The sequence below is a fragment of the Heterodontus francisci genome, chromosome 3 (assembly GCF_036365525.1).
Source record: "Heterodontus francisci isolate sHetFra1 chromosome 3, sHetFra1.hap1, whole genome shotgun sequence".
Classification (NCBI taxonomy): Eukaryota; Metazoa; Chordata; class Chondrichthyes; order Heterodontiformes; family Heterodontidae; genus Heterodontus; species Heterodontus francisci.
The window spans coordinates 159873004-160017182 of NC_090373.1; the positions used below are offsets into that span (position 1 = coordinate 159873004).

The 144179-nt window shown below is 42.5% G+C and overlaps 1 protein-coding gene across 1 annotated transcript; it reads right to left on the reverse strand.

The window, feature by feature from the left end:
- Positions 1–10196: 10196 nt before the first annotated feature.
- Positions 10197–110779, reverse strand: sec63 (SEC63 homolog, protein translocation regulator). The gene is made up of 21 exons (XM_068027160.1): positions 110596–110779; positions 80107–80206; positions 65657–65771; positions 63778–63890; positions 61959–62020; positions 60654–60712; positions 60179–60229; positions 59853–59961; positions 56443–56537; positions 55652–55784; positions 53059–53151; positions 52721–52866; positions 52156–52303; positions 49444–49526; positions 47844–47909; positions 36454–36648; positions 25929–26075; positions 20939–21040; positions 15875–15973; positions 15028–15132; positions 10197–11219 (listed from the first exon to the last, which is right to left on the reverse strand). The coding sequence occupies exons 1-21, from the start codon at positions 110717–110719 to the stop codon at positions 11082–11084; spliced, it is 2283 nt and encodes a 760-aa protein (XP_067883261.1). The 5' UTR covers positions 110720–110779; the 3' UTR covers positions 10197–11081.
- Between the last annotated feature and the right edge of the window lie 33400 nt (positions 110780–144179).

Below are 144179 nucleotides of genomic sequence, written 5' to 3' on the forward strand. Positions count from 1 at the left end.
CAGTCAGGCTCCAACTCTGGGTGCCACTATACCAATCCAGCACAGGCTAGTGTAGTATACAATCCAAATATTTTGATGTAAAAAAAAAACTTATTTCCTTCTGGGGAGAGGTAGGGAGTCATATATGCTGGAATAGATGGAAAATGATTGCTGTTGCCCAGACCAAAACGTCAACAAATGATGGACTTTATTGCTTAGTTATGTGATTCACTGTTACCTTTTTGAAATGCTCGTCTCTTCATCTTATGCTGTAGGTTCTCTTCTTCAACTGAGTATTGTTAAATAAAGTATCATTCCAACAAGTCCAACATGGTGTAAGTGGCACAGTGGCGCAGTGGTTAGCACCATAGCATCACAGCTCCAGCGACCCAGGTTCAAATCTGGGTACTGCCTGTGTGGAGTTTGCAAGTTCTCCCTGTGTCTGCGTGGGTTTCCTCCGGGTGCTCCGGTTTCCTCCCACAGCCAAAAGACTTGCAGGTTGATAGGTGAATTGGCCATTATAAATTGCCCCTAGTATAGGTAGGTGGTAGAGGAATATAGGGACAGGTGAGGATGTGGTAGGAATATGGGATTAGTGCAGGATTAGTATAAATGGGTGGTTAATGGTCGGCACAGACTCGGTGGGCTGAAGGGCCTGTTTCAGTGCTGTATCTCTAAATCTAAATCTAAATAATCTAAATCTGTAATACCCAAAGAATAAAGGCTTAAATTTGTGCTATGTGGCTTTTAACCATATGGAATAAAACAAGCATAATCACTTGGCAATTTTCAAATTTTCGACCCATGAGTGAGGAAAACTTCCTCTCTCATGGATGAATTACAACATTTCTCAATTCTTTGAATATCCTATTCCCACAATTTTGATTTCCTCCTGCAAAATTCGCATTTCCCAATTTACATAAGAACATAAGAACTAGGAGCAGGAGTAGGCAATTCAGCCCCTCGAGCCTGCTCCGCCATTCAATACGATCATGGCTGATCTCATCTCGGCCTCAACTCCACTTTCCTGCCTGTTCTCCATAACCCTTCAACCCATTACTAATTAAAAATCTGTCTATCTCCTCCTTAAATGTACTCAATGTCCCAGCATCCACCGCACTCTGGAGTAGTGAATTCCACAGACTCACGACCCTTTGAGAGAAGTAATTTCTCCTCATCTGTTTTAAATCTGCTACCCCTTATCCTAAAACTATGACCTCTCGTTCTAGATTGCCCCACCAGAGGAAACATCCTCTCTAAATCTACTTTGTCAATCTTATATACCTCAATTAGGTCTCCTCTCATTCTTCTAAACTCTGGAAAGTAAAGGCCTAAACTGCTCAATCCCTCTTCATTAGACAAACCTCTCATCTCTGGAATCAATCTAGTGAACCTCCTCTGAACTGCCTCCAATGCAATTGCATCCTTCCTCAAGTAAGGGGACCAAAACTGTACGCAATACTCCAGGTGCAGTCTCACTAATGTCTTGTACAGTTGCAACACTTCCCTACTTTTATACTGTATTCCTTTAGCAATAAATGCCAAAATTCCATTTGCCTTCCTTATTACCTGCTGTACCTGCAAACTAGTTTTCAGCGAATCATGCACAAAGAGACCCAGATCCCTCTGCACCGAAGTTTCTCTCCATTTAGATAATAACTTGCCTTTCTATTCTTCCGACCAAAATGGATAACCTCACACTTATCCATGTTAAACTCCATCTGCCAAATTTTGGCCCATTCACCTAACCTATCCATATCCATTTGTAAATTTCTTATTTATTTATTACAACTTACTATCCCACCTATTTTAGTGTCATCTGCAAATTTGGCTATATTACCTTCTATCCCTGCATCTAAGTCATTAATATAGATTGTAAATAGTTGGGGCCTGAGGACCGAACCCTGTGTTACCCCACTAGTTACATCTTGCCAACCAGAAAAGGACCCATTTATCCCGACTCTCTGTTTTCTGTTGGTTAGCCAATCCTCTATCCAAGCTAATAAATTGCCCCTAACCCCATGTGATCTTATTTTGTGTATTAACCTTTTGTGCGGCACCTTATCAAATGCCTTCTGAAAGTCCGGATAAACAACATCTACAGGATCCCCATTATCCACTTTGTTTGTTACATCTTTGACGAACTCTAGCAAATTAGTCAAACATGATTTACCCTTCATAAAACCATGCTGACTCTGATGGATTGCGTTTTAACTTTCTAAATGTCCTGTTATTACTTCCTTAATAATGGATTCTAACAATTTCCCAATGACAGATGCTAAACTAACTGGTCTATAGTTTCCTGCTTTCTGCCTCCCTCCCTTTTTGAATAAGGGCGTTATTTTAGCTTTTTTCCAATCCGCTGGAACCTTTCCCGCATCCAGGGAATTTTGGAATATTATAACCAATGGATCCACTATCACCACTGCCACTTCCTTTAAGACCCTAGGATGTAGGCCATCAGGTCCTGGGGACTTGTCTGTCTTCAATCCCAATAAATTGCTCCCTAGTGATGATGAGTTAGCAGGAGGGCAACACACCAGCTCTCTACCACCTTCAATATTCTTCCATTTCTAGCCATTAGTAGCTATAAAACAATGGCCAATAATGGTGTGCAGAGCAATTTTCTTGCCTCTGTTCAACACTTCTCAGGGGAGATGGTGGCATGGTGGTAGCATCATTGAACTAGTAATCCAGAGGCCCAGGCAAATGCCCTGGGGACACGGGTTCAAATCCCACCATGGCAGCTGATGGAATTTAAATTCAATTAATTAATTAAAATCTGGAATTGAAAGCTACTCTAAGTAATGGTGCCATGAAGCTTTCATCAATTGTTGTAAAAGCCCATCTGGTTCACTAATGTCCTTGAGGGAAGGGAATCTGCTGTCCTTACCTAGTCTGGCCTACATATGATTCCAGACCCACAGCAATGCGGTTGACTCATTCATCATGGAATGAATGTGGGAGATGAATGCATTCATAATCAAGATTTCCAAAGTAGGTATTGATTTCAGCTGTGTACTTGCAGGGAGCTACTCAGTGGACACCAGGCACTTCTTCAAAGGGAAGGAAAGAAAATCAGGAGACTCAACCTGAAATGCTCTTGCACATTTTCTAATGTCTAGTCATGAGGCATTTTTATCCTACAAGAGACTTCCTCCATCAGCTGCATTCCATAATTTAAGCAGGCCCAGATTCCAGGAACCAACAGCACCATAGACCTATGAAAATGTGGTTCTACAATTCTGTTGTAGGATCGAAAGAGCTAGTTTCAGTTATGTAAACATAGAAAGATGGTCCCTTAAATTTGCTTTCAATGGGTCCCTACATTAAAATCAGAGTCTTTGTGTAAAACCAGGAGACTGGTACATCGAGGTCACTCCCCAAGCAGAATCAGTGTCAACCCATCTGCTGCTGAAACTCTCATCCATGCTTTTGTTACATCCAGACTCAACTATTCCAATGCTCCCCTGGCTGGCCTCTCATTCAGCACCCTCCGTAAACGTGAGCTCATCCAAATTCTGCTGCCTGCGTCCTAACTCACACCAAGTCCCTTTCACCAATCAATCCTGTGCTTGCTTACCTACATTGGCTCTTGGCTCCTGGCCCAGCAATGGCTTAATTTAAAATTTCTCATTGTTGTGTTCAAATTCCTCCATGGCCTCGCTCCCTTCCTATCTCTATAACCTCCTCCAGCACTACAACCCTCCAAGATCTCTGCCACCTTCCTCCAATTCTGGCTTCTTGAGCATCATAGATTGTGTTTACTCCACCACTGGAGCTGTATCTTCAAATGTCTGGGCCTTAGGTTCAGGAAATTCCCACCTAAACTTCACTACCCCTCTCTCCTCTAAGTCACTCCTTAAAACCTACCTCTTTGACCAAGCCCTAATATCTCTTAATGTGTCTGTCAGATTTGTCTGATAATCTCTCCTGTGAAGGGCCGTGGGACTTTCTATTATGTTTATGGTGCTAGAAAGTTGTGGTTTTTATCAAATCTATGTAAGTAATATAGGCCTGTTAACAGCTCCTCTGCCTACTCTCTCAGCCAGAGGTGTTATGTGGCATGTGGTATAAAAATAAATGCCTTAAAAATCAAAGGAAACAAGAGCACAGAAATCCCTTAAAGCAGTGATATGGGTTGTCTCCATGGATTAAATTTGCTGAAAGTAAAACTGAAACATCTTCCAACAGTATAAAATTAATATATATGGTTGGGTGCAAGGATGAACCATGATAAACAGAAACTTTTAAATGCTTAAATAAAAGCAAAATACTGCAGATGCTGGAAATCTGAAATAAAAACAAGAAATGCTGGAAATACTCAGCAGGTCTGGCAGCATCTGTGGCGAGAGAAGTAGAGTTAACGTTTCAGGTCAGTGATCCTTCTTCAGAACTGGCGAAGGTTAGAAATGTAAAAGATTTTAAGCAAATAAAGTGGGGGTGGGGCAAGAAATAACAAAAAGAAAGGTGTTGCTAGGACAAGGTCATAGAGAATAACTGACCAGAAGGTCATGGAGCAAAGGCAAACAGTATGTTAATAGTGTGTTGAAAGACAAAACATTCGTGCAGAGACGGTGTTAATGGACAGAAAAATGAGCCCTGGCCCAAAACACAAACATGAAAGAAAAACAGTGGACAGGCACATGGTAACAAAAAATGAATGATGGAACAAACTAAAATAAAATAAAAAGAAATAACTACAAATAAAAAGGGGGCCCATCATTCTCTGAAATTATTGAACTTAATATTCAGTCCGGCAGGCTGTAGCGTGCCTAATCAGTAAATGAGATGCTGTTTCTCAAGCTTGCGTTGATGTTCACTGGAACACTGCAGCAATCCCAGGACAGATATGTGGCATGAGAGCAGGAGCATGTGTTGAAATGTCAAGCAACCGGAAGCTCGGGGTCATGTTTCCAGACTGAGCGGAGGTGTTCCACTAAGCGGTCACCTAATCTGCATTTGGTCTCCCCAATGTAGAGACCACATTGTGAGCAGCAAATACAGTATAATAAATTGAAAGAAGTACAAGTAAATCGCTGCTTCACCTGAAAGGAGTGTTTGGGGCCTTCTGATCTGACCCCTTGTCATGTATTCACATGACCTCCCTCTGACCTCCCCCTCTCTGACGCTGAACGTTCTGTACTCAGCAAAGGACTCAGTTTTATCCCCTTACGTCCCCACCGCAATTAATTTCACACTGGCATGACGTTAAGCTCTTCTTCCATCTGTCCTGGGCTTGCTGCAGTGTTCCAGTGAACACGAACAAAAGCTCGAGGAACTGTGTCTCATTTACCGATTAGGCACTCTACAGCCTTCCGGACTGAATGTTAAGTTTAATAATTTCAGAGCATGACGGGCCCCCCTTTTTATTTGTAGTTATTTTTTATTTTTGTTTTATTTTAGTTTGTTCCATCATTCTTTTTTTTTCACCAAGTGCCTGTCCACTGTTTTTCTTTCATGTTTGTGTTTTGGGCCAGGGCTATTCATTTTCTGTCCATTAACACCTTCTCTGCACTAACGCGTTGTCTTTCAGCACACCATTAACGTACCTTTGCTCCACGACCTCTTGTCAGTTATTCTCTGTGACCCTATGTCCTATCAACACCTTCCCTTTTGTTATCTCTTGCCCCACCCCTGTTTTATTTGCTTAAAACCTTTTACATTTCTAATCTTTGCCAGTTCTGATGTTGGTCACTGACCTGAAACGTTAACCCTGCTTCTCTCTCCACAGATGCTGCCAGACCTGCTGAGTATTTCCAGCATTTCTTGTTTTTATTACTTTTAAATGCTTAACTACCAGCTAGGTAAACCACAATCTTTATTTACTTCACAGTAGAAAAATCCAAGTTTAGATGAATGTGGCTGATTTATGATGGCTTCCAGGCATGAGGTTAGCTACTAAGACAGTTACATAACCATTTATTATTAAATCATGCACCAACAGACATTTCCATTGCACAATTAAATGAAGTCTCTGTGTCAAGCTCTGAAGTATAATTGGAGACTATTTAATAAAATGTTAAACTGCACAGGAAAAGCTGGAGTATAATGGATCAAAATAATTTAAATGTAATTTATGCATAGGTCACCTAAGTGTTGGTTGGAAATCATATATGTAACCTAGCAGTTTGTGGAATATGAGAAACCAAGTCTGTAAGTATTTTTGGGGGGAGGGGAGTGTGGGTTCTTACAGTTCGCCAAGCCTCTCTGTACCAGATGTATTTAACTCTTATTAACATAGTTTTATCTCAAAGAAGATGGAACCATCTCCCTCAAATTCTCTCTAGCTGCTCCATTTAGCAACCTCTTGGATCAATTCAGAGCTTGAAGGAAAAGCGCTGCTGTCACTCCCCTTTCTTTACACGTCACAAAATACCGAGTAGAGCAGGTGAGGATGAAAATGATGATGACACAACCATCTGCCGCGATTATTATTTTTCTGTTTTGCTGTACATGTTCGCAATATGATAACACGGCGAAAGGCGGGGGAATGCAGAATTAATGAACATGAATGGGGTGTGAAATGACAAAACAAAAGATGGCATCTTTTGGATATGCTTTAGTTTATTGGGACAGCGTCTCCTCGCAGTGGAAATATTGGAGGGCACTTACTTCAGCGTTGCACAATCACATTTCTTTCCGCCATGTTTTGATGCCTAAGGGATTGTGGTTTAAAGTGGGTGCCCGGCCGTGGACAGCAGCTCCCTCTCCTCCACTGCACACAGCGTGCGGTCTGCGGGACAGTGCTGTTTAGTGTAGACTACGTATGTGCTTTTGCATGATTATACATCGTATACTACACAGGTAGCATGCGCGGTGTGCAACCTATAGGATTATAGAAGCAGCATGTAATGGATAGTCTGTAGGAATATACTGTGTCTGGCGTTTACCGTGTTTAAAATGTGTGCACAGTACACCATATCCAAAGAAATGGATTGTCCTAGACATTTTACCCATTCATGGCCAATCGGTGGAAAATATGATCCCTTTATTTACAATCTATAGTAGTCAGTAAATGTAATATTAAAAAAATAACCAAATGAGCACATTGTAGCTATGCAGCATAGATTTACTAACCAAGGCTGAGGAGTTACAGGTATTAAGAAAGTTGAGAAGTTCGGAAATAAAGATGCTGGCAATGTGATAAACCTGAAAATGCTAGAAACGCTCAGCTGGTCATTCAGCATCTGTGGAGAGAATGGACAAGTTAATGTTTCAGATGTTAATCTTTAGTTTGAATTGGAAAATAACTAGATAAGCATTTAAAAAGAAAAAAAATGATTAAATGACGAGTGCTTTTAACGAGAAGAGAAGTATCCTAAGCTTTCATTCAAATCTTCGTCACTACTATTCTATAAACTTTCCACATACCTGTGCATTCTATTTGTACAAGTTTTAATTGGCTGTGTATAAACGAATTGAGATCTCCCTTCATTAGAAATATTCAGCAGCTATTTAATACTGCACTTGACATTATGATTCAGCAGGGAAATTGACAGGGCCTCCTTCGGAGCTGTCAACTTCTATACCGGTGATCCTTTTTTAAAAATGTCAACTCCTTTCAAACTCAAAGCATATGCCACTGCAGTCACTGCATTTGACTTGTTTCAAGACTGCCACTGTGGGAGCAAACTTCAGGGTGAAATTCCTCAATTAAAAATATAAGAATGCCTGCTTTAATCGAGGTTACGTACAAAATCAGTCAATTTGCAAAGCTGCAAGCTTCTGGGTCAGCCATCAAGAGGATAAAAAAAGGTTTGTCCTTTGTCATTAAAGGTGGAAATATGCGAAAAGTATTGAGATGAGTTATCTCCCAATTCCTTTGTATCATCTCATTTCCATTCTCTCCCTTTGATGGCCGATCTAGAAATGAGAACTCAGCATGGACCCATATCCTATTAGCCCATAGTGCAAGACATTTATCACCTACAAACTGCCACCAGGATGCACGCACCAAGAGGACCTGGTCACTGGATAGTGTCCCACGGCAGTCTTGGCCTTACCTTCAGTTACTTGTATAAAACCCATCTTTCAGCAACACAAAAGTGGTTAATTTTCATTCGAGTGACATTTCAAAATTATGCCAGACTGATCTATTTAAGATAGGCAGATATTTGTTTTTCTCGTGCTCTGGAAAATACTAACCCTACTGTTTTCCTGTGTAGCTTTGTTCAAAATGACTCCAGGCCTCAACCTTCATTCCTGTCCTAATCCATTGCATAAACAAATATTTCCTGAAATCTGTCCTAAATTTACCCTACACAGCCCCACATAGATTATTTTGGTGATAACTATAGTAATTGAACTTCATTGAACACAGATATATAATGCAGTTTTGATTTAACTCAAGTTCAAACTCTTTAGGCCAGTTAGGCAGTAAAATGAATCATCCGTCAGTTTATCCTGATCCTATGGTTGAACACTGAATACAAGTTTAGCCAAAAGTCATTGTACACTAAATGAAGCCAATTATGCTTTTCCCCCCCATCCCAAATAGATTCATCATTTGCTCAGCACTTAAAACCAAAACATTTAAAAGTTTGTTTCAGTAGCTGGGATACAGTGGCATAGTGATAACATCACTGGATTAGTAATTAAGAAGCCCAGGCTAACGCCCTGGGGATAAGGGTTCAAATTCCACCATGGCAGCTGGTGTAATTTGAATTCAATTAATCAATAAACAAAAAATCTGGATTTGAAAGCTAGTCTCAGAAATTGTGTCCTGAAACTATCAATTGTTGTAAAAACCCATCTGGTTCATTAATGCCCTTTAGGCGGGGAAATGTGTCATCCTTACCTGGTCTGGCCTGCTGTAACTCCAGACCCACAGCAATGTGTTGACTCTTAACCGCCCTCTGAAATGGCCGAGCAAGCCACTCAGGTCAAGGGCAATTGGGGATGGGCAATAAATGCTGGTCTGCCAAAAATAAAAACTTATGGCTATTTTTGATAAAGCATGACTTGAAAAAGTAGGTGCAATGAGGCAAATGCGCACTGGGTCAAGGTGGTAGCTCAATGGGCTTGCTCCTACACTTCACATAATGAACTTTCAAATATTAGCTAAGCTGCAGGGGAGAATAGAAATGAACTTTCCCACAGCAAGGGTGGGCGTAAATCCTAGGTTACAGTACAAGATGTCAGGTTTTCATTTAAAAGTAGGAACACTGGAAACTGAACTCTTTGCGTTATAACAGAGATCTGATAAAGTTGTTCAAAATTGAGATTTAATAATGGAGAGAAAAACTACTTCTGCTGGTCATTGAGGCTGGGAATGATTTTAAGGTCAGAAGAACAAAGGGAGAGATTAAAATTGTTTTTTTTTAAAAAAACATATAGGTTATTAGAAAATGGAATGCCAAGACAGAAAAAGTGCTGGAAGGAAAATGCACAACAGCTTTTAAAATGGAAATACATAAATAAGAACCATCTTAAAAGGCATGGGAAAGAGCAGGGAAATGGGACAAAGTGGCTACCTCTTTCAGAAAGCCGAGACAGGCACACATCTCAAATGACCTCCTTCTGTGCTGTAAAGTTCTATGGTTCCACATTATCACAGTTGTACATCACCTTGCAACTGTCTCAGTACTGCAGGTCTGGAAACTGGCCACACCTACTCCCTTCATATAATGAAAGCCATTTTTCTGACCAATTATAGGTAAGAATACCAGGACCAGAAGAGCAATGCAACCCATTTGGTTGGTGTCAACATTTTTAAAACATATTATATCCCCTCAATCTCCCAATTTTTTGTCACCAAAAACTGCTCATCTCCTTTTTAAATTTCATAGCTATCCAGCTGCACCATCTCCCTGTTCCCCATATTCCACTATCTGAGCAAAGTAGGGACTGGTGTTGGTGTGTTTTATTTTGGGTGTGGGGGCTAGGAAATGCAGGACCAGGGAAGAGGAACACAGTATCAGAAAGCGGGTAAGAAATGGACTAAAATTGAGGACTTCATAAAAGGATCAATGTAATATAGTGATATACAATATCTCATCACTACTCTACTTCTCCCCCTTCCAACTGTCACCAAAAGACTGGCTGATTCAATGACAAGCCAAATAAGCTTACAGCTTGGATCTCACGACCAATCAGCACAACTCTTATTCTGATACTTCAATGAAGGTAATCAGGATCAATAAATATGGAATAGTGCAAATGGAACATTGCAAAAATTGTACACAAAATGGACAGAAAGCAACAAAACTGTAATGGACACTATTTCAAACAGGTTTATTAGCATAGCAATTCTTTTGATTTTATTAGTCCTCTGCACATTTGGATGGCATACAGTTCACCTGTGCGTGATAGTTCATCATTGTAGATCACTTTCTGCTGGACAAAACTACAAAATAACAATTTACATTTTAAAAACGTTTGCCATTTTATTTGCAACTATTTTAAATACAAAGAATATAGACGGATATATTTCCCATTTATAATTTCATGTAAACAAAAGTAGCAGAAATGTATACAACAGATTTTTTTCCCTCCAATCTGACCAATGAATTAAATGATAGTTTATTGATTAAAAGTTCTTGCTAATTCATACTAACTAAAGTTGAAACGCTTTAGGTCTGTTAACAATTGCAATAAAGTCAATCATCCATCAGTTTATCCTGACCCTGTGGTTGAACACTGAATAAAAACTTCAAAACATGGTCCCAATGCATTTCCAGAGGCATTAGTTTAGTACAGGATCCAACTTGGCTCTGAGGTGCTTTTTGTTTTGTAGTGAAAAATCCATTCATAATTTACTTGAGGGGGGAAGAAATGGAAAAAAAAACAAATGATTTTGAAACCAATAATTTCCCCCATTTTCCACACATGGTTTAAGTGGCATTAGGGCACTCTCATAAAAGGTGGCATGTCGCTGTGTCAGACAACTGAACCCCTGTGCTTGTACATGTCAGTCACATTTTCAAAAACTGCACAGCCAATTGCTGAAATTACTGACACTGACCAGATACCATGTTCCTTTTCTTCCCCCATTTTATTTCTTGTACATGGTTACGTTAATCAGAATAGCAGTTGTTGGAACTGTGTGCAACATTTGTTTCCATTGTGGTAGTTGTTGAAAAAGTAGTCTGTTAATAGCTTTAATCGTTATCTTCTTCCTCTTCTTCGCTATCCTCAATTCCCTCACTGTCTTCCTGATCCTCCTCCTCCTCTTCCGTCTCTGGAATATCCCACTGTGGATGAGTTTCTGGTACTTGCTTCGCCTCTTGGACTTCAAACTGAATAGAAAGATGAACAAAATCATGCAATTAAAACTCATTAAACAATACAAAGCGCTACAAATACAGAAATAATTCCCTAACTGTAAGAACAATTTTTAGAGAATAAGTAACCTTAAACTGAAAGTAGGATTTCAGCAGATTCGAGGTTAAGTCTGCCTTCAATTCCCTTGGAGATTTTCACCTCCTTTGACGAATACAATGACATTGCCATTTTGACTCCCTCCTCTCAGGCAAATAATAAAATTTTCAGGTATTTCCTAATTTAAAGAAAAATATTTCCCAGCATGTCACATTACAATTTCCAACTGAAATTCTCAGATGCCTCACTTCGCAATTTTGAGGTTACTAATTAACCTTCTGAATATACTCAAATTGCTGGACCTTTATTGCTTCACTCTGGAAGAAACATAAAACTGACTGCATTCTGCAAGTGTTAATAACTGAAAACATGTAGGAGGGGGGGAAATATGGAAACCTTTTACTTTGTTGTTGAGACTGTCAAACAGTGCTTCAGTGTTACAGATGAAGGTCTGAAGCGATGACTGGCATATTATATGATGTGAATCAAATTCTTTTAGATTCCATATCTTAACTTTTTTTTTTGCAGTGCACTGACTGACTCAGTACCCCATTCTCCTCCTATTCGTTCAAGGGACAGCTAAAATCCTACTTCTTTCAATTCTTTAAAGGCAGTTTCTTCATATCTCAAAAAATTATAAATGATAGCCTCTTGTCATTCAAATAACTAATCCTATCTAGCTTCTGACGAAAGGTCAAAAACCTGAAACGTTAACTCTGTTCCTCTCTCTCAGGTCTTGGGCTGCTCCATCACTTGTCTGCAGACTCATAGCTACACCTTGGGTTTCCTTTCGATTCAATTTTGACTGTTTTTACTCAAGTCTGTACAACTTCAGTCTTGAACATAAGAATAGAAGGAGTAGACCATGTGGCCTCTCGAGCATAATTGGCCATTCAGTATGATCAGGGATGAACTGCCTCAATTCCACTTTCCCCCCTGCTCCCCATATCCCTTGATTTCCTGAGACCAAAAATCTATCTATCCAGCCTTGAATATACTCAATGATGGAGCATCCACAACCCTCTGGGGTAGAGAATGTCAAAGATTGACAAACCTCTCAGTGAAATTTCTCCTCATCTCAGTCCTAAATTATCGATCCCTTATCTGGAGACTGCCCCCGTTTTCTAGATTCCTCAGCCAGGGGAAGCTGCCAGACCTGTTGAGTATTTCCAACATTTTCTGTATTTACTGCTTAGTAAAGTCCTTTACTAAGCCACCCTTAAGTCCTTCATCTATCAACAGTGTTGGTCTTACCTCCTCTAACCTCATCTGGACCTCCTTCACTGCTAAAGCTGGCTCTCGGAAGTTTAAACTCCACTTCCATGCTGAAAACTTCTTTTCCCCTCAACAACTGATAACTCTATAAACCCCAGGTATGTTCTAAACTATATCTCCTGTATCTAAAGAAATGTATCCACTTCAAGATAGGATTCAAAAAGAAAACCCTGCCATCAAATAAATGATTCCTCTCATTTTTAGATTCCAATCTCTCTCTCCCACCCCCACCCCTGAAATCTTCCCATATTCATGCAATACCATTAAGATCTTCTGAACTTCCTTGTTCCTGGTTGATTTAAAACCTTTCCTATCTTTAATGTAGAATTTTTTTCCTCAATATTCATAATCACTGGGAAAATGCAAGAATGGCTATTGGTTTACACCCAATTTTGCGTGAACAGCTCATTAGCATAGTTAAGTGCAGATTTGGATGGGGCGTAGGAGCAGTCTAATGGTGTGAGCAGAAAATTGTGCACAAGCAAAATTTAAAAGAATTGGGCCAATTAAAGGTGAGTGTCACAACAGGGAGACAAAAGTTCTGTCAGACTCCACTCTCAGAAGGCATCTCAATCCAACCTTTGGATAGGAAGACAGAATGTTAGCATCCAGATACAGCAAAGCAAGTAGGAAGACAGATGGCATGTTGGCCTTTATTGCAAGGGAATTGGAGTACAAAAATAAGGAAGTCTTGCTACAGTTGTAGCTTTGATGATACCACACCTGTAGCACTGTGCACAGTTTTGATCTCCATATCTAAGGATATACTTGCCTTGGAAACAGTTCAGCCAACGTTCACTAGATTGGTTCCTGGGATGAGGGGTCTATCCTATAATAAGGAGTTGAGTAAATTGGGCCTACGCTCTCTGGAGTTTAGAAAAATGAGAGGTGATCTCACTGAAAAGTACAAGATTCTGAATGGGCTTGACAGGGTAGACAGAGGTTGCTTCCCCTGGTTGGGGAATCTAGAAAACAGGGGCACAGTCTCAAGATAAAGGATCGATAATTTAGGACTGAGATGAGGAGAAATTTCACTGAGAGGTTTGTCAATCTTTGACATTCTCTAACCCAGAGGGTTGTGGATGCTCCATCATTGAGTATATTCAAGGCTGGATAGATAGATTTTTGGACTCAGGAAATCAAGGGATATGGGGAGCAGGGGGGAAAGTGGAATTGAGGCAGATCATCCCTGATCATACTGAATGGCCAATTATGCTTGAGGGGCCACATGGTCTACTCCTGCTCCTATTTCTTATGTTCAAGACTGAATTTGTACAGACTCAAGTAAACACAGCCAAAATTGAATCGAAAGGAAACCCAAGGTGTAGCTATGAGTCTGCAGACAAGTGATGGAGCAGCCCAAGACCCGGCCCTCTCTGACGGCTGCCAGAACTAGTTGTGAGTAACTGTAGTCTCTGTGGCACCAGTCCTGCATGATTGCGAGGACATGTAACCAATTTCAGGCCACAGTTGAACATTTTGGTCACTGCTGTAAGCTGCATGGTAGCTACAGATGGCTCAGGCTCTCTGCTGACCCAGACACCCGGAAGACTGTTAATCATGGTCATCAGTTACAAGTGTAGCAAGACTTCCTTATTCTTGTACTCCAATCCCCTTGCAATAAAGACCAACATGCCATGGCCTGCAGAAACAGATATTAGCATCTGATCAGCTGATCACATGGCAATTTGGGTCATTCACCCTGGCTTGTCTCTGATGCAGTGCTACTGGCTGTAAATAGGGGTTTTCTGTCAGCCACAGTTGAGGCCTGAGTACCTGTTTGCATATGTGGCTGTGTGGATACCAGTGGGTGAACACAGAGCTGCTTTATGCAGTCTGGCATGCCTCTTCCAAATATATCAGATAGGGGACTGCCATTAAGAAACCCATTTCTGCAAGCAGTGGTGTTGGAAGAAAATAATCGATTGGTATGACTACACAAGTGCCTACAGCAAAACAGCAAACAAAAAAAGTGTCTGCAGGCATATTGAAAATACCTCAGCTTTATATTACTATATATCCTCTCCAGTAAACTTGCCATCCACCAACCCTGGCCTCTCATTTCAAACTTGCATTTTGTCTAGTATTCATGCCAAAGAGGTGGAATTGGCATTCAGGACCAACACACTCTCAAATTAATATTACAATGAGGCAGATGCTTCCACTGCTGCTGATTCCCACTCACAAGAAAATGCATCAAGGTGCAAACTTGTCACATCTCTGGCAAGACAGAACTTCCGCTTATTTTTGTGTTATGGCTATTGCAACACAATCCAGAAATTAAGAGTTAGCAAAGCCTGGACTATTCAGTCCATTTCATCCATTGACTGCTCAATTCCATTAGAGTTAATGTAAGTAGAACATGCACTGGAAGCCATACAGAAATGGTCTACTGTCACATAGCCAAGCAGCTACAGAAAGGCAAGAACACAGAAAAGATTTTCTTTTTACCTTTAATGGCCTGATTAGATCTAAACCCATGTAAGAATCGGACCGCAGGATCACAGAGTATTGATAATTGCCAGGTTTATATGGTGCAGAGAATTTCAATTCAATCTGGGAGAAAAATGAAACAAGCTTAAAAAACTCTCAAGAATCATTAGCTGTAAACGAAAATGAACTTTTTTTTTTAAGGACTTAATTATCCACATTTAACGTTCTATATTTATATATACCGATTTTCATCTTTAATAGCCAAATCAGGTGTAGTATAAAGCTATAAATGTTCAAAATCAAAGTAATTGATTGTACTACAGTTTTTAATTCAATGGAACCAATTAACACTTTCCACAACATTAAAGAGAGATCAGCTCATTAAATAAAATAAATCCACTTTGTGCAGCTATAAAGGATCCCACAAAATGTTGTTAAAAATTTTAATATTTTCCAGAGACAGACTTCTGTGCTTCAGAGCTTCAAAGTAAAGCCATAGTTTCACAGACATACTTGAATGTTTAAAAGGAACTTTCTAAACCCCATGTTCTGAACCTTCCCCACTCATTCCTTCCAAGCTCCATTTTCACCTTAAGTCATGAAATTAGAGCAAACATAATACAATGAAATTAAAAGTTGTCTATGAATTGAGGCATCTCCTACTATTCTAGATGACAGCTACTTCCATACAATTTATGCTGAGCTGCACATATCTAGAAAAGAAAAACACTAGAACAGCACAATGAAAACAAGCCTCTATAAATCTGGCGTCAATATCACTATGAAATCCATTGAGACCCACATAATTTGTGACTATTTTAAAAAGTGTTCAACAGCTTCAAAGTTTTAAAGTTAAACTGTTTACCTCCTCCTCTTCTTGTAGAGTACATACATGGTATGGCATTGATATTAACGTGTGTTCTTTCCTGTCTGCGATGTAAAGCCACCACCACTCTTGTTTTTCCTGTCAGAAAGAGAAAGTTCACTGTAAAACAGAAGTTCCTTGGGATTGGGATCCACAGTACAACTTCTCAAGTTTGCAATGTCAGTGAAACAGAAATGCTGACGCTCTTAAATTTAATCAAATCACAAAATCAGGTCCGGGCAGAGTTTGCATTTTACTTTGCATTTATTCTCAGTATATTTGACATAGAAATACTCAGTGCCCAACATTAACACACATACTGTGGGAGTTTTGAGTTGTTTCAGAAAGATCCCTTCATTAGCACTCTAGCCTTGATTCAGAAGGTTATGGGTTCAAGTCCCACTCCAGGACTTGAACACAAAAATCAAAGCTGACACTCCAGTGCAGTACTGAGGGAATGCTGCACTGTCAGAGGTGCCATCTTCTGGATGAGATGTTAACTTGAAACCTCATCTGTCCTCTCAGGTGGATGCAAAAGATCCCATGGCACTATTTCGAACAAGGGCAGGGGAGTTATCCCCAGTGCTCTGGCCAATATTTATCCCTCAATCAACATCACAAAAAACAAATTATCTGGTGACGGGCAAAAGAAGCAACGGCAACACGAGAAATAACTTTTTGTAATGCAGTGCATGGTTAGGATCTGGAATGCTGTGGTGGAGGCAGAGTCAATTGAGGCCTTCAAAAGAGAATTGGATAATTCTCTGAAGCAAAACATTTTGCTGGGTTATGGGGAAAAGGTGGAGGAGTGGGATTGGTTGAGCTGCTCTTCTAGAGAGCTGGCACAGACACAATGGGCCAAATGGTCTCCTTCTGTGCTGTAATCGATGATTCTATGATTATGACATTACTATTTGTAAAAGCCTGCTGCAAGCAAAATTGGCTGCTGCATTTCCTACATTACAACAGTGATTACACTTCAAAAGTACTTCATTGGCTGTAAAACGCTTTGAGATGTACAATGGTCATGAAAGGCGCTATACAAATGCAAGTGGTGGAATCATAGCTCCTCCTACCCCTGGGAAAGATGGGTATGCGAGGCAAAACCTAGAAGCTGCTTGAGGGAAGCAGGGAGAGAGAATTAAATATGTACAACCATGTTTGAAATTTTGCCTGGAAGAAGTTTAATACTTGTATGTAGTGGTTCGATGCAATTTCACAGTGGGGAATGCCTCAAGTCTTTTTTTAGATCAACAGTGATCACTGAAAGCTAACATGCAGGTGCAGCAAGCAATTAGGAAGGCTAATGGTATGTTAGCCTTTATCGCAAGAGGATGAGAGTACAGGAGCAGTGAAGTCTTGCTTCAATTGTACAGAACTTTGGTTAGATCACACCTGGAGTACTGTGTGCAGTTTTGGTCCCCTTACCTTAGGGAGGATATTATTGCCATAGAGGGAGTGCAACGAAGGTTCATCAGACTTGTTCCCGGGATGGTGGGACTGTCCTATGAAGAGAGAACGGGGAAACTGGGCCTGTATTCTCTAGAATTTCAAAGAATGAGAGGTGATCTCATTGAAATCGACGAAATACTTAAAGGGATAGACAGGGTAGATGCAGCTAAGATGTTTCCCCGGGTTGGTGAGTCTAGAACCAGGGGACACAATTTCAAAATAAGGGGGAAGCCACTTAGGACGGAGATGAGAAATTTCTTTACTCAGAGGGCTGTGAATCTTTGGAATGCTCTACCCCAGATGGCTGTGGAAGCTCAGTTATTGAGTTTGCTTAAAGCAGAGATTGACAGATTTCTAAATACAAATGGCATAAGGGGATATGAGGATAGTGTAGGAAAAAGGCATTAAACAGAATGATCAGCTATGATCGTATTGAATGGCGGGGCAGGCTCAATGGCCTACTCCTGCTCCTATGTTCCTATGGTAGAGAAGTTAGAGATATCTTTGCAGCAATGTTTTCAGTTATCATTTGAGGCATTTTAAAGGCAGAGAGAAGTAGTAAGAAGTAGGATTTTAAGGAGGGAGTTCCAGAAAGTAAGACCAAGATGAATGAAGGCTCTGGCATCAATGGTGGATGGGGAGCAGGGCGGGAAACAAATGAAGTTAAGGTTAGAGAGTCAAAGGTTACAAGCTGGTAAGTAGGCCTTGATGAATTTGCAGAATTAGGATGAGATAAGGCCATGGAGTGATTTGTAAATTAAGACAAGGATTTTGAAAACACTGACTGAGAATCACTGAAGGAGATGAGGACAGGAGGCCGGTGATGAGGAAAGACAGCAGGATGCATGCGGTTAAGTTCAGGATGACTTGGGACTTTGGTAGGTGGTCAGAGGTTAGCAAAGACACCAGGGAAAAATCAAATCTGCATGCACAAAAGCATAAAAAAAACTTTCAGCAGCAATGAGAGTGAAGCAATTACAGATGTTGCAGAGGTAAAAATGAGGTGCATTAGTCATCAATTGTCTTTGAAAACCAGCTCAGAGTTGAACAGGACACCAAGGTTGCCTACCAGATTATAAATCCAAGAAATCAACTCAGGACAGGGAACGGAGACAATGGCAAGCAAGCGAGTTTTCGGCATGAGCCAAGTAAGAGGGCTTCAATTTTCCAAGTGTCCAACTGGAGAAGTTTCTGGCCTATCCATAATTTAATGTTAGGTAAGTAGTTTGACAAACTACAGATGACTGCAGAGTTAAGGGTGGTGCTAAAGGAATAAAGCTAGTGTCAGCAAACATGTGGAAACTGACTGCAAGTCATCAAGGAGCAAGGTGTAACCGAGAAAAAGGGAATGTCAATGATGGAATTTTGGAATCCTCCTGAGGAGTGAATTGCGAAGTGATACATTTTGGTAGAAAGAATAAGAAACGGCAGGGCAAGGGACCAGGGGGTATATGTGCACATACAGTTGAAGGTAGCAGGGCAGGTAGAGAGAGATTAATAAGGTATAGGGAATCTTGGGTTTTATAAATAGAGGTATCGAGTACAAAAGCAAGAAAGTTATGAAGAACTTTTATAAAAATAATGGCTCGGCCTCAATTGGGGCACTGAGTCCAATTCTGAACACCACACTTTAATAAGGATGTGGAAGGCATTGGAGAGGAAAAGATTTAAGAGAATGGTTCTGGGGATGCGACTTCATTTATATGGATAGATTGTCAAAGCTGGGGCTGTTCTCCTTACAAAAGAAAAGGTTGAAAGATTTGATACAGGTGTTCAAAATCATGAGGGGTCTGAACAAATTGGGAGAGACAGTTCCCATTGGCCGAAGGGTCAAGAACCAGAGGATACCAATATAAGGTGATTGGCAAAAACTTATTTTTATGCAGCGAGTAGTCAGGATCTGGAATGCACTGCCTGCGAGGGTGGTGGAGGCAGATTCAACTGTGGCTTTCAAAAGGGAATTGGATAATTATCCGAAGAGAAAAGATTTGCTACAGGGAAATGGTGAGAGTGGGACTAGCCAAATGGCCGCCTTCTGTGCTGTAATCATTCTATGATTCTAGGTGGTCATGCGGGGGTGGGACAAGTCATCACTGGATATGTATTTATGGCACTTGGAACAGATAGGAGTGGAACCTAATTCTAATGTATATTCGACATCTAAAATTGCACTCCATCTAAAAGTGGCCAAAATCCAATCAACTACTGATTGCAACTAAAGATCATCCTTATTAAGCACTTTAATCCAGCACCACCATAAATGAGACTCAATTCAAAAGAGGTATTCACCAGGTCATTAGAATTTAGGTTGGTCTAAATTATAACGTACTCCAGCTCTACAACCCTCGGAAAACTTCATTCCTTCGACCCTGGCCTCTTATGCATCCCACAGCACTGGCAGCTGTGCCTTCAGCTTTCTAAGCCCCAAGATCTAAAATTTCATCCTTAAGCCTCTCTGCATCTCTGCATCTCTCTCCTCCTTTAAACCTAACTTGACTAAGCATTTAGTCACCCCATTTAATATCTTCTTCCTTAGCTTGGTATCAACTTTTGTCTGTGAACCGCCTAGGGGTATTTTTGTACATTAAAGACACCGCAAATTATTGATGCTATTCGTCTTGCTATTTTGCCTCCCAGCGCTGGTCAGATGCAGTACCTTTCTCTCTACTCTTCCCAACCTCCTCTAGCATTCACCACCTCTCCTCACTGTCCGATCTAATAGCCACGTAAAGTTCAAATAAAAAGTTGTCCGCATGATATACTTAAGATTGCATCTGTGAAGGTAGTTAGCATTAAGACATAGTAGCCCCACTCAATGTATTCAGTGTATGTATTCAAATGGTACAGCCAGATCACAGCATTCCAATTCTTTCTTCTTTTTTTCTTTTTGGCCTCCTTATCTCGAGAGACAATGGATAAGTGCCTGGAGGTGGTCAGTGGTTTGTGAAGCAGCGCCTGGAGTGGCTATAAAGGCCAATTCTAGAGTGACAGGCTCTTCCACAGGTGCTGCAGAGAAATTTGTTTGTCGGGGCTGTTACACAGTTGGCTCTCCCCTTGCGCCTCTGGCTTTTTTCCTGCCAACTACTAAGTCTCTTCGACTCGCCACACTTTAGCCCCGCCTTTATGGCTGCCCGCCAGCTCTGGCGGACGCTGGCAACTGACTCCCACGACTTGTGATCAATGTCACAGGATTTCATGTCGCGTTTGCAGACGTCTTTAAAGCGGAGACATGGACGGCCGGTGAGTCTGATACCAGTGGCGAGCTCGCTGTACAATGTGTCTTTGGGGATCCTGCCATCTTCCATGCGGCTCACATGGCCAAGCCATCTCAAGCGCCGCCGACTCAGTAGTGTGTATAAGCTGGGGATGTTGGCTGCCTCGAGGACTTGTGTGTTAGAGATACAGGCCTGCCACCTGATGCCAAGTATTCTTTGGAGGCAGCGAAGATGGAATGAATTGAGACGTCGCTCTTGGCTGACATACGTTGTCCAGGCCTCGCTGCCATAGAGCAAGGTACTGAGGACACACGCCTGATACACTCGGACCTTTGTGTTCCATGTCAATAGTATACACAATAAGGATGATCAATGCTTCAATATACTTTCCACTAACCTCAGGAAAGTATAGAGTATGAACTGGGTGGGTAATCTTCGATTTGGTTTCAAGTAGGGCCCGCTCTCTTCTTTGGATACTTTGCTGCAGTGCTTCCCACTCCTATTTGAAAAGAAAGAATGCATTAAAATCATAGTTTTCACCAACATAGATAATATGTAGAATTTTATGCATAATTTGGATCATTCCAAATTGGTCTTTCATTTAAATGAGCGTACAAACTTCACACTTCTCCTCCCCTGGGTTATTTTTTCCCCTTCTAAGCCTATGCAACAGCTGCAAACAAGACGATGACCTAGCCTCTCAACGTCACAAATATAGGTCAGTGAAGACACCTGAAATGGAGATGTGCCTGGCATCCACTCAGTCAAAAACAAAATAGCTAAAATGAAAAATTCAGAGAATCGGAAGAACTAAAAATTTCATTCCAGTGTTCAGATGCAGCTAGTTGGTGCTCCTTTGCACTATGCTACCATGTTGGCTTGATAGAAGAAAATTTAGAGGGAGAAGAGGGAAGACATTGAAGGTACTTTAATACACAAAGGCAAGTCCTTTGATGATCTATTCATAAAAACTTAAAAAATTAACAATTCACTCAAATGAAATAAAGAAAACATACTACTATAAATATTTGCTATTCATTTCAATTTTGATCACTGCCATTAGCCTTTTTTTCCAGAGGCAAAGATGTAGTTATACACAGGAAATCTTCACCACTAAGTTGGGTGTGAGGTTCTGTTTATAACCATTTCCTGCAGATCTTTTCCAGGGTCAAAGTTTATGTTACTCATATGAGCAAAACAAACAACTTGCATTTATATAGTGTCGCTGACGTAGAATAATGACAAAAGTGCCTCAGAGAGGCACATGGAAAAATAAATGCTGAGACAAACATTGGAAGGGACCAAAAGCCTGGTCTGGAGAGGAAGCTGGAGAGGCAAGAAAGTTTAGGGAGTGTGACATCAATGTGGCTGAAGGCATTGCTGCTCATGGTAGGCAGGAGGGGATAGAATTCACAACAGACAGGAGTCAGAGGAATGAAGAGATTGAGAGATGGGGCTGTAGGACAGGAGGAGATTAGGTATAGGGAGGAGAACCCAAGGAAAACAGAAATTTGAGGTGTTGAGGGACAGGGAGCCAATGCTAGTTAGCAAGAATGGCTGTGACCGACTAGTGGGACTTGATGCAGGATATATGGGAAGCAGAATTTGGACATCAAATATTAAAAGATCAATATATTCAAGTGAATTTTGGGTTTTTGTGCCAAATTTCTCCTCTCATGGAGGGATCAACTCCTCACTGGGATACAGCTCTGGTTCTAGTCACATTCTACCACCTCGCTCAAGTGACTCTCTTCAGTTATGAATCTGGACAGCAGGATTTTCAAACACAGGTAATACTACAGTTGACCCTCATCCACAACATAGGCACTGACCAGCAGGTGCTAATTCCCCTTTTTCAACCAGGGGCACCAAGACCAACTATACCCTACTACTTTCCTACTAGATCCAACAATCAAACCAGAGATGATTTGCATCTCCACAGCTTTACCAACTGAGCCTTTAGGAAACAAGAGCACTCTTCTGACCAAGGCTTAATAAAAGTTTTGAACCAGAACACAACCATTAGGCCCAGCAAGCAGATCCTGTTCGAGGCCTATCCCACATACTTGCCTCCTCACTATAACCTCCCAATCTTGCTCCAAAAACATGTCCTGTTGCCTCCAGGAAGCATCCATACCATTCATTTCAATGGCCATCCCAAATAACTTATCCCACAAATCAATTATCTTTTTAATGCAAAAAAAATGCACCGACTTCCTTTCTCCCTTCCAATTTAAAGAATTTAAAATACTTTTCCTGTTGCTGCAGTTATAGGGTAAATACAGATCTAATTTCACTGTCAGGACTAAGATTGGAAAAAAAGTAAAGGAAGATTCCCTGGCAGTGATAATTTCAGCTTGCCTAGGGATCCTATTTACAGACTAGGTTTAGCATAATGAGAAGCTGATTTAGGGAATGTGAATGCATCTTATAAGCTACTTCAGTGGTAGAAGACCTTTTAATTATACAATTAGAATTTCAGATATATTTTGAAGGGGGGAGGGGTTGAATTGCCTTTAGAAAATTAAAGTTATGCTGCATTATTAATTTTCCCTGGAGTTCAAATAAATGTTTTTTTCTCCAAACAATGACTCTAGCTGAACCATCAGTCCAAATGAATAAATTAATACCTTACTTCAGCATTTCCGAATGACCACTGAAGTAGTACTGACAGTGAGACCAGAGCTGCCGATTATCTCCTGCAAAACTTCTGAAGTTACAATTTTTCTCTTTTGAAGTGAATGTGGCAAAAAAATTAAAAAAGGATTTTAATACAGATGGCAATGACAAATGTCTTGAAAATGGCTTAGAACTCAGAACCAACACAAATTCAGAACAGATTGTAGACACAATCTCTGTAAACCCATATCAAACAATGGTCAAATTACAGGCCTGTTTATACTTGCAAATCGTATGGCTTTTAGTAATCTACATTTTTACAGTTGCTAACTTGAATTACTAAAGATAGGGTAGGTGAATTTGTTTTTACACAAGCTTTCTTTAATGATTACTTATAGTAAAAATAACACAAATCTAAAAAAAAAAGCACAATATACACAAATCTCCCAAAGCCAATTAACACAACAAAATCAGCATCATTTTATGAGTGTCCCAAAGGGGTACAGAAACAAACAAAAAGTACAAGAAGAATTTGCACTTGCATCAAATCAACTACATCTAATTTGTTGCTTTTAGTGATTCCAGAACATTAAATTAAAAGCTACGCTGCAAAGTATCTAGAAAGCTCCCCATCTACTTCTTCCCACAACACAAATTATTCCCTAACCAATTAAACAGGAAACTTAATAACTGAGACTTTACCAGTTCTTAATATCCACCAGGAGCTGAACAAGAGCTACAACTGACTCGCCCATTTTACAGAGGAAATTATTTATTTGTATCCACCTCATTGAATCCTTTTATCATTTTAAAGAGCTCAATTGGATCATCCACAAAAAGCAGGACATATAGAATTCAGCCAATTACCACCCCAATCAACACTCAATCAGCAAAGTGATGGAAGATGTCATCAACAGTGTTATCAAGCAGAACTTACTCAACAATAACCTGCTTACTGACAGTTTGGGTTCTGCTAGGACCACTCAGCTCCAGACCTCATTATAGCCTAGATCAAATATGGACAAACGAGCTGAATTCCAGAAGTGAGGTGAGAGTGATTGCCCTTGACATCAAGGATTTGATAGTGTGGCATCAAGGATCCCTAGCCAAATTGAAGTACTTAGCACAAAGGAAAATAGTTGTGGCTGTTGGCAGCCAATCACCTCAGCCCAGGACATTGCTGCAGGAGTCCCTCAGAGCAGTGTTCTAGGCCCAACCATCTTCAGCTTCCCCATCCACCCCCCATAAGTGGGGATGTTTGCTGATGAATACAAAGTGTTTTGTTCCATTTACAACTTCAAATAACGAAGCTTTCCACATCTGCATGCTGCAAGACCTGGACAATATTCTGGCCTGGGCTGATAAGTCACCAATAACATTCACGCCACACAAGAGGTAGGCAATGACCACCTCCAACAAGAGAGAGTCTAATCACCTCCCCATGACATTCAAAAGCATTGCCATCATTAAATCCCCCACCAACATCCTGGGGGTCACTACTGACCAGAAACTTAACCAGATCAACTACATTAGTACTGTGGCTTCAAGAGCAGGTGACAGCCTGGGTGTTCTGCAGCGAATAACCCATCTCCTAACGCCCCAAAGTCTGCCCACCATCTATAAAGCACAAGTTAGGAGTGTGATTGAATACGCTCTAATTGCCTGGATGAATGCAGCTCCAACATCACTCAAGAAGCAAGACACCATCCAGGAGAAAAAAGCCCGCTTGATTAGCACCCCATCCACCACCGGCGCACTGTGGCTGCAGTGCGTACCATCTACAGGATGCACTGCAGCAAATCACCAAGGCTTCTTTGACAGCACTTCCCAAACCCACAATTTCTAACACCTAGCAGAACAAGGGCAGCAGGTGCATGTGAACACCACTAACTGAAAGTTCCCTCCAAGTCACACACCATCCTGACCTTGAAATATATTGCCCTTCCTTCATCTTTGCTGGGTTAAAATCATGGAACTCCCTACTAACAGCACTGTGGATGTACCTACACCACGTGGACTGGAGTAGTTCAAGGCAACAGTGCACCACTACCTTCTGAAGGGTAATTAGGGACAGGCAATAAACACTGGCCTTGCCAGTGATGCCCACATCTCCTGAACAAATAAAACCCCTAAACTTTCTAAACTCAAAGCAACACAAAAAAGTTATTTTTAAAAAAGCCTGCCTTCCTAATTTAACCCTTTTAGCATCTTCTTTCGCTCAGTGTCTGTTTATTTCTGATTACACTTCAGTGAAGCACCTTGGGACATTTTTCTATTTTAAAAAGGTATATAAATGGAAGTTAGTAAAAGCAAAATACTGCAGATGCTGGAAATCTAAAATAAAAACAAGAAATGCTGGAAATACTCAGCAGGTCTGGCAGCATCTGTGGAGAGAGAAGCAGAGTTAACGTTTCAGGTCAGGTTCTGATGAAAGGTCACTGACCTGAAACGTTAACTCTGCTTCTCTCTCCACAGATGCTGCCAGACCTGCTGAGTATTTCCAGCATATATTATAAATGGAAGTTGTTGCTTTAAGTAAATCGAAGCATAAACTTGCATGCTGCCATTTACATGCCATCAATCACTGGTGTATGAAAGCACTGGATCAAAAAACTTAAGTACAGCTGCATGTGTGCCAGTGCAAAACATTGTATAATAAAATAAAGAAACTGTAATTGATTTGTTTAGATCTCGGATGAAATGGGCATTTATTGGTCCAACAGCAGGATTATGGTACTTTGGTTTTACTGTTGTCCGAAGTGACTCACTGCTTCATCGTCCTTCTCTTCATGCTCTGTTTCTTTGCCACTATCATCGTCCTTCTCACTTTGGGAATCTTTGTTAGTTGTCTCTTCCTCAGAATCACTCCCTTTATCCGATAATTCATCTTCATCGTCATCTCGGTTTACTGGATCCTAGAATGAAGAAATTTAAAAATATTGATCTGAATCAAAATAACTGCATATTTGTGAATTTTCTTTCTATTCTTGACTATGACTATAGATCTGGAAACTGTAAAATAAAGACACTAAAAATGTAAGCGACATAAAAGCTGAAGGAGAAAGTTTTAAAATCTACAATGCTTCAGTAGGGATGGCAATGAATTTACCAGATGTCTGCACTGTCCCAGACCAGGAAAAACAAACATCCAGGTGTTTCACCCTACTCCTTTCACCTGCATGCATAACAATGTACCTGCGACATTAATGTGATTCGATCTTCAATATTAAATAATGCTGTCCATCTTTCTTTTTGGCTATATAATTTTTTTTATATGATAAAAATTCCAAATAAAGTGTTAAAATCCACAATTACGTAGATCTAGTTAATATCCTTTCAAGTCCGGTGAAGCATCTGGCATATTATCAACACCACAGATGAGAAATTAGCTCTCATTTAATCCTTAGAAAACAGTGCCTGCTATTTGTCAGAATAAACATAAAGAGTGTTCACATTTACTTCAAGAATCCTTCGAAGAATGCAGGATTTTGAAGAGATCCTTCAGCCCACTCAGCTTGCCCAACTATGTTCTTTTACAGAGCCCAACATAATTTTATTGTATTTTTTTTTAACCTTCCAACTCTTACCCTTTCAGTCCTTGCTAATCTTTGTTTAGTACTTTCTAAAGATCCAGGTGATAAATCTCATATCTGGTCAGCCCACACCCACATGTAGGACAAGTAGAAAAATCAGGTCCATTCTGTTTAATTCCAGAAAGCTTGTTGTAGAAGGATAATGCTGGAGCCTATCTTTACTCAGTTTCATATTTATTGTATGGAGTAGAGGATTACAAATATGTAGCTCCTCACTCAAACCCTCCAGTAGTCTCCTTATAAATGCTCTAGAACCTAGTTAATACCCTCCAACTGCATATAATTAAATTGATAAATTAGAAGAGTCCCTTCTTTCTTTTATAATAAATATTACATTAATATGCTCAATGAACATTTCAAAATAAATTCTATATTAGGTACAAAGTATTAAATTGTGAGATGCCCCTCCTCTTGGGCCCCTAGCAATTTCTTTGTACTAACATTTTTTTTGTGAAACAATCGGATAGCTGATGACTTGCATCTACCCATTTAAGTTTTGAGACTTCCTTTCTCTCCAGCATTTGTTTCAAATACAGCAAGGTCAATACGTAATCTTTTCTCACTCGTACATTTTGTAGTGTACATTGTCCCACAAAGAATGATTATCCACATAACATTCAATGGGTATCTTATCTTCAGTATCCCTTGCTCAGAATTTCACCTAAAATATTTGACAAATAGAACTTCATATCCACTGCCTCCACAAGACTCACTGTTTCTGCAGCTAAAGTGCTTTTAACGACCCTTTTTATTTTCTTAGCCTCCCAAGCTAAAGGACAACATTTCCCATTTTCACCCATCAGAAATATTATGAAACCTGCTGCACTCGAAAACCCATCAGGAAGATTAGCATGTGATGCATCACTGAAAATGACTAGTTTCATGTTCTTTGGGTCACCTAAGGATGGGAACTTCAGTACAGCTTTCTCCAGATTTAATTTTTTTTTAATGTTTTACTTGCCTTTAAACGGTCTCAACTTTCAGGTGTTTCATCATCGCACTTAGCTCCAGCACATCAAAACTAGCATCAGGTTAAGTCTGAGTGCAGTTTAATTGACCAATCAAGCTTGGCAACTGCTCAGTCTCTGCTTCAGATATATCTTTCTGCCTAGCACAATTAACCGGAATGGGAGCAACACTCCCTAAATAAGATTGCTGATTTAAAGTTATTCCAGACTCAGTCTGCTTAATATCTAAACCAATATATTTAAAGGCCCCACAAGCCTGACTCCCAATCTTAAATTCTGCCCTAAACTTAACATATTTTCAAAATCCACAGTACCACCTCATAAGAAATTACCAACGTGCATCATGAAGATGCCTGTAAGTTTCCCTTTATATCAATAAAACATGGCAGGATCTGCTTTTAGTTGAACACAACCAAACAGGTCACACTGAGAAATACCACACCCTGGAAGCATTATTAAGGCCACAGACACATTTGTTCAGTTTCCATAGTTTTCTTTCTGCATCTGCTGCTTCTTTAGGTGGTTTCAGAAATACTTCTTCCTGAAAAGTATCACCTTGCAGAAATGCCACTTTTATGTCAATGGATCTACACTTGCACAAATATGTGGCCAAAACAGCTAAAAAGATTTTCAAGATTACTTTTCCAGCTGTGGGAGAGTCCACTCTAATGTCAGTATCACCCAGTCGCTCTTCAAAACCCCTCGCAACTAGCCTCGCTTTACTTATAAGTCCCATCAGGAAGAAATCTTTCAGCAAAAATCCATCTGTGACAAGGCTGGCTGTCCCTTATCTTGTTTCTTTTGGGCCTCCTTATCTCGAGAGACAATGGATACGCGCCTGGAGGTGGTCAGTGGTTTGTGAAGCAGCGCCTGGAGTGGCTATAAAGGCCAATTCTGGAGTGACAGGCTCTTCCACAGGTGCTGCAGAGAAATTTGTTTGTTGGGGCTGTTGCACAGTTGGCTCTCCCCTTGCGCCTCTGTCTTTTTTCCTGCCAACTACTAAGTCTCTTCGACTCGCCACAATTTAGCCCTGTCTTTATGGCTGCCCGCCAGCTCTGGCGAATGCTGGCAACTGACTCCCACGACTTGTGATCAATGTCACACGATTTCATGTCGCGTTTGCAGACGTCTTTATAACGGAGACATGGACGGCCGGTGGGTCTGATACCAGTGGCGAGCTCGCTGTACAATGTGTCTTTGGGGATCCTGCCATCTTCCATGCGGCTCACATGGCCAAGCCATCTCAAGCGCCGCTGACTCAGTAGTGTGTATAAGCTGGGGGTGTTGGCCGCTTCAAGGACTTCTGTGTTGGAGATATAGTCCTGCCACCTGATGCCAAGTATTCTCCGAAGGCAGCGAAGATGGAATGAATTGAGACGTCGCTCTTGGCTGGCATACGTTGTCCAGGCCTCGCTGCCATAGAGCAAGGTACTGAGGACACAGGCCTGATACACTCGGACTTTTGTGTTCCGTGTCAGTGCGCCATTTTCCCACACTCTCTTGGCCAGTCTGGACATAGCAGTGGAAGCCTTACCCATGCGCTTGTTGATTTCTGCATCTAGAGACAGGTTACTGGTGATAGTTGAGCCTAGGTAGGTGAACTCTTGAACCACTTCCAGAGCGTGGTCGCCAATATTGATGGATGGAGCATTTCTGACATCCTGCCCCATGATGTTCGTTTTCTTGAGGCTGATGGTTAGGCCAAATTCATTGCAGGCAGACGCAAACCTGTCGATGAGACTCTGCAGGCATTCTTCAGTGTGAGATGTTAAAGCAGCATCGTCAGCAAAGAGGAGTTCTCTGATGAGGACTTTCCGTACTTTGGACTTCGCTCTTAGACGGGCAAGGTTGAACAACCTGCCCCCTGATCTTGTGTGGAGGAAAATTCCTTCTTCAGAGGATTTGAACGCATGTGAAAGCAGCTGGGAGAAGAAAATCCCAAAAAGTGTGGGTGCGAGAACACAGCCCTGTTTCACACCACTCAGGATAGGAAAGGGCTCTGATGAGGAGCCACCATGTTGAATTGTGCCTTTCATATTGTCATGGAATGAGGTGATGATACTTAGTAGCTTTGGTGGACATCCGATCTTTTCTAGTAGTCTGAAGAGACCACGTCTGCTGACGAGGTCAAAGGCTTTGGTGAGATCAATGAAAGCAATGTAGAGGGGCATCTGTTGTTCACGGCATTTCTCCTGTATCTGACGAAGGGAGAACAGCATGTCAATAGTCGATCTCTCTGCACGAAAGCCACACTGTGCCTCAGGGTAGACGCGCTCGGCCAGCTTCTGGAGCCTGTTCAGAGCGACTCGAGCAAAGACTTTCCCCACTATGCTGAGCAGGGAGATTCCACGGTAGTTGTTGCAGTCACCGCGGTCACCTTTGTTTTTATAGAGGGTGATGATGTTGGCATCGCGCATGTCCTGGGGTACTGCTCCCTCGTCCCAGCACAGGCATAGCAGTTCATGTAGTGCTGAGAGTATAGCAGGCTTGGCACTCTTGATTATTTCAGGGGTAATGCTGTCCTTCCCAGGGGCTTTTCCGCTGGCTAGGGAATCAATGGCATCACTGAGTTCCGATTTGGTTGGCTGTATGTCCAGCTCATCCATGACTGGTAGAGGCTGGGCTGCATTGAGGGCAGTCTCAGTGACAGCATTCTCCCTGGAGTACAGTTCGAGGTAGTGCTCAACCCAGCGGTCCATCTGTTTGCGTTGGTCAGTGATTATGTCCCCTGATTTAGACTTGAGGGGGGGGCGATCTTCTTGATGGTTGGCCCAAGAGCTCTCTTCATGCCATCATACATTCCTCTGATGTTTCCGGTGTCTGAGGCCAGCTGAATATGACTGCATAGGTGTTGCCAGTAGTCGTTTGCGCAACGCCTAGCTGTTCTTTGTGCAGTACTTCTGGCTGCTTTAAGTGCTGCGGATGTTAAATCGCTGGGGGCTTTCTTGTAGTTCAAAAGTGCAATGCGCTTAGCGGCTATGACAGGTTCCAGCTCTTCATTATGAGATTGAAACCAGTCTGCATTTCTCTTCGCACTTTTGCCGTAGGTGGTCAAAGCTGACTCACAGATGGCGTCTCTGATGTGGGCCCACTTGGTCTCAGCATCCCCTGTGGGAGTGTTTTGAAGGGCTGTTACAAGTGAATTTAGAAATTTTTGTAACAGCTGTGGGTGAGAAATTCTGCTCGTGTTGATGCGCGGGTGGCCCTTCTGCTTGGAATGATGCAACTTCTTTGGTCTGAGTCTAACCTTGCTGCACACCAGGGAGTGGTCGGTGTCGCAGTCCGCACTGTGGAAGCTGCGTGTGATTTGAACACTGTTTAAGGCGGCTCGCCTTGTGACAATGAGGTCTAGCTGGTGCCAACGACGTGATCTTGGGTGCCTCCATGAAACCTGGTGACAGGGTTTAGTGTGAAAGAACGAGTTGGTGATGCAGAGGTTATGATAGGTACACAACTCAAGCAGTCTCTGCCCGTTCTCATTCATCCTTCCAACGCCATAGCGCCCAAGGCAGGAGGGCCATGAGTCATGGTCGGCCCCAACCCTGGCATTAAAGTCCCCCAGCAGGAATAGGTGTTCGGTGTTGGGGATGCTGCTAATGATGTTATGGAGTTGTTCATAGAACTGGTCTTTAGCTTCATGTGCGGAGCAGAGTGTTGGAGCATAGATGCTGAGTAGGTGTACTGGACCAGAGGTGGTGAGCAGTCGGATGGACAGTATGCGTTCCGAGCCATTTGAGGGAGGCTCTATCATGCTGAGCAAGGAGTTTCTGATGGCGAAGCCCACTCCATGCTGTCTTGGTTCTTCAGGATCCCTGCCCTGCCAGAAGAAGGTGTAGTCTTGCTCTGCTAGAGAGCCACTCGCGGGGAGGCGAGTCTCCTGAAGTGCTGCAATGTCCACATTGAATCTACTGAGCTCGTTGTTAATGATGGCGGTCTTCCGAGAATCGTTGATTTGTGTAAGGTCTTCCGACAGGCCAGGACACATAGTTCTGACGTTCCAGCTTGCAAAGCGAAGGGCTGGTACCTTCTTTCCTTTTTTCATGTTGTTTGGTGCGGTGTATCAGTCCACCTTTCGGGCAATGACCCTGAGCTCCAAGCACCCATTGAAGCAGGCAGACTGTGGCGGGACAGAACCTTATTGACCGGGGGCTGCCCGGTTTGAGGCGGGCGGTAGCTGTCCAGTGAGGTGCAATGACCTCTCCCACCGACAAAGGCAACCCGTGGCACCCAGTTTCTACGCCAATTTATCTGGACTTATAACCCGTAACTGCTGCCTTCCGTGTTGTTTTAGTCGCTGTGAGGCAACTATGGAGTGACCTCTCCATGGCGCATGCCTGGGCAAATTTATGGAGGTTGAGAGTTGCCCAGTCGTCAAAACCCCCCTCTCGGCCTTTCTGGTGGGGTCCAAAGGAGTGCAGGACACGACGTTTGGCACCAGTATGGCTGCAGGAACTGCCGGAAACATGCCAAAGGTGACACATGACCGCCTACGGGGTTCCGCTCCGGATTTTCTGTTAGGGTTTACTCCCTTAGCCTTGGTCTCTCCCGAGACGCCCACAAGGCAGTGGGGTTGTTGGGGCCCCTACACAGGTGTAGGATGGTGCCGCTGGGAGGAGGGGATGCAAGGGGGAGGGGTAGAGGGAGGGGGTGGGGGGTGCAGGGGAAGGGGGTGCGGGGTGAAGATGGTGTGAGGGGGGGGCGGGCTGGGACGGGGAAGGGGACGGGGGTGGGGGGGGTGGAAGGGGGGTAAAGGGGGGGGAGGGGGGGTGGAATCTGGTGCAGGTAATAAGCCATTTCCTCAGTGCCCACCATCGACGTCCGGAAAGCTCATCCACGTCCTTCGGGAGGTGAAGCATCATTTGGCAGACTTAGAGGTGATTACATTTGCTAAGGGTTTTTTTTTTGCAGTGGTTTAAATAAAGGCATGCAGCATTGCCGACAGTGCGCTGCAGATGCTCTCCGAACCATCTCCCGCGGGCGCTTTGAAGTTGCGGCCGGGGGGGCCGTTCGTGGATGTTTTGGGTGTTCGGGGCACCTTTTCACAGGACTTCTCTCGGGTCCCGCAGCTCCTTCTTCACCTCAATGGACTTACCGCATGCCGTGGCTGCAGACACTCTGGACTGTGAAGACAGCAGGATCGGAGATTAAAGTATCGACAGCTGTGCTCGTCAGTTTCATCCGGATCAATTTCATTGAGAAAACAAAGAGCAGGTGTGGCTGGGGAGGACAGTGGGCCCAGGTAACATACACTGAACTAACTGTTAACTTTTAGATCGGGCTAAAATGAACTGATTTAAAGAGCCAGGGGAATTTAAACAGTTTAAGAGGGCAGATTGGGGGAGAAAACGTTAGGGATGGGAGCAGATGGCCATGGATAGAGTTGAACAGCAAGGGAGCTTCCTAGGGAGCTTCCAGCCCAGGAGCCATCTTGAAAGGTAAAAAAAAAATCTTGTACCTCAGAATAAACACCAAACTCTCTAATTCCTTATGTTTTGCTTCTCTTATTAGTTTACCCTCAAGTTTACTGGCAGCCACTAAAACGTTACAGTCATGAGGACGTCTGCTTCTATTCTGAGACTGCTCGTTAGCCTTCATTTCATTGTGGAATCTGTTCAAACTATGGCCTCTATTAGCAATGTGATGGCTTTCGGGATTACCACTATAAGATCTCCCTCACACACTATCGGAGGCTCTTTCTCCAGTACAGGATCGATTCCTGATGCAAGAGTCACCTCCAAACCCACTATCAGAACTTGCAATGTGCTTTCTTACTCTCCACTCAAGTTTAAATATTGGTTGAATGTTCAAGATGAAGCAGCAAGATCCATGGACCGGCAGAATGGGGTGCAAAAACTTGCCAGTAATTTTACTGCACTTCCCACAATTGTTGCATTTATTAGACCCTTCTGGAATATATGTTACCGGAGTACCTACTCGGGGTATTGTCCTTTGGATGCAATAGCTTTTTCTTGAGTGTCATGATCACCTAGAAGGTCAAGGGAAGCAGATACATAGGAACACAACTACCTGCAAGTTGCCTCCAAGCCACACACCATCCTGACATGGAACTATATCGCTGTTCCTTCACTGTCGCTGGGTCAAACTCCTGGAACTCCCCAACAGCACTGTGGGTATACCCACATCCCAAGGACTGCAGCGGTTCAAGAAGGCAGCTCACCACCACCTTCTCAAGGCCAATAGGGATCAGGCAATAAATGCTGGCCTAGCCAGCAATGCCCACATCCCACGAAGAAATAATTTTAAAAAGTATGGTTGAATTTAGTCCGGCCAATTCATTTTCCAAAAAAACTAATTAGCAATGTGATGCAACGTCACCGCCATATTTCAAAATTATTTTGCATGACTTTTGAAGATCACTATTGGAAATAATGGAAATCATTGCATAAGAGGCAGGGAAAATGTACATTTCAAAAGGATGGCAACAGGATGAGGACTGAAATCCAATTATAACTAAAGGAATATTTCACCTCAGAGGTAACAATGGATGAACCATTGTTTGCCTCTATTATATGCTTCAGTTGGAAACACCAGATAAAGTGCAATGCTGCCATCTAGAGGATTTTCAGCTAACTAATGTCTATCTTGTTTAGCTATTCCCTTTGGGGCTGGTGACAGCTATTTCCTGCACCCCTCCAACCCCCCATCCCCCATCACATCCCAGGTTAGATCATTTAAAAAAATGAACTGCGACATCACAAAGGTCATAGACAAGTTTTCAATGTATACAATCAAATTGTTTAGAATAGTCAACAAGTTTGTGGCATTTGATAGCTTGGGAGGATGTTTTGGTAATTTTTAGACTGACATGGACCACTGTTTATATGAAGGGGTAGCAAAACACAGCAACAGACCCAAGAGTAATTGTTGCTGTGGTATGTTCAGAATCAAGTGGCCCTCAACATGGTATCAAATCCAAACTTGCCTACTTACTTTCACAGCACTTTTGAAAACATCTAAAACTGTCATTTGTCATGCTTGAATGAGGTCACCTCACACATGGAATCTACACAGTACTCTACAGTACCCCAGGACTTTTGCCACTGCATATCGTCAGTTAAAAATATTCAGCAGTGTCCTTAGCAATGTTTCCTTCTAATTGCCCTTTGCTGTGCAGCCTGTTTCTCGCACTGTGCAACACATCTTAAAGGAACTTCTGCCTGCGCACAACTTTTTTCTCCCCTGCGTGGCATATTCCCGATGGCTGCGTGGCTGCGCACCCGCATAGCTTAGAGGGAACGCTGGTCCTGAGTGTTGTCACAAACTTACTATTCACTCTGAAGAATAATATTGCAATCTACCACAATACAGAAATATATGAAAAGTTAACATGCTTTAAAGCAATAAAATGAAAAAGATTATTTTTACAGTGGTTACAATGTGATAGAATAAGCGCACTGCAATAGCTGTAAAAGTGCCTAGTAAATACTATACATCAACCAGCTGAAATCCACAACCCAAGGTCAGGCAAAAAGAATTCACTGAAACCTACGCCAAAGCTGGAACAGTTTTGTGGGTTTCTGGTCACAAAAACCTGATGTGCCTTGGAACACATCACTGTCTGGCATGACTGTCATTTGTTTATACATTTTTTAATAAGCCAGCCCATAAGTCCATGGGTTCACAGCCAGTATATCTGATCTAAAGGAACAGAACTCAACTCAAGAATCAAAAGCTGCATAAACTAAAGCGGCTGCCCAAGAATTTTGTCTTCACAGCTCACATACAAAATTCAAATCCATGCTTCCAATAACTTGTGTACATTTCAAGTAGCTGATACGAACAGATCTCAGTATTGCGACTTCGGAATTATCTACCAATGACGTGACAGCAGTACCAGCAGCTCTTTCCAAACCTCCAGGCTCAAAATTCAAACAGGGTAAACCAGCAAATAAGATCAAATGAGATGGAGCTGCCTGGATTTTGAGGACAGCATTGGCAGGACTTAGGGACAGCAATTCCGACACTTTTGATCTGAAGGTATTAACCAATCTTTAGCAGGTTTTCTCAGAAGAGAACAGGTAATTAGCCCCAAGAAACTTTCTAGAGCTGGGTCTATTGTATTTCGTTTGCACTAAATTATATATATTCTATTCAATCATGCTGTCATGTTGTACCTACACCTTGATTCAGTGCTACAGACAAGTACATTTCTACATGTAATATTCAGTCTATTTATTAATGCACCTTTTCAGCTCTCCCATAACTATAAAAATCTATAAATTCTACAACTACTGCACCATTTATGTAGAATGCTAACAATTATTTTCTTATACAGAATACATCTGCATGCTTTGATTTCCTGCTTTTATTTCCAACTATTGATAATGTACGAGCAACTGAACACTGTTTTGTACAATGTGAGCAGGAAAGATTCCCCTATAACTGCAAGCTGCGCTCACGATCCTGCTGCTCAGAGACAAGTGAGCATGGCTCAAGTTCCAGGCTTGCTGGAAGTAGATTATTACAGTGATGAAAATAGACTCTGCTTTATGTTGGAACTCACTGTTATGTTGTACTTAGACCCTGATGCGAGGATACAGACAAGTACATTTCTACACATAAAAGTCTGCCTAAAAGCACAGCCAAAACTCAGGAGTTCTCCTGGGAGGAGTTTTCTGCTCTACTTGGGCTCACTCAAGCTTCAACCCCTTTACAAATTCTCAAACAGTTTAGATATCTTAAAGATGTGAAGTAACAGCTCAGTTTCATACATTGCCTGCCATAACTGAGCCATTGGCTTGACTGTGCTTCAGTTTCTGCTTTTGTTGCTCTACTGGCGATTGTTGTGGTGCTTGCGTTGCTCCCTTCTTTTTGGCTTGTTTCTTTTTCTTGGATTTAGCAGGTTTCTTGGCTCCTTTATTCTTCTGCCAGGCTTTCTTTTTACTTTTTGCAACACCAGCTCCTTGCTATAGAAAAGAAAGTGAAATGGTAATAAATCATCACAAGCATCAGTGTATTAGACACATTATAAATATTAACTAGCAAAGTTTGAGTGCAAGGCACTGCGTATTTTACAATTAAATAAAAAAGCATTTGAATATGAGAGTTAATCATATTACCATGGGCACAAATGTTAAACTTGATAGACTAAGGGAAATTCTTTACAAGAAAATAATTTTAATATGCCCCAAATTGCCGTGTTGTGTTATCAAAGGCCAATAGGATACAAATTTGTCCAGACATCACAAAGCAGAAGATATTAATCAATTGTTAAAACATCTCATGTTTGAAACAAATTTAACAGTAGAATCAAATCATGGGGATGACGAATGCAAGAGAAAGGGGAGAAAGACAAAGACCATTTTTCTTTATGTAATATTACTTTAATTTTCAAAAAGAAAAAGCCAGCAAATGACCCTGCCTATGTTTTATTAACATTTAGAAAAGGTCATTGTTAATGACTTACAGCTGTGACAGGGGAGGTAGATTAGAGGGCAAACAGGCAGTTTCTTTTCCCTTTCTAATTTTGTTTAAAAGCAAATGGAATTTTGACAGTTCTTCTTAATATACAGATAGGACTGGTAGGGTGGATGGATAATTGGTTAATGGAGAGGAGGCTTCCTCTCTCACCACCTGCTCTTGCGGGCAGCAAGTTGGGTGTTGGGGGGAGGAGGAGGAAAGAGTGTGAATAGGGTGATTAATGATGACTGGATGGAAGGCTTTGGAGAGGTGAAAAAGTGGAGCAAAAGATAGGGTAAAGGGATTAAGTGCATGATTCAGAGGGGAAACAGTAGTGATAATGGTGGCAGTGCATGATAGGAAGGGCACAGAGTATTCGAAATATAAAGCGGCAAGAGTCACAATGGGAATGAGTGGATGAAGCATGAATGATCGGAGGAGAAGTTGCAAAGGGAGCCACTGAAGATCCAATTTTCCTGTAACCCCACCCAAAATAGTCATAAGTTGCTCCTTTCCTGGCATGGCCACATACCACCCAAAAGGTAAGTAAAAGACAACGAGAAGAACAAAAAAAGTTAACAGAAAAGATACAGAACCCAACGGCAAAGAGACAAAAGTGAGAAAGACAGCAGAGACAAGAAAGACAGAGTCCATATTCTGACTTGCCATATGTAATCCCACAGGAGAAATTAATAAAAATCTTAGACACACATGCTCTCAGTATTTTAGAATTGCTATGCCCAGATTTATAATGGGACTTGCCTATGTAAACCTGTGGCGCTATAATTATACCTTTTTGTTAGTGGAGCATTATGGCGCGACTACTGATGGGTGGGTGTAATTACAGCGTTACAAGTTTAGACAGGCAGTTCCCATTGTAAACATGAACATAGGAATTGAATAAAAATATATGAAAATGGGGAGTTTATAAAATATGACTACAAGATAGCGACTGAATTATGTATGCACATCATGTCCCAATTAACACCCCACCCTCTAATCCTACTTCACCTGAGGACTTCAAGGTCTTGACCCCTCCACCCTTGGAAGCAAAGCCAAAGGACACAAGACTAGTAATATTTTTAGTTTACTACATATGTCGCAAACAACGTATTTGGGTAGCACTATTCTGTAACAAAAAACTACAGACTTATGAACATACGAATTAGGAGTAGGCCACTCGGCCCTTCGAGCCTGCTCCGCCGTTCAATAACTTCATGGCTGAACTGATTACACCACATTTCCACCTACCCCCGATAACCTATCAGCCCCATGCTTAGCAAGAATCTATCTACCTCTGCCTTAAACACATTCAGACTCATGACCCTCTGAGAAAAAAAATTCTCATCTGTCTTCAATGGGCAACCCCTTATTTTTAAACAGTGACCCCTGGTTCTGGATTCTCCCACAAGGGGAAACATCCTTTCCACAGCCACCCTGTCAAGACCCCTCAGAATCAAGTCAGCGGATACAAGCCTAGCCTGTCCAATCTTTCCTCGTAAGACAGCCCGCCCATTCCAGGTATTAGTCTAGCAAACCTTCTCTGCACTGCCTCCAACACATTTACATCCTTCCTTAATGAGACCAGTACTGTACACAGTACTCCAGATGTGGTCTCACCAATGCCCTGTATAGCTGAAGCATAACCTCCCTAGTTTTGTATTCAATTCCCCTTGCGATAAATGATAACATTCCACTAGCTTTCCTAATTACTTGCTGTACCTTTTGTGATTCATGCACTAGGACATCCAGATCCCTGTGCATCCTCTCACCATTTAAATAATATGCTTCTTTTTTATTCTTCCTGCCAAAGTGCACAATTTCACACTTTCCCACATTATACTCCATTTGCCAGGTCTTTGCCCACTCACTTAACCTATCTATATGCCTTTGTAGCCCTCTTATGTCCTCTTCACAAGTTACTTTCCTACCTATCTTTGTGTCATCAACAAATTTAGCAACCACACCTTTGGTCCCTTCATCTAAGTTAGTTATACAAATTGCAAAAAGTTCTGCCACTAAAGAGAGCTTCAGAAGTTCCAGATCCCTATACATATGCGAAATACATAAATTGAAACTTTATAGCAGAAAATAGGAGACTGGTGTTAGGCTTTCCAATAATGGCAAATATAATTGGAGCACAGGTAATGGAGTTTATACATATTTGCTCTCTATCTCTATCAGCAAGAATATACTTTACTTGAAAATGATAAACTTTAAAAAAGATTAAAGTTATCAAAAATATAAAGTAGCATAACAGATAATTGGTCCATGAATGTCTTGACATAGTTAATTACAGCATGACATTATATCTGAAACAATTGTTACATATTTGCGAGAAATGTCCGTGAAATAAAATGTCACGTAAGCCAAATGTTTCATAGTTGTTGTCCATTAATTTGAACTGTCAGCTGGACCACAAAAGAAATCCAATTGAGAAGTGTCCAAAGCTACAATATCAAACTAAATGCAATACCATTCGAAGGTTTTCTATTAATTTCAATAAAAATGCATCTTTAAAAAGTATGTGCAAAAATAAGATTTTTTTAAAATCTCAAGAGTGGTGAAACTCACTTTTTATTTGCTCAATAGTCAATATAATCCAGAGTGGATGGTCCATATACATAATTATTAAGTAAAGACATCCCACTGAGCAGAAGACACAATAGAGTTAGTAGAGGTCCAGAAAAGGCAGCAACATAAAATGGTCAATGTTGGTTAATACATTGGTTACAGTACTGTATGGAGACAACTCTGATCTGGCACTACCAGCGGGGAGTGGCATTTGGGCAATGATTTATGGAAAATGTGCTATTTAAAATAGTATACCAAGGACAAAAACTACGAGGCTACTGAGAAAGCATGGACAAATAGTGCACTTGGTGGCATACCATTATTCTAACCCATCAATCTGTGCCAGACTTGACTTGGGTCCCAGAGATGACAGTTTCCCCTCTGCAGGCTGTAACAGTTTTAAGTAGAATCGTGTCTGGCAGTCTCAACTCATTTCCTAGTTATTCCTGGCCCTGCTCGTATTCCTAAACAAATTGGCAATCTCACTCACAAACTGAAGTGAAAAACAGTAAATGTTCATATTTGTGCCAGTAAGGAGTGCACAGAACTGATCACTGTGCAGCTATCTTATGCATACACTAGAAATTTACAAATTTTGACTTGAAATGTCAGATGGGTGCATAATTTAGGAAAGACAGTCTGACAATTTTCCTGGGACTTTATGAACTGTATTGAAGTAAGGCTCATATTGGTTCTACCATGCCAATATCAGTGTGTTCCAAAAAAGAACACAACTTTCCTGGATTGCTCTGTGTTTCTGTACAAGTGACTTCGGGTTAAATGGACGAGGGTGTGGGCGGGGGAGAACTCCCAACACACAGATCAAATACAAATGCATGCAGCGTGCCTCAGCATGCATCTCATCGCAAAAAAATCTTCCTCTTCATTCTGGCTTAAATTATGTCAGTTGGCACAGAATCAGGAGAGCAGGTAAGCTGCATGAAACCTGCTGCAATAGAAGCCAGCAGTCAAGCTAAGAGTGGCCATGATATTTTAAGAAACTATTTATTTGAAATTGAAACACTGCTATTCACTTACTTCAAATGTTTCTCAATTAATTATCAAAGAATGAGTCAAATTGAAGGTTGGCCAGTTTATAATCCATTTAATAGGAAAGCAAACATCCAATGTGGGCAAGTCTGTGCAAGAAACATAACAGGGTGGTGGCCATGCAAGGATGTACATCATGGATAGCTTCAAAAGAATCAAAATTTACCACATAAAACTTAGGTAAGTTTGACCACAATAATTAAGGCAGAAAATTCAGAAGCAAATTGCTCCATTTAAAGATCTGTTTTAAATATATATTTAAGAGTATTTATCCTAAGTTTTACTTTTCTCTGTGGCCTAAACACAATCTGAGATTGAAAGGGAAGGTGGACAGGCTGCTCACAGCTCTCCAACAGTGCCACTCTATACTGCCAGCGCAGGGACAGCTCTTCACCCTGTAAGGGAGAGCAGAGACAAGCTGGGTATGTGACAACAAAAGAAATAAACTGTAGAAGTTGTTAACCATCCAAAACTAGACTGGACTGTTTGTGATGAGAAAGAGAGGAAGAGATTTTTTTTCTGTGTGTTTCAGGACTGTTCTGTCAATATATTACTACTCCAATTAGTACAGCAGTACTATGTGACTTGGTTCCAGGTAAAAAAGGAAAGCATGTAGAGAAAGGTAAAATGCAGTGAGCACAGTATAATTTAGCTCTGTGTAAGAATATAAAAAGAAAATTGTTGAAGACAAGGGTGCCTGACTGGGGAAAAAAAAGTAAAGGGATCTTTCCCTGATTAATTCTTTTTAAAAACAAGGATAATCAGAACCACTGATTAGCAACTGAGAAATAAAGGAGATGGAATTAGTGCAAACCAAGTATACGCCAGGAGTGTATCAAAAGCATCCCATGAACCAATAGGCAGAATAGACCAAATTTGAAATTTAAAAAAAATTATAGTATTAATGTAAAGAATAGGAAAGCTATAAAAAAGGGAGATTAGCAAGGTTATATGAGAAAAGAATGAGAAAAATGTATGAGAAAAAGAATAAAACGTGGAATGCAGTCAAGAGTTTTATAAATACCTTAGCACAAAGAGCATAGACAAGGTAGGATTAGGATCACAGAGATGAAAGTGGCAAACATATAGTGAAGAATGATACTAATTAAGCACTTTGCCTCATTTTCACAGAGGAGATGGATTTGGGATTGTAGAAGAGCAGAAGCGGGACACAACAATTTGTGGAGGATGCTACTCAAACTTTAGATAACTCACTGTGATAATGATTTACCTGCAAAGATCCTGGGAGAAGTTAGGAAAGAAACAGCCGAGACTCCAAGTACAACTTCCCAGAATTCTGTGCAAAAGAAATTGTGCTAGAGGAATGCAGTGACAAATGTGACTGCCCTTTTCAAAAAAAGGAGACGATATTAGCCAGGAAATTACAGGCCAGGTAGCTTACTTTGGATATTCAAAAAAACTAGAGTTGTTCATATGGAATGAAGTTGTCAAGTGCTTGGAGAAACATGCTAAATGGGGCCAGTCAGCACAGAATTTTAAAAAACAAGCCTTGATTTGGTGTCAGCCGTGGCTCAGTTGGTAGCACTCTTGCCTTAGTCAGAGGTTGTGGGTTCAAGACTCATTCCAAGACTTGAGCACAAAAATCTAGACTGATGTTAGGGTCTGAAGTTGTTAGTGGATGATAAATACCTGGTAGTCCAAGATAACAGAGTGAACAAGTGTTGGATGTTAATTAGTTAATTGTATTCAAGTGTATGTATGTATAAGCAATAAATGATCTCCACCACAGCCTCAGTGTCTTCTTCACAAACCGGCTTGGATGTTTCTCTCACAACTGACACTCCAGTGTAGTACTACGGGAGTGCTGCACTGTCGAAGGTGCCGTCTTTCGGATGAGACTTTGAAACTGAGACTCCGTCTACCCTCTCAGGTAAATGTAAAAGAACCCATGGCACTATTTCAAAGAGGAGCCAATATTTATCCCTCAATCAACATCACAAGAACAGATTACCTGGTCATTATTGCATTGCTGTTTGTAGGAGTTTGTTGTCGACAAACTGGATGCTCTGTTTCCTACAACAGTGAAGAACTATACCAATGAAGAACTTTTGAAGTGATCGTAAAAGGCACTATATAAATGCAAATCTCTTTTTTTGTCAAACCATACAAAAAATTTTTGGAATAAAAAAATCATAGATGTTTACCGCACAGAAGGCCATTGAGTCCATTTGTGACTGTGCCAGCTCTTTGCTAAAGCAATTCAGAACCATTTCCACTACTCTGTGCTTGTCCAATTGCACTACATCTTCCTTGGCTTCAAGTTATTTATAAAATTTCATCTTAAAAGTTGCAATGGTGTTTTTCTCACCCATTCCATGATAAAGCAATCCAATCTTCTCTGTAAAAGAATTTCTCCTAATTTCTCTCCTCACTCTCAGTGATCATTTTAAAATGACGACCACTGTCACTGGCTCCCCTCAGCATTCTCTAGTGAAAATGGTACTAGTCTCTCAAGTTTCTCGAACTATAGATTCCCATTCCTAATATCAGGTTATCAACTATGCTGTGTGGTCTATATGGTTTTCATGTTCTTAAAAAAATGGGGATTCCAAAACTGTATACAATATTCTAACTGTGGCCTAATCAATGATTAGTACAAGCTTATTAGGCCTTTACACTTGCACTCTATATCCTTATTTATAAAACCTAAAACGATGTCAGTCTTTTTCTGCTTTATCCACCTGCATTCACTCGTTATTTGAGCGCATGCCACCATCGTCCATTAGCTTATCTGCCTTGAGGGCCAGTTTAAAAAATCAGAACCAAATCTTTTCCAATGATTACTTCAAACAATTCTTTCATGTTTCTCTAGCACATTAATGGTCTCACTTCCATTATTTGTAAAAGGATACAAACTATTAACACCTTTACCATACCATCTTCCTCTAGAATTGTACTACCTCCTTTATCTCCAAGTTCCACCATGTTTTTAAACTTTTTCCCCCATTTAGAAATTGTTCCATTTCCTCCCTTTTTATTATTTCTCTCCTCCCTATGTTATACATCCCTCAATTATCCTTAGTATTGTTAGTCCCAACTTTATCATAAGCCTCCCATTTAAGTTTAATTTTAATCATTAATTCTCCGTAGAACTTTTTTTTTATTGTTTGAGGGGCTGTGGGCATCACTGGCCAGGCCAGCATTTGTTGCCTATCCTTAACTGTCCTTGACAACTGAGAGGCTTGCTCGGCCATTACAGAGGGCAATTGAGAGTCAACCACATTGCTGTGGGTCTGAAGTCATGTAGGCCAGACCAGGTAAGGACAGCAGATTTCCTTCCCTAAAGGACATTAATAAACCCAATGGGTTTTTACGCCAATTGATAATAGTTTCATGGCACAATTCCTGAGACTAGCTTTCAAGTCCCGATTTTCTTTTATTAAATAATTGAATTTAAATTCCGCCAGCTGCTGTTTTTGCTGCCAGGCCAGCATTTATTGCCCATCCCTAATTGCCCTTGAGAAGGTGGTGGTGAGCTGCCTTCTTGAACCGCTGCAGTCCATTTGGGGTAGGTATACCCACAGCACTGTTAGGAAGGAAGTTCCAGGATCTTGGCCCAGCGACAGTGAAGGAACGACGATATAGTTCCAAATCAGGATGGTGTGTGACTTGGAGGGGAACGTGCAGGTGGTGGTGTTCCCATGTATTTGCTGCCCTTGTCCTTCTAGTTGGTAGAGGTCACGGGTTTGGAAGGTGCTATCTAAGGAGCCTTGGTGCATTGCTGCAGTGCATCTTGTAGATGGTACACACTGCTGCTACTGTGCGTCGGTGGTGGAGGGAGTGAATGTTTGTAGATAGGGTGCCAATCAAGCGGGCTGCTTTGTCCTGGATGGTGTCTAGCTTCTTGAGTGTTGTTGGAGCTGCACCCATCCAGGCAAGTGGAGAGTATTCCATCACACTCCTGACTTGTGCCTTGTAGATGGTGGACAGGCTGTGGTGGGATTTTAACCCTTGTCCCCAGGGCATTAACCTGGGCCTCTGGATTAGTTCAGTGGCATTAGCACTACGCCACTGTCGCCCCAATATCCCATATCTTTTGATTCAGTTGTATTCTTGATGTATTTCTCAAAGACATATTGGTTAGATAAAGGAAATGCAGTGGATGCAGTTTATATGAATTTTCAAAATAAAGTACATGACTTACAGCAAAAACAATGGCAAATGGAATTAAAGGCAGTGACCACATGAATAGAAAGCTCAGGTAGGACTGAAAGATGTGGTGTTCCATAGGGGTCTTTGCTTTTGCTTCGGCTGTCCTTACATTTATATATGTAAATTCTCTCAATTTTAGGGAGCAATATCAAAATTTGCCAAAAACAAAATGAAAATAGAACATTGTGGCAGACCGTTAAAGACTGCAGGAGGCCGATGTTTACACAATGGGCAGATAGCTGATAGTTTCTAAATGTCTACACCGAACTGCACCTAACAATTTGTATTTTATAGCATCATTTAACACAGAAAAACAAAGTGCTCCACAGACAAGTGATAAAAAATGGACACCAGGCCAAAGGAGGTGGTATCGGGAAAGATAGCCAAAAGTTTCTATAGACGTGGGTTTTAGAGGAGGGTGTTAAAGGAAAGATAAGAGGGGTATAGGGAGGGAATTCCAGAAATTGGTGCCTAGTCAGCTGAAAGCACAGCCACCAGAAGTGGGACAAAGGACAAGGCAGGAGATGCACAAGAAGCAGGTCAGACGAATGCTAGATTAGTCAGTGGACAGGTTAGAGCTGTTTGTAGGGCTGGGGTGGGGGGGGGGGGGGGGGTCGGTTTTACAGGGTTAGTGAGGCCATGAAGCGATTTTAAAAATGAGGATAAGTACTTCAAATTTGAGGCATTGGGGGGGCTGACAGATGAGGACAAGGGCAGAGGACGAGCAGGAATTGGTGCGCAGAATTTTGGATGAGCTAAGGTTTACATATAGTGTGGAGTATGGGGGCATCTGCCAGGAGACCACTGGAATTGTTGACTCTAGAGGTAACAAAAGCACAGATAATGAATTGGATGCTGAACTGTCTGCTTTGACATGAGAAAGTGGTTGGCAAAAGTGATACAGTTTGTGGCACAGGACAAAGGTAATAGCTTTGATCGTCTCAATGTTTTAACTGGAGGAAACTATAGCTCATGCAAAACTGGATGTCAAACAAGCTGTCCAGCAATACAAAATGTAGCATTGTGTCCAAAAGATGGCACCTACAACATGGCAGCACGACCTCAGCATTGCACTAAAATATCAGCCTAGATCATGTACTCAAGTCTCAGAAGTAGAGTTTGAACCCAGGACCTTCTTTCTGACTCAGAAGAGCACTGCCACTAAGCCAAGGCTAACACTTTTTAGTTTTTGCTAAGGGAAAAACGCAATGAACTTTGATAGATGTATATACAGTCAAACAGAATTAGATTTCATATACTGAGAAGCAGACAAGCAAAAAGCATTTTCTTTCCTCTCAAAAGCGTTATTCACAAAATGCCATAACAAAAATTAACTTTTGGAATCATGGCTTGAAACAAGAAATTGACTCAAACCCCATCTTATTCAGCAGCTGTTTTATCTGTTTAATAAAATGTTTGACTGAACAAAAGATTAAATGAGAGAAAATAAAATAACCTAGCAAAATTTTAAGAATGATTCCATTAAAAAAATGAGTGGAATATAGATGAACAGTGGAGGGCAGCATAAAAAAAAGTCAATAAAGCTTCTTCAGTGTGTTGAGCAGCAATGGGAGTACATAGCCTTAAGCCACTGCCTTCTCAGAGGGTGAATGCAGGAAGTCGAGCATTTCAATTCTTAACATAAATTTCACAATTATATTAACATAAAAATAAAGAAAGCATCCCAAACAGTGTAGGTGCGAGAACATAGCCCTGTTTCACACCACTCAGGATAGGAAAGGGGTCTGACCAAATCACAGAAGGTCCTCATCAGGGAACTCCTCTTTGCTGACGATGCTGCATTAACATCCCACACAGAAGAGTGTCTGCAGAGACTCATCGAAAGTATTGCGGCTGTCTGCAACAAATTTTGCCTAACCATCAGCCTCAAGAAAATGAACACCATGGGACAGGACGTCAGAAATGCTCCATCCATCAATATCGGCGACCACGCTCTGAAAGTGGTTCAACAGTTCACCTACCTAGGCTCAACTATCACCAGTAACCTGTCTCGATGCAGAAATCAACAAGCGCATGAGAAAGGCGTTCGCTGCTATGTCCAGACTGGACAAGAGAGTGTGGGAAAATGGCACACTGACACAGAACACAAAGGTCCGAGTGTATCAAGCCTGTGTCCTCAGTGCCTTGCTCTACAGCAGTGAGGCCTGGACAACGTATGTCAGCCAAGAGCGACGCCTCAATTTGTTCCATCTTCGCTGCCTCCGGAGAATACTTGGCATCAGGTGGCAGGACCGTATCTCCAACACAGAAGTCCTCGAAGCAGCCAACATCCCCAGCATATACACCCTACTGTGCCAGCTGCGCTTGAGATGGCTTGGCCATGTGAGCCGCATGGAAGATGGCAGGATCCCCAAAGACACATTGTACAGCGAGCTGATCACTGGTATCAGACCCACCAGCCGTCCACGTCTCCATTTTAAAGGCGTCTGCAAACGTGACATGAAGTCCTGTGACATTGATCACAAGTCGTGGGAGTCAGTTGCCAGTGATCGCCAGAGCTAGCGGACAGCCATAAAGGCGGGGCTAAAGAGTGACGAGTCGAAGATACTTAGCAGTTGGCAGGAAAAAAGACAGAAGCGCAAGGGGAGAGCCAACTGTGTAAAAGCCCCGAAAACCAATTTTATCGACAGCACCTGTGGAAGAGTGTCACTCTAGAATTGGCCTTTATAGCCACTCCAGGCACTTACCCATTGTCGCTCGAGACAAGGAGGCCAAAGAAGAAGAAGAAGAAAGCATCATGAGGCCAAGAAGAATAGGTACACTTAAAATCAAGGAGAATGTGGGTTAGCGAAATTTTTTTTAAAATCATTTCTAACGATTATAGATACCACAATTTTCACACAGATACGATTGGCTAGACATTTATTTTACCAATTAAACTTACTATGTCGTCAGTCTCCTGGTCTTCGGTTATACAGGCACTTTGTTCTTGTTCCTTTTCAAAGACAGCCTTTGGAAAAGACGAGTTCAAACATTTTAATACACAAAATATTGGTTTGTTCCATTTGATTTTTAACTAAATTACTGAATCCATAGTTCACAATATATAACTTGGACATCATGAGCACTTTAGAAGTTAAAAATCTAAGGGTGTTTGACTTTTTTAAAAAGTGAGAGTGTTTTCAAGTGCAGGTACATGACTATAGGGAAAAGAACAAGCTCGTATTGATACAGCCCCTCTCATTCTCAGGATATCCCAAAGCACTTCACAGCCAATTAATTATTTTTGAGTGCAACAGCTAAGGTGCAACCAGCAAGGTCACATAAACAAGCAATAACCAATTATTCTGTTCTATTTCCATTAGTTGAGAGATAAAATGTTGGAGAGGACACAAGTAGAACTCCCTCGCTTGAATAATGCCTTGGTATCTTTATGTCCACACGAACATAGAGCATCTTTGGCACTGCAGCACTCTCTCAGGCCTTCACTGAAATGTCAACCTAGATTAAGTGCTTAAATCCTGGATTGGGGTTTGAATCCAAACTCTTTTGTTTCATAACAAGGACTACCACCTGAATCAAGCTGAACTAGAGCTACTTAATCAACTCTACTGCCATAAATATCAAAAATCAAAAGCCTCACTCCAGGCCCCAATTAACTATGCATGTAAGGAATGCCATGGAAGAACTCTCTGTAAAAGACAATACATAAAAACCTGCCACAGTCATACATTTATCACATTCCAGAAATTGTTTTTAAAATTCTGAACACCCATTAATTAATCTGTATTTGAACTGAAAAAGTGTTTTGGGATGAGAATATTCTCAACTAATATATGTCAGCCATGGCTCAGTTGGTACCACTCACCTCTGAGTCACAAAGTTATGAGTTCAAGTCCCACTTCAGGACTTGTGCGCAAAAATTAAGACTGACACTCCAGTGCAGTACTGAGGGAGTGACGCACTGTCGGGTGTGCCATCTTTCGGTTGAGACGTTAAACCGCGGCATCATCTGACCTCTAAGGTGTGCATAAAAGATCCCATGGCACTATTTCCCTGGTGTTCTCAACCAACATCACAAAAACAGATTATCTGATTATCACATTGTTGTTTGTGGGAGCCTGGTGTGTGCAAACTGGTTGTCACATTTCCTACATTACAGCAGTGACTACACTTCTAAAAGATTACTTCAATGGTTGTAAAATGCTTTGGTGGTCGTTAAAGTGATTTATAAATGCAAGTCCTTCTTTCAATAATTGACAAAAAAGTAATGCATGTTGCTAATGATGAATTGAGAAATAACTTTAGGTACAGAGGGAATTACACACCTTTCTAGCTGAACAGCTTATAAAGAATGTACCTTTCCTGCTAACTGTGGAGAGCCTTGCTACCTTTGCTTACAGCAACAACTTGCATTTATATAGCACTATTAACTTAATAAAACATCCCGAGACGCTTCACAAGCGTACAAAATGACCGAGCCACAGAGATATTAGACCAGATAAAGATAAATAAGTGTTCCCAGATAAATTACTGCTACTTACAGCCATATCCTCCCTGTGAAGTATCACAGTGACAGTGACGATTGATCCTACAGTTATGTTACTGCTGTCCTCATCATCCAGAACTACGAGGAACAAAAAAAGATGTTTCTAGAGAATTCCAACTTGTTTCCATTACCACCTCATGCCCAAATCTCTTCTCCATTAAAAGGAAAAAGAAACTCAGCTTTGCTTAATAGGATGGACTTTTCCAGCCCTTGCCTGTGGCGATGCATCTCATACACTACCAGCAGATTTTAGAAAGTTGCAAATAAAACAATGCATTGTAGGTTGGGATTTGGGAAATGTTTTCTCAGGCTAACTGGTAGTTTTAGGTATTTCGACTTAGGGGAATAGAATACAGGAGAAATTACCAGTCCCGGGTTATGATAGGCATATATTTAAAGAACTGTTTTCCTTACCAGACCCTACTACATGTGTCTATTCTCAGTGATGATCACATAACTCTCGTAACAGAAGTGAAGAGTACGTAAAATGTCAAAAATAAAGTAGGCTAAGGATTAAGTTATGGAACACAGGATCTTGGGAAAGAAAAAATATACTGTATTTTTCACACACTGATTACAAATAGATTGTAAATGTGGCTCCATAATCTACAAATGAAGCTGAGCACAATTTTTCAAAATGTAGTGTTACGACCAAGGTGGGAGGAGTGCACTGTCTTTCTCAAGTTCCACTTTGCCACAGGTCACAGGATATATTTAAATGTTTACCCAGGTACCGATACAGTCAGTCAATCATATATTCTACTCTTTTAACCCGAATACAATACACAGACCAGGCTTCTTAATTAAACAAAATTATCAGTTTATTAGAAAATAAGACTTATCCAGTAACGAAGCAAAGCATTAACAGATTGAAATATGAAAGTTCCATTTTTACCTTAGCCCCTCACACAAACTGGTTAACTGAAAAAATAAAGAGATATTCTCTGTACAGCTCTAACAAAAAAAAACATTTAAAAAAACACTTTGGCCAAATACTTATCAATTCTTGGGAAAAAAAGATATGGAAGGACGTTAGTTGTCCTTTTGGTTTGGCGTCCGGGTATACAGAGATGGATCACTGGCATCTTTTCTGGAGCACTTCATTCTGGAGATGTTGAGTAGTAGTCTGGTAGGCTTCCCAGAAAAAATGTGGCATCAGGGTTTCAGTTATCCCACTCTGGGGTCGCAGGTTTTTCAAAGAGGTAGAGAAAGAGGAGCTGACACACTAGATTTTTCCGGGTCTCTTAGAGAGGTGCAGGAAAAATGAGCTGGGTGTTCCTCCCTTGGCAGTAAAAGTCTGCAAAGGAAACCCAACCGAGCCCGAATGCCGGGCCCAGAGGTGCGACCCGACCTGAACCCGACACATCGTCGGGGTTGGGTTGGGTACCAGGCCTTTACATCAGTACATGGGTAAAGGCCTGCTACCTCGACGGGACCTGACACGTGTCAGGTTCGGGTCGGGTCGCACTTCCGGGTGCGGCATTCTGGCTCGGTTGGGCATCCTTTGCAGACCTTTTACTTGGCAGATTGATCTCCAACTGCCTTCAAGCACAGTCCACACCCCAGGTGAGCCAAACAATATCTCAGAAGCAAAACCCCAAACAGCAAATTAGATCCTCCTGACCACTATAAATCTTGACATGTCGCTTCTCTGTAAACATCTCCCCCAAGTCACCAACATTTCTGTTGTTTATTGAGCTTAAGTCATGTGATTTCCAGTAAAGGTTGTTTTCAAACAAGACCTCTCGGTGACCCTTGTAAAAAAACATCCATGGAGTCCTTTCAGTTTTCCCAAATAAATCAATGTCTATGATTATAAAATACAAATCCTCAAAAAATATTTTTAAAAATAGAAGTACTTTCATAACAGTAACTATTAAACCAGTGATTGCTCTTAAAATAGACAATGCAGCATTTGAAGGTACTCTGATGTATAGAATGGAGCAAGGCTGCATTCTCAGCCATTCTTGCAATGGGCTGCAATTCGGTTTGCTCTCTCTGGGCACAAGAGTGCTGTGTAAAAAGGAATTGGGCAATCTCAATCCAGTTCTAATACCTCAGCTCAAAATCACTTAATTTAAAAAGAAAAATATTCCTAGTTCAGCTGGTGAAACCTAAAGCTTTACATGAAATGAGTTTGCCAGTCTCAACCCGGCACAAAGTTGCAAATTTAGCATTATTCAGCCCTCTCTCAAACAAATAACATGGCTGATGTGGGAAAGACCACACTAATGCAGTAGGAAGTGCTCTTCTGAAAGTTGGCACGTAGAAATATTGTTGCCCAGAGCAGGAGCTTTACTCTGCATCTAATAACCATCTGCCGAACCTGGGAAATGCCTCATCTTGATACATGGTACCATAAACAGAAAGTTTAATTCCTCAGCACCATCAGCATAAAAATTCACAGAAGAAACTCCCACGAATCCTGGAAACACTTAACAGGTGGTGGTAGGGTGGCTACAATATTTGAAAGCATCAACCAATTTGTTGTCAGATGCCAATGGATCTGACCAATATCCCAATAATACTGACATGCAGGCTAATTATTTCCTTTAAATGTTCAGATGTTGATCTTTCAGTGCATGTATGCATATAACAAATATTCAATACTACCTATCTGTAGATTTTTAAAGACTTAACACATAAGCAATTCCAACAGTTTTACATATTCACACTGACAGACAATTGCATAAATATTGTTTCATACCTTGCAGTTTTACCTCCATGTTAACATGAGGGAAGTTCCCAAGTACTGCCATGACCTCGTCATATTTCTCCTCACTCAGGAAACGCAACATATTACGACGATCAGCGTCTTTCATGCTGACCAGGTCCTGAATTGTTCGGACTTTGTACTGTTTGTGGAGGCGAGAGACAGAGCTCACACATTTTTACAAACTGCAGTTTTGTAACAGCATTAATGTATGGCAAGTAAAAGCAGTGTATATAGTGCACCAACATATTGCAAGAACTATTGCATTTAGACTAATATGCTTTAATACTGTGCTGATACGCTGTTGTGATACAATCCTGAATTTTGAACAAAATCTACAATCGCACTAGCTTCAGTTTTCAAGTGATATGAACGTTTTGCACACCTACTTCTACTCTGTACTGAGATCTTAACAGCTGCAAAGAAGTTTCATTTTACAGCAGCACACAGACACACTTGTGTTAATTTCCTTCTGAAAGCACCTTTTTGCAACCTGACACAAAGGCAAACAATGAGAGAGCGTAGCAAATATTTATCCATCATAAGCACAACTTATTACCTTTTTAGACAAACAATATTTCAGGTGTTCTTCTTCAAAGAGTGGAAGTTGAAGCAGAGGAGATTTAGATTCCCACAGGCTCTGCACTAACATCTGAGAGAGCTTCATACAGTTCTCTATGGACTCCAAACGGGGAGCATGGATTCCTAATCAAAGTCAACACAGATTTTAATTTAAGTATCTTAAGACATATGTATTACATGGAAAAAAAATCAATAATTAATCCACATTAAAACCAAATTCAGCTTTCCTTCCCCATCTTACATGTTTTTCCTCCCAAGTTGAATAAAAGCTGAATTACTTTTATTTACCATTCATTAGCATTAAAAATCACTTACCACCTCGGGTGTTGGCCATCATAGTTAGCTGGCAGCCAACATTAATCATTTCCTGAAGGAGGGTAGGACATTTCCGTATAACAAACCAATAATCTTGTAGTAAAGAAAACAATGGCCAGATTAGTACAAATTATCAATGCTCGAATAATTATCATGTACAAAGAAAATCGAGCTATGTCCCATTTCCTTTCTCCTAATACAACACAAGGAAAAGTCTAAATTTACTGAGCGTCCATATTTTGTCCAAAATTAAGAAAATCAGTTGTGTAAATGGTTTCGAAATAATAGATTTAATGTTTGCTACAGAGTCTCTGGTGTAATCTCTAATTAAAAGGTGGTGCACCTTTCGCATTCTCAGGACATCCCAAATAGCTTCACAGCCCATTAAGTACTGTTTTGATATAGTGCAGTCACTTGCTGTAATATAGGGAAATGCAATAGCATCAAGGTCCCAAACAGCAATGAGATAAATGAAGGGGTTTTTTTTGAAGATGTTGGTTGAGGGATAAACATTGGCCAGTCCAACTCCCCTGCTTTTGCTCAAGTAATGCCGTGAATTTATTTATTTTTTAAAGGGCAGATGGTGCTTTGGTTAACCTCATCTGAAATAAGCCACCTCTGACTGTGCGGTACTCCCTTATGACTGGACTGAACTATCAGCCAGGATTACCTGAAGTTTTTGGAGCTTGAATCAATGCCTTTTAAACTCAGTGTTATTACCAATTTTACTAATATTTACAGTAGAAAAAAGTGCAAGCGTATCCAACAAATTAAGCTTTAAGAATTCTAGGTAATATGATTGAGATTGCTGGCATTGGAGATGAAATTAAGATGATTTCAGACCAGATTTTATTAGTTGGGAAAGACAGCTTATAGCACTGGAAGTAAATTAATGCAGCATGTTATAATTGGGATGGGAATATATCAATTGGAAGTGGACACGTACGAAATCAGGAAAGGCATGAAGAAAACATGGAATCCAATCACAGAGCATAAACTGATGATTAAATAGCTAATTTATATCTCTATATAGACATTTCATCAATGTCTATCCATTTAGTCTTGCATCTAGAATTCCAACACAAATGCAAAACATGCCACACGTTCCTGCTTAGCTCAAATATAAGAAACAGGAACAATGTTTATTCTTTTCAAACAGACAATCATTTCCTCCTGGTTTCTGCATAATCTGATGTCTCAAGAGGAGTGGGATTTGACAAACAATTGCCAACCTAGAGAAAAACTCCGCTGAGAAAGATCAATTAATCTCCAATTAACATCAGGATGTGCCTATTTAAGAACACTTCCTGAAAGGGAGTAGTTGAACATTTAGCAGATTGTGGGGTAGAGTTTCCACTTATTTTGTGCCCAGATCCCTGCACAATTGGCTGATCCAGCGCAAAAGAACAGGGAATTTAAAACTTAAATGAGTTATGCCCCACAATCTTTTATGCTGGCTGAATATTCAGTTTGCCCAAATTCGATCCCACCCACAAAACTGGCCACAGCCCCAGGTCAAATATGTGAAATTCCACCAATTGCTCTGGTTCTGGAAGGCTCTTCAAATTGCACTTATTTTCTAAGTGCATAGGCACTGGTAGACATGTTTTGAAAGTATTTTCATTTCAAAATACTTAATTCACTAACAAATTGACTAGTATACACCAATAAAACTGTTCAATGGTTCAGCATGGTTCTTTTAAGCCATTTTCAGTGTATTAAAATCAGGTTACTGACAGGTGGACGACTGGAATTCAATAGTAAAAATGCTTATTTTTTGGTGATAAACCCATTTTCAGCTGTATTAATAAAACTGCATCAGGTTACAATATATTTTAATGGAAAGAAAAAAGAAACAATTACCATCCATTACACTAATTCATGGAGGATTTTACTTTTGTGAATATGCAAATAACTTCCAGCAGAAACTTAAACTGTAAACTAACCAATGCAATTTTAAGCACGGTTTAGATGCAATTTCCCGACTGTACTGTAAGCAGAAACTATCTCCATATTCTTAATCTGGTGCAGTTACACGTATGGGACGGGACACTTTGGTAGCAAGTCCCTTTACATGATTAGGAAAGAGCTATCAAGCATGAACACTCCCTTTGTGTAACATGTACTATATTATAAAACAGCATATCCTCCAACTTATTGTGAGGAACTCTGGAGATCTGCTTTCATAAATATTCGTTCATTTTACGAAGTGTAAAATTCAATTGTTTTGCCAAGGTTTGTAGCACCTATTCAGGATGTTGTTTTTTAAAAATTTAACGTATCTAATTTCAAGAATTTTTTTCATAATTAAATGGAACAAAGTAAAAGTCAGTTATTTTCCTATAGTTTATTTTCTTGACCGTCAACCATAGTGCCAGAGTTATTAACTATATCTGAAAGTAATTAGAAATAAACTGCTCCAACAAAACAATCGCTCCAACCGTTACTTCAAACAAAAATAGAAGCCTAACAATAAAATCTACATAAAAATCTATCATCTTGTGAATTGAAGACAGACCTTTAACAATCTTTTCATTTCTGTTCTCCTTTCCCCCACCCCATCCCATTCACAGTCTTATGAGCTCCTTTTTACCTTCTTCGAGTGTTTGAGAAATTTCCAGCCTGGAAAGATGTGCAAGCAGCAGAACTCTGGACTTTACGCTGTATGGTAAACAAAATGGAAGCTCCTTCTTCTTCTCATTAACATTACCAAGTTCTCGAATAAGCTGCCATGAGAGAAAAATATATGTTTTTTTTTCCCCTGCAACAGAATGAATCTTTACTGAACAAGAAAAAGGGGTACACTTCAGATTTTGCAGACGTAAAATATACCTTTAATATTTTGTTGCATTACCTTATTTGAAAGGTACTGTATATAAGGAATGGAAGAGTATTTTGTTTACACTGGGACCTAGCCTTGACTCAACCCAGATTGGAACGCAACCTGGGTTGATGGAATTGACTTTTCTCTCTCTAGGCATTCTCAGTCCTGTTCCTACAGGCCTCAGATCCACAGCACAGTAACGCATTCCTTGTCAATATCATTAAGATAGTCACGAATGGCTCAAGTAGGAAATGGAAATGTCACAAGTAGGCAGTAGTCTTCAGAGGCCAAGGTTTACACTCACTATTAAGACAGAGTAGTGGCTGCTCCGCCATTTATGTTTAATCTGTGCTGTGAAAACCTCCATTTCAGCTGGCCTACTGACAGTCCCTCCCCCAAAATTAGCTGACTTTCCATTTACCACTTTGTTATGAGGTCATGCCTACCTCTCACCCAAACATTAGGTTTGGAATCTCACTGCCTTGGGGTTTGGGAGGAGGTAGGAGAATCACAAGCACAAAACCACAAACGCCAGCACAGCCAACTAACAATGAGCTTACCTGAGGTATTTCAACATTGTCTGTTGGTCTCATGACTGCTTCTTTGTTACTGCGTGGATCAAACTCAAAGGCAGCCGTCAATACCATTATAAGACCTGTCAGGTGAAAGGAAAATAGTAAGATATCTCAGCAATGTTTAGATCTCTGATCAAATCAAAGGGCGGAGATAGAGAAAAATGAAACCCGAATCAGGAGTGAATGGAATGTACATTTCACACTTGATGTGCATTCAGTTGCATCCTAAACTACAGAATCATAGAGCACTCAAGGAGGCCATTTGGCCCATCACACTGCTGTCACTTAGGCAGCCCCAAAACTAAATCCCACTGTCCTACATCAATCTCTGCTTCAAATATTTACCACTTTTCTTTGAAAAAATTTAATGGTCTCTGCCTCAACCTCACCCTGCGGCAAAGCATTCCATATTGTAAGGAGTCTCTGCAGAAAGAAATCTCGCCAACCCTCTCCTGATTCTTAGCAAGTTTTAAATTGTTGACCCTTCATTAGCGATTCCGCATCGAGATAAAATAATCTTTCCCTATTCACCCCATCAGGGGTGAAAAACTTCTGAATTTTGTTTTTGTTCGTTCGGGGTAGTGGGCATTGCTGGCCAGGCTAGCATTTATTGCCCATCCCCAATTGCCCTCGAGAAGGTGGTGGTGTGCTGCCTTCTTGAACTGCTGCATCCTTGGGGTGTAAGTACACCCACAGTGCTGTTGTCAGGAAGGATTTCCAGGATTTTGACCCAGCGACAGTGAAGGAACAGCGATATAGTTCCAAGTCAGGATGGTGTGTGGCTTGGAGGGGAACTTGCAGGTGGTGGTGTTCCCAGGCATCTGCTGCCCTTGTCCTTCTAGGTGGTAGAGATTGCGGTTTGGGAAGGTGCCGAAGAAGCCTTGGTGAGTTGCTGCAGTGCATCTTGTATATGGTACACACTGCTGCCACTGTGCGTCGGTGGTGGAGGGAGTGAATGTTTGTGGATGGGGTGCCAATTATGCGGGCTGCTTTGTTCTGGATGGTGTCGAGCTTCATTAGTGTTATTGGAGCCACACCCATCCAGGCAAGGGGACAGTATTCCATCACATTCCTGACTTGTGCCTTGTAGATGGTGTACAGGCATTGGGGAAACAGGTGGTGAGGTACTCGCTGCAGAATTCCCAGCCTCTGGCCTGCTCTGGTAGCCACAGCATTTATGTGGCTGGTTCAGTTCAGTTTCTGGTCAATGGTGACCCCCAGGATGTTGATAGTGGGGGATTCAGCAATGGTAACGCCATTGAAAGTCAAGGGGAGGTGGAAAGATTCTTTCTTGTTTGAGATGGTCATTGCCTGACACTTGTGTGGTCCAAATGTTACTTGCCACTTATCAGCCCAAGCCTGGATATTGTCCAGGCCTTGCTGCATATGGGCATGGGCTGCTTCAGTATCTGAGTCGTGAATAGTGCTGAACATTGTGCAGTAATCAGCGAGTATTCCCACTTCTGACTTTATGATGGAGGGAAGGTCATTGGTGAAGCAGCTGAAAATGGTTGAGCCTAGGACACTACCCTGAGGAACTCCTGCAGTGATGTCCTGGGACTGAGATGATTGACCTCCAAAAATCACAACCATCTTCTTTCGTGCTAGGTATGACTGCAACCAGCGGAGAGTTCTCCCTCTGATCCCCACTGACTTCAGTTTTGCTCGGGCTCCTTGATGCCAAGGGCAATCACTCTCACCTCACCTCTGGAACTCAGCTCTTCTGTCCATGTTTGGACCAAGGCTGTAATGAGGCCAGGAGCTGAGTGGCCCTGGCGGAATCCGAACAGAGTGTCAGTGAACAGGTGATTGCTGAGCAGGTTTTGCTTGACAGCAATGTCGCCAACCCCTTCCATCACTTATCTGATGATCAGAAGTAGACAGATAGGGCGGTAATTGGCTAGGTTGGATTTGTCCTGCTTTTGGTGCACAGGACATACCTGGGCAATTTTCCCCATTGCCGGGTAGATGCCAATGTTGTAGCTGTACTGGAACTGGAACAGCTTGGCTAGGGGCACTGCAAGGTCTGGAGCACAAGTCTTCAGTACTATTGCCAGAATGTTGTCAGGGCCCATAACCTTTGCAGTATGCAGTGCCTTCAGCCATTTCTTGATATTACGTGGAGTGAGTGATGTTGGGGACCTCAGGAGAAGGCAGAGATGGATCAGCCACTCGGCACTTCCGGCTGACGATGGATGCAAATGCTTCAGCCTTGTCTTTTGCACTGATGTGCTGGGTCCCCCCATTGTTGAGGATGGGGATATTTGTGGAGCCTCCTCCTCCCATCAGTTGTTTAATTATCCACCGCCATTCATGACTGGATGTGGCAAGACTGCAGAGCTTAGATCTGATCCGTTGGTTGGACGATCGCTTAGCCCTATCTATTGCATGCTGGCTCTGCTGTTTGGCATGCAAGTAGACCTGTGCTGTAGCTTCACCAGGCTGATACCTCATTTAAGTATGCCTGGTGCTGTTCTTGGCATGCCCTCCTGCACTCTTCATTGAACCAGAGTTGGTCCCCCGGCTTGATGGCAATGGTAGAGTGGGGGATATGCTGGGCCACGAGGTTACAGATTGTGGTTGAATACAGTTCTGCTGCTGCTGGCCCACAGTGCCTCATGGATGCCTCAATCTCTTCTCAGACTTGTTTACTCCACTGCAAAAAGTCCTGTATCTCAAGTCTCTCCTCATGACAATAATTTCTCATCCCATGTATTAAACTAAAAATATACACACACATTCCCTATTTTCTTCCCAAAATGCATTAATTCACACTTATCCACATTAAACTGTAATTGGCACTTGTCTGCCCATTCTGTTAATCTGAAAGGTCATCAACCTGAAGTTTTAACTCTGTTTCTTTCTGTACAGATGCTGCCTGACCTGAGTGCTTCCAGCAATTTCTCTTTCTTTTTCAGATTTTCAGCGTCCACAAAATTTTGCTTTTCTGTTAATCTGCCTGCAGTTATCTACAGTGGCTTAGAGGAAAGTTTGCTCACATGCCCTTGTAAAGTAATGCATTTGGAAGGAAAATAAGCAGGAAAGCAGAAGCAGAAGGAAAAATACATTCAATGGAAAGACACTGAAACATATAGATAAACAGAGGACTAGGGGTTCAAATGCATAATTTCTTCCAAGTATAAATGACGCCTGGAGCAGGGAGACCTAAAAGGGAAGAAAAATAAGTCCATGTGGCATGGGTAAGGGAAAGGAAAAAGGGGATCAAAAAATAAAAACTGTAGAATATAGCAACGAGGATTCAATAACAAAACTGTTCTAGTTTTGAGAAACTTGGGCCTTTAAGTATTTGTACTCCTAAACATTAAGATGGCTCAAAGACCAGCTAACAATGCAAGAAGTCAAAGCTGTTAAAAATTTTAAACTTAATCACTTACGTTTCATGTTCATATTGGGAGTTCTGTTCATAAAATGCATGTATAGCTGTGTTGTGTGAATAAGAATCTGGTCACCACTGTATCGAACAGAACGGTACCACCATGTCCCCTTTATACATGAAGAAAAAGAAAAGAAATTTCAAGATTAATGCTGCACACAGGTCTACCATGAAAAGACTGCAGCAACCAAACAGCACGTGCGCATTGTATGATTGCATGAGGTGGTCTGACTTCAAATCTATAGACTTCTGGCAAATCATCCAAGCATACAAGAGCACAGCTTTGAATACATGCAAGTGAGGTTAAAAACGAAACTGAAGACTCACCACAACCACAGGAAGGATCACCATGAATGCAAATCCATACACAGCCAAGACCTACAGAATTTAATAAAGGCAGAAGAGTTCATAGGCTTTTCTTGCTAGAATTCCTAATGTTCCCAAAGATATTAACCCCTTGTTTACCATCCTATATTATAACAGATTTAAAAGAAACATCTACAAGGCCTGAAATAGAGGGGTCTCAAAAATACTTGGAATTCTAATTGACAGATACAGATTGATTCTCAAAACAAAGGAAAGCCACATTCCATTTTCAGGCAAATGCTTTTTGAGCTAATACACCAAACATCTCTCTCCCTCTAAATCTGCCTGCTCCCATAAGATCCTCTGATCTTAACTATCTATCGCTGAATAAAAGTTTCAACAAGAACCTCCATAATTCAACTAAACCAACAGAATTTTACAGATAGGATGGATGAGTTAAGTGCTCAAGTACTGTTGCTTCTGAATTACAACCTACCAGCATGGAGTTCTTCTGGTCTACAATCCATGATGGAAGGGCTATGCCAAAAGTTGTAGCTGAAACAGAAAACAGAGGGGTTGTCATTTATCAGGACACACAAAGCAATCCAATGACGTGTCTAACCCTGACTTGGGTATGGTGCACATAAAATTATTTTGACTCATACAAAGGAATAATTTCTACCTAGCTTGTCACTGGCACCTAAAGAGAATTAAAAGGTCCATTTGTTAGGATACAACTATACAGCTGTACTAAAATCTATTGCAGTAACTTAAAAATAAGCTTTAGGTATTCCCAACTCATTGCAGGGCAATTCCCCACATGATCAGTTGCCAACCAAACAAATGGCAACAGTGTTCACTGCTCAAATCCATGGAATAGGACCAACGTCCCAATATTCTCCGAAACGACTCCATCTCCCTAATTTGCCCAGGGCTGTTACTGGACCCATTTAGCATTTTGGTGTCAAGAAACAACAGGGGCAAGAAACTGCAATTCAGTCAATACAGCATACTTGGGCACAAGGGATAAAAGGAAAGCTTAGTCCTTTTGCATTACTGATACAGCTGAGATCAGGAACGAGCCATTGGAACTCATAAGCATGCACCTGCAAGCAACTACTTTGTGACACATAATCAGTGCCCCTTACTTAACTTTTTAAATTAAAAATACTGTTATTTTCTGCTTGAGATGGTTGGGAGAACTGGCCTTTATAATCTAGGTTGAAATCACCAGCCCAGACTGATAGGATGAAAGTCTCTTCTCTTTTTATTTTTTAAAGTGTCCAATGTGAGATGAGTCTGAGCAGTTGTACTCCAGATCTGAGTGGGGCCAGGCTTACAGCATAAAACTGCCCCTAACTCAGAACTAGTTGGCAATGTCACTCAGACATGCGTAAAGATGGTTGGTGTAGGAAACGTAAAGAATATCATGCTTGTCCAGTAGCGAGTGTTCTTCAGAGACTGGGATTACAGCACATTGCTGGGGCCATAGTGGAGGGAACTGTGTTACATATCTGGGTGTGCTATACCTCACCGTGGGTGCCTAAACTGGTATTCCAGCTCGACTGCCAGTACTAACCATGCTGCATCTTGATGAGCATGAAAACATTTTTTTTAATTCCTGGCAGGAAAATAATTTGTGCTGACCCCTCATCAATGGTACTGTATAACCAGCTACTAAGAGATGCACGAAAGCAGTCTAGGATGGGACTGGAATAATATTTTAAAAGGGGCAAACTGAAATGGATTTTCCAAGTAAGAATTCCCAAGAAAAGTGGATCCCTTAAGAATGGCAAAGTACCTTGTGGACCATCTGGATTACCATATTCTTCCCAATTTTTACGAGACTCTTCATCTGTTAAACTGGAAGAGAATTAGCTGGATTTTAAAAACTGATGTTAAATTCTAGTGATGTGAAGCTGAAATGCACATCTAGGGGAAAGGAAAACGGCAAAAAGTTTCAGGCAAAGCTTTAAAAATGAAACTTATTTATATAGTGCCTCAGACATACTAAACCATCCCAAAGTGCTTCACAGGAGCATTATCAAACATCTGACATCAAACCATATAACAAGATATTAGGGCACATGACCAAGAGGTTGGTCCAAAGGTAGATTTTTGAGAGTCAAAACGGGAAAGGGAGGTGGAAGGAATTCCAGAGCTTAGGGCCCAGGCAGCTGAAGGCACAGCCACCAATAGTGCAGCAATTGGGGATACACAAGAGGCCAGATAGATGAGGGTTGTAGGGCTGGAGGAGGTTACAGAGATAAGGAAAGGTGAAACATCTGGATAACAACCACTTCTTTCAGAGGGAAAATAAAATGAAAACCTGTTACATTTTTTAATGTTACTGTTACCTTGTAAAAGTGTTTAGAATATAAAATCTGAAGTCGATATTCAATCCAAATCTTTCAACATTTTTAAAGCAGCTATTATAAAGGGTTACATTTTCCCAACTGTTTAATTTCTTGAATGCTTAAGATATTAGAATATGAAACATGATAACAGTTCATCAATTTCCAAGTTTTAATCGTTGACGCAATGAACAGGAACTATATCTGGTGTCAGTTTTAGTTAGTACAGCAAATCAAATACCTCATACAGACTGTTTAGCACAAGGTCAACAGAAGCTGAGTCTAACTAAAACATTCATGATTGTGTATTGATAGAGTTGCAACTGTGCATTCATTAAATTACATAACCACAAGTCTTAAAAGGCATTTCTCTCAAGTTAAATTTCAGCAAATACATGGTCAAAACCCACCAGAGGTTATGAGCTGGAATATTTCATTTATTTTAATGCAACTGCTAGATATGAAGGAGAGAAATGCAATTTAAAGTATGAACAATTTAGGATTTTCACTGGCAGGAAATATGTTAGGTCAAAACACCTTTGATGTCCATTGAATAACGTATTATGATTCTGGCCACTAGTTTTCATAGAAAGAAGCATGATTAAAGAATGCGATTCCCAAAGCACTAGTGAAATCTTGGAATCTCTTACTTAAAATGAAATTTGACATACTCAGCCACCATAATCCAGTGGCCATAGTTATAATACTATCACAACAGCTACTGAGCATGTTAAGAATGGCAGGTAATGCCAGTCATAGTATCAAGGTCAGCGAGTGCAGTGATGAATAATTTAACATGACGATCAATGATTAGGAAGATTTAACGGTCAAGTAAAAGCAGTTTACAGTGTAAATGAAAGCCATGGGCCCAACCAGCACTTCTGCAGGGTAGTGTACTGGTTATCATAGTGAATTAGCAACCAAGAGAGAGTGAACTCATATCTCAGTATAGCAAGTTGAGAAACAGAATTCATTAAATCAGCAGTTAATGGACTAGCACAGAGAAAATTATTAAGGATTGTCGCAAAAACCTGCATAGTTCAGGGAATCTATCCAGCCCAGACTACAGGTGACTCAGTAACTAAAGAAAAAGGACAACGATATCTTTTCAGGGATAGTAGGGCTGGGTAGTTAAGTGTGATCTAGCTAGTGTCCCCCACAAATCAAGAACATATATTAAATAATTTGCTCCAGGACAAGATAATTGCCACAAAACTGCAGTTCCATTTCCTAAAGTCCAATTTCTATTAAGATGCTACTACTCACGCAGCATAAGCTTTCGCAATCCTCATAAACAAGACTTCATCGCCTCCTTTATCTGGGTGATGTTTGAGCGACAACTGTCGATACTGCTTTTTGATTTCTGCTATAGATGCTCCCTAAGTTAGGAAAAAATAAATATGCACCAGTTATCTATGGGAAAACTTATTCTCCACCTCTTTCCCAACCCAAAAATAAAATTAAAGAATCAATTAAGTTTTATTTGGATACAAGTCAGTGTAATTTAACAGAGATGAACTTTGCATTCCAGAGTCATTGGAAGTGTTATTCATTCACTTGGATCAAGAACTGGAAATTCTACATGTCTGAATGTTGTGTAATGCTACAAAGCTGACAAACAACACTTTTTAAAAACTCCTACAATTTAAGCTTGCTGTATGAATATTTACTACAACACTGTACTATCATTGTATTACAGTATGTTTTGTTCAGGTAGACAGTCAAGATCCCATGGAACTTTTCAGTGAAGTTGAGAATTTTCCTGATGTCCTGGCCAGTCATCCAAGCTCAACCAATACCAAAGCAGATTAACTAGCCACTCACCTCATTGTTGTTTATCAGACTTTGTGGTGCATAAATTGGCCTCCATGTCTGCTACATAACAGTCACTTCAAAATTACGTGAAGCACTTTGAGATATTTCTCAGCTGTGATAAAGCACTATATAAAATCTTTCTTCCTTTTAAATACTGAAGCTCTCTCAAATGCCGGAAAGTACACAGTGCAGCAAGATAACAAAGAGTTGTATATTTTAACTCCATGAAGTCCACCGCTCTTCCACCTCTTTCTCCACGCGTCACCCCCCCCCCCCTTACTATCATACCACCTAACTTGGCATGCCACGCTACAAATTCCTGAATGAAATCAAAACAAACATTTTAGAGGCAGAGTTTCAGTTTACTGACAAACTACGTGTTACATAATATACAACCCAAAATTAAAGTTTAAACCCAGTATCTGGTTACCAAAGCTACTAGAGTGGACGATTAATGTTCTGATGCAACCAAATTCAGTTGAGAGCTGCTGGTTACTAAATATAGTACACTATTTCACCCCACTTTAAAAGACAACACGTATTGCACTGCAACCCACAGCAATATTTTCAAACACATTTACAATTTGTTTTATCACTACAATTGTCAAAAAATCTTAGACTACTCCAAGAAAATCATTCCTTCTGTGTGCACCTTTAATAATGATCTTCTTGAACAAATATTGCACAAGCTTGAAGAAGCTAACTATACATTATAATACCACTATCAAAAGATACTTCTGTAGCTTCCTCTATATTAATAAATAAAAAGTGGCAGGTAAGGGGAGTCAGCTTTATTTTCAACAGCAATCTGTTTTATGCAGCTCCTGTGTAAATCTCCATCTGAGACATATTGGCAAGTCTACCAGGGTAGGGAACATGCACTCCAGCGCAACCACTATGCTAAGAAGGAATGCGTTGTCATTCTCAGATACCATGCCAATATAATGCATTATGCCACAATAGGTAGGATGCAGTTTTACTCAGAAATCGTAATGCGAGGGATCTGAGTGTCTTGGGTGAGCCAAGGAGATGTCAGGCACTGCTCCCCACCCCACCACAACTCCTACCCAAAGAGAAATCAGAGAGCAATTTTCTCAAGGTGTTCCAATGCACTTCCTATTGGGCCAGTCACAATGCAATATAGTATAAGAAGTGACCTCAGAGGTGGTGGCTTCTTCCACGTCTTCCAGATCACAGAATGGTGCACAGGACACGGAACTATAATGTTGGTGGCAGGGACAAGTGGATAGGGGGTTTAAGTAAAGCTCTCATCATAATACCATCACAAAATATCACTCCCTGACTGAAAAAAGAATTGATAGTTACTTACAGGGTCGACCCCAAGTACTTCATATGGGTTGTATTCTTTCTCTCTATTCTCTATTATTGAAACTTTGTATAAAAGACAGCAGAGTAGTATCCATCCGGAAATCAGTCCTATTTTTCTGTTTAAAAAGAAAGTAAATAATTAGAAAGCTCTTTGCAGAAATTTGCCTATAGTTAATCTCGCCTTAAAAAATGTTTTTTGTTCTCAGGATATGGGTGACATTGGCACGGCTGCATTTACTGCCCACTCCCATTTGCTCCATGGAGGTAGTGGCGGGCTTTCTCCATGAACCATTACAATCCTTGTGGTGATGCTGCAGCCACAATAGTGTTAAATAGGGAATTATAGGACCCAGAACCAACAATGATAAAGAAACAATGATTTACATCCAAGTCAGGACATTGTGCAACTTGCAGGGGAAAATGAGTTGTGATGATATTCCCACGATGTTGCTGCTTTTGGTGGCAGAGATTGCAGCAGGGAGAAGGTGCTATTAAAGTAACCTTGGTGAGTTTCTGCAGTGCATCCTCCAGATCTTCGACAACAGAGCCACAGTGGTGGATTTTAAGTCTAATAGCAGAGACACCGATCTAACAAACTGCGCTGACCTGGATGGTGCTGAGGCTCTTGCGTTGTTGTGACTACCCATCCACGTGAATGATGAGTATTCCATCACTTCCTCAGGTGAGCCTTGCAGATGGTGGAGAGGCTTTGAGGGGTCATGATGTGACCTCATGGGCCCGGCATACCCCCAACTCTACCATCATCAAGCTGGGGGACCAACCCTGGTTCAATGAAGACTGTATGAGGGCATGTCAGGAGCAGCACGAGGCATACTTAAAAATGAGGGGTCAGCCTGGTGAAGCTACAGCATAGGACAACTTGTATGCCAAACAGTGAAAGCAGCATGCAGTAGACAGAGCTAAGCGATCACGCAACCAAAGGATCAGATCCAAGCTCTGCAGTCCTGTCACATCCAGTCATGAGTGGCAGTGGACAGTTAAACAACTGACGGGAGGAGGAGGCTCCACAAATATCCCCATCCACAACGGTGGGGAAGCCCAGCACATCAGTGCAAAAGCCAAGGCTGAGCATTTGCATCCATCTTCAGCCATGGGTGCTGAGTGGATGATCCATCTTGGCCTCCTCCTGAAGGAGGCAGTGGCATAGTGGTATTGTCACTGGACGAGTAACCCAGAGACCAAGGGTATTTCTCTGGGGACATGGGTTTGAATCCCACCAGAGCAGAAGGTGGAATCTGAATTCAATTAGTAAAAAAAATCTGGTGTAATGATGGCCATGAAACCATTGTCAATTGTTGTAAAAACTCAGCTGGTTTACTCATGTCCTTGAGGGAAGGAAATCTGCCGTCCTTACCTGGTCTGGCCTACATGTGACTCCATACCCACAACAATGTGGGTGACTCTTACATGCTCTCTGAAATGGCCCAGCAAGCCACTCAGTTGTACCTAACTGCTACGGAGTCGATAAAACAGAATGAAAGTAGACGGACCACCCGGCATCGACCTAGACAGAGGAAATGAAAACGGCAAAATCAGCCCTGTCTACCCTGCAAAGTCCTCCTTACAAACAGCTGGGGGCTTATGTCAAAGTTCGGAGAGCTGTCCCACGGACTAGTCAAGCAACAGCCTGACACAGTCATACTCACGGAATCATACCTTACAGACAATGTCCCAGACACCGCTATTACCACCCCCAGATATGCCCTGTCCCACCGGTAGGACAGACCCACCAGAGGTGGTGGCACAGTGGTACACAGTCGGGAGGGAGTTGCCCTGGGAGTCCTTAACATCGACTCTGGACTCCATGAAGTCTCATGGCATCAGGTCAAACATGAGCAAGGAAACCTCCTGCTGATTACCACCTACTGCCCTCCCTCAGCTGAAAAATCAGTATTCCTCCATGTTGATCACCACTTGGAGGAAGCATGGAGGGTGGCAAGGGCACAAAATGTACTCTGGGTGGGGGACTTCAATGTCCATCACTAAGAGTGGCTCGGTAGCACCACTACTGACCGATCTGGCCGAGTCCTAAAGGACATAGCTGCTAGACTGGGTATGCGACAGGTGGTGAAGGAACCAACAAGAGGGAAAAACATACTTGACCTTATCCTCACCAATCTGCCTGCCGTAGATGCATGTGTCCATGGCAGTATTGGTAGGAGTGACCACCGCACAGTCCTTGTGGAGACGAAGTCCTGCCTTCACATAGAGGATACCCTCCATCGTGTGTGGGGCACTACCACCGTGCTAAATGGAATAGATTTCAAACACATCTAGCAATGCAAAACTGGGCATCCAAGACGCGCTGTGGGCCATCAGCAGCAGAATTGTACTCAACCACAATCTGTAATCTCATGGCCCGGCATATTTCCAGCTCTACCGTTAACATCAAGCCAGGAGACCAACCCTGGTTCAATGCAGAGTGCAGGAGGGCATGCCAGGAGCAGCACCAGGTATACTTCAAAATGAGGTGTCAACCTGGTGAAGTTACAACACAGGACTACTTGCGTGCCAAACTGCGTAAGCAGCATGCGATAGATAGAGCTAAGCGATCCCACACCCAACGGATCAGATCAAAGCTCTGAAGTCCTGCCACATCCAGCCATAAATGGTGGACAATTAAATAACTAACTGGAGGAGCAGGCTCCACAAATATCCCCATCCTCAATGATGGGGGAGCCCAGCACATCAGTGCAAAAGATAAGGCTGAGGCATTTGTAACAATCTTCAGCCAGTAGTGCCGAGTGGATGATCCAGTTCAGCCTCCTCCCGAGGACCCCAGCATCACAGATGCCAGACTTCAGCCAATTCGATTCGCCGTGTTATCAACAAACGACTGAAGGCACTGGATACTGCAAAGGCAATGGACCCTGACAATATTCCAGCAATAGTACTCAAGACCTGTGCTCCAGAACTTGCCACACCCTTAGCCAAGTTGTTCGAATAGAGCTACAACACTGGCATCTACCCAGCAATGTGGAAAATTGCCCAGGTATGTCCTGTGCACAAAAAGCAGGACAAGTCCAACCTGGCCAATTACCACCCTATCAGTCTACTCTCAATCATCAGTAAAGTGATGGAAGGTGTCAATCATCGACAGTGCTATCAAGCAGCACTTGCTCAGCAATAACCTGCTCAGTGACGCTCAGTTTGGGTTCTGTCAGGGCCACTCAGCTCCTAACCTCATTAACGCCCTGGTTCAACCACGGACAAAAGAGTTGAACTCAAGAGGTGAGGTGAGTGTGACTGCCTTTGACATCAAGGCAGCATTTGACCGAGTATGGCATCAAGGAGCCCTAGCAAAACTGAAGTCAATGGGAATCAAGGGGAAAACTCTGATGGTTGGAGTCATAACTAGCACAAAGGAAGATGGTTGTGGTTGTTGGAGGTCAATCATCTCAGCTCCAGGACATCACTGCAGGAGTTCCTCAGGGTAGTGTCCTAGGCCCAACCATCTTCAGCTGCTTCGTCAATGACCTTCCTTCAATGATAAGGTCAGAAGTGGGGATGTTCGCTGATGATTGCACAATGTTCTGCACTATTCGTGACTCCTCAGATACTGAAGCAGTCCAGGTAGAAATGCAGCAAGATCTGGACAATATCCAAGGCTTGGGCTAATAAGTGGCAAGTAACATTCACGCCACACAAGTGTCAGGCAATGACCATCTCCAACAAGAGAGAATCTAACCATCTCCCCTTGACATTCAATGGCATTATGATTGCTGAATCCCCCACTATCAACATCCTAGGGGGTTATCATTGACTAGAAACTGAACTGGAGTAGCCATATAAATACCGTGGCTACAAGAGTAAGTCAGAGGCTAGTAACTCACCTCCTGACTCCCCAAAGCTTTCCACCATCTACACGGCACAAGTCATTAGTGTGATGGAATACTCTCCACTTGCCTGGATGAGTACAGCTCCAACACTCGAAGTGTAAATAGTGGGGAGTGGGTTCAGTTGCATGGAAAAACAGGAAGTTAAAGGAGAAGGTAGGACTGCAGGTTAGTGGTGAGGCTGATTGTTAACAAACTGCAAGAGTATACTGGTTAAACCAGAAGAGAGAAATAACAAACAGGCCAATAAAGCATCAATGCTGAGGGACAGATTATGGGGTATAGCCCAAATAAGAGTTCTATATACAAATGCACGGAGTGTAAGGAATAAACTAGATGAGTTGCAGGCGCAAATTCAAATGGAAGATTATGATGTGGTGGCCATTGCGGAGACGTGGCTGCAGGATGGTTGGGACTGGGAACTGAATATACCTGGTTATAAAGTTTACAGGAGGGACAGGGAAAATGGCAGAGGGGGTGGAGTAGCCTTTCCGATTAGAAATATCATCACCTCATTGGTGAAGGAGGATATAATGAGGGGAAAGCATCCAGTGGAGACCTTATGGGTGGAATTGAGGAACAGAAAAGGATCTAAAACTGTAATAGGTGTTGCGTATAGACCCCGGTAGCAGTTCTGAGGTGTTAGATTGTATAAATGCACAAATTAGACAAGAGTGTAACAAAGGCAGAGTAGTATTAATGGGGGATTTTAACTTACACATAGATTGGGAGAGGCAGACTAGCACCTGTCAGAAAGGTTGCGAATTTCTGGAATGTGTCCGAGATAGTTTCCTACAGCAATATGTCCTAGATGTAACAAGGGGACAGGCAATATTAGATTTAGTTATGAGCAATGAGCCAAATTTAATTAGTAGCCTAACTGTGCACGAACATTTATCAAATAGTGATCATAACATGATCGAATTCAAGGTAGTGTTTGAAAGTGAAAAGCACGAATCAGCTACTAGAATTTTAGACTTGGGTAAGGCTGACTTTACCGGGATGAGACAGAGACTGTCCACAATAAACTGGGTAGATCTGTTAATGGGTCAAACAACTGAAGAACAGTGGAGAATATTTAAAGAAACATTTAACAAAATACAAAGCGAGTATATACCCGAGAGGAAAAAGCTCCACTTCACAGAAAAAACAGCCATGGACAACTAAAGAGATTAGGGATAGCATAAAACAAAAAGGGCTTACAAAAATGCAAAACGCAACAAAGATCTGGCCGAATGGGATCAATACAAAGACCAGCAAAGGGTCACAAAGCAGCTTCTAAGAGCTACTATTATGAAAGGAAACTTGCAAAGGACATCAAAATCAATAATAAATTTTATAGTTACATAAAAGGAAAGCAATGTAGGCCCACTAAAAGCTGAAAATGGAAATATTGTCATTGATCATTGATAATGGGGAAATGGCAGACATGTTGAACAATTACTTTGCCTCAGTATTTACAGTTGAAAAGGAGGATAAGTTGCCAGAAGTCCCAAAAAAATTAATAACCGATAGGAGACAGGGACTTAATATAATTAACGTAAGTAAAACATCAGTAACAAGGAAATTAATGGAACTGAAGAGTGAGAAATCCCCAGGACCTGACTGTTTCCGTCCAAGGGCGTTAAAGGAAATAGGGGAGCACATTGTAAATGCCCGAACTATAGTCTTTCAGAGTTCGCTAGATTCAGGAGTGGTCCCTCTGGATTGGAAAGTTGCACGTCACTCCACTTTTTAAGAAGGGTGAAAGGGGGAACCAAGGAAATTACAGACCAGTTAGCCTGACATCTGCGGTGAGGAAGTTGCTGGAGTCTATAATCAAGGATAGGATGACGGAACACCTAGAAAAATTTCAGTTAATCAGGGGCAGCCAGGATGGATTCATGACGGGAAGGTCATGCCTGACAAATCTCATTGAATTTTTTGAAGAGGTGACTAAGGTAGTGGACAGGGGAATGTCTATGGATGTTATTTATATGGACTTCCAGAAGACATTTGATAAAGTGCCACATAAGAGACTGTTAACGAAGGTAGAAGCCCATGAAGTTGAGGACAAATTATTGACATGGTTAGGAAGTTGGTTGAGTGGTAGGCGACAGAGAGTGGGGATAATGGGTAAGTACTCCGATTGGCAGGATGTGCCTAGTGGTGTCCCGCAGGGATCTGTGTTGGGGCCTCAATTATTCACATTATTCAATAACGACTTGGATGATGGCATAGTAAGTCATATATCCAAATTTGCTGATGATACAACGTTAGGCGGCATAAAATTGCAAAGAGATATTAACAGACTAGGTGAGTGGGCAAAACTGTGGCAGATGGATTTCAATGCGGGCAAGTGAGAGATTATCTATTTTAGACCAAAAAAGGATACAGCAGGATACTTTCTAAATGGGAAGAGGTTAAGTACAGTGGATGTCCAAGGAGACTTGGGGGTTCAAGTGCATAGATCTTTAAAATGCCACAAGCAAGTGCAGAAAATAATCAAAAAGGCTAATGGAATGCTAGCCTTTATATCTAGAGGAATGGAGTATAGAGACACAGAGGTTATGCTGCAGCTGTACAAAACCCTGGTTAGACCCCACGAAGTACTGAGAGCAGTTCTGGGCACCACACCTTAGGAAGGATATATTGGCCTTGGAAGGAGTGCAACGTAGATTTACAAGAATGATATCTGGACTACAGGGGTAAAGTTACGAGGAGAGATTACACAAATTAGACCTGTTTTTGCTAGAATTTAGAACGCTAAGAGGTGATCTGATCAAAGTCTTCAAGATATTAACAGGAAAAGACAGGCTAGATATAGATAAACTATCACCACTGGTTGGAGATTCTAAAACTAGGGGGCATAGTCTAAAAATTAGGACCAGACCATTCAGGAGAGACGTTAGGAAGCACTTCTCGCAAAGAACAACAAAGAACAGTACAGCACAGGAACAGGCCATTCGGCCCTCCAAGTCTATGCCGATCTTAAAGGGTGGTAGAGGTTTGGAACTCTCTCCAACAAACAGCAGTTGAAGCTAGAACAGTTGTTAATTTTAAATCTGAGATAGATAGATTTTTGTTAAACAAAGATATTAAGGGATATGGGCCAAAGGCAGGTATATGGAGTTAGGCCGCGGATGAGCCATGATCTCACTGAATAGTGGTGAAGGCTCGAGGGGCTAAATGGCCTACTCCTGTTCCTATCTTCCTATGTTCCTATAAGCTCGACACCATCCAGGAGAAAGCAGCCCACTTGATTGGCACCCCATCCACAACATGCACTCCCTCTACCACCGACACACAGTGGCAGCAGTATGTACCATCTACAAGATGCACTGCAGTAATGCACCAACACTCCTTAGACAGCACTATCCAAACCTGCGACCACTACCAACTAGAAGGACAAGGGTAGCAGACGCATGGGAACACCAACCACCACCTACAAGTTCCCCTCCAAGTTACACATCATCCTGACTTGGAGCTATATCGCCGTTCCTGCACTGTCGCTGGGTCAAAATCCTGGAACTCCCTTCCTAACAGCACTGTGGGTGTACCCAATTCACATGGACCGCAGTGGTTCAAGAAGGCAGCTCATCACCACCTTCTCAAGGGCAATAAATTCTGGCCTAGCCAGTGACGCCCACATCCCATGAATGAATAAAAAAAAAAGTCCCCAGCATCAGACATGCCTGTCTTCAGCCAATCCGATTTACTCCACGTGATATCAAGTAACTTGTGAAGGCACTGGATACTGCAAAGTCCATGGACCCTGAAAACATTCCAGCAATAGTACTGAAGACTTATGCTCCAGAACTAGCTGCACCCCTAGCCAAGCTGGTCCAGCACAGCTACAACACTGGCAACTACCCAACAATGTGGAAAATTGCCCAGGTATGTCCTGTACACAAAAAGCAGGACAAATCCAACCCTGCTAATTACCACCCTATCAGTCTACTCCCGATCATCAGCAAAGTGATGGAAGGGGTCGGCGACAGTACTATCAACCAACACTTGCTCAACAATAACTGGCGCAGTGATGCTCAGGTTTGGTTCCATCAGGACCACTCAGCTCCTAACATCATTACAGCCTTGGTCCGAACTTGGACAAAAGAGCTGAGCTCAGATGAGGAGAGAGTGACTGTCCTTGACATCAAGGCAGCATTTGACTGAGTATCACATCAAGGAGCCCGAGCAAAACTGAAGTCAGTGGGAATGAGGGGGAAAGTCTCCGATGGTTGGAGTCATACCTAGCACAAATGAAGATGGTTGTGGTGGTTGCATCTCTCCTTGACATTCAATGGCATTTCCATCGCTGAGTCCCCCCTCTATCAACATCCTGGGGGTCACCAGTTTTTGACCAGAAACTGAACTGGACAAGCCACATAAATGCTGTGGCTACAACAGCAGGTCAGAGGCTGGAAATCCTGTGGCGAGTAACTCACCTCCAGACTCCTTAAAGCCATCTACAAGGCATAAATCAGGAGTGTGATGGAAAACACTCCACTTGCCTGGATGGGCGCAGCTCCAATACTCAAGAAGGTCGAGACCATCCAGGGCAAAGCAGCCCGCTTGATCTGCACTCCATCCACCACCTTCAACATTCACTCCCTCCACCACTGATGCACAGTGGCAGCAGTGTGTACTATAAACAAGACGCACTGCAGCAACTCACCAAGGCTCCTTTGACAGCATCTTTTAACCCATGACCTCTACCCCCTAGGGCAGCAGACACATGGAACACCACCTGCAAGCTCCTCTCCAGATCACACACCATCCTGACTTGGAACTATATCACCGTTCTTTCACTGTCGTTGGGTCAAAATCCTGGAACTCCCTTCCTAACAGCACTGTGGGTATACCTACACCCAAACGACTGCAGCAGTTCAAGAAAGCAGCTCACCACCACCTTATCAAGGATAATTAGGGATGGGCAATAATGCTGGCCTAGCCAGCGACGCCTACATCCCATAAACGAATATATAAAAAAAAACTTGGGTATACTGAGGAAGAATGCATCATAATAAGAGGACAACATTAGAAAAATTGCAAGCTGGGCAGTTAAACCTTTAACATAAATAAATGTGCTGCACCTTAAATGGAAAAATTTCATCACTTACACATTGGAAAATAAGAAACTAAATGGGCAAAGGGATCTAGGGATACAGGTGACTAAATCATTAAAAGTTGCATAGCATATCAGCAGAACAATGAAAAGTGTTAACAAAGCAATGGGATTTATTTCTAGAGGTACAGACTTCAAAAGTTATGTTAAACTGAAGTTACGTTAAACTTGTATTAGACCCTAGTCAGGCCACACTTAGAAGTACTGTGCACAGTTCTGGTCTCTATATTATAGAAAGGGCATAGAAGCACTGGAGAAAGTGCAAAAAAGATTTACAAGCATAGTACCAGAACTGAGAGATTACAGATATCAGGAAAGATTGAACTGGTTGAAGCGTTTTTCTTTTGAAAAGAGACTTCGAGGTAACGTGTTTCAGGTCTTTAAAATTATAATTGAGTTGGACGGGGAGATGTGGAAAGTTCAACACGAGGGGTCATAGATACAAGATAATTACTAATAAATCCAATAAGGAAATGAGGATAAATTCATATTTACCACAAGTTAGATAAACAGGATTTAACATGATCACTTTGATAATATGCAATTCACATAGCAGACATCTTTGTACTCTGCCTTTTGATGTGGGGGGGAAAAGAAAGAAACTTGCAGTTGCACAGTATATAATATCATACTCAGGATGTCTCAAAGTGCTTCACAGTCAACAAATTAACTTTAAAGAGCAGTCACTTGCTCTCATAAGGCAATCACGACAGCCACTTTGGGCTGGGAGAAAGCTTATATGCAACTTCATGCAGGGAGGGCCTCAGTTAATCACCTCCACCAAACACAGTATTTGCTGCACTGAACTGTCAGCCTCGATTGTGCAATCGGTCCTGCAATGCAGCTCAATCCCATGACTTTCTGACTTTGAGGCAAAAGCACCAAACTGCATCAAGCTAACACATAGGGGAAGGTAATAGAAATCAAGCTTCTGCAAACTCTCCAAGGTACAGAAAGAGAGCTACTGCAAAAACAATTCAAAAGATTTAAGATAATAAGTACTATGCCACAATGTGCATTCATGAATGGCTGCCACCCTGCAGTAAGATGGAGCACACCCCTAATTCCCTACACCGACTAGCCTCTTGGTGCGTGCATTTATGCAGCTGAGGTGGACTGAGTGGCACAGACAAGAGCTCATCATTACTTCAAAAGGAGAAATCCAAATAAGGTGAAACCATTCCTGCTCCCATCTTCAATTATTTGGGTATCATATGCAACTGAAGCAAAGAAACAGCAAATGCCAAGTTTACCAATATATTACAAAAATAGTGGCTGTGTGGAGTCATGAAAATACTTAAGCAAAATTCCAGGATTCAAAAGGTAGTAGCAATAGAACTAGACTAGCAACCCAATTCAATTCTTATAAGTTGTAAAATTTAATTTAATAAGCATAGCAATTTATGCAGTGGCACCAGATAAAACAAAACAACCATGAAAGCTGCTGGTTCAGTGATGTCCTTCAGGGAAGTCAACTGGCCATGCTTACCAGCAGTGGCCTATACATGACTTAACGCCCTCGCAAGTAGCCTAGCAAACCACTTCGTTGCAAAAACAGTGGTCACTCAAGAAGACGTCCATCACCTTTTCAGGGCAACTTTTAGCTGAAAAGAAAATGAACTTCATCCTGCCTGCTAAAAGAATTTTCACAACTGTAGAAAGAAATAAAACACAGCTTGCGCGATGCATTAGGGAGTCCTAAAATATCTTCAGACCTTAAACCAAAAAGATTACAAATGCACATTTTTATATGGCAAATTTGAGTGCAACAAGGAAAAATTGTTGTGGTTATTAATATCCCAAAAAATTGGCCAAAAAAATCTATGAAAAAGCAAAGAGCTTGCAGCTAAATAACAGGAGTGTTGCAACACACAATTAGAATTGGCAGCATGGAGGGCACTAATCATCAGTCTCTACAAGTGCAGAGCAAACAGAAAGAGAGAGCAAGAGGGAGAGAAAGTGAGAGAAAGAAAGCAAAGCGTGTAAAGTATTTCTACAAAACAACAAAAGCAAGTACAAGAAATAAAGGGAAGCTACAGAGACAGAAGAGAAAGCAGTAGAGGGAAAAAGAGGGAGAAACTGAAAAAGAACAAGCACTTTTGAATCTCTCACATGAGAGATTTTTAAAGCAAATAATATCAATTCAAATCTGAATTAATATAGTCCAAGAACTGCACCCTTGCTAGACAGCGCGACTGGTCAATTTAGTACGCTCAAAATTTAATATCTAATTAACCATCACATTTTGTAGACTACGATAATACATTAATGCTTTCTGAAATATTCATTTGAAACATCACTTAAGTTTGCATGTCTCATGTATCCCACCTCTATCTAATCTACACAAGAGTAACTCCACTAAACTGTCAGTGATTTACACTAAATTTGAAGTAGCCACAATAGTTAATTCTTCAGTATGGACATTAACATTTTAGCTTTCAAATTTATAATGTCCATACTTAAATGCTTCTCTTGGAGCACTTTACAAGAGACAGCAGAGGCAAGAGCGATTAAATGGGAAAACTAAACATATCAGGATTTTAACCAGGCTTCTGAAAAATGGGAGAGGATAGTGAGGCAGAGTAGTTTAGGAAGAAAGCTCCAAACAATGGGGAAATAATAACAGAAGGATAGGCCCTCAAGTGGTGGAGGGGAGAATGGTAAACAAGAGCTAGGGAAGTGCAGGCTGGGACATACAGCTGGAGAAAGCTGTTCAAATAAGGTAGATTGAGGGATTTGAAGACATGGACGTGACCAGGAAGTCAGTATCCTAGGGCCATCAAATGGCCATCACATTAACAAAATATCTATGCCATCAATATTTGTTGTTATGACAACCGACACTGGTCATAAGAAACTGTAAAACAATACATGAAGCCTCCACCAAATTCTATAATTCTACATTTCTAAAGCATTAAATTATTTTAAATGGAACCTGTGGTGTGAATAGATAAACAGGAGTGAATAATGCACCAACAAAAACAAGAAATGCTGGATTCACTCAGCAGGTCTGGCAGCATCTGTGGAAAGAGAAGCAGAGTTAACGTTTCGGGTCAGTGACCCTTCTTCGGAACTGACAAATATTAGAAAAGTCACAGATTATAAATAAGTGAGGTGGGGGTTGGGCAAGAGATAACAAAGGAGAAGGTGCAGATTGGACCAGGCCACATAGCTGACCAAAAGGTCACGGAGAAAAGGCAAACAATATGTTAATGGTGTGTTGAAAGACAAAGCATTAGTACAGATTAGGTGTGAATATACTGAATATTGAACATCAGCAAGTGCAAACCTGAAGAAAAACAACCTGAAAAAAAGTGGGTAAGCAAACTGAACAAACTAAGATGAAATGAAATAAATGCAAAAAAAGATTGTAAAAAATGTAAAAAGGAATGCAAAAAAAAAGGAAGAAAAAATAACTAAAAATGACTAAAAATCAAAGTAAAGTGGGGGGCTGTCATGCTCTGAAATTATTGAACTCAATGTTCAGTCCGGCAGGCTGTAGTGTGCCTAATTGGTAGATGAGATGCTGTTCCTTGAGCTTGCGTTGATGTTCACTGGAACACTGCAGCAATCCCAGGACAGAGATGTGAGCATGAGAGCAGGGGGGAGTGTTGAAATGGCAAGCAACTGGAAGCTCAGGGTCCTGCTTGCGGACTGAGCGGAGATGTTCCGCAAAGCGGTCACCCAGTCTGCGCTTGGTCTCTCCAATGTAGAGGAGACCACACTGTGAGCAGCGAATACAGTATACTACATTGAAAGAAGTACAAGTAAATCGCTGCTTCACCTGAAAGGAGTGTTTGGGGCCTGGGATAGTGAGGAGAGAGGAGGTAAATGGACAGGTATTACACCTCCTGCGATTGCAAGGGAAGGTGCCCTGGGACGGGGACGAGGCGGTGGGGGTAATGGAGGAGTGGACCAGGGTGTCGCGGAGGGAACGATCCCTTCGGAATGCTGACAGGGGAAGGGAGGGGAAGATGCGACTGGTAGTGGCATCACGCTGGAGGTGGCGAAAATGGCGGAGAATGATCCTTTGGATATGGAGGCTGGTGGGATGAAAAGTGAGGACAAGAGGAACCCTGTCACGGTTCTGGGAGGGAGGGGAAGGGGTGAGGGTAGAGGTGCGGGGAATGGGTCGGACACGGTTGAGGGCCCTGTCAACCACAGTGGGGGGGAATCCTCGGTTGAGGAAAAAGGAGGTCATATCAGAAGCACCGTCATGGAAGGTGGCATCATCAGAGCAGATGCGTCGGAGACGGAGAAACTGGGAGAATGGAATGGAGTCCTTACAGGAGGTAGGGTGTGAAGAAGTGTAGTCGAGGTAGCTGTGGGAGTCAGTGGGCTTATAATGGATATTGGTAGACAACCTATCCCCAGAGATGGAGACAGAGAAGTCGAGGAAGGGAAGGGAAGTGTCAGAGATGGACCATGTAAAGGTGAGAGAAGGGTGGAAATTGGAAGCAAAGTTGATAAAGTTTTCCAGTTCGGGGCGGGAGCAGGAAACGGCACCGATACAGTCATCAATGTACCGGAAAAAGAGTTGGGGGAGGGGGCCTGAGTAGGACTGGAACAAAGAATGCTCGACATATCCCACAAAAAGACAGGCATAACTAGGACCCATGCGGGGACCCATAGCGACACCTTTTACTTGAAGGAAGTGCGTGGAGTTGAAGGAGAAGTTGTTCAATGTGAGAACAAGTTCAGCCAGGCGGAGGAGGGTGGTGGTGGGTGGGGACTGGTTGGGCCTCTGTTCCTAGTTGATTTACCATTTGCAATTAGGTCGATGAAGTAAGATGCAATATTTCTCCATTCTCCTTCCATTCTGAATCCTGTCGATATGTGGATTGCTGAGTGATCCTAACTAAATCAGGGGCACCAGCTCCTTCAAATCACATATTTTACATGAATGTGAAGAGTGTCCTAAAGAGGATGCCATTTACTCAGTCTTTAACGCAGTACATTAATGGCATCATTGGAATATCTGCTGCAGGGCTGGTAAAGGAGTCGGAAAGCACAAAAGAGTGGCAGAGAAATGGCCTCAAGCTTCATGTAGCTGTCAGTATTGGCTTGCAAAATAGAGGCTATTGCTTTTTTAAATCCTGTTATTTCGCTTCTTCCCCTCCCTCTCCAATTCTCCTTACAGAAATCTACATTTGTTGATGTTCATTTTTGAACAGACTTTACTTTGACAGCTTTACATTGAAGTTGAAATTTGCAACTAGAAAGTCACTATTGCTGGAGGATTCAGAGATTTTAGTGGTGCAGCTATTCAAATGACAGCTGAGAATTTTTAATGTGTCTTTTGTTTCTAACTCACTTTGCAGCTACTGAATTTTATGTAGCCAATTTCTCAGGATGAATTAATGTTTCACGGTACCCATGAATAATTTGCAATTTAAACATCAATTTGAAAGTCAGGCAAAATCTGATCAATTCTTATAGAAGACTGCTTTTGTTTCATTAACAATTAAAAGATGAAAAAATACTCACTTTAATGTGGGAATCGCACTGTGACCCGATTTTCCTGACCGTAACCGATACCACAAGCACCTCCTATGTACTTTTCCTAATGTCTTTATCCTGCGTTCCTCTGTTGAGTAAAAAAGGAAAGTTACTTGCCCATAAACACAAGAAGCAAATAATTGTTTCCCTTCAGACCCTGAGGCTCACCCAGGGCAACAAGCTGACAAAGCACTTCAGGCTCCTTGCCATGTCACTCCTGCCCAGCATCTTTTTCGTTCACCACTTGAACTTCTTCATTGCCCTCTTGGCCACTTGCTGGATAAGAGCTGCCATCAGGCTCATTTGCTCTGTTCATTTTTTTTTTAAACCCGATTTGAGTTTCCTCCAAACTCCACTACCTCTTGACAACTCAGGTCTGGACTGCAGACAAACAGGGTAAATCAAATCAATGTCTTTCTGCCCAAAACTCATCATTAATGCTCTAAAGCTAATTTTTACTCCAATCATTCCAAAACAGGTAAGATCAGAGGTGATCTTGTTGTAAATCTGGTACTGGGTTCCCGACTCAAAACATTAACTATTTCTCTCTTCACAGATGATACCAAACCTGCCGAGCATTTCCAGCACTTTCTTTTTCTTTCAGATTTCCAGCATCCAGTATTTTGCTTATAACGGTACTGAATGATCTACTAAACCCATCATTGGCTTTAATCCTTACATTTCTTAGCAAGGAAATGTACTCACTAAAAAGATTTTGTATTTATACAGCACCTTTAACAATCTCAGGGCATCGCAAAAGCCCTTTAACAGCTAATGACAGTTTTGAAGTGTAGTCACTGTTGTAATGTCCCACAAACAGAGAGAATGATGGTGTTTTTTTTTAAAATGGTGATGTTGGTTGAGGAGCCTTCCCCCCACCCTTCTTCAAATAGTGCCATGGAATTTTTTTTATTTCACCTGAGGGGGCAGACGAGACCGCAGTTTGAAGTCTCCTCTAGAAGATGGCACCTCCGACCACTGCAATACTGCCTTAGTACTGCACTGGAATCAGAGAGATACAGCACTGAAACAGGCTCTTCGGCCCACCGAGTCTGTGCCGACCAACACCCGCCCATTTATACTAATCCTACATTAATCCTATATTCCCTCCCACATCCCCACCATTCTCCTACCACCTACCAACCTACAGTAGGGGCAATTTACAATGGCCAATTTACCTATCAACCTGCAAGTCTTTGGCTGTGGGAGGAAACCGAAGCACCCGGCGGAAACCCACGCGGCCACAGGGAGAACTTGCAAACTCCACACAGGCAGTACCCAGAATCGAACCCGGGTCACTGGAGCTGTGAGGCTGCGGTGCTAACCACTACACCACTGTGCTGCCCAAAGTGGAGTGTCTGCCTGTATTATATGGTCAAGTCTCTGGAGTGGGGTTTCAACCCAAACCTTCTAACTCAGAGGCATGAGTACTATCAGTTGTGCCAAGGCTGACACGCACACTTTGAGGAATATTTGAAGTTCTTTGCGTTCATTTCACATTTGCACACCAGAATCTGCCAGAGAACCATCAAACAGTTAAAGGATGTTTGAAGCACATCTCTGGCTTGTTCAAGCAAGTTCCTGTTGCATAACCTTTGTAGTTGCTAACTGATATAATGGTTTATTTCCCTAAGCGAAGACAAGAAAGTAATTAAAGCTTCCTCTGTGCATTTGCTTTGGCTGTTATACCTGCGATGTTATAAACAGACAAGAAACCATGCTCTTAATTACTATTTTTTGAAAACATATCTGAAGTACATCCTACTTTTTCCCTTGCCAATTATGCGAGGAGCATCTACAAAGATTTTATGTGGATTAGTCTAACCTTTCTAGCCACAAGATGATCAATTCCTTCCTTTCAATGGGTTTGCTCACATCAAGGGTACCTACCCAATTTGTAGTCAACACTGCAACAGCTCGTTGTCCAAGATACCTGCAGCTCAGCCATTTCTATTCCTGTTCTACTGCCCTCTGTGCTAGACCAACAAACCAGCTTCCTACTATCACTAACAAAAGCAATGTGCCTGGCTACGGTATGACACTTTTATATTATAGAACTGCAGTCAATAGCATATATGCTTCCCTCTACATTGGATACAGCCAGAAATACAAGAGGTCTGACCTGACTTATTCAGACAGGAGAAACCTTTTTGTAAGCAATTGCATACTGCTACCAGATCCACTGCTCCAATTCGATCTGGTTGAGTGGAAATGCAAAATGGAGCTATCTACACCAGGAAGTTGGTACACTGCAGCTGTCCTACATAGGTTAGGTCAAAACAGTATATAATGTCTTGGACTGCAGTAGTTTAAGGTGGTGACTCACCATCATCTTCCAGGGCAACTAAGGATGGGCAATAAATGTTGGCTTTGCTAGCAATGCCCAAGAATGAAAAAGCAGTTTGGACAGGCTGAAACTGTGCATTCATACGTATCAAAATAATCTCCCTAATTTCCACTGTTGGCATTACTCACTGATGATTAATGCCCAAAGTTTATTTTTTTTAATTCTTTTATACATGTGGCAAGGCCAGCATATGTTGCCCACCGCAAAATACCCTTGACAACTGAGTGGCTTGCTAGACCATTTCAGAGGGCAGTTAAGAGTCAACCACATTGCTGTGGACCTGGAGTCACATGTAGGCCAGACCAGGTAAGAATAGAAGCAAAATACTGCGGATGCTGGAAATCTGAAACAAAAACAAGAAATGCTGGAATCACTCAGCAGGTCTGGCAGCATCTGTGGAAAGAGAAGCAGAGTTAACGTTTCGGGTCAGTGACCCTTCTTATTTCCTTCCCTAAAAGACATTAGTGAACCAGATGGGTTTTTACAACAATCAATGGTAGTTTCATGGCACCATTACGGAGACTAGTTTTCAATTCCAGATTTTTATTATGTCTTTGAATTTAAATTCCATCAACTGCCATGGTGGGATTTGAACCAGTGTCCCCAGGGAATTATCTTGGGCCTCTGGATTACTAGTCCAGTGACATTACCACACTACTGTATTCCCTGTTGACATCTTGGAACCGATTTTATAGCCTGCATAAAGCTGAACACAAAGGTACTGCCAAAAGGTATTGCAGTGAGCTTGAAAGCCACCATGTGTGAAAATTACAGCTTTTCATTCTGAAGGGCATCTCCACATTGACTTCTGTCAAGTAATCACCGAGTTTGAGGTATCACTGTACTTTGGATCTTCGATCAGTGCTTATTCCCTGAAGCATTTCCTTAAAGAAACATTTAAGGTTATAAATGTAATATGGCAATGTTTCACTGTAGTGTTTGGGCAACTGTGCAAATCTCAACCTCATTCCAAAAACCTCAACGGCCCAAAGTCTACAATCAGTTCCCCCAGGTCGCTAACTTAACATTCTAGCCTATAACTGTAATTAGTTACCAAAAAATACAGTGAATAAAACAATTTTCTAATTAAGCAAAAGCAAAAAAGAGCCTGATCGTCAAACACACTGAATTTAATCCACACAAACAAGATACTATGGCTATTCATTGCAATATACATACTGTGTCAGCTGTGGCTCAGTTGGTAGCACTCTCGCCTGAGTCAGAAGATTGTGTGTTCAAGTTACATTCCAGAACTGGAGTATAAAGGGAGGTTGACACTCCACTGTTGGACGTGCCGTTTCCTGGATGAAAGGTTAAACCAAGGCCCCATCTGCCCTTTGAGGTGGACGTAAAAGACCATGATACTATTTCAAAAAGGAGCAGGGGAGTTATCCATGGTGTCCTGGCCAATATTTATCCCTCAAACGATATCGCAAAAAGAGATATCTGGTCATTATCACATTGTTGTTTGTGAGTGTGTGCTAAGCCATGTTTCTACATTTCAAAGGGTGCTATATAAAGGCAAGTCTTTCTTTACAGATGTTAAACAGAAAAACCATAGAGTCTGCTCTGTAAAAGCTGAGCACGTTCAATAGAAGCGAGAAAGCAAACATGCACATCTCATTCTCTGTGACTAGTTCACATAGGTTTAGTTTTCTGCTGAATAAGTAAAAGAAACTTGCTCTTATATAGTGCCTTTCAGGAGCAGAGGGTCATATTGTTTTGCAAATGTCCATTAGTAAAGTGGCTTGCTGATTAAATATAGGGAGAGTAGAAAATGCACAACTACTTTCCAGTAAAACTGGTGTCTGTCCTGTTCCATCCACTGGCTGGCAACAAAACAAGATCTGGGAAGGGCGAAAGAGACAAGGTCACAGAGATACCCATGGTCACCCTACAGTATAGGCCACACGGGGGAGAAAAACACAAGTTTCTTCTTTATTATTCACTCACTAGGAAATGGCAATTGTTAAATATACAAAGTAAACTGGATCCATATGTATCTGTATAGATCATCTCTCTGTACCTTCTTGTCTATGACCTGTACCCTCAAAACATTTGCTTCCCTCAAAGTAGATGAATCATTGACTAATTGGGTTGGAATATGAATACTAGGCTCAAGGCAACACATCCATTAAGCCACAATTGATAATCAAAAGAGGAAAATTTCTACAGCTTTTTACTCCCGGTCCTGTTTTTCAGCAACTTATATTTATATAGCATCTTTTAATGTAATAAAATGTCCCAAAGCACTTTACAGGAGCATTATAAATCAAAATAGGGCACCAAGCCGCATAAGATGATATTAGGTCAATGACCAAAAGCTTGCTCAAAGAGGTATGTTTGAAGGAGTCTCTTAAAGGAGCAAAGCGAGTACAGAGATAGAGAGGTTTTAGGGAGGGCATTCAGAGCTTCGGGCAACTGAAGGCACAGCCACTAATGCTGGAGTGATTAAAATGGGGGAAGCTCAAGAGGCCAGAATTAGATGACCGCAGATATCTCAGAGGATTGTAGGACTGGAGGAGATTACAGAGATAGAAAGAGGCAAGGCGAGGCCATGCAGGGATTTGAAAACAAGGATGAGAATTTTAAGATCGAGACGTTGCTTGACTGGGAGCTAACGTAGGTCAGGAAGCAAGGGGTGAATGGGACTTGGTGCGCGTTAAGACACGAGCAGCAGAGTTTTGGATGACTAAGTTTAGAGTGTAGAATGTGGGAGTCTAGTCAGGAGTGTGTTGGAAGAGTTAAGTCAAGAGGTAACAAAGGCACCAATGAGGGTTTCGGCAACAGATGAGCAGAGTCAGGCAAAGTCAGGTGATGGTACAGAGGTGGAAATAGGAAATCTTAGTGATGGCACAAATGTGTGGTCGGAAGCTCATATCGGGGTCAAATATGACACCAAGGTTGCAAAGACTAGCTTAATGTTGCCAGGAAGAGGAATGAGTCGGTAGCTCGAGAACAAAGTTTGGAGCAGGGACCACAAACAATGGATTCAGTCTTCCCAATATTTAATTGGAGCAAATTTCTGCTTATCCAGTACTGATGTTAGATAAGCAGTCTGATAATATGGCAACAGTGGCGTCGTCGAGACAGGTGGTGACGTCATCAGTGCACGTGAAAACTAATGCTGTGCTTTTAGATGAAATCCAGGCGCAGCATGCAGATGAGAAACAGGAGGGGACCAAAGATAGCTCCTTGGGGCGGTGGGGGGGTGGGGGGTACCAGAGATAATGGTGCAGGAGCAGGAAGAGAAGCCATCACAAGTGATACTCTGGCTACAACTGGGTAGATAAGAATGTAAACAGATGAGAGCAGTCCCACCTAGTTGGACAATAGTGAAAAGATGTTGAAAGAAATGGTGTGGTCAACTATGCCAAAGGCTGCAGACAGGTTGAGAAGAACGAGGAGGGAAGTTTATCTTTGTCACAGTCACACAGGATGCCATTTCTGAATTTGATAACAGCTGTACTGTGGCAGGGGCGGAAATTCAAACATGGAATTGGGAGGTGATAACATGTGCAAGGACTTTGAAGAAAGGGAGGTTGGAGATTGTATGGTAGTTTACAAGGACAGTGTGGTGAAGGGTTGGTTCTTTGAGGAGAGGGGTGATGATGGCAGATTTCAAGGACAGAGAAGGACAACACCTGAAGAGAGAGAACCGTTAACAATATCGGCTAACATGTGGACCAGGAAAGAATGCCGAGTGAATGATCCATCTCGGCCTCCTCCCGAGGCCCCCAGCATCACAGATGCCAGTCTTCAGCCAATTCGATTCACTCCACGTGATATCAGGAAACAGCTGAAGGCACGGGATACTGCAAAGGATATGGGCCCTGACAACAGTCCAACAATAGTACTGAAGACTTGTGCTCCAAAACTAGCCTCCCCCAAACCAAGCTGTTCCAGTACAGCTACAACACTGGCATCTGCCCAGCAATGTAGGAAACTGCCCAGGTATGTGTTGTGCACAAAAAGCAGGACAAATCCAACCCAGCCAATTATCACCCTATCATAAAGCCTGGCTTGGGTATAAAATTAAAACCTGACCCGGGCCCGACCTGACAACAGCCAACCCAAATCCAACCTGGGCCTGAGTCCTTTAATTTTTTTAAATGCCCAACCCGACCCACACCTGACACATGTAGTCAGGTTTGGTCGAGTAGCCAGGCTTTACTTTAGAGTGCGGAGACAAGACTGCACACTTGCCACCTTAACGTCCTGAATGTTCATTTGAAGATTACTTCCCAGAGCAAGGCAGCACTGTCCACGTCCAGCCCGACCCGACCCGAGCCCGAATGCTGGACCTGGAAGAGAGACCCGACCCCGACACTTGTTGTCGGGTCTGGGTCGGGTAGCCACACTTTACCCTATCAGTCTACTCTCGATCATCAGAAAAGTGATGGAAGGGGTAGTCGTTAGTGCTATCAAGCAGCACTTTCTCAGCAACGCTCAGTTTGGGTTTCGCCAGGGCCACTCAGGTCCTGAACCTCATTACAGCCTTGGTAGAAACATGGACAAAAGAGCTGAACTCCACAGGTGAGGTGAGAGTGACTGCCCTTGACATCAAGGCAGCATTTGACCGAATATGACATCAAAGGAATCAGGGTGTGAACTCTCCGCCGGTTGGAGTCATACCTTGCATAAAGGAAGATGGCTGTGCTTGCTGGAAGTCAATCATCTCAGTCCCAGGATATCACTGCAGGAGTTCCTCAGGATAGTGTCCTCGGCCCAACCATCTTCAGTTGCTTCAGCAATGACCTTCCCTCCATCATAAGGTCAGATGATTGCACAATGTTCAACACCATTTGCGACTCCTCCGATACTGAAGTAGCCCGTGTCTATACCTAAACAGCATCCAGGCTTGGACTGATAAGTGGCAAGTAACATTTGCACTACACATGTGCCAGAATAATGAGAATCTAACCATCTGCCTTTGATGTTCAATGGCATTACCATCGCTGAAACCCCCACTAACAACATCTTGGAAGTGACCATTGACCAGAAACTGAACTGGACCACATACATGCTACGGCTCTTACAGCAGGTCAGAGGCTAGGAATTCTGTGGCAAGTAACTCATCTCCTGTCCACCATCTACAAGGCACAAATCAGGAGTGTGATGGAATACTCTCTACTTGCCTGGATGCGTGTAGCTCCAGCAACACTCAAAGAAGCTCAACACCATCCAGGACAAAGCAGCCCACCTGATCAGCACTTCATCCACCCCCTTAACCACTGATGCACAGCAGTACGTACCATCTACAAGAGGCACTGCAGCAACTCACCAAGGCTCCTTCAACAGCACCTTCCAAACAAGCGACCTCTACCACCTAGAAGGATAAGGGCAGCAGATGCATAGGAACACCACCATCTGCAAGTTCCTCTCCAAGTCACTCACCATCCTGACTTGGAACTATAAATTGCCATTCCTTCACTGTTGCTGGGTCAAAATCCTGGAACTCCCTTCCTAACAGCACTGCTGGTGTACCTACATCCCAAGGACTGCAGCAGTTCAAGGCGGCAGCTCACAACCCCCTTCTCAAGGGCAATTAGGGATGGGCAATAAATGCTGTCCTAGCCAGCAACACCCACATCCCACGAGCGAACAAAAAAAAGAGGGAAGGTTGGGTGGTCAACAGTTTAGAGTCCTAGACATAACGGCACAGGAGGAGGCCATTCAGCCCAAGTCCATTCCGGCTGTATGCAGAGACATCCTAATCAGTCCCGTTCACCAGTTCTATCTATGTAGCCCTGTCAGTTTATTTCCTTTGTGACCATCCAATTTCCTTTTGAAATCATTTATTGTCTCCACTTCCACCACCTGCGAAGGTAGGGAGTTCCAGGTCATTACCACTCGCTGTGTAAATAACTTCTTTCTCACATCTCCCCTGCATCTCAAGCCCCAAAACCTTTAATCTTGTGTCCCCTAGTCCTTGTACCATCAGCTTATGGGGAAAGGATTAATTAACAATCTTGCTGTGCGGGGTCCCTTGGGGAGGAGCAACCATAACATGATAGAATTCTTCATCAAGATGGAGAGTGAAGTAATTGAATCTGAAACTAGGGTCCTGAATATAAATAAAGGAAACTACAAAAGTATGAGGCGCAAGCTGGCTATGATAGATTAGAGTTATAGAGTTATACAGCAACAGAAACAGACCTTTCGGCCCATCACGTCCATGCCGACCATCAAGCACCTATCTATTCCAATCCCATTTTCCAGCACTTGGCCCGTAGCCTTGTATGCTATGGTGTTTCAAGTGCTCATCCAAATACTTCATAAATGTAGTAAATATAATCTATGTCACCAGTGACAGCCAATAACAGACATTCTCCCCAGAAGTTTGACAACCCCATTGTTCATCTTACATTTGGTTGTACTAGTGAGAAAGCACCTAGGTTCACTATTACCAGTGGATAAAGGATGACGAGAGTGCGGGATGGGGGAAATTAGGGTTGCTGCTCATAATGAGTCAGTGACGAGTGCCTTGATGAGGCCTTCGGAGAATGCCAAGGGAGGTACAGAGGGAAGTTGTAGGTTTATCTAAGAGGGAGTCAAACTTCTGAAGGCAGCAAGAGCGCAGGAAGGTCAAGGAATACTGAAGGGTCAGAATCATAGAATGGTTACAGCACAGGCAGAGGCCATTCAGCCCGTCATGTCGGTGCCAACTCTCTGCAACAGCAACTCACTTAATCCCACTCCCCTGCCGCCCTGCAAATCTTTTTCTGTTTAGGTGTTCTGTTTTTTTTTTAAACCTGCTTTCTGACCTTATGCAAGGTATGGATCTGAACCTTCACCCATACTTTTGTTACCTCCAGACTCGAATATTCGACTGCTCTCCTGGCTGACCTCCCACCTTCCACTCTCTGTAAACCTGAGCTCATCTAAAACTCTGCTGCCTGTATCCTAACTCACAACAAGTCCCATTCACCTATCACTCGGGTGCTCAATGACCTACATGGGCTCCAGTCCAGCAACACATCACTTTTAAAATTCTCATCTTTACGTTCAAAGCCCTCCATGATCTCATCCCTCCAACCCTCTTGAAATCTCTGCTCTAGAGAATTGGAAAGGGAAAGTGCCTGTGAGTGAGGCATGAAAATAGAAGAGAGGGGTCTAGGAGAGATAAAGAGAAAAGTTAAAAACAGAAGTGGAAATAGAGTGATGGTCGAGAGTGATGGGTTTGGATCTGAAGCGGCAGACAGAATGCGCACATGAATGGACTCAGGAAAACCTCAAGTTACATAGGTCTGGTTCATAAAACCCTGATAGGAAATAGTAGGAAGGAGTCCAGAGTAAAAGTCAGTAATTCCATGGTGGGATAATGATGACTTAGGTAAGGTGGAGTCAGCATGGAGCATCAACAAGCTTGTTTTGAGAGTTTGGAGACAGGAGTCCAGAAGCTATTTGAGTATAGAGTGTTGGCAGGCGAGTATTTTCATAGGAAAATGATCCAGGAGGCCTACAGAGTGTCAGTTGCGGGATCAGAAAGGTGATGGTGAAGTTGGAGGGCATCATAAAATCCAGAAGGAGCAGAGGTTTGTTCTCAACCCAGGAGAGTAATTTTCCGAACAGGAACAGACTGAAGGGTACAGCCAGGGTAGTCCAGAGAAGCATCTTCTTGATGTGGAGAGAAGTCCAGGAATTTGAAGCCACGTTTGAGAAAAGATCTACAGGAGATTTTTCCAGATCTTTTCCACAGCTCACAGATCAAAGAACAGATTGTAGGCGGAAGCAGTGTCTTAACAATTTATTCCAGTGTAGTCCAACACAGAAATATGGTTTTGATGTCCAAAGAAATTCAGGAATTTGAAGCCATACTTGAGAGACAATCCATTTCCAGATCTTTACCAGAGTTCACCAGGTAAGGTCAGTGGATGGGGTTTGAACTAACAGAAGATCTTTCACAGTTAATTTGAAGTTTGAGCTAAAATACACCTACTATTAGAACTAGGAGAACTTAAACAGTAGTAGAGTGGATTTAGACTCAAAGAGCAATGGATGGTAGCCCCTGGCCATGGACATGCATGCATAGTGAGGAGCTCCCTAGGGAGCCGACTGCCAGCAGACAAAAATATATATATTTTTTTTAAAAGGCTCTCTTCTGGCTTGGAAAATATAATTTCCAGTCTAGTGTTAAACATCCAAGCCTAGCTTTTTTTAAAAAACTAGCTGATCAGTGCATTGCTCATAAAAAAAATATTGGCATAAAAATTGCTGGAATGGGGCACCTCATAACATACCCAGTTACCCCATAACATCCCTCACCCTTCAGCTTGAAAGAAATTTATGTTGTAAATTGTAGTGCAAGCTGATAATAGCACAAGGGCAATGGGACACCACCAACGCACAGTGGCAGCAGTGTGTACCATCTACAAGATGCACTACAGCAAGGCTCCTTAGACAGCACCTTCCAAACCCACGACCTCTACCAACTAGAAGGACAAGGGCAGCAAATGCATGGGAACACCACCACCTGCAAGTTCCCCTCCAAGTCACACACCATCCTGACTTGGAACTATATCGACGTGCCTTCACTGTCGCTGGGTCAAAATCCTGGAACTCCCTTCCTAACAGCACTGTGGGTATACCTACCCCAAATGGACTGCAGCAGTTCAAGAAGGCAGCTCACCACCACCACCTTCTCGAGGGCAATTAGGGATGGGCAATAAATGCTGGCCTAGCCAGCGACGCCCACATCCCTGAATGAATAAAAAAAAAATTTGTGCCTTACTGAATGAGGGGACCAACACTATCCCCTTAGCCAATGAGATTTAAGGACTGAGAAAGAGGAACAACAGTGAAGGAAATAGGATGAATTGGAGTCAAATCAGGTACAGGAGGAGAAATAATGAGAGGGAAAGAAAGTTTGAATTAAGAGAGAAAAAATGTTAAATTTTTAAAATCTCCCAGAACCATTTATTACCTGCAGGAATGACATTCCACAGTCTCAATGTTCCTTTTCTGAGCCAGAGACAGACAATGGCATTTTGCAGGATTATAGATCTAGTAATTAAAAGAGTCCTCACTTCATTAAGTACCAATTCCAACTTTCTGTAGTGAATTTAATTGATAATTAATGCACAATTTCGTGCAACTCATACGGAGGCTGTGGACAAGCTGCAGTTTTTGAGAGGCCAACAGCAGAGCAGCGCCAATCATCTAGCAATTGTGGCAATTCACAGCTCATGGGGCATCTGTCACAAATTGTTGGACCATTTACACATTAATAAAATGTGCACATTAAACTCTGCATTTTCTTGCCACTAAATTATGTCCCATTATGTCTCTCTGATCATTTCCCCCACACTTTCTCATCTCATTCATATGCTCTGCTAGTCATCTCTATCTATTTGGCTCCAACTTTTTCTGACATGTACTCTTTTCCTCTTCCATTGTCTTTCCCCAGCCCCCCGGTCTACCTTTTGCACAATTGCCAAATTGAAACATTTCCTTCAACATACACTTTTCCCTTCCCCAGGCTGTTCAAAGTACTGAGTAAGAAGTATTGTTAACTGTGGTGGGCATATTTTCAGCAAGGGAATTTGACCCATCAGTAGCCATTTCACACTTCAGCTCATTAACTATGGCCACAGTTTGACATTTCAGATTGTATTGCCTACGGACAACACAAATAAAAGGTACAGATTCAAAAGATTCATTATAATCTTTGCTGAGGCAGAACAATCATTTTTGATCAATTTTGGACAGAATAGGGGTCACAGCTGATTTAAGAGTCACATCAGATGTCTTCGTTAGCACTGATGTACATCCTTCATTTGGAATTCATTCATTATTTTTGATCTTTTCTTGCTTGAACATAAGCTCAAGAAGCGCACCCACATATCACCATATCTAGCTGATTCACAAGCAGTGTTATGGCTGTGCTCTTCTGTCACTGCTCACTACTCCTGGAATGCAAAGATAAACTCTGACTTTTCTCCACTACCAAGTGTGTCCTCCACCCTCATCTCTACCAAGTGCAAGGACCTCATGGATGTCTTCACCATTAACACTGAGAACATTTTTCAGTTGCCCAAGGTGCATTCCCTTTCTCTTGATCATCAAGCCAAGCTTCCCCAAAGGTTCACCACTGCCCTAGCCCTAAACCCACATCTTTCTCTAGTTTCTCTCCTCTCATGCCCTCTCTGAAATCATCCATGAGATTCACCACCTACTCTCTCGACCCATTTTCCCATGCCAACCCACTTCCCTTCCTGGATCTCTTGTTAGCTGATATCATAAATGGTTCCCTCCCCTTTCAAATCTGTCATCATCCTTGCAAACTACCTTCCTTCCCTCTCCTTGAATGTATTGGCACCTCTCAAATCTGTGCCTACCTTTTCCGTAACACTATGCTTGAATCTCGATCAGATTTCCATCCTACTTACAGCACTGAAACGGCCCTTATTTAAGGAAGGATGTAAATGCATTGGAAGCAATTCAGAGAAGGTTGACTAGACTAAAATCTGGAATGGGTGGGTTGTCTTATGATAAAAAGTTGGACAGGCTAGGCTTGTATCCGCTGGAAATACTCAGCAGGTCAGTCGGCATCTGTGGAGAGAGAAGTTGAGTTAACGTTTCAATCTGTGACCTTTCATCTGATGAAGATAAAATGTTAATTCTGCTTCTCTCTCCACAGATGCTAACTGGCCTGGCCTGAGTATTTCCAGCACTTTCTGTTTTTATTTCAGATTTCCAGCATCTGCAGCATTTTGCTTTTATTGTATCCGCTGGAGTTTAGAAGAGTAAAAGGCGACTCGATTGAAATATACAAGATCCTGAGGAGTCTTGACAGGCTGGAAGTGGAAAGGAGGTTTCCTCTTGTGGGAGAATTTAGAACTAGGGTCCACTATTTAAAAACAAAGGGTTGCCCGTTTAAGACAAAGGAGGAGAATTTTTTTTCCTCAAAGTCATGAGTCTGTGGAACACTCTTCCTCAAAAGGCTGTGGAAGCTTTTTAAGGCAGAGTGTGACAAGAGTTTTGTTCTTTTTAAACTAAGAGGTCTGTGTGCCTTTACGACTGAGAAAAGGACTTTCTGTGAACACAATGTTGACTTGGTGTTTGAAGTATGGAGGCTGTAAAACTTGTATCCAAGCAACAGGAAAATGTATGACTGTCTTGTGACTTGGTTGTTGAAAGCTTTGAGTTTCAGATTTTGTAATGTGAAACAGACCAGGGACTGGGACTTGTGTTTGTAGACCAGGAACAAGACCTACTCTACCTGAAAAATAACCTTTGCATCTCATAGAAAGAAGTACTACATTTAAAGTATGGTTTTGACCTGCATGAAGAGAGAAAAGACCAGGAAAAGAGGAGTTGCTATACTATGTGGAGGAGCACTGCTTTGGAGAAAGGAAGCCTTATGTGGCAGATTGCTATTGCCTCCAGTCTCAAGAACCCCTGCCTCAAGTGGGTTTTCGCCGGGTGCTCCGGTTTCCTCCCACAGCCGAAGACTTGCAGGTTGGTAGGTATATTGGCCATTATAAATTGCCCCTAGTATAGGTAGGTGGTAGGGAAATATAGGGACAGGTGGGGATGTGGTAGGAATATGGGATTAATGTAGGATTAGTATAAATGGGTGGTTGATGGTTGGCACAGACTCGGTGGGCCGAAGGGCCTGTTTCAGTGCTGTATCTTTAAATAATAAAAAAAGAGTGAGCCCTGTTGCCTTTTGTGTTTTTGAAAGATCCTGAAATCTTAAGAAAGTTTTTACTGTTAGACTGCTACTTTAAAATTTAAGTAGACCTGTTACTACAACCATTTTGCTGAAAGATCTGTGACATCTGCTGTAGACGAATTGCCTTGAACGACTACCCATCACAGACTGTTCATTAATCTCACCTGGAGAGATTTTGAGTGGCATCCAACTATTCGACTCTGGGACACCTCACTGATCCATAAATATCCTACCAGAAGTTACCCAGTTATTTTATTATTCCTAAGCAATAGTTCTAATTTAAACATCCTTTTAAAACCGGTTAACCGTTGGTTTTTGAATATATGTGTGCATGAGGTTTAGGAAGAATAAGTTACAAAATCTTTTCATACATATAGATTTATCTCATTATTGTTTAAAACTTGGTTTATTAATCGTTAATTTTCTGTTGTTTAAAGAAACCTGGCTTGTTTTGCTTTATTCTAAGGGATAAATAAAGTGTGTAATTTGGTTAATTTCTAGTAGGTAAGAAACTTTACTAATATGCTGTGACCTGTGGAGTAGTGGGACTGAATTAACAGTGCATTATTCCTGCCTTGGTCATAACAAGAGGTAGATAGATTCTTGATAAGCAAGGGGGTGAAAGGTTATTGGGGGTAGGTGGAAATGTGGAGTAGAGGTTGCAATCAGATCAGCCATGACCTTATTGAATGGCAGAGCAAGATCGCGGGGCTCAGTGGCCTACTCCTGCTAATTCGTATGTTCGTATGTACCACCTGCCACAGGCCCAGTCTGGCAGATGTCTTTCAGGACTCAACCAGCTCAGTCAGTAGCGATGGTGCCAAGCCACTCTTGGTGATGGACAGTGAGGTCCCTCACCCAGAATACAACTGTTACCCTTAGTCCTTCTTCCAAGTGGTGTTCAACAAGGAGGGGTACTGATTCATCAGTTGAGGAAGGGTAGTAGGTGGTCATCAGCATGAGGTTTCCTTCTCCATGTGTGACCTGTTGCCATGAGACTTCATGGGGTCTGGAACCAATGTTGAGGACTCCCAGGGCCACTCCCTCCCAACTGTATTCCACAGTGCCACCACCTCTGCTGGGTCTGTCCTGCCAGTGGGACAGGACACACCTAGGGATGGTGATGGAAGAGTCTGGGACATTGGTTGTCAGGTATGATTCAGTGGGTCTTACTATGTCAGGCTGTTGCTTGACTAGTCTGTGGTGCAGCTCTCCCAATTTTGGCACAAGTCCCCAGATAAGAGACCGGATTTATAATCATCTTGAAAAGAATAAGTTCATTAGCGATAGTCAGCACGGTTTTGTGACGGGTAGGTCGTGCCTCACAAACCTTATTGAGTTTTTTGAGACGGTGACCAAACAGGTGGATGAGGGTAAAGCAGTGGATGTGGTGTATATGGATTTCAGTAAGGCGTTTGATAAGGTTCCCCATGGTAGGCTATTGCAGAAAATACGGAAGTATGGGGTTGAAGGTGATTTAGAGCTTTGGATCAGAAATTGGCTAGCTGAAAGAAGACAGAGGGTGGTGGTTGATGGCAAATGTTCATCCTGGAGTTTAGTTACTAGTGGTGTACCGCAAGGATCTGTTTTGGGGCCACTGCTGTTTGTCATTTTTATAAATGACCTGGAAGAGGGTGTAGAAGGGTGGGTTAGTAAATTTGCGGATGACACCAAGGTCGGTGGAGTTGTGGATAGTGCCGAAGGATGTTGTAGGGTACAGAGGGACATAGATAGGCTGCAGAGCTGGGCTGAGAGATGGCAAATGGAGTTTAATGCGGAAAAGTGCGAGGTGATTCACTTTGGAAGGAGTAACAGGAATGCAGAGTACTGGGCTAATGGGAAGATTCTTGGCAGTGTAGATGAACAGAGAGATCTTGGTGTCCAGGTGCATAAATCCCTGAAGGTTGCTACCCAGGTTAATAGGGCTGTTAAGAAGGCATATGGTGTGTTAGCTTTTATTAGTAGGGGGATCGAGTTTCGGAGCCACGAGGTCATGCTGCAGCTGTACAAAACTCTGGTGAGACCGCAGCTGGAGTATTGCGTGCAGTTCTGGTCACCGCATTATAGGAAGGATCTGGAAGCTTTGGAAAGGGTGCAGAGGAGATTTACTAGGATGTTGCCTGGTATGGAGGGAAGGTCTTACGAGGAAAGGCTGAGGGACTTGAGGTCGTTTTCGTTGGAGAGAAGGAGGAGGAGAGGTGACTTAATAGAGACATATAAGATAATCAGAGGGTTGGATAGGGTGGATAGTGAGAGTCTTTTTCCTCGGATGGTGATGGCAAACAAGAGGGGACATAGCTTTAAGTTGAGGGGTGATAGATATAGGACAGATGTCAGAGGTAGTTTCTTTACTCAGAGAGTAGTAGGGGCGTGGAACGCCCTGCCTGCAACAGTAGTAGACTCGCCAACTTTAAGGGCATTTAAGTGGTCATTGGATAGACATATGGATGAAAATGGAATAGTGTAGGTCAGATAGTTTCACAGGTCGGCGCAACATCGAGGGCCGAAGGGCCTGTACTGCGCTGTAATATTCTAATTCTAACGTTAATGAGAAAGATTTCGCAGGGTCAACTGCATAGGGTCCCTAGGTCGATGTTGGGTGGAGTGTCTGTTTTTATTCTTAGTCAACTTTTCTAGAGCGGTTTGATATAACAGAGTGGCTTGCTAGGCCATTTTAGAGGGCAGTTAAGAGTCAACCGGATTGCTATGGAACTGGAGTCACATATAGGCCAGACCAGGTAAGGATGGCAAACGTCCTTCCCCGAAGGACATTAGTAAACCAGATTTTTTTAATGACTATCTAGTAGTGACGTGATCATTACTGAGACTAGCCTTTTTCCAGATTTAATTTCATTAATGGAATTTAAATTCCCCCAACTGCAGTGGTGGGATTGGAACTCATGTCTCCAGACCATTAGTCCTGTGCTCTAGACTACTGGTCCAGCAATATTACCAATATGTTTCCATTCCCTGTCGAGGCAATAGACGGGCTACAATGCACGTTCCTAAATTGCTGCCTAGTAGAAGGTAATATAAATTCAAGACTTGAAAAATTGTAACTTTATTTAATTGTAACTGAATTGAGAATACAGATGGAGAGTGTGAAGATAAAATCCAATACCAGGGTCCTGCGCTTGAACAAGGGGGACTACAATAGAATGAGGGAGGACTTGGCTAAAGTAGACTGGAAACAAAGATTTTATGGTGGGACAGTTGACAAGCAGTGGAGGACTTTCAAAGCAATTTTTCAAAGTGCTCAGCAAAAGTATATTCCAGTGAAAAGGAAGGACTGGAAGAAAAGGGGTAATCTGCCATGGGTGTCTAAGGAAATAAGGGAGGCTATCAAATTGAAAGAGAAGGCATACAAAGTGGCCAAAAACAGCATGAAACTAGAAGATTGGGAAAACTTTAAAGGTCAACAGAAAGCCACAAAAAGAGCTATAAAGAAACGTAAGATAGAACATGAGAAAAAAACTAGCACAGAATATAAAGACAGATAGCAAAAGTTTCTATAAATATATAAAACGAAAAAGAGTGGCTAAAGTAAACGTTGGTCCTTTAGAGGATGAGAAGGGGAATTTAGTTATGGGATATGATGAAATGACCGAGGCATTGAACAGGTATTTTGTATCGGTCTTCACAGTGGAGGACACTAATAACATGCCAGTAATTGACAAAGAGACGAACGTAGGTGAGGACCTGGAAACAATCATTATTATGGAAGAGGTAGTGTCGGGCAAGCTAATGGAGCTAAGGATTGATAAGTCTCCTGGCCCTGATGGAATGCATCCCAGGGTACTAAAAGAGATGGCGGGAGAAATAGCAGGTGCACTGGCGGTAATTTTCCAAAATTCACTGGACTCTGGGGTAGTCCCAGCAGATTGGAAAACAGCAGATGTGACGCCACTGTTTAAAAAGGGAGGTAGACAAAAGATGGGGAATTATAGACCGGTTAGCTTAACCTCTGTAGTGGGGAAGATGCTTGAGTCTATTATCAAGGAAGAAATAGCAGGGCATCTCGATAGAAATTGTCCCGTTGGGCAGACGCAGCATGGGTTCATGAAGGGCAGGTCATGCTTGACAAATCTTTTGGAATTCTATGAAGACATTACGAGCAAGGTGGACAATGGGGACCCAGTGGATGTGGTGTACCTAGATTTCCAAAAGGCCTTCGACAAGGTGCCGCACAAGAGGCTGCTGCATAAGATAAGGATGCATGGCGTTAGGGGTAAAGTATTAGCATGGATAGAGGATTGGTTGACGAACAGGAAGCAGAGAGTGGGGATAAATGAGTGCTATTCTGGCTGGCAATCAGTCACTAGTGGTGTGCCTCAGTGATCGGTGTTGGGACCGCAATTATTTACAATTTATATAGATGATTTGGAGTTGGGGACCACGTGTAGGGTGTCAAAGTTTGCAGATGACACTAAGATGAGTGGCAGAGCAAAGTGTGCAGATGACTGTGAAACTTTGCAGAGGAACATAGATACATTCAGTGAGTGGGCAAAGGTCTGGCAGATGGAATACTATGTTAATAAATGTGAAGTCATTCATTTCATAGAACATAGAACATTACAGCGCAGTACAGGCCCTTCGGCCCTCGATGTTATGCCGACCTGTGAAACCATCTGACCTACACTATTCCATTTTCATCCATATGTCTATCCAATGACCACTTAAATGCCCTTAAAGTTGGCGAGTCTACTACTGTTGCAGGCAGGGCGTTCCACGCCCCTACTACTCTCTGAGTAAAGAAACTACCTCTGACATCTGTCCTATATCTATCACCCCTCAACTTAAAGCTATGTCCCCTCGTGTTTGCCATCACCATCCGAGGAAAAAGACTCTCACTATCCACCCTATCCAACCCTCTGATTATCTTATATCTCTCTATTAAGTCACCTCTCCTCCTCCTTCTCTCCAATGAAAACAACCTCAAGTCCCTCAGCCTTTCCTCGTAAGACCTTCCCTCCATACCAGGCAACATCCTAGTAAATCTCCTCTGCACCCTTTCCAAAGCTTCGAGATCCTTCCTATAATGCGGTGACCAGAACTGCACGCAATACTCCAGGTGCGGCCGCACCAGAGTTTTGTACAGCTGCAGCATGACCTCGTGGCTCCGAAACTCGATCCCCCTACTAATAAAAGCTAACACACCATATGCCTTCTTAACAGCCCTATTAACCTGGGTAGCAACCTTCAGGGATTTATGTACCTGGACACCAAGATCTCTCTGTTCATCTACACTACCAAGAATCTTCCCATTAGCCCAGTACTCTGCATTCCTGTTACTCCTTCCAAAGTGAATCACCTCACACTTTTCCGCATTAAACTCCATTTGCCATCTCTCAGCCCAGCTCTGCAGCCTATCTATGTCCCTCTGTAACCTACAACATCCTTCAGCACTATCCACAACTCCACCGACCTTCGTGTCATCCGCAAATTTACTAACCCACCCTTCTACACCCTCATCCAGGTCATTTATAAAAATGACAAACAGCAGTGGCCCCAAAACAGATCCTTGCAGTACACCACTAGTAACTAAACTCCAGGATGAACATTTGCCATCAACCACCACCCTCTGTCTTCTTTCAGCTAGCCAATTTCTGATCCAAAGCACTAAATCACCTTCAATCCCATACTTCCGTATTTTCTGCAATAGCCTACCGTGGGGAACCTTATCAAATGCCTTACTGAAATCCATATACACCACATCCACGGCTTTACCCTCATCCACCTGTTTGGTCACCTTCTCAAAAAACTCAATAAGGTTTGTGAGGCACGACCTACCCTTCACAAAACCGTGCTGACTATCGCTAATGAACTTATTCTTTTCAAGATGATTATAAATCCTATCTCTTATAACCTTTTCCAACTTTTTAACCACAACCGAAGTAAGGCTCACAGGTCTATAATTACCAGGGCTGTCTCTACTCCCCTTCTTGAACAAGGGGACAACATTTGCTATCCTCCAGTCTTCCGGCACTATTCCTGTCAACAATGACGACATAAAGATCAAGGTCAAAGGCTCTGCAATCTCCTCCCTGGCTTCCCAGAGAATCCTAGGATAAATCCCATCTGGCCCAGGGGACTTATCTATTTTCACACTTTCCAAAATTGCTAACACCTCCTCCTTGCGGTAGGAGTAACGGTAAAAAGGATTATTACTTGAATGGTAAAAAGTTGCAGCATGCTGCTATGCAGAGGGACCTAGGTGTCCTTGTGCATGAATCGCAGAAGGTTGGTCTGCAGGGACAGCAAGTAATTAGGAAGGCAAATGAAATTTTGTCCTTCATTGCTAAAGGGATTGAGTCTAAAAGCAGAGAGGTTATGTTGCAGCTGTATAAGGTACTGGTGAGGCCGCACCTGGAGTACTGTGTGCAGTTTTGGTCTCCTTACTTGAGAAAGGATGTACTGGCACTGGAGGGGGTGCAGAGGAGGTTCACTAGGTTGATTCCGGAGTTGAGGGGGTTGGCTTATGAGGAGAGACTGAGTAGATTGGGATTATATTCATTGGAATTCAGAAGAATGAGGGGGGATCTTATAGAAACATATAAAATTATGAAGGGAATAGATAAGATACAAGTAGAGAGGATGTTTCCACTGGCAGGTGAAGCTAGGACAAGAGGGCATAGCCTCAAGATTAGAGGGAGCAGATTTAGGACTGAATTGAGAAGGAACTTCTTCACCCAGAGGGTTGTTAATCTATGGAATTCCTTGCCCAGTGAAGTAGTTCACGCTACTTCAGTAAACATTTTTAAAGCTAAGGTAGATATCTTTTTGAACAATAAAGGAATTAAGGGATACGGTGAGAGAGCGGGTAAGTGGATCTGAGTCCACGAAAAGATCAGCCATGATCTTATTGAATGGCGGAGCAGGCTCGAGGGGCCGGACGGCCTACTCCTGCTCCTAGTTCTTATGTTCTAATATTACCAATATGTTTCCACTCCCTGTCGAGGCAATAGACGAGCTACAATGTACGTTCCTAAATTGCTGCCTAGTAGAAGGTAATATAAATTCAAGACTTGAAAAATTGTAACTTGTTTTGCTGGAAGAGGAGACGGAGATGGCATAGGACAGAGTAGATAGAAACAGATTGTTGCAAGTGATTGAGGGATCCAGAACAAAGGGATTAAATGTACGATTTAAGACAGAGGAGGAGAAATTTACTTTTAAACAGAGTTGTGGAGGGGCGGAATGTCCTGCCAGTTAGTGATTGAAGCAGAAATTGTGTCAACAGTTAAGAACAGGTTAGTTAGATGGTTCAAGGAAAGGACAATAAAGAGATACTGAAACAGGGCAGCCACATGGGATTAGGACTACTGCTCATATGGAGGATAGGCACCAAAATGGACTTATTAGGTCAAATGTGCGCCACCACTGCAGACTAATAAAGTGTTTTTCATATGCAATCAAGATCCTTTATTTAAAATAAAACAACTTTTACAAAGGTTTCTTGGACAAATTTCCAGCCAGACTGACTGCATTATCTGCTTTTTTAGTTCCTGTCTGCTGGATGAATAAATTTCATTCTAAAATTGGAGCCTCGCAATAATCTTTGTATCAAACATTTCTGCTGGTGGCGCATCATATGCTGACATATGCCAAAAGCAATCAAGTCTACGGCAACACATTATGGTTCAGTGGTTTACCTGTTTAAAAGCTCATAGACATAAGAGTTCAGCTGAAAGAGAGAGGGTACTGCAAAGTCAAAAACTATGCTATCAGTGGGCCAAGCTAAAAGGACACTCAAAATAAAGATAATCCTGACATTCAACTGAAAAATTCCAGGAATATTCGTAATCTACAACAACCTTCTCAATTTACATTTTAGGGATGACAATCCCAACAGGACTTCTTGCAAAGATTGTCACTGGTCTTAATTATTGCACAAGCCAGAACACTTTAGTGTTGTAATACACTCCTTGTGCGCTACTCGTCATTGCTTCGCGGATGAAAATTTTGGGAAGGTTGTACTCATCGGTTGCAGGCCCGCTGGTGGCTAGTCAGGCCTATCCGTGACCGGTAGATTCTCGCACAGCGAGTACAAGTGAAGGTATAGTCGTTACTGGGCACAAACGGATCTATCCTGCTCCTCCTTTTCTCTTTCATGTTGGTTCTTCGCTCAGTCTCAAAGGTGTCTGTAGCCCTCTTGACGTAGCATCGCTTCCTACTGGCGATGGTCAATGTGGCACAGAGAGGGACTTCTTCAGTGAGTCTTTGACACGCTTGCACAGGGCCCCTCTGTTCCTTTTACCAGTGGTCAGCTCTCCATACAACACGATCTTGGGCAGGCGACAGTCGTCTATCCGGGCAACGAGGCCCGCCCAACGCAGGTGGCTTTGCAGGAGGATGGCCTCGATGCTGGTGATGTTGGCTGTTTCCAGGACTTCAAATGCTTATGATGTGGTCCTGCCAGCAGATCTTGAGGCTGCTATAGAGGCAGGGCTCTAGAAAGCGCACATGACAGTGTTGGACCCATGACGGCACCATACAGGAGGATGGTGAGGATTACGGCTTTGTACACTTCGAGTTTGGTCTGTGCTCTGAGGCTGCAGTTACACTCGTTTGTGGAGTTTGCTGACTGCATTGTTTGCTTTTGAAAGCCTATTGTCCACTTCCTTGTCTATGGTGGCATCAAACGAGATGACGCTCCCCAAATAAGTAAATTGCTTGACAGCATTCAGCACAGTTCCCTCAATGACATTGCTTGGTGGTCTATATTCTTCTTGGGGTGCCGGCTGATGCAAGACTTTAGTTTTCTTCAAACTTCGCATGTGCGAAGATGGACCAAGTGCAGATACGCGATGACATCATCCTGCGCACACGCCACTTAGTCCTGGCAAGATGTAACTGCGCATGTGCACAGCTTGGCGCTCTCTGATGACGTCAGCTGGCCACTGCCTTGTCAGGAATCACTGTTTACTTAATTCATTTGTGGGAGGTGGGTGTCGCTGACTAGGCCAGCATTTATTGCCATCCCGAATTGCCCTTGAACTGAAAGGCTTGCTCGGCCATTTCAGAGGGCATTTAAGGGTCAACCATATTGCTGTAGGCCAGACCAGGTAAGGACGGCAGATTTCCTTCCCTAAAGGACATTAGTGAACCAGATGGGTTTTTACAACAATCGACAATGCTTTCATGGTCACCATTAGACTAGCTTTTAATTCCAGATTTACTAATTGAATTCAAATTTCACCATCTGCCATGGTGGGATTCGAACCCATGTCCCCAGAATATTAGGCTGGTCTCTGGAATAATTAGTCCAGTGAATTTACCATTACACCACCACCTCCGTATGGGGCAGCCTATGCTTAAAGGCTTCAGGTGGAATTCCATCGACTCCGGAGGCTTTGTACACTCCTTTAGTGCTACTCTTAAAGCATTACAAAATTGCAAAGTATTCACAACACAGAAACAGGCCATTCAGCCCAAGAGGTCTATGCCACATTTAGACTCTCCATGAGCCTTGTGTTAAATCACCTTAAATTGCTCTGCTGCTGCCAAAGACAGACCCGTAACCAACAGTACCTCACCCTGCAGTTACATAGCCCAAATTTAAAAGTTCAGACAGAATCCAAATCTGGAAAAAAATCTCCAATGTATTATTCTTGGGCAACTATTTAGTCTGAATAGACATGGTGCATACGGTATGTAAATGTCACCTCCCCATTGCACTTTATGAATATTCTGCTGATAACAGCAGCAGCCATAATAGCCCATATAGTACCTGATAGATTAGGCTCTATAATTTTAGCTTGTAATCCCGATTGAAAAGTATATTACAAAGTGGACACAGCTACAACTTCCACCTTCCTTCTAATCTTGCTCAAAACTCAACAATTTTATACTTGGTGTCCTCTCAGTCCCAGTGAAGAAATTGGAACAGTTACCACAATGTCCATCTTTAAAACAGGGAACAACCAGTTCTGATGAAAGGTCATCAAACTGAAATGCTAACTGTTTCCCTCTCCACAGATGCTGCCCGACCTAAGTCCAACAGCTGGAAACCAGATGAAACAGAAACAATTGCAATCTACCTGAATAAATTGTCTCAAATTAATTTGATCTGATAGGACCTTCTGCTTAGATCTCACTACGCCATTTATTTATACATGCACTGAATTCAGCCAAAAGTAATCATCTCTGCTCAGCATGATTACCATTTACAGACAGTGAGGTGATATGTTCATCATTAGCACTGCTATGAAAAAGAAAATTTTAATGCATTTGAGGTTTTTAATAAACTGTTTCACACAACAATAAATTGTCTATTTGCTCATTTTCCTCTAAATCACATCTCTCTGGATACTTCCTGGCTGTTTTGAGCACTTCAATTGGATTTTTGCTCTCTGTCACCACAACCCACCCCCAAAAGAAAAAGATGACAACTGCAATAATCCAAATGAGGTTTACAAGAAATATAATTTAGGCGATTTCAGTTGCTAAACTTGTCTTCAGAAATGTCCATGTTCTGTGGCTGTTCCAATAGCTCAGTTAGTTTAAGCAATAAACAGCTGGTGAGTGGTGGGGAGAAAGAGAGAGCGAGTCAGGAGTTTTAATTACTATCCACCAGCTGGAACTGAGCTTGAGTTACTACTGGTTGAGTACAGAAACAGGCTCAGCTGCAATGCCCCAATGGGTCAAGAAGCTTGTCAACCTCACTATCACGTCGCACACATGAAGGATGACCTTGAGTTTAACACTAGAGGTCACCTTGCACTTGTGGAATCATAATACAGAAGGCAAGTGTTTAGGAGAGGACCAGGCAAGAAAGAACCCTGTGGGAAAAAAATCAAGAGGAGCAGACAAAAAAAGTTTCTATATTCAATAGAGAAAAATGTACACATCTCAAAAGCTCAAATATTTCAGAAACCAAAGATTAAATGCCAAACTATTAAACTATTTCTAAGTTGCTTTAGAGTATCTAAAAATCATAGTTGGTTAGTAAAGTCAAGTCTATGGTATTTCTTCATAGCTTAAGTACCACATTCCTAAACTATATACAAGCATAGGTCAAATTTCCAAAGATTAGTTAAAAGATACTTCTGAGAAGCACAATATTACTCAGCAAGCACTTAGGGACAGTTAACAGGTGCCAACAGAACAGAATGCACACAATGTCAGCATTTGCGATCAGTACACAATTCCATATCTTGATCCCCAAACTTTCATAAATTATGTTGCATGCTCTTCAAACCTTTTTTCTGATCTCCATGGAACATGCAACAATTGTAGCAGAGGCAGTGGGGAGACTATTCCAGAGTCTAAATTAATCCTACTGTGAAACCAGCTGCTAGGAAAACTTCAAGGACAATCCAACAATGACTCTCCAACAGGCAGTTTAATTGCTGTATTTCCCCTTCCTCCTCATGCAACATCAGCGAGGAAAGCGTCCAGTAAAATGGGTGACAAGAGGAACACAAGAAATAGGAGTAGACCATATGGCCCACTGAGCCTGCTCCACCATTCAATACGATCATGACTGATCTTGGACTTCAATTCCACTTTCCTGCCCACTCCCCATATCCCTTGATTCCCTGAGACCAAAAATCTATCTATCCCAGCCATAAATGTATTCAATGATGCAGCATCCACAACCCTCTGGGGCAGAGAATTTCAAAGATTCACAGCCCTTTGAGTGTAATAATTTCTCATCTCAGTCCTGAATGATTGGCCCCTTATCCTGAGACTGTGCTCCCACGTTCTAGATTCCCCGACCAGCAGAAACAATCTCTCAGCTTCCACCTGATCAAGCCCTTTCAGAATCTTTTAGATCTCAATGAGATTGCCTCTCATTCTTCTAAACTCCAGAGAATATAAGTCCAATTTACTCAGCCTCTCAACATAGGACAACCCCCTCATCCCAGGGACCAATTCAGTAAGTCTTTTCTGCACTGCCTCCAGTGCAAGTATATCCTTTCTTAAATGTGGAGACCAAAACTGCACACAGTATTCCAGGTGCAGTCTCACCAAAGCCCTGTACAGTTTTAGAAAGACTTCTTTATTCCTGTCTCAGGATAAGGGGCCAATCATTCAGGACTGAGATGACGAGAAATTATTACACTCAAAGGGTCGTGAATCTTTGGAATTCTCTACCCCCGAGGTTCCCCTTTATTTATCCTACTAGTTACATCCTCAAAGAACTCTTAATAAATTTGTCAAACAGGATCTCCCTTTAATAAAACCATGCTGACTTTTTCTAATCATACTCTGCTTTTCCAAGTGCAATGTTAAAACTTCTTTAATAGTTTCCAGCATCTCCCCAGCAACTGATGTTAGGATAACTGCCCCGTAGTCCCCTGTTTTCTCTCTATCTCCTTTCTTGAAAAGGAGTGGAACAATTGCCAATTTCCAATCTGATGGGACCATTCCTGAATCGAAGGAATTCTAAGGAAAGATTCCACCTGATTATTATTTTGTCAACCAGCTGGAAAACATACCTATGTGGATAATCAGTGAGGAAAGATTAAGCTGGGCTACAAAGCTTCTTTCTCACAGTCAACAGCTTTTATATACTGACTCTCTAGGATTCATCAGGCAGGGTTCCGAAGAATTGTTGGTGACGACAAAACTGTACCCCAAAAGGAGTTAGTCCTTAAAGATAGGAGGGGGAAAATTGATTTGATTCCCTACCTTCTCCAAGTAGCCACTGATTTATAACCTCCCACCTCTGTGCCTTCTCTTAAGTATGATGAGTAAAACCAGCTATCCTCCAACTGTAATCTTATCAATGCATTGAGGTCTCGGTATTTGCTCCTGGACTCTATAGCAACCTAATTCTTATCCTAACATTGTATGCACCTTTACAATTGTTGCCATGCATCAATAGATACACAACTGATGGAATACTAACATATACATAATGACCAGGGCATGGTATGCAAAATGCGCAAGTTTGCAAATACTGAATTAAGGGGAACGTAATGGTATCAATATTGCCCTATGCAGAAGGATTTATATCTTTTTAAGTAACTAGGCCAATGGGTTGAAGACACAACTCAGTGTGCAAGCAAGAAATCAAGAGAAGGGAGAAATTGTACAAAGTATCATTCCAATACAGAAGGATTCTAAAATGGTTCTAAAAGACACAGACCTGTATTTACAGAGCGTGTTTATGACCTCAGAACTCCTAAAAGTGCTTCACAGCCAATGAGGTACTTTTGAAGTGTAGTCACTAGAGTAATGAATAACAAACAGAGTAGCCAGCTTACAGGCAGCAAGCTCTCACAAACTGTCCTAAATGATTAGATCATCTATTTTTGTTGTTGGCTGATGGTTAAATGCTGGCCAAGGCACCAGAAGAACTCCTTTAGTGTCCTGAGAATTTTTTTTAACCTTCAAAGGCAGTCGGGGCCTCAGTTTAACATCTCATCTGAAGGATGAGATGTCCACGGTGCAGCACTTCTTCAATACTGCACTGAAATATCAATCTAGATTTCACACACTGGTCTCTGAAGTGAGTCCTTGAACCCACGACCTTGACTCAGAAATAACAGTGGTACCACTGAGTCAACGAATCGATGAAACAAACAGCACTATGCCTAGCTACAGTAAAAATGGCAAATAAGATATTGGGTTATATTAGAAGGATACAGTATAAACCAAATGATTGTATTGTTACTGTATAAAACAGTAAAACCTCATCTGGAGTAACATGCAGTTCTAGCCACCCAAGGAGGATGCTGTTGCTCGCTCCTAAGAGGTGAACAAAAAAAATGATTTTATTGATGGATTCTAAGTTGATCGAAAAGATTAAGGAAGTTGTGTTTGCTATTCTTGGAAAATATATGATTGGATTCCAGTTTTGAAGATTATGAAGGAACTGAAAAGAACTAAGCCAGGCAAAATAAATTCAAATACCAAGAGTCAAGTTAAAAAATGTGAATATTAGGAGTAAATAGGCAGGGAGGTAGACATCAAACAGGAAAATAAGAATGCTATACAATGCAGGTTGTTGCCAACATCTGTGACATGGACAGTCACATGATCACAGAATCAGTGACACACTAGATTCTACGAGCAACATAATCCTCCAAGATCAATCACATATCATGAAATTTCTCAATTTGGGCATTCGACAGACCATGTTAACATCTGGAAAAATCTAAACAATGGACTAGTATCATTCCCAAACTGGTTTTTTAAAAAAAAACATTTCAACTAGTTACAGGCTAGAAACTTACAATGTAACTTGCCTAACTATGAGAGCTCGAATATTGCCCAAAGCTTTTGAAGTTTTCCCAACACCTAATAAACTGGTGGGTTCTTATGCCCCAGTGTACAGATAGCAATAATGGATATTGGGTTCTGGTGTTTGTGTGAATAAGGTAATCAACGCAAACAGGAGGTATCAAAGTTAGCTTGTTCACGAGGAAATCTGTAGGAATGTTTGATAAACTTCAGTTTTTACTGAATTCAAACACACTGTGATTCATCGGAATAAAAATGTATTCAGAATTCCCTAAACAGAAATCATCCCAGTTTCATACTGTAACCAGTTCACAAAATGACCCAGAGGTAGTTGCTTAACCATTCGAGTTTTGATGCAATGTAGCACAAAGATGCTACTCTCAAACTCATCTGCCAAGATGTACACAACTTTACAAAGGACAGTTCTAGCCCTCTTATATGCGCACAAGCTCAAAGTGTTGGGGCTTAATTCAAGCTACAAAACTGAGGAATTGTTTCAAAGCTTATGAAGTATATTTTTCCCTCAGCAATACAGTATGGGACACTGGCCTATTCGTTCTTGATAGAAATGCATCAAATTCTGTATACTTAAAATACGTTAAAATATACAACTTAATGGTGGGGGAGGTGGTTCCTGCGGGATGGAGATGGTTCATGATACCTCTCATGATAAGTATTTAAGGCCTGCATCATTCACCACTTCATAATCATGCAGAACTGCAAATAAGATTGGCTTTGACTTGAGGCAACAGTTCAACCAGCTATGAAATTTTGTTTGCCAATGCAGACATTACATTGGGATATGGGATTCATAATAGAATAGGGGCAGGGGATCCCTATTCAAGCACTGCACTGAGTAAACAAGTAGACTTTTCTAAAATATTTGAAATCACTGGACCTAGTGTTGAAAAAAAGATCAGAAATACTCAATCTGTTTATACCCTTTAACACTTACAGAAGGCACAGTTGCATTTAGAATTAATTTTACAGTAGATTTTGACCTGGTACCGTCTCCTTTATACTGTACTTAGGTGAGTCTGACCTCTTGTCCCTATGTTTGGATCTGAATTTCACCATACTAAGGATGCAACACACATGTTGTTTCGCCACATCTGTACAATTACCCACAGTCAATTAGATCACCAACAGTATAAAAATCATAACCCAAAATAGAGAGAAAATGAAGAAATTTGAGTGACTATCTTGAATTTGTAATGATTTTGCCAATCATTAAGCATGTAGCTACATACCAAATGTGATATTTCACATCTCTACAAAATGTAATGTAAATGTGAAATCAAAACAGCCACTACTTTGCTTTTTGCTTCTCACATTGAAGTCCTAGAAACAGTTTCAAATGTCAGTCCATTAGATTCAGTTGCAGGAAATTTATAGCAACATTGAAGGCCCATCAGCAGCTGTAAAGATAAAAGTCATCGTAACATTTCTGGTGCAACTTTCATCTCACCGGAAACCAGTTAACTTGTCTTTTCTCTTCACAAATGCTGACCAACCTGAGTACTTTCAGCATTTCTCAGATTTTCAGCATTTGAGACTCTTTATTTGTAGTCACACTGAAATACTGAAGAAAAAGTGCTTTGATGGCTGTTTAAGTCAAGATAATAAGAGAAAGCCGAATGTAGCTCTGCTTGAAGAAGCTCAAGTGTATTAAAATTCCCAGGATGTCTGGGGGAACATACGTAGCAGCAAAAAGTACCAGAAAGGCAGCGGGCACGAGGAAAACTGTTGGGAAGATTTGCTGATGACACTTCAAAACTCCCCCAACAAAAAAGCAGAAACGTCATTCCGCAGCTTTTTGGAGACAGATGAAAAGTTAATGAATCTGCATTTTATAAGTCCTTGCTTAAATAAATAAATTACAACACTGAACTCTTTAAAAAAAAAACTCATAACCTGCCAGAAGTTTGAACAGCCAGATTATCCGTCCAGAAACTTTTAGGCAGGACTTCGAGTGGGGGCACGTCGTGTAATCCTCCCCCTTCTTCACTCAAGTGCAGCAGGGCCCGCAACATGAGCTTTGCTCGGGGAAGTCTCTCTGAATGTGCTGGGCGGGCAGCGTGAGCCCATGTTTCCAGTGAGTGACTGGGGGAGGGGAGGAGAGGCTCTCACTGGCGTTATAAGGAAAACTGTTTGCATTTTATTATTCATTTTAAGAGCAAACCCCCCCTCCTCCACACACACACACTCTCTCTCTCCTCCTCTCTTCGTCCTTCATCTTCCCCTCTGCTAGACTCACCATCGTCCTGATCTTTGGGCCAGAGGTAAAAAGTAGCCGGGATGACGAGAAGTCCCACGAACGACGTGAGGAAATAGAAGGAAGTATTGCCGCTGTCGTCGTACTGGAACTGCTGGCCAGCCATTGCTCCACCAGGCCTCGGTTCGGCTCCTCCAACACAAGCACAGACGTGGCACTGCGCACGCGCAGCAAGCGACGTCGTGCGTCAGCGGCCGAACACGCGCTGGGACGAGGTGTTACGTGGTTCAAGCGCGCGCCCGACCCGTTAAACAGAGAACCCGGGATAAAGGCAAAATACTGTAGATGCTGGAAATCCGAAATAAAAACGGAAAGCGCTGGAAATACTCAGCAAGTCTGGCAGCATCTGTGGAGAGGGAAACAGAGTTAACTTTTCAGGACTGTGACCTTTCTGGGACCTGGTGACAGGGAGTGAGCCCTGAGGATTGCAGTTTGGGTCGTTTCTGCCGACTTAATATGAACAAGTATACTGACATATTTTCAGTATCTCCCGCAGCCTTTGATGTCCCCCCTCACATTGGCCTCTATTTGTATAGGTGTCAAGCTTGGAAAACTAGCGACCAACAACTTCCAAAAAAATTCTGATAACAGGAGAACAGGTCTGAGATTTCAAAATAAGTAGCTGCACAATTTTTGTAACTCAAACCAAAGGGATAACCAGCATTCTTTGATACATATTGGAAAAAATCATAAATGTGTAAAAGGCTGACTGGGGAATCCAATGCTGAATTCATACAATGGAATCAATAGAATTGTTACAGCAAGGAAGGAGGCCATTCGGCCCGTCGTGTCCGTGCCAGCTCTGCAAGAGTAACTCAGTCAGTCCCAGTCCCCTTTCCCCGTGGCCCTGCAATTTTTTTAATCGTTTACATAGAACATTACAGCGCAGTACAGGCCCTTCGGCCCTCGATGTTGCGCCGACCTGTGAAACCATCTGACCTACACTATTCCATTTTCATCCATATGTCTATCCAATGACCACTTAAATGCCCTTAAAGTTGGCGAGTCTGCTACTGCTGCAGGCAGGGCGTTCCACGCCCCTACTACTCTCTGAGTAAAGAAACTACCTCTGACATCTGTCCTATATCTATCACCCCTCAACTTAAAGCTATGTCCCCTCGTGTTTGCCATCACCATCCGAGGAAAAAGACGCTCACTATCCACCCTATCTAACCCTCTGATTATCTTATATGTCTCTATTAAGTCACCTCTCCTCCTCCTTCTCTCCAATGAAAACAACCTCAAGTCCCTCAGCCCTTCCTCGTAAGATCTTCCCTCCATACCAGGCAACATCCTAGTAAATCTCCTCTGCAACCTTTCCAAAGCTTCCACATCCTTCCGATAATGCGGTGACCAGAACTGCACGCAATACTCCAGGTGCGGCCGCACCAGAGTTTTGTACAGCTGCAGCATGACCTCGTGGCTCCGAAACTCGATCCCCCTACTAATAAAAGCTAACACACCATATGCATTCTTAACAGCCCTATTAACCTGGGTGGCAACTTTCAGGGATTTCTGTACCTGGACACCAAGATCTCTCTGTTCATCTACACTACCAAGAATCTTCCCATTAGCCCAGTACTCTGCATTCCTGTTACTCCTTCCAAAGTGAATCACCTCACACTTTTCCGCATTAAACTCCATTTGCCATCTCTCAGCCCAGCTCTGCAGCCTATCTATGTCCCTCTGTAACCTACAACATCCTTCAGCACTATCCACAACTCCACCGACCTTCGTGTCATCCGCAAATTTACTAACCCACCCTTCTACACCCTCTTCCAGGTCATTTATAAAAATGACAAACAGCAGTGGCCCCAAAACAGATCCTTGCGGTACACCACTAGTAACTAAACTCCAGGATGAACATTTGCCATTAACCACCACCCTCTGTCTTCTTTCAGCTAGCCAATTTCTGATCCAAAGCTCTAAATCACCTTCAACCCCATACTTCCGTATTTTCTGCAATAGCCTACCGTGGGGAACCTTATCAAATGCCTTACTGAAATCCATATACACCACATCCACGGCTTTACCCTCATCCACCTGTTTGGTCACCTTCTCAAAAAACTCAATAAGGTTTGTGAGGCACGACCTACCCTTCACAAAACCGTGCTGACTATCGCTAATGAACTTATTCTTTTCAAGATGATTATAAATCCTATCTCTTATAACCTTTTCCAACTTCTTAACCACAACCGAAGTAAGGCTCACAGGTCTATAATTACCAGGGCTGTCTCTACTCCCCTTCTTGAACAAGGGGACAACATTTGCTATCCTCCAGTCTTCCGGCACTATTCCTGTCAACAATGACGACATAAAGATCAAGGTCAAAGGCTCTGCAATCTCCTCCCCGGCTTCCCAGAGAATCCTAGGATAAATCCCATCTGGCCCAGGGGACTTATCTATTTTCACACTTTCCAAAATTGCTAACACCTCCTCCTTGCGGTAGGAGTAACGGTAAAAAGGATTATTACTTGAATGGTAAAAAGTTGCAGCATGCTGCTATGCAGAGGGACCTGGTGTCCTTGTGCATGAATCGCAGAAGGTTGGTCTGCAGGTACAGCAAGTAATTAGGAAGGCAAATGGAATGGGTTTAAATTAGTGTGGCAGGTGGGTGGGAACCAGAGCAGTAGGACAGCAAGTGAAATAAATGAGGGGGAACCTGTAAAATAAGGCCAGTAAGACTAAGAGGAAGAGCAGGCAGGGAGATGTTGCTGAGCACAGCGGGACTGGTGGTCTGAAGTGCATTTGTTTCAATGCGAGAAGTATAACAGGTAAGGCAGATGAATTTAGAGCTTGGATTAGTACTTGGAGCTGTGATGTTGGTGCTTTTACAGAGACTTGGTTGAGGGAAGGACAGGATTGGCAGCTAAATGTTCCAGGATTTAGAAGCTTCAGGCGGGTTGGAGGGGGATGTAAAAGGGGTGAGGGAGTTGCATTACTTGTTAAGGAGAATATCACAGCTGTACTGCGGGAGGACACCTCGGAGGGGTCGAGCAGCGAGGCAATATGGGTGGAGCTCAGGAATAAGAAGGGTGCAGTCACGATGTTGGGGTTTTCTACAGGCCTCCCAACAGCCAGCGGGAGGTAGAGGAGCAGATATGTAGACAGATTTTGGAAAGATGTAAAGGTAACAGGGTTGTAGTGGTGGGTGATTTTAACTTCCCCAATATTGACTGGGACTCACTTAGTGCTAGGGGCTTAGATGGGGCAGAATTTGTAAGGAGCATCCAGGAGGGCTTCTTGAAACAATATGTAGATACTCCAACTAGGGATGGGGCTGTACTGGACCTGGTATTGGGGAATGAGCCCGGCCAGGTGGTCGAAGTTTCAGGAGGGGAGCATTTCAGGAACAGTGACCATAATTCTATAAGTTTTAAGGTACTTGTGGATAAGGATAAGAGTCGTCCTTGAGTGAAGGTGCTAAATTGGGGGAAGGCTAATTATAACAATATTAGACAGGAACTGAAGAATTTAGACTGGGGGCGGCTGTTTGAGGGTAAATCAACATCTGATATGTGGGAGTCTTTCAAATGTCAGTTGATTAGAATCCAGGACCAGCATGTTCCGGTGAGGAAGAAGGATATGTTTGGCAAGTTTCGGGAACTCGGATAACACGGGATATTGTGAGCCTAGTCAAAAAGAAAAAGGAAGCATTCATAAGGGCTGGAAGGCTAGGAACAGACGAATCCCTTGAGGAATATAAAGACAGTCGAAAGGATCTTAAGCAAGGAGTCAGGAGGGCTAAAAGGGGTCATGAAAAGTCACTGGCAAACAGGATTAAGGAAAATCCCAAGGCTTTTTATCCATATATAAAGAGCAAGAGGGTAACTAGGGAAAGGGTTGGCCCGCTCAAGGACAGAGAAGGGAATCTATGTGTGGAGCCAGAGGAAATGGGTGAGGTGCTAAATGAGTACTTTGCATCAGTATTCACCAAAGAGAAGGACTTGGTGGATGATGATCCTAGGGAAGGGAGTGTAGATAGTCTCAGTCATCTCATTATCAAAAAGGAGGAGATGTTGGGTGTCTTGCAAAGCATTAAGGTAGATAAGTCCCCAGGGCCTGATGGGATCTACCCCAGAATACTAAGGGAGGCAAGGGAAGAAATTGCTGGGGCCTTGACAGAAATCTTTGCATCCTCATTGGCTACAGGTGAGGTCCCAGAGGACTGGAGAATAGCCAATGTTGTTCCTTTGTTTAAGAAGGCTAGCAAGGATAATCCAGGAAATTATAGGCCGGTGAGCCTTACATCAGTGGTAGGGAAATTATTAGAGGATTCTTCGGGACAGGATTTACTCCCATTTTGAAACAAACAAACTTATTAGCAAGAGGCAGCATGGTTTTGTGAAGGGGAGGTTGTGTCTCACTAATTTGATTGAGTTTTTTGAGGAAGTGACCAAGATGATTGATGAAGGAAGGGCAGTGGATGTTATCTATATGGACTTCAGTAAAGCCTTTGACAAGGTCCCTCATGGCAGACTGGTACAAAAGGTGAAGTCACACGGGATCAGAGGTGAGCTGGAAAGATAGATACAGAACTGGCTCGGTCATAGAAGACAGAGGGTAGGGGTGCTTTTCTGAATGGAGGGATGTGACTAGTGGTGTTCCGCAGGGATCAGTGCTGGGACCTTTGCTCTTTGTAGTATATATAAATGATTTGGAGGAAAACGTAGCTGGTCTGATTAGTAAGTTTGCGGACGACACAAAGGTTGGTGGAGTTGCGGATAGGGATGAGGATTGTCAGAGGAGACAGCATGATATAGATCGGTTGGTGACTTGGGCAGAGAAATGACAGATGGAGTTTAGTCTGGACAAATGTGAGGTAATGCATTTTGGAAGGTCTAACGCAGGTGGGAAGTATACAGTAAATGGCAGAACCCTTAGGAGTATTGACAGGCAGAGATATCTGGGTGTACAGGTCCACAGGTCACTGAAAGTGGCAACGCAGGTGGATAAGGTAGTCAAGAAGGCATACGGCATGCTTGCCTTCATCGGTCGGGGCACAGAGTATAAAAATTGGCAAGTCATGCTGCAGCTGTACAGAACTTTGGTTAGGCCACACTTAGAATATTGCGTGCAATTCTGGTCGCCACACTACCAGAAGGACGTGGAGGCTTTGGAGAGAGTACAGAAGAGGTTTACCAGGATGCTGCCTGGTCTGGAGGCATTAGCTATGAGGAGAGGTTGGATAAACTCGGATTGTTTTCACTGGGACGACAGAGGTGGAGGGGTGACATGATAGAGGTTTACAAAGTTATGAGCGGCATGGACAGAGTGGATAGTCAAAAGCTTTTTCCCAGGGTGGAAGAGTCAGTTACTAGGGGACATAGGTTTAAGGTGAGAGGGGCAAAGTTTAGAGGGGATGTGCGAGGCAAGTTCTTTACACAGAGGGTGGTGAGTGCCTGGAACTTGCTGCCGGGGGAGGTGGTGGAAGCAGGTACGATAGCGACGTTTAAGAGGCATCTTGACAAATACATGAATAGGATGGGAATCGAGGGATATGGTCCCCGGAAGTGCAGAAGGTTTTAGTTTAGGCAGGCATCAAGATCGGTGCAGGCTTGGAGGGCCGAATGGCCTGTTCCTGTGCTGTACTGTTCTTTGTTCTTTGTTCTTAGTGAGCCCAAGTCATGTTACAGTTAATTTAGGGAGCCAGGAGTGATAAGTAGCACAGTGGATTCCAGCTCTAACACAGTAGCGCAGAAAACACATAGAATACAGATACACAATGACTTCCTAATGGTGAATTATTTGTCTGAGTCATCGGAAAGCCCCAAACTGACACCAGATGCTTCCCAAAGGGAATGAGGGAGAATTGATAGATCTTCCAGAATGTTTTTGTGCATGTCCTAATGGCATCTCATAGCAATAGCATTGGCAGAGCCAGGGTGTATCATTTGCCAAATGCCATGAAATACTTAGGAAATAACTTACAAGAAGAAAATGGGAGAAATGTGCTTGGAAGAATGGCATGCATATAAATCATCTCAGCTCCAGGACATCACTGCAGGATTTCCTCAGGGTAGTGTCCTCGGCCCAACCATCTTTAGCTGCTTCATCAATGACTTACTCTCCATCATAAGGTCAGATGTGGGGATGTTCGCTGATGATTGCACAATGTTCAGCACCATTCACAACTCCTCAGATATTGAAGCAGTCAGTGTAGAAATGCAGGAAGACCTGGACAATATCCAATATAAGTGGCAAGTAACATTTGCGCCACACAAGTGCCAGGCAATGATCATCTCCAACAAGAGAGAATCTAACCATCTCCCCTTAACATTCAATGGCATTACGATCGCTGAATTCCCCCACTATCAACATCCCGAGGGTTACCATTGACCAGAAGCTGAACTGGCGTAGCCATATAAATATCGTGGCGAGATGAGCAGGTCAGAGGCTAGGAATTCTGCAGCAAGTAACTCACCTCCTGACTCCCCAAAGTGTGTCCACCATCTGCAAGGCACAAGTTAAGAGTGTGATGGAATACTGTCCACTTGCCTGGATGGGTGCAGCTCCAACAACACTCAAGAAGCTCGACACCATCCAGGACAGAGCAGCCCACTTGATTGGCACCCCATCCACAAACATTCACTCCCTCCACCACCGACGCACAGTGGCAACAGTGTGTACCATCTACAAGCCGCACTGCAGCAACACACCAAGGCTCCTTAAACAGCATCTTCCAAACCCGTGACCTCTACCACCTAGAAGGACAAGGGCAGCAGATGCATTGGAACAACACAACCTGCAAGTTCCCCTCCAAGCCACACACCATTCTGATTGGAACTATATTGCCGTTACTTCACAGTCCCTGGGTCAAAATCCTGGAACTCCCTTCCTTGCACTGTGGGTGTACCTACCCCACATAGACGGCAGCAGTTCAAGAAGGCAGCTCACCGTCACCTTCTCAAGGGCAATTAATGATTGGCAATAAATGCTGGCCTGGCCAGCGAAGCCCACATCCCATGAACAAATAAAAAAAATTTGCTTCAAATTGTAATATTCCCAGATTTTTCTGGTGCACTGATATTTTTATTATTCCATGGACATCAGCAATTCTACCATGCCACACCCAAGTGGTCATTTTTTCTGTGTGAACCTGGACAGTGAGTCCATGCTATTTGACAGTGGAGGTCCTTGCAACAAGAGTCATCACAGCTGAGCCCAAACCTGTTCTCTCTGTGATTTCCACAAACACACGTTTTCCAGCGGAGGTTATCAGTCAGTGATTAATAACAGGAACTCTGATTCATTTTTTACTTCTTTCAATGATGCTATAGCTAATTGTAGCACCCCCATCTACTGCCCCAACAAAAACAGGACAACAAACAAGACCTTCAAGCCTGTGATGCTCAGTATCACATATTTAGCTCCCTACAAACCTACTAACCCTTGGGGAGCTACTTTTAACATAATTCTGCAACACTTTCATATTTTGATTGAATTGCTGAGTGACTCCTGCAAATTGCAGCAATAGCCCTGGAATTATTTGAAGATAATAACGCATAGAACAAAAAAAGATCCATTGGGCCATCAAGCCTACTTTCTCCATAGAACATGTACCTACAACTTACCATGGGCTCTACCCCACCTACTTAATGTTCTGAGAAGTTTACTCACGTACTCAGTTTTTCGTTTCTTGAATGAAAACAAGTTTATTTTTGAGCATTTGACCTCATAATTTAGGACCTTAACACCCAGATCATCCAACTTCAAAACCAATGTCTGGTAAAATGTAGACTACCAGAAAGACAGTATCTTCTGTTGCACCATTCCCTCCATGCCCGCCTCCCTCAACCCAGTACATCTCTTTTCCGGAGGGTTTGACCAGCTGCATAAAATGCTCCAGTATTTACATGTTCGAGTGATGGATGAAGAGGCTGTCTGCATCCAGCATACAATTGTGGGTGGAAGACAGAGAAGAATTTCCATTTACAGCCAAGCATGTGGTTAACAGGCATTACTATGGCAAGGAGTCGAAACCTGAGAAAATGCATTTAGCCTAATGACCCTGAAAAAGTCTTTGGGGGTGGAAGGAAGGCATCACTGTTGTGGACAGAACCACGCTCTTATGGCCAGATATGAAAGTCAAGAGAAGATCCCTTGTATGAGAATGGCATGAGCATCTCTTTCAGCCAGCAGTGGGTTCGTTACCACACCTTTTTCAACTTGCTGGTACTCCTCTGTCTGATCCTCCTGCTGCCTTTGGTTGCCTTCTTCCTCCAGGTTGCTATAGGTTTTTTAGCCGAGTCATGTGCTCCAATCAAAGAGGAGGGGGAGGAAGCCCTTTTTAACATTCAATCTTGGAATGTAGACATCTGTGGAAACACGAGTATTTATTGCCCATCCCTAGTAGCCCAGAACACGGTTTGACCAAGTCGTTGTTCTTGAACTGCTGCAGTTTATGCTGTGAAGATGCTCCCACAATGCTGTGATGTAGGAATATCCAGGAATTTGACCAATGAAAAGTTAAGGAATGACGATTTATGCCCAGATCGGGATGGCATGTGTCTTGGAGGGGAATTCGAAAGTCATGGTGTTCCCATGCACCTGCCGCCCTTGTCCTTACAGGTGGTAGAGATCGCAGTTTGAGAGATGCTGCTGAGAAAGCCTTGGCAATTTCTGCAGTGCATCCGGGAGATAGTGTGAATACTGTAGACATGGATGTTGGTGGTGAAGGAGGTGGATGTTTAGGCTAGTGGATGAGGTTCGCATCAAGTGGAATAGTTTGTCCTGATGGTGCCTATGTCTCTATTTCATAAGGTAGCATACAACATTTGGTTCCAAGGTATGCAGCCAATGTTCTATGGAGAAAGTAGGCTTGATGACCCAATTGATCTTTTTTTGTTCTCTGAGTTCTTATCTTCTAATAATTCCAGCGCGATTGGTGCAATTTGCAGGAGTCACCCAGCAATTCAATCAAAATATGAAAGTGTTGCAGAATTATGTTAAAAGTAGCTTCCCAAGGGTTAGTAGGTTTGTAGGTAGCTAAATATGTGATACTGAGCATCACAGGCTTGAAGGCCTTGTTTGTTGTCCTGTTTTTGTTGGGGCAGTAGATGGGGGTGCTACAATTAGCTATAGCATCATTGAAAGAGAAATAAAAAATGAATCAGAGTTCCTGTTATTAATCACTGTCTGATAACCTCTGCTGGAAAACATGTGTGTTTGTACAAGGAAACTCTAGAAAATTAAGATTATTCATGATACCTCTTTACCACATTTGAAATTAAAATCCAATCAACATTTTCATTTTTTCAGCAAGTCACACTCTCCTGACTTGGAAATATATCGCCGTTCCTTCATCATTGCTGGGTCAAAATCCTGGAACTCCCTCCCTAACGGCACTATGGGAATACCTACACCATATGGACTGCAGCAGTTCAAGAAGGGAACTCACTACAACCTTCTCAAGGGCAATTAGGGATGTACAATAAAATGCTGCCTTGCAAGTGATGCCTTTATCCCATTAACAGATAAAAGAAAAGATTCCCATATCTCTTAGTATGTAAACTCTTCCATAAGGAGTATGCAAGCCTCTAGATTCATATATAAGCCTCAGTCTTATGACTTAAATGATCCTGGCTGTCTGGGACTAGGCACTTATCCACTGTACTTATCCATGTTAAGTGCTAAACAACTATAGCAACCTGGAGGAGGAAGGCAACCAAAGGCAGCAGGAGGACAATCAGCATCCTGAAAAAGGTGTGGTCAAGAACCCACTACTGGCTGAAAGAGATGCTCATGTCATTCTCATACAAGGGATCTTCTCTTGACTTTCACCTTGCCATAACAGCATAGGAAAAGGAGGAGACCATTCAGCCCCTCAAGCCTGTTCCACTGTTCAATTAGATCATGGCTGATCTGTATCTTAACTCCTTGGTTCTGTATCCCTTAATATAAACTCTATCAATCTCAATTTTGTCATTTTCAATTGACCTAGCTTCAACAGCTTTTTGGGGGGTGAGAGTTCCAGATTTCCACTACAATTTGTGTGAAGAAGTGCTTCCTGATAGGACCCCTGAACAGCCTTGCTCTAATTTTAAGGTTATACCCCCTCGTTCTGGACTCCCTCACCAGAGGAAAGTTTCTCTCTACCTACCCTATCAAACCTTTTAATCATCATTAGATCGCCCTTTAATCTTACATATACAAGAAAATTCATACTTTCAGTCGCTGCATTAATAGATCTGTCTACATTTTTCTCCTACCTTCCATTAAAATGCCATCTTCTGCAGCTGTTTCTCCGTGCTCAATAACTCACCAATCTCCCATTAATGCTACATAATAAAAATTACTTCTACATCTTTCCAAAAACAAAGTCTACATGCGCAAGTGTTTTAATGCCACCATAAATTTGTCAATCCATAGCACGTGTGTGTGCACGCGGTAATTTTGACCTCGGAAAGAATGTAATAAAGGGGAACACTGGATCAGCCGGTTGACATACATCTCTCCGGATTTTTAATTTCCCCCCATTTCTGTTTTACACTACAGCCCAAAGTCAAAAAGACCCCCTGTGTTTGCATATCTAGTGCTTATCATGTCTGACACCGAGAGGCCATGCACAGGGTGGCTGAACTGAGACTCAATACTCTGGCCACCCACTTCTGTTGACCAGAGCTGTACTTCTTTCCTGCAGCTGAAGTGATTTTGAGGACACTGGGTCCTTAAGATGCTGCAGGCCATTAAATCCTGTGGCAACATGTTATTTTATGCCTCCTCTCCCTCACCCCACTCCCAAATAGGAGAGGTCCCAGTCAGAGATAATTGCAACACTGTGCCATGTCCAAATTGTTTTAATTGCATCCTCCCTGGAAATTATGAGTGGGTCAGCACCAGTGAAGTTGGATGTATAAAATTATTTGTGCCTGCCACACTTCTAGCAGAAATCATGCACCAGCAGGAAAATCTGGGATTATGGCTCCACAATTACCATTTGGATCTATCCTCCTCGGCTTTCCAGTCAATAGATATTGATGTGTGAAAATTCAGGATATGTATTCAAATTATATTGTATAATCTCACAGAATACATCTTTTGTCACCTGGAGCATGAGAATGCATCAGCATTAGCAGTGACCTTTAAAACAAATTTATAATTGCACCCTCTTCCATTAACCTTGAGCTACATAGATAGGTTGTGCAGTAGTGAAAATTAGGAATTAGGTAGTTACAAATGCAAGCCAAGTACAGATTCTGTCTCTGATGTGATTAATCAACAATGTAGAAATGATTAAGGGTAAATGTCTCAATTAGAAGGAAAGGGCTGAAGGAAATTAGATAAAAGAATTATCCATAGGACATTTGCTAACTCTATAAGAACAGGAAAGACGCAGTGAAAGAATGAACGAGGGGAACAATGATGCAGATGTCATTTTTAAACTTGAGCCAAAATGGGTGCAAAGTCAGTGGTATATTCATGGAGCCCACCCAAAACCACCAACAAGAGGCCCAAATCATTTTCATGTTCAAACCTCAATTGAATTTAAACAGGCAAACTATGGGTGTTAAATGGACACTTTGCTGCAGTTTTAGAAAGCCAAAAGTCAACCAGTAGTTGGTTGGGCCTGATGGAGAGGTGGGTCGAGCCAATCCTTGTTGGCAGAGCACAAGACCTGCTGTAGTTTAGTGGGACCAAAAGAAGCACTCCTGTTCTTCCGGGGCCACCAACAATTTGGAGTGATATCCAGCGATTTGTTTGAGGACTGTTAGTTAAGCTACATAACGCCTGGTGCAACTAGACTCAGTGTTCACAGTGCACACTTCACCTGTTTGTGCATGAAAATAGCAATTGTGGTCAGACAACTGGCACAGGACCACAAATTGAATATTTAAACAGTCTGTCAACTCATCTACAGTAAGCCAGGAGATAAAGCTTCATTTGTGAATAAAAGATTTTTTGACAAATGCAACGGAATTATGTCGGCTCTCAGTACTGAACAACTTCAGTCTTTAGAATATGCTCACATATTCCATTTTCTTTGCAGTGTTTGCTAAGCACTGCACGTAGAGGTCTTCTGCATCAGTAATACACAGTTCACAACAACCACTTACTTTATCATACCACCACATTCACAGCTTGAGCACAAAGGAACAACATAGGATAGGAAAGTCATTTAACATGGTAGTTTTCATCAGGTGCCAAAACTGCATTGGAGATTTTAATTGGTGTGCAAAACCATTTAAAAATTGGGTTTCTAAAGAAATATCCCACTCTTGTTCAGAGTACAGATTTGTCTCCCTGTTAAACTGTTCAACTGTGTAAGCATCACGTGCATGTTTTTTTCTTAGATGAGCTTAAGTTCCTGTTTGATTTTGTCATCATTTTCCTTTATGCATGAAGGAGGTCAATATGCTAACTGAGTGCTGAATAATATACTTTGGTAGTTTTTTTCCAATGCTGAATTACTGTTGGATTGTTATTTGAAAATAATGAAGTGCTGTGCCAAGGGTTTATTTTTAAATAAATTCATTTGAGAGTTCTTTCACATAATGGTTTCTACTCGATGAACAGTGGTTGCTCCCCCAGGTTTTGGCTGTCTTTATACAGAGTCCTGCTTTAGTTATTTTACTTGTGAGTCATTTTCAGCTAGAAGGAGCTTATTGGCAATGACAGCACCATGGAGTTCACAAACTTGAGTTTAGGTAAGTTTTTGCTGTAATGGACCAGCTCTAGCTGAAAAAATAATGTGTCAATGTCACACGTCACTATTAATATGCAAATCACAGACAAAGAAAAATCAGGATTGGGATATGCCCACTGAGGGATTTAGAATTTAGAACATTACAGCGCAGTACAGGCCCTTCGGCCCTCGATGTTGCGTCGACCTGTGAAACCATCTGACCTACACTATTCCATTTTCATCCATGTGTCTATCCAATGTCCACTTAAATGCCCTTAAAGTTGGCGAATCGACTACTGCTGCAGGCAGGGCGTTCCACGCCCTTACTACTCTCTGAGTAAAGAAACTACCTCTCACATCTGTCCGATATCTATCACCCCTCAACTTGAAGCTATGTCCCCTCGTGTTTGCCATCACCATCCGAGGAAAAAGACGCTCACTATCCACCCTATCCAACCCTCTGATTATCTTATATGTCTCTATTAAGTCACCTCTCCTCCTCCTTCTCTCCAACGAAAACAACCTCAAGTCCCTCAGCCTTTCCTCGTAAGACCTTCCCTCCATACCAGGCAACATCCTAGTAAATCTCCTCTGCACCCTTTCCATAGCTTCCACATCCTTCCTATAATGCGGTGACCAGAACTGCACGCAATACTCCAGGTGCGGTCTCACCAGAGTTTTGTACAGCTGCAGCATGACCTCGTGGCTCCGAAACTCGACCCCCCTACTAATAAAAGCTAACACACCATATGCCTTCTTAACAGCCCTATTAACCTGGTTAGCAACCTTCAGGGATTTATGCACCTGGACACCAAGATCTCTCTGTTCATCTACAGTACCAAGAATCCTCCCATTAGCCCAGTACTCTGCATTCCTGTTACTCCTTCCAAAGTGAATCACCTCACACTTTTCCGCATTAAACTCCATTTGCCATCTCTCAGCCCAGCTCTGCAGCCTATCTATGTCTCTCTGTACCCGACAACATCCTTCGGCACTATCCACAACTCCACCGACCTTAGTGTCATCTGCAAATTTACTAACCCACCCTTCTACACCCTCTTCCAGGTCATTTATAAAAATGACAAACAGCAGTGGCCCCAAAACAGATCCTTGCGGTACACCACTAGTAACTAAACTCCAGGATGAACATTTGCCATCAACCACCACCCTCTGTCTTCTTTCAGCTAGCCAATTTCTGATCCAAAGCTCTAAATCACCTTCAACCCCATACTTCCGTATTTTCTGCAATAGCCTACCGTGGGGAACCTTATCAAACGCCTTACTGAAATCCATATACACCACATCCACTGCTTTACCCTCATCCACCTGTTTGGTCACCTTCTCGAAAAACTCAATAAGGTTTGTGAGGCACGACCTACCCGTCACAAAACCGTGCTGACTATCTCTAATGTACTTATTCTTTTCAAGATGATTATAAATCCTGTCTCTTATAACCTTTTCCAACATTTTACCCACATTTTACTAACAAAAAAAAACTTGTTTAAAGAAAAAGAGATCTTATCATGAAAAAAATGTCCACATTTTCCTAACTTATCATAACACAAGACGGCCCTCTTCAAGGACATCCAACAATTTCTTCGTACAAGCACCTCTCTTCGTAAAACAATCCAACAACTGATGACTTGCGTCGACCCATTTTATTTTGGAAATTTCTTTGCTTTCCAACATTTCTTTTATACTTGTGAGATCAATCCTCACCCTCTTTTCTGTGACACTTTTTGTCGATTGGATATTGTCTCAGGGAGCATGGTTATCTATGTAGCATTCTATAGGAAAACTTTTCTCTGATTGCCCTTTATATAAGAGTTCCTTTAAAATACTCGATAAATACATACCCATATTTATCGCTTCTATCAGTGCAAGTGTTTCAGCAGCTAAGGTGCTTTTAACTATCCTCTTTATTTTCTTCAATTCCGAGGCTAACGGACAACATTTAGCATTTCTTCCCACCAAAAATATAATGAGCTCTGCTGCACTCGAATAACCATTGGGAAGATTAGAATGTGAGGCATCACTAAAAATGACGAATTTCATTTCTTCTGGGTCACTCAATGCTGGAAACTTGAGTGCACATTTGTCAAAACTCAATCTCTTCAATGTCTTATCTGCTTTCAGCACTTCTCTAAAAGTAGCATGTTTCAGATGGTACTTAATTCTAATGCATCATAGCAAGCATCTGGCCTGTGTGCACAACCAATTTAATTGTCCAATTAATCTCCTTAACTGGTCTGTTTCTTCCTTGGTTTCAGAGTCTTCCTTTTGTGAGGATCTGGTCCTATTTATTGGGATCCTATTAACATTCTCCAGGTAAGTCTGTTGATTTAGGGTTACCCCCAACTTAGCCTAATATTCAACCCTATATATTTATCTGGAAGCCTGACTTCCAATTTTAAATTCCTGTAGAACTTTATCTACCAAAAATTTCTCAAATGCCTCAGATCCTCCCCACAGAAAATCGTCCATGCGCATCAAGAAAATGCCTGCTAGTTTTTCTTCATAGTACCAATAAAACATTGCCGGATCCTCCTTTAGTTGAATACAACCAGCTTTTGGTAGGACGGACCTAACTGAAAAATACCACACCCTGGATGCATCATTTAACCCATAACCACACTTGTTTAGCTTCCATAATTTTCCTTCTGTATCTCCAGCTTCTTTTGGTGGCTTTAAAAATACTTCCCTTTGAAATTTCTCCCCTTGCAAAAATGCTGCTTTGATGTCAATGGACTTACATCTCCATGAGTGTGTCGTTAAAAGGGCTAGGAAAATCCTTAGACTTGCTTTTCCTGCTGTTGGGGAGTTCACTCTAACTTCTTGGTCGCCTAGTCGTTCCTCAAATCCCTGAGCTACAAGTCTGGCCTTCGCTTTATACGTACCATCGGGAAGTACTTTCTCTGTACAGATCCATCTGTGGGACAATGCTGGTTGTCCTCTATCTGGCACCTCCGTGTATACGCTAAACTCTCTCCAACTGTCAAGCCCTTTTTCTTAGCATCCTTTACCAATTTACCATCTAACTTGTTAGTAGCCACTAGAACTTGACTATCATAAGGGCTCCTACTTCTTGTGGTGCCCCTCGCCTGCTCTCTGGTCCTTGTTCCAGTGAAACCACGTCCACTACTAGATTTCCTGTCCCTTTCTGGACTGCTACCATTCGACCTGTCCCTCCTACAACCAGACTTCCTTTCACAAATTTGTGACTTTTTCCTTGGACTATGATCATCGGCAGGCCCACTGTCTGAACTTATACTACGTTTTCTGGCCTTCCACATTTTCACTTCCTTCTGCCAATCTATCGGTCTGATATCCTGTCCCTTGTCTTGCACATTCAGCCAATGTTTGTATTTCCCTGTGGTCTTTCCTGCCCTTCCTATAATGGTGGCTTCCCTCCATTCACTAGTCCCTTCTGGCATATATGACACTCTCGTCCCAACTTTTGGTAGTTGACCTTTGGGTTAAATGGTCTCATTTGGATCTTCACTATCACTTGGTTCACTCTCAGTCAGCCTATTATCTGCCACAATCTGTTGCTCGCAAAGGACCAACGTATGTGAGTGCAAAGTACATGGCGCATCATCAGTGTTCATCATTTGTTCAGAGTCTGTCAATGTATAATCAGTGCCAATAAGCCGCAAGGAATGCACTCTAACTGTTTGGTTACCATGTTACGAAATCATCGTTTTGCCATCAGTGTCTATAACTTTTCCTGGCCTCTCCATTTTTCTGCCCTTCTCTTTTGTAATACACCATATCCCCAGTATCAGAATTCTTTTCTGATGGCCTGATCTGATACCTCGAAGTTATCCTGATTTTTTCTGAAATCTCTGCCTTAATAAATGTTCTTCTCCCTGCAAATGTTCTGCAAAAATTGAACTAATTGTAGTCCCCTCTAAAGCCGGGGAATGACCCTACATTACCAAAGGTATTTTCGGATTCCTGTCATAAACTAATTGACATGGGCTGTAGCCCCCAACCATTTGAAGTTTGTTTTCCACATGTACTGCCCACACCAAAGCAGTAGTCAATTTACAGTTTGGCTGGTCGGCTAAAATTTTTCGGAGCATTTTGTCAATCACGGCATGATTTCTCTCACAAATCCTATTACTACTAGGACTTTCTGTTGTTGTGTGCATTGCTACGATATTCATATTTTCACACATACTCCTGAACTCACCATTGGCAAACTCTCCTCCATTGTCAGTTAGAAACTTAACTGGTGCGCCCAGGCCCGTTCCTATCCACCTTTCCATTATCTTGTCCACTTTTACTTTTTTGTCTTTGCTATAAATTACCATTGACAGACTGAATCTAGTTGCTATGTCAATAAATTGTAGAAGACAAATGTTTTTGTCTTTATCCCATACCTTCAAGTCCATCGCCAAGGTTTCATTAAAGTCCCTTGTTAATGGGAGACTCACTATGCTGGCATCCTCCTGTATTTTTTGCAGATATCACATTTTTCACTGATACCTTTGATAAGTTTAGTGTAGTCATCATCTATTACCCCTGCATCTTTTAGCTGAATCTTCAACCTATGACAAGATGGATGTAGTTTTGAAGTAATTTGCCTTTTCTCCTTTAAATCTCTACCCCCAGATGCCATGAAGACTTCTTTACATCCTGCTTAGAGATGTTAGGTCTCACTAAAGGAATACAATAATGTTCCGACTGTGTAAACCACAAAGCTACAGATTTCCCAAAGACAATCACCTTATCATGTTCCATATCCAATTTCATCTGAGCCTTTTTCATAGATGGTTTACTTAATAGCAAAGGTATTTCACTGGATACTACATCCATGCTAATAAAATGGTTTACCCCTGCTATTTTACATGGAATTACTACTCTTTTTAGTGATTTCAGTGTGTTGCCATCCCCAAACCTGAAACAGGTAGAACTGTCATATTCTTTGACCTTACTTTGGTCTTCCTTACTTAAATAATCTATGTTACACCTTAACCAGTCCACTCCACATACTGTGGGACGTACACCCACTGTCTAGTACTGTGCAATTGAACGAATCTGTGACTAGGACACTCATAACCAGACTGAAGCTTCTCGTGACCAGTACAATTCCTTCCAATTGATCAGTAGCGTCATCCTCGCCTTCCAAACCTCCCACATCATGTGTCAGGAGTAGTGAAGTCTTGCTTCAATTGTATAGAACCTTGGCTAGACTGCACCTGGAGTACTGTGTGCAGTTTTGGTCCCCTTAACCTTAGGGAGGATATTATTGACATAGAGGGAGTGCAACAAAGGTTCGCCAGAATTATTCCTGGGATGGCAGGACTGTCCTATGAAGAGAGATTGGGGAAACTGGGCCTGTATTCTCTATAGTTTCAAAGAATGAGAGATGATCTCATTGAAACCTACAAAATACTTAAAGGGATAGACAGGGTAAATGCAGCTAAGCTGCTTCCCCTGGTTGGGGAGTCTAGAACCAGGGGACAGAATTTCAAAATAGGGGGGAAGCCACTTAGGACTGAGATGAGGAGAAATTTCTTTACTCAGAGGGTTGTGAATCTTTGGAATTCTCTAGCCCAGAGGGCTGTGGAAGTTCAGTCATTGAGTATGTTTAAAATAAAGATTGATATATTTCTAAATACCAGTGACATAATGGGATGAGGATAGTGTGGGAAAAAGGTATTGAAGTGGAAGATCAGCCATGATCATGTTGAATGGCACAGCAGGCTCAATGGGCCGATTGGCCTACTCCTGCTTCTATGTTCCAATGTGTCATCTCAAAAAACCATTATTCCTTTTTGGACAATGCAACACACAGTGATACTTTGAGTCACATCAGAAACACCCCTTGGTTATTCCTGGGTTATTCTGCCATAATTACCCAATTCCTGGCATCTGTTATAGCTGCCCAAAGAGTCTCTATCATCATTCGTTTTCTATGTGATTCTCCTTTCACACTGACATTTGGGCTCCATAATAGAACCGCCTCAAAATGCCAACATTGTATCCTCCATCTTCAGTGTTACCACTGAAGAGCCCATCTGCACCATGAAAGCAGCTGGAAAGGAATGCTTTCCCAAAAGGTTTTTAAAGGGGGTCAGACATCTGATCAAAAAGTGAATCTTTCTTTGAATCTAACTCCAGTTAATACCAAGAGCCTATCCATGTTCAATATCCTAGCACAATCCAACAGTTTGAAGGCAAGTACTGATCTAGGAATTTTCAAGTAGAATCGCTGCAACTTCACATATAATCAGTTAAACTCCATAATATATTCTTCTATGGAAGAACCATCCATTTTTCTAAATTTATCAAAGTCTGACTACACCTCATTGACACTCTAAGTCATCTTTGATATTAATTTTATCCATAAATTTCAAGAGATTGCCCAAATCTTCCTCATTATCCAAATGATGAGCCTCTAGCTCCAAGAACACTTTGCCCATGATCTTGCTTCTGTTGGGAAGTGAAAGTGTAAGAGCTATTCCTTGCTTCCTTTCAGGTAAAGACATAACCAGTGTCCATAAATCAACTTCATTTTTCCATTGATCATAAGGTTCAGCTTCACAAAACAGCATTGGAAATTTCAATTATAGCCTTCTCCTGTCTGAAAACAAATCTTAGTCTCCAATCTTCACTTTCAGACAACCATCCTCTGCAACCAATGTTTATAGAACTTCCAAGCCTGTTTGCAAAGAAGACACTGAGACCAGGAAGCTTAGGTAGAGACTGTTTATCCCCCCCCCCTCCCCAGAACTTACTTCTCCACTCCTAGCAACCCACAGCCAGTGCTGGCTAGCTCTTCTTTATATATATACAGATTTGAATACCAATAACTAATTAACATCCAACACCTGTTCACCCTATTGCATTGAACTACCAGGTAATTATAATCCATTGACAGAACTTCAGACCCTAACACTGATTGTCAAGGGACACAGCTGGCACCTGCTCCCTCAGCTGCTAGGGTGTGTCTGTATCATGTTACGACCAGGTGAGAAAGGGGTCTAAGGGGTTCCCACTCAACCTTTGTCTGGTTTAACCATAAAAGGGTTTAATTTTAAAAACACCATGTTTTTAGCTCCCCCTCAGTGAATCCTTGTTCACCGCGTTCCAATTGTAAGGCAAAGAAATTAATTAGACAGGTTTTCTTAGATTTAAACAAGAAAGGTGGAAGTTTATTAACCTTAAACTCTAATCCGGTTAACGACTACGAATACGCAATGCGACCATGCTAGCATGCATACGCGATAAACACACATGCAGATAGAGACAGAAAAAGTAGAAGGAATAAAGGGGAAAAGTTTGAGGCAATAGCTAGGTTGTGATTACAGTCCTTTGAGTTTGATGTGGTGTCTTTGGTTACCAGTAAGTCTTGCTGTTTGTTAGGGCCCAGTGCATGCTTTAACTTGTTCCGATGTAGGAGTCTTTTGTCTCTTGAGGTTTAAGTGACTTCAGTGGGTCTGGAGGTTAGTGAGAAAGTGAGAGAGAGCCAGCCAGGAAAGAGGCTCTCTTGTTCCAGGTTCAGTTGCAATCTGCAGTCTGTCTTCAAACTGCCCTGTGAGCACAATTCAAAACTCCAAGTTGGCCAGCAGGTTAGTCCTGTGACTAACCCCTTATTTGGGAACAACTGCTCCTGCGATTTGTGAATTTCAAAGTTCTCAGTGGCAGGGTGGTGTGTGTAATGCTGTCTCTTACACTGACAAGATGTGGATCACATTGCCCAGACCAATCTTTGTTAATTGAATCAGTGAGCATTCCCATTGTCTTTTCCTAGGCGACTGTCTCTTAGTATGCAAATGCTTTCCAGCTACTCCTGATCTCTTTAAACAAGTCATCTCTTCACTCCAGCAACAGTTTAAAATTAATGTCATGTGACAAAATTAATATGCCTCATTCTTGTCAGATGGGAGTCTTCATGACAATTGTGACCACCAGATTATGACCCAGATGCTAGTCTTAAGCCCCCTGTGGACTGTGTGGATGTATCTGCGCTGGTGGAGGCAAAAGAAGAGGCAGGTGATGGAGTACCTTCTGGGGCATTATCTTCCTCTTCCTCCACAGAGGAGGAGTCTTGGGCCTCGCGGCATTCCAGGACTTGAGCGCGGGCACCTGTAGTGGAGACACAAGCAGATGCACATTAAGCATCAGCTGAACGTGAGTTCGGACACTTTCAATGGGAGTGCACGCATGTATGCAAAACTGAAATTAACACTTCATCCTTACGCCTTGAGGATCCTGCCTCACCATCTGTCCTCCTCTGTCGCTATTTGGGCAGCCTCCTCTTCAGCCGGTGTCAACACTCTCATGTCTGGTACACCTCCTCCTGACCTGGCCCGCTCATACTGATTGCATGTGCGTTTGTCCTGCAGGAGACAGTACAAATGGGATAAGAATTCCTTTGTTAAGAATCACAACTATTGTAAACATGCATCGGCATCACTCATTCAGGACTGGTTTTTGCACGACACATCCAAACACATCAACATGCCCATTGTGAACTTTGCGCAACATCATTTAATGTCTTGCACCAAGGCGACTCACATAATCCACTGCATGCCTTGTCTGCCCTCAGTCTTAAAGAGACAGAGCCAGGGAGAAAAACAGTGAAGCAGCTTTGCCGAGACCACTTACCCTCGCCGATCTGAGCAAGTCATTGATGCGTTTGCAACACTGTACCCAGGTTCTGCACATCACCCCACGGTTCGAGACGTCTTCTGCGATCTCCATTCAGGCTGCCTTGCTCAGACGGGAGGGTCTTTGCACTCCATCTGCAGAGAAGAGGACCTCCTGCCTTTCCTTGACGGCCTGGAGGAGAACCTGCAGGGAGGCATCACTGAACTCTGGGGCAGGACACTGCCTACTGGCTGAGGCTGCAGAGTTAAAGTACATGATCTGGAGTCGGTGCTTACAAAAATTAAGGGAGTGAAAAACATTTTGGATTGATTTCAAGCTTGATTTCAGGCTCCTATTCAGAGACTTACATGACAGGAAGACTTCTGATGCTTGAGGCTACAAGCACAGAATGCTTTATAACTGTGGCGACCATGATGCTTGGCCCGGTGACGGTGAGTTTCACCAATGAAAGGCTGTCCCCGCCATCGAATCTCAAATGTCCCCCATGCCCATCGCCGCATGCTTCATTTACATACAAAATCATGTGGGAAACAGGAAATCTGGCGGAAGCGGAAGTTACACCAATTTCCAGTCTCCCGTTGGGAACGCTGCAGGATTCATGAAATCCCAACCTAGAGAGAATTAAACTCCTGGATTGCATCTGCGCATATTAAACAAAATGTGGAAAGAGATAGTGGAGGCACTATTACATATATTTAAAAATTTGCTAGAAAAGGGACTAGAGCCAGAGAACTGGCGAACAGGTAATGTGATTTCTATATTTTAAAAGGGAGATGGAACAAGTCCAGGAAACTATAGATCAGTTACTTTAATATCAGTGGTAGGAAAGATAATGGGATTTTTACTTAAAATTGTAACAGAAAAGCATCTAGAAAGCAAAAATATAATGGAGCAGTCAAGCGTGGATTTCAAAATGGAAAGTCATGTTTGACCAACCTTATTGAATTCTTTAAAGAAATAACAGAAAGGTTAGACAAGTATAATAGGCCTTTAATAACATAGTGCGTAAGAGATTCATGACTCAGGTCAGAGCATGTGGAGTCAGGGTGCAAGTTGCAGAATGGATAGCAAGCTTGCTACAAAATGGATGACCTATTTTTATGCTGTACGTTCTATATAATTCTATTGTAAAACAGAAAACAGGGAGCAGCGTTTAAGGGTAGCTACTCAAATTAGCAAAACATGGGAAGTGGGAACTATCCCAGGATAGTTGCTGGGATTATGGTTATGAAGACAACACCAAATTGGGGGGCATAGTTAATACTGAGAAGACTGTGACGAAACGTAACAGACATTAATAAACTTGCAGAATGGGTGTGCAATTGGCAAAAGCATTTCAATACAGATAAGTGTGACGTGGTATATTTTGGTCAGAATGATAAGGAGGCCATATACTCCTTGGAAAAAAGAGTCTAAATGGAGCAAAGATATCGAGGGTTACAGATGCACAAATCACTAAAAGTAGCAATACAGCTTAATAAGGTCATTAAAAGCTTTGGGGTTCATTTTCAGAGTGCTAGAATTGAAAAGCAGAGAGATTATTTTAACGTTATATTGGATCTTGGTTAGTCCATACAAACTGTGCACAGTTTGGGTCTTCATGTCATAAAAGGCATATAGAGACACTTGAGAAGATGCAAAGGAGATTTACAAAAATGATGCCAGAACTGCGCGATTATACTTGTCAGGAAAGACTGAGCAGGCTGGGGCTCTAATCTCCAGAAAAGAGAAGGTTGATGGGTGACATCGATTATGAAAGCATTTGATAAAGTTTCTCTTGTGGGCAAGACCAGAACTAGTGGCCATAATTATAAAACAGTCACTAATAAATCCAATAGGAAATTCAGGAGAAACTTTGATACCCAGAGAGTGGTTGGAATATGGAATTTGCTACCACAAGGAATAATTGAGGTGAATGGCATAGATGCATTTTAGCAGAAGCTACGTAAACACAAGAAGGAGAAAGGAGCAGAAGGATATTTTGAGAGGGTTAGATGAAGTAAGGTGGGTGAAGGCTCCTGTGGACCATAAACACCAGCATGGACCAGAAACAGTACATTTTATGTCATTCTATGTAAAAATCAGCCATCAGGTTCAGTGGATTAAGAGATATGCCATGAGATGTGAATCTCCAGAACCTGCTGGTCAATTTGCACTGCTCAAGTAGCATCTCGTTCTTAGGTTCCCCTTTATTTTTAAGACCTTGCTAAATTGGCACATTAATTACCCAATGACTTTGCCACAGAAAGTCAAGTCTGGTAATTAAGAGTTTAAGTACCCTTTTTAAAATGTGCTCATTGTTAATGCGGTGATGATACTTAGTAGCTTTGGTGGACATCCGATCTTTGCTAGTAGTCTGAAGAGACCACGTCTGCTGACGAGGTCAAAGACTTTGGTGAGATCAATGAAGGCAATGTAGAGGGGCATCTGTTGTTCGCAGCATTTCTCCTGTAGCTGGCGAAGGGAGAACAGCATGTCAATGGTGGATCTCTCTGCTTGAAAGCCACACTGTGCTTCAGGGTAGACACGCTCAGCCAGCTTCTGGAGCCTGTTTAAAGCGACTCGAGCGAAGACTTTCCCCATTATGCTGAGCGGGGAGATTCCACGGTAGTTGTTGCAGGCACTGCGGTCACCCTTGTTCTTATAGAGGGTGATGACATTGGCATTGCGCATGTCCTGTGCCATGTTCTGTCCTCTTTCCATGATGATATGAAAGGCACAATTCAGCATAGTGGTGCCTCATCAGACCCCTTTCCTATCCTGAGAGGCATGAAACAGGGCTGTGTTCTCGCACCTACACTGTTTGGGATCTTCTTCTCCCTGCTGCTCTCACATGCGTTCAAGTCTTCAGAGGAAGGAATTATCCTCCACACAAGATCAGATGGCAGGTTGTTCAACCTTACCCGTCTAAGAGCGAAGACCAAAGTACGGAAAGTCCTCATCAGGGAACTCCGCTTTGCTGACGATGCTGCATTAACATCCCACACTGAAGAGTGTCTGCAGAGACTCATCGACAGGATTGCGGCTGCCTGCAACGAATTTGGCCTAACCATCAGCCTCAAGAAAACGAACATCATGAGACAGGACGTCGGAAATGCTCCATCCATCAATTTCGGCGACCATGCTCTGGAAGTGGTTCAAGAGTTCACCTACCTAAGCTCAACTATCACCAGTAACCTGTCTCTCAATGCAGAAATCAACAAACGCATGGGAAAGGCTTCCACTGCTATGTCCAGACTGGCCAAGAGAGTGTGTGAAAATGGCGCACAGACACAGAACACATAAGTCCAAGTGTATCAAGCATGTGTCCTCAGTACCTTGCTCTACGGCAGCGAGGCCTGGACAACGTATGTCAGCCAAGAGCGATGGCTCAATTCATTCCATCTTCGCTGCCTCCGGAGAATACTTGGCATCAGGTGGCAGGACCGTATCTCCAACACAGAAGTCCTCGAGGTGGCCAACATCCCCAGCATATATACCCTACTGAGCCAGCGGCGCTTGAGATGGCTTGGCCATGTGAGCCACATGGAAGATGGCAGGATCCCCAAGGACACATTGTACAGCGACCCCGTCACTGGTATCAGACCCACCGGCCGTCCATGTCTCCGCTTTAAAGACGTCTGCAAACGTGACATGAAGTCCTGTGACATTGATCACAAGTCGTGAGAGTCAGTTGCCAGTGATCGCCAGAGCTGGCGGACAGCCATAAAGGCGGGGCTAAACTGTGGCGAGTCGAAGAGACTTAGCAGTTAGCAGGAAAAAAGACAGAAGCGCAAGGGGAGAGCTAACTGTGTAACAGCCCCGAAAACCAATTTTATCTGTAGCACCTGTGAAAGAGTCTGTCACTCTAGAATTGGCCTTAATAGCCACTCCAGGTGCTGCTTCACCTAATTGGGCTAATTGAATCAGGGCATACTCCACTGTCTTCTTCATGCATTTGTCTTTTAGAATGCAAATGTGCAGCCATGTTTTCAGCCACTGTTGTGGTCTTTTTAAACAAGTTATTTCAAGTCCAGTGACAGTTCAAAAATAATGTTCCGTATGATGAAATTAATATGTCACATTTTGGTAGGTGTGGTTTCCGTCACAACACAGAATTCTAAGTTTCATTTTTAAAAAACAAAACACTTGTAACAGTAGATAATCATTCACTGTGGGGTAATGTACCGTATATGAAAGTGTGAGTGAGAAAAGGTTACAAATTGACCTTGCTGGCTTGAAACAAATGCTGGCGAGAAAGGAATCACTAAAATTAAATGGGTGGATGCAAGTTATTAACTGTTGGATTGTTTTACAAACAGAAATGCATGTATAAAGGAATTGTAGGGGTCCGAGAGGAAGGGCTTCTCGAAATGTAATGCTTTGTATAAAATATGGAGTTCATTGATTTAATTTGGTTTGAAATTTTGGTTGAACATATAAGCTCTAATTTTTATTTAAAGAGAGAGAAGGGAAGCTGTTAATTGTATGTTAATTGTGTTTAATTTATGCAGGTGGTAGGTATTAAGTGGAAATTAATTTGTGAACAGATTGAAACAATGGTTGCTGGGTTAGGAAGTGCATGTTTATAATGTGCATCTCTGTAAGTAAAAGCTTATAAAAAATATGTAACTGTTAGGCTTTAGTTCTATCCTTCACAACCTGGCTTTCTGGCACAGACCAGCCTCAGACATTTGTTCAGAAATTGGGCCTGGTCTATTTCAATGAGGAGATGGTGGTCAAGTGGTAATGTTACTGAACTAGTAATCCAAAGGCCCAGGCTAATGCCTTGGGAACACAGGTTTAAATCCCACCATGGCAGCTGGTGGCATTTAAATTCAATTAATTAATAAAACTCTGGAACTGAAAGCTAGTATCAGAAATGGTGCCATAAAACTATCATCAATTGTCATAAAAGGTTCACTAATGTCCTTTACGGAAGGAATTCTGCCGTCCTTACCTGTTCTGGTCCACATGTGACTCCAGACCCATGTCAATGTGGTTGACTCCTAACTGCCCTCCGAAATGGCCCAGCAAGCCACTCAGTTATCAAGGGCTATAGGGGATGGGCAACAAATGGTGGCCTTGTCAGTGAAGCCCACATCCCCCGAAAGAATAAAAAAATGTTAAAATGGCCCAGGGCTCATATCATCGAACTGGAGCTGATGAAAATCATCAACAAATGGGTGCATAGAACATAGAACATAGAACAGTACAGCACAGTACAGGCCCTTCGGCCCACGATGTTGTGCCGAACCTTTAACCTACTCTAAGATCAAACTACCTACATACCCTTCATACTACTATCATCCATGTACCTATCCAAGAGTCGCTTAAATGTCCCTAATGTATCTGCTTCTACTACCACCGCTGGCAGTGCATTCCACGCACCCACCACTCTCTGTGTAAAGAACCTACCTCTGACATCTCCCCGAAACCTTCCTCCAATCACCTTAAAATTATGCCCCCTGGTGATAGACCTTTCCACCCTGGGAAAAAGTCTCTGGCTATCCACTCTATCTATGCCTCTCATCATCTTGTACTCCTCTATCAAGTCACCTCTCATCCTTCTTCGCTCCAATGAGAAAAGCCCTAGCTCCCTCAATGTTTCTTCGTAAGACATGCCCTCCAGTCGAGGCAGCATCCTGGTAAATCTTCTCTGCACCCTCTCTAAAGCTTCCACATCCTTCCTATAATGAGTAAGACAAGTTAGACATGGTTGGTGGTATCTTAGCCCATGTGGCCAAGCAAGCAATGCTGATTGTTGGTCAGCCTGGCATACCTTTTATTATGCAGCACTATGTCAAGCATGGAATGCTGTGATTGGGGTTTTTCTGAAGAATCTTCCAGCATAATAATTGGCCGGGATTTACACCTCATTGTGATGCCACCAGGGGTCTCCTGACAAGGCTGTCCTTGAGAGTGGTTGAAGGGCATTGCAAGAAAATTGGAGCTTGTAAGGGTGTGCAATCCAAATCATGGAATCATCAGCAAAACAGTGGATAAGGTTGGATGATGAGTGGGAATGATTGATATGAAGGACGAACAGAGTGGGAGAGAGACCAGAGCCCTGGAAAACCCTACGTTAATGGCAAAAGATTCAGACGATGATGGCTTGAGGAATCCAATTTGAGAAGGCTAGGAAAGAACATTAGTTATTGGCCTATTTTATATGGGAAAGCTCGTCCTGCCACTGCTCCAACTCAAAACATGAAATCTAGCGAGAGACACAATTGCATCATTCGCGTGCTTCGAATGAGGCTTCTGAATGCTAGAACGACAGCCTGCATCAGATTACTTCCTCAGGATGTGGTACACCACGCCTCAGACACAAGCGTCTGGCAGCCCAATAATATGATTGTCCATCACTATTAGGGTCTAGATGCCATCTTGAAATCGACTGTTTTAAATTTTGCATTGCGTTTCTTAATCCAAGTCATTGATGTCAATAGGAAATTGTAGGGGTTTCAGGACCAACCTCTGGGCACTCCACTTAGCTCTTCCCTCCCACAACTACTTAGCACTTCACTCTCTTCCTCCTTTCTTTCATTTCCTATCCATTCCCAGTTCTACCTTGAATCCACAATGCTTTAAGCACATTTGACAGTCTTTGCTCTGGAAATTTGTCGACTGCTTTTTGGAACATAGGGACATGGGAATTAGGAGAAACATAGGCCACCCGGCCCCTTGACCCTGCTCTGCCTTCAACAAGATCATCGCGAATCTGGTTGTAACCTCAACTTCACATTCCCGCTCAGCCCCGATAATCTTTCACCTCCTCCTTATCAAGAATCTATCTACCTCTGCCTTAAAAATATTTAAATAGTCATTTGGTCGCAAAGGACTTGAGTATTGCTGAAAATAGAGACATTTTGTCAAAGCTTTTCATCTTGCATTCATCAGGACAATACACAAGAATACCAAAATAAGGAAAAACAACAACTTTATACTGTACGAGAAGAGAGTGCTGATTGGTTGGCAAGTGAACTCTGATTGGTAGAGACGTTGCCATGACAACGCACCAGTTTATGGTGACTGACAGTTAACTGCCAAACTTTGTTTGAAATTTAAACCAGACAGCTTGACTCTGATAGGTCAAGGCATTGCCCTAAGGAATGAACCAGTGAATGGCTGTCACTTATTTTGTTTAGTTGAAACAGGAACAATGATATTGTCCAAGTCTTGCTGCATTTATATATGGACTGCTTCAGGATGTGAGGAGTCGCGAATGGTGCTGAATATTGTGCAATCAGCAGCGAACATCCCCACTTCTGACCTTATGATGGAAGGAAGGCCTCTGATGAAGCAGCTGAAGATGGTTGGGCCTAGGACACTACCCTGAGGAACACCTGCAGTGATGTCCTGGAGCTGAGCTGATCGACCTCCAACAGCCATAACCATCTTCCTTTACACTAGGTACGACTCCAACCAGCGAAGAGTTTTCCCCCGATTTCCATTGACTCCAGTTTTGCTAAGTCTCCTTGATGCCATACTCGGTTAAATGCTGCCTTGATGTCAAAGACATTTACTATCACCGCACATCTTGAGTTCAGCTGTTTTGTTCACATTTGAACCAAGGCTGTAATGAGGCCTGGAGCTGAGTGGCCCTGGTGAAACCCAAACTAAGCATCACTGAGCAAGTTATTGCGAAGCAAGTGATGCTTGATAGCACTGTCAACGACAGCTTCCATCACTTTACTGATGATTGAGAGTAGACTGATGGGGTGCTAATTGGCCGGGTTGGATTTGTCCTACTTTTTGTGTACAGGACATACCCGGGCAATTTTCCACATTGCTGGGTAGATGCCAGTGTTGTAGTTGTACTGGAACAGCTTGGTTAAGGATGCAGCAAGTTCTGGAGCAAAGGTCTTCAGTACTACAGCCGGAATGTTGTCAGGGCCCGTAGCCTTTGCAGTATCCAGTGCCTTCAGTCATTTCTTGATATCACATGGACTGAATTGAATTGGCTGAAGACTGACATCTGTGATGCTGGGGACTTCAGGAGGAGGCCGAGATGGATCATCCACTCAGCATTTCTGGTTGCAGATTGTTACAAATACTTCAGCCTTATCTTTTGCACTGATGAGCTGGGCTCCCCCATAATTGAGGATGGGGATATTTGTGGAACCACCTCCTTCAGTTAGTTGTTTAATTGTCAATTGTTCACAACTGGATGTGGCAGGACTGCAGAGCTTAGATCTGATCCATTTGTTGTGGAATCGCTTAGCTCTGTCTCATCGCATGCTGCATACGCTGTTTGGCATGCAGATAGTCCTGTGTTGTAGCTTCACCAGATTGACACCTCATTTTGAGGTATGCCTTGTGCTGCTCCTGGCATGCCCTCCTGCACTCTTCATTGAACCTGGGTTGATCTCCTGGTTTGGTAATGGTAGAGTGGGGAATCTGCCGGGCCATGAGTTTGCAGATTGTGGTTGAGTACAATTCTGCCGCTACTGATGGCCCACAGTGCCTCGTGGATGCCCAGTTTTGCGTTGCTAGATCTGTTCAAAATCTATCCCATTTTTCATGGTGGTAATGCCACACAACACGATGGAAGGTATCCTCAATGTGAAGATGGGATTTCGTCTCCACAAGGACTGTACGGTGGTCACTCCTAACAATGCTGCCATGGACAGATGCATCTGGGGCAGGCAGATTGGTGAGGATAAGGTCAAGTATGTTTTTCCATCTTGTTGGTTCCGTCACCACCTGCCGTAGACCCAGTCTAGTAGCTATGTCCTTTAGGACTCGGCCAGCTCAGTCAGTAGTGGTGCTACCGAGCCACTCTTGGTGGTGGACATTGAAGTCCCCCACCCAAAGTACATTCTGTGCCCTTGCCACCCTCAATGCTTCCTCCAAGTGGTGTTCAACATGGAGGAGTACGGTAGTAATCAACCGGAGGTTTCCTTGCCTGTGTTTGACCTGATGCCATGGGGTCCGGAGTCAATGTTGAGGACTCTCAGGGCAGCTCCCTCCCGACTGAATACCACTGTGCCACCACCTCTGCTGGGTCTGTCCTGCCGGTGGGGCAGGACATACCTGGGGATGGCGATGGCGGTGTCTGGAACATTGTCTATAAGGTAGGATTCGGTGAGTATGACTATGTCAGGCTGTTGCTTGACTGCTCTGTGGGACAGCTCTCCCAACTTTGGCACAAGCCCCCAGATGTTAGTAAGGAGGACTTTGCAGGGTCGACAGGGCTGGGTTTGCCATTGTCATTTCCGGTGCCTAGGTCAATGCCAGGTGGTCCATCTGGTTTCATGTGTCGTGCTAGCCATGCACGCTGCTGGGCCCCTTATCGAGTATGCAGTCAGTCAGCAGTGGCTGCCTGCTAAAATCACTTAGATGAGCAGGCAGTACGAAATGTGCATGCCATCTACCTCAACAGAATAGGTCACGGGGTAATCGCATCATGATCTCCACATCCGACAACAAGCTTTATGGATTTTTTGTTTCCTCAAAGACTGAAGGAAGGTATATAGTGGGGTTTCCTGAGAGTGAGGGGGGGGAGGGGGGATGATGCTAGGATCCCGGCTTTTCTTGATATATATTAATGACATCAACTTGGATGTACAGGGCACAATTTCAAAATTTGCTGATGACACAAAACTTGGAAATATTGTGAACTGTGAGGAGAATAGAAATAAACCAAGAGAACATAGACAGGCTGATGGGAGGGGTGGACAAGTAGCAGATGAAATTTAATGCAGAAAAGTGTGAAGTGATTCATTTTGGTAGAAAGAACAAGGAGAGGCAATATAAAATAGAAACATAGAAATAAAGGGTACAATTCTGAAGGAGGTGCAGGAGCAGATAACCAAGGCGTATACGCGCACAAATCATTGAAGGTTGCTGGGCAGGTTCAGAAAGTGGTTAATAAAGCATACGGAATCCTGGCATTTATAAATAGGGGAGTAGAGTACAAGAACAAGGAAGTTATGTTAAACCTGTATAAAACACTGATTTGGATCAACTGGAGTATTGTGTTAACATAGAACATAGAACAGTACAGCACAGTACAGGCCCTTCGGCCCACGATGTTGTGCCGACCCTTTAACCTACTCTAAGATCAAACTACCTACATACCCTTCATTCTACTATCATCCATGTACCTATCCAAGAGTCGCTTAAATGTCCCTAATGTATCTGCTTCTACTACCACCGCTGGCAGTGCATTCCACGCACCCACCACTCTCTGTGTAAAGAACCTACCTCTGACATCTCCCCTAAACCTTCCTCCAAATCACCTTAAAATTATGCGCCCTGGTGATAGCCGTTTCCGCCCTGGGAAAAAGTCTCTGGCTATCCACTCTATCTATGCCTCTCATCATCTTGTACTCCTCTATCATGTCACCTCTCATCCTTCTTCGCTCCAATGAGAAAAGCCCTAGCTCCCTCAACCTTTCTTCATAAGACATGCCCTCCAGTCGAGGCAGCATCCTGGTAAATCTCCTCTGCACCATCTCTAAAGCTTCCACATCCTTCCTATAATGAGGCGACCAGAACTGAACACAATATTCCAAGTGTGGTCTAACCAGGGCTTTATAGAGCTGCAGCTGGACGTGGACCCCAAGATCCCTCTGTTCCTCCACACTGCCAAGAATCCTGTCTTTAAGCCTGTATTCCGCATTCAAATTTGACCTTCTAAAATGAATCACTTCATACTTTTCCAGGTTGAACTCCATCTGCCACTTCTCAGCCCAGCTCTGCATCCTGTCAATGTCCCGTTGCAACCTACAACAGCCCTCCACACTATCCACAACTCCAGCAACCTTTGTGCCATCGGCAAACTTACTAACCTAGCCTTCCAGTTCCTCATCCAAGTCATTTATAAAAATCACAAAGAGCAGAGGTCCCAGAACAGATCCCTGCAGAACACCACTGGTCACCGAGTTCCAGGCTGAATACTTTCCATCTACTACTACCCTCTGTCTTCTATGAGCCAGCCAATTCTGTATCCAGACAGCCAAATTTCCCTGTATCCCATGCCTCCTTACTTTCTGAATGAGCCTACCATGGGGAACCTTATCAAACGCCTTGCTAAAATCCATATACACCACATCCACTGCTCTTCCTTCATCAATGTGTTTTGTCACATCCTCAAAGAATTCAATAAGGCTTGTGAGGAATGACCTGCCCCTCACAAAGCCATGCTGACTATCTCTAATCAAACTATGCTTTTCCAAATAATCATAAATCCTGTCTCTCAGAATCCTCTCCAATAATTTGCCCACCACCGACGTAAGACTGACTGGTCTGTAATTCCCATGGTTATCCCTATTCCCTTTCTTGAACAAGGGAATAACATTTGCCACCCTCCAATCATCTGGTACTACTCCAGTGGACAGTGAGGACGCAAAGATCATCGCCAAAGGCGCGGCAATCTCTTCCCTCGCTTCCCGTAATATCCTTGGGTGTATCCCGTCTGGCCCCGGGGACTTATCTATCCTCATGTCTTTCAAAATTTCCTGCACATCCTCCTTCTTAACATCAACCTGTTTGAGCATATCAGCCTGTTTCACGCTGTCCTCACAAACGACAAGGTCCCTCTCACTAGTGAATACTGAAGCAAAGTATTCATTAAGGACCTCCCCTACCTCCTCCGACTCCAGGCACAAGTTCCCTCCACTATCCCTGATCAGCCCTACCCTCACACTGGCCATCCTCTTGTTCCTCACATAAGTGTAGAACGCCTTGGGATTTTCCTTAATCCAACCCGCCAAAACTTTTTCATGTCCCCTTCTAGCTCTCCTAAGTCCATTCTTCAGTTCCTTCCTGGCTACCTTGTAACCCTTTAGAGCCCTGTCTGATCCTTGCTTCCTCAACCTTAAGTAAGCTTCCTTCTTCCTCTTGACTAGCTGTTCCACATCTCTTGTCATCCAAGGTTCCTTCACCCTACCATCCCTTCCTTGCCTCATCGGGACAAACCTATCCAGCAGTCGCAGCAAGTGCTCCCTAAACAACCTCCACATTTCTGTCGTGCATTTCCCTGAGAACATCTGTTCCCAATTTAAGCTCCCCAGTTCCTGCCTAATAGCATTGTAATTCCCCCTCCCCCAATTAAATATTTTCCCATCCCGTCTGCTCCTATCCCTCTCCATGACTATAGTAAAGGTCAGGGAGTTGTGATCACTATCACCGAAATGCTCTCCAACCGAGAGATCTGCCACCTGGCCTGGTTCGTTGCCAAGCACCAAGTCCAACATAGCCTCCCCTCCAGTCGGCCTATCTACATATTGAGTCAGGAAACCTTCCTGGACACACCTGACAAAATCTGCTCCATCCAAACTATTTGCACTAAGGAGGTTCCAATCAATATTAGGGAAGTTGAAGTTACCCA

What these genes read in the sequence shown, in the direction of transcription:
- sec63 (XM_068027160.1), bottom strand. Translation starts at nt 110,719, where the DNA reads ATGGCTGGCCAGCAGTTCCAGTACGACGACAGCGGCAATACTTCCTTC. An exon ending in AGTGCGATTCCCACATTAAA is followed by an intron (nt 65,772 to 80,106) that starts GTGAGTATTTTT and finishes CTTTTTAAACAG; the next exon opens with AAAAATAGGACTGATTTCCG. An exon ending in TCCCAATATGAACATGAAAC is followed by an intron (nt 56,538 to 59,852) that starts GTAAGTGATTAA and finishes TTCACCTGACAG; the next exon opens with GTCTTATAATGGTATTGACG.